Source organism: Sebastes fasciatus, chromosome 5 (assembly GCF_043250625.1).
Source record: "Sebastes fasciatus isolate fSebFas1 chromosome 5, fSebFas1.pri, whole genome shotgun sequence".
Taxonomy (NCBI): domain Eukaryota; kingdom Metazoa; phylum Chordata; class Actinopteri; order Perciformes; family Sebastidae; genus Sebastes; species Sebastes fasciatus.
Window position 1 is genome coordinate 25,724,951 of NC_133799.1, and position 113,307 is coordinate 25,838,257.

The window sequence follows — 113,307 nt, forward strand, 5'->3', positions numbered from 1 at the left end:
CAGTAGTCCAGAGCGGACAAACCAAACACTGTTAACTTTTCCTGCTTGGGCCGGAGTCGATAACGTTACTCGCTCCCGTCGACACCGCTCTCCCTCTCTTGCTTCACCACTCACTTCCCACATACATGCACACTCTACTTACTGGCTCTGATCCAGATGGCTCTAGAGAGGGACATTTGCGTTTTCGCATCGGCCATCGTAGCTCTCCAACACGCTTGGCACATGGGAGAGGCTTCAGTTGGTGGCAATCTCCTCACCTCACCGCTAGATACTGCCAGATCCTACACACTGGACCTTTAAGTATGGAAGATACATGACAAAAAAAATAAACGTTGACTTCTGGTTTCACACTGGACACAAACAGCGGTCTCCTGGGTGAAAGTCTGATGTTTTTCTTCACGTGGCGTGTCGCTCTTTATTCTTCCTGGTTCACGATTACGTAGATTAAATATGCATTGATTTTGTAGAATATATGAATTGCAGTGCATTACTTTTTGTAGGTATAGCTATGAACAGCCTGACTATGACAGTTTTTCTAAAATTGTATTTATAAATCACAATATATCGCCTTGCTTATGTAAAGTATCGCAGTATATCATAGTATATTTAATCACAACCCCTGTATCATGATACAGCCCTAGACTAGACCCACAGAGCTGTGAGATTATAATGACAACTTTGTGTCGGCTTCTTTGTGTGTGTGTTTTTTTTTACATCATGCACCGTATGTGCAGTTTTTATTTCATTACTCTCAACGACAAAGTTCTGCCCTGTCAGAGGGAGTGGTAAGTACTGTAAGTTTAAAAGATAAATCTGCACTGTTACAGTCTGCTGCTTGACCTGAGAAAGCACCTCGGATTGTTTTACAACTAAATGTGACCTGCACTTTTTGTGAACGCCTGAATCTGGTGCATTGTTAGACTATAGCACTTTATTCCCCAAACCAAAGTGCATGCAGGAGGAACACATTTACTGCTACAGATTAGCACTAATGTGTGCATGTAGACTGCAACATGGATTCACACATGCACAAACCTCATATACGCAGATATAAAATGAAAATCTTCTTTCAGCGCTCTTCTCCCTTTTTTTATATTTACAATTTCTTTTTACATTTTAATCACAAAAAATATGCATAAATACAAAAATAACAACACACAAAGTGAGGTAAATTACATCTTCAGTACTTATCATAAAGTTCAGAGTCATATATGTGAATATATATATATATATATATATATATATATATATTCACATATATATAGGCCAACATATGCTCAAATACAAACACATCTAAATACATCCCATGTACACGTACATATGTCCATACAGATTCATGCATGTAACTACAGTAGTAATATGCCATAAACATTAACGTATCCCTTGTTCTGTGCTCTGCATGTCAGATTGCATGAGAACTTGGATTATGTTTTCCTCTCTCTGTCTGTCGTACACACTGGACAACAAACAAGAAACAAGGGAAAAATAGCCGAATATCAACACTGCAAAGTACATTTTAATAGTTAAATATGATCCTTCTTGATATGAAATGTTTACAGCATCAGTGTGAAATAAGTTTTGATTATTTAAATGCATTGTGTTTATTTTCCTTTTTGTGCATCTATGTTTATTGAAAACCCCATAAAACATCCCAGGATGCACATTCACTCGCCACAATGAACCATATTTCTTTAAATGAAATATGAAGCTGTTTTGTCTCCGTCGCCGGCGTGTGAATGATGCAGAATGTGATGCGTTTATCGGCTGCGATGAAGGGAAATATTTGTTTGCATTTCTGAGTTGCATGTTTCTTGTGTGTTTACTGGAGATGAAACAGAGATCATCTCTGTGCGGCTCTATCTGTGTGTTTGTTTGTGTGTTCGTTGTCAGACCCCTCTGTCGCACCCTCTCCTGCGTCTCGTTCATCAACTCCATACCAGAAGAGAGAGAGGACTCTCAATGCGCGTATGTACCACCCACGTCAGTTCTCCTTCCACTTTTCATGTCTTGTTTTTGTTGCTTTACAAAAATAATCCACTGATTGATAAAACAAAGATATTAGAAACTTTGTTTGTTTTGTAGCATACAAAAAAATAAACTGTATGCAATCAGAGGTGACAGGAAATCTTATTTTGTGTGACATCTTTTCACCATTTCTGGCTTAAAGAATGTATTCAGGTTAGAGCTGTCAAAGTTAACGTAATAGTAACACCACTAATTTCTTTAACGCATTAACGCAACTTGTGATTTTTAGGTTGTAGTAGGCTCCGTTTTAAAGCTAGAGTGAAGATACTGGTATCATATGAAACTAGAAAAACCTAAAGAATCCATTGGTACCAACCATGTCATGCTAGCTTGTCGAGAAGGAGGTTAAATAACGCTCCAAACTTGCGCAACATTTTGGCGAGGAAAAACTAGCAAGGCCATTTTCAAAGGGGTCCGTTGACCTCTGACCTCAAGATATATGAATGAAAATGGGTTCTATGGTTAGGCCTAACGTATGTAATGAAATGCATACAAAACATTGAAGTGGGATATATTACCAAGATATACGTATAAATAAAAGGGATGTCAAAGTTAACCCGATATTAATGCAAATTTGTTTTAACGCCACTAATTTCTTTATTGCATTCACGCAACTTGCGATTTTTTGGTTGTAGCGGGCTCAGTAAAGATAAATAAAACTAAAGCTAATGTGAAAGTGAAGGTATCATATGAAACTAAAAAACCTAATGAATCCATTGGTACCAACCATGTCATACGAGCTTGTTGCAAAGGAGGCTAAATAACGCTCCAAACTTACGCTAAATTTTGGCGAGGAAAAACTGTCATGGCCATTTTCAAAGTGGTCCCTTGACCTCTGACCTCCAGATATGTGAATGTAAATGGGTTCTATGGGTACCCACGAGTCTCCCCTTTACAGACATGCCCACCCTATGATAATCACATCCAGTTTGGGGCAAGTCATAGTCAAGTCAGCACACTGACACACTGACAGCTGTTGTTGCCTGTTGGGCTGCAGTTTGCCATGTAATGATTTGAGCATATTTTTTTATGCTAAATGCAGTACCTGTGAGGGTTTCTGGACAATGTTTGTCATTGTTTTGTGTTGTTAATTGATTTCCAGTAATAAATATTTACATACATTTGAATAAAGCAGCATATTTTCCCACTCCCATGTTGATAACAGTATTAAATACTTGACAAATCTCCCTTTAAGGTAATCATGATTAAATATTTTAATCGATTGACAGCCCTAATTCAGATCTTTGATTGGAAATATAGAAAGAGCAGATGAATAGAAAATGATAAAACTGCGGCATTCACAGTGGAAGTCGTATGTTTTGTAAACGTTGGTATTGAACTGTGTTTGTTACATATGTTTTCCTTCCTTCAGTGATGCAGTTTCATGTCAGCCAGCTCTCCTCACTCTCTGTAAGAGCTGCATTAGTTGTTCTTTCCCCAAGCTGCCAGCAATTATGGTCTAAAATTAGTGCTGCCGACAGGTGAGCTTATCTGTCAATGCTATCAAGCGCTGACATTTACAGAGTGGACACAGAGGAATCGTGAGTGAGAAACGTGATTGGTTTGGATGTGTTGTTGGCGTTGTAGAGTCGTAGCAACACGGAGGACAAATGGTACATAAGACTGGAGACGTTCTTCTATTCAAGTTTAACTTCTGAGTGTTTTGTGTCCATACAGGCTGAACTCCAGGGACCTGGGGGCATCCAGAGCAGAGGTTACTTCCTCTATCGGGTACGAACGTGTTTGTATAAAAGAAAAGAAAAGAAAAATTATAAATTCCCCTGCATGATAATATCCTGAACATTCAATATTTTGTTTGCACTTACAGCCACGAAATGGAAGACGATCCTTAGAATATGAGTGAATTAAAGGTAATACTCGTCCTCAAATGTCTTGTTTTGTCCACAACTCAAAGATATTTAGTTTACTGTCATAGAGAAGGAAAGAAACCAGAAAATATTCACATTTAAGAATCAGAGAATTTTGACTTTGTTTTCTTAAAAAAAAATACTCAAATTGATTATGAAAATAGTTGGCGATTAATTTAATAGTTGACAACTAATCGATTAATCGTTGCAGCTCTATTTGTAAGCTTACAGAAAGGGACTGTATAAAAAAGATCAGGAGGTTGGATAAATGGAAAGGGTATTTCAACTTTTCTTTTGACTAAAGGAAGTTTAATTTATTTGGCACAATGACATCAAAATCTGTTTTCATGAAACACTTTCTAGATTTCTCTTAGTTATTGGTGACTGAATAAAGTACTTCCAAACAGCGTGTCATTTTTAAAGATCTCCTTTTTAACAAAAAAAATTAAGGTTTAAAATGTCTCTTTTATCTACAAATAGTTGAACCAATTACCAACCAACTGTGGTGTAAAATCTTTTGAGATATTGGGGGGAGACGGTGATGTACTTTCAGCAGAGGGTACAAAGAAAATATGAATATTCCTAAATTCACTCATATAATATGAGACAGCTTAATCATCTTCACCTTCAAAACAAAACAAAACATGGCCAGTACTATATATATATATATATATATATATATATATGTGTGTGTGTGTATGTAAACAGTATTTTTATGTGAGGGGGGAAGAAGGTAGAAGTAAAAAATAATAAATAAATACAAAATAATAATAACATTGATGATAAAATAAAAAGCAAGGAGAAAAGTAACAGTCAAAGAAACAGACAATAATAATGATAATGATAATAATAATGATAAGTAAATAAGTGAGTAAAATAAAAATTAATTTAAATTCATTAAAGGACCCATATCGCGCTCATTTTCAGGTTCATACTTGTATTTGGGGTTTCTACTAGAACATGTTTACATGCTGTAATGTTAAAAAACAAAAATTATTCTCCTCATATGGTCTGCTTGAATATACCTGTATTTACCCTCCGTCTGAAACACTCCGTTTTAGTGCATTTCAACGGAATTGCGTTGCTAGGCAACAGTTTGGGTCCATGTTTACTTCCTGTCAGCTGATGCTATTTACATACACTGCAACAGGAAATAAACTGGGACACATTTAGAATGTTTACGTTTAAAACCATGTAATAATCTATATATATTGTATATTTGTGACATCACAAATGGACAGAAATCCTAACGGCTTGTTTCAAACACACAATTTCTGAGTACGGGCTGTGTGTATTTCTCTGTGTATTGAGTGTTTTTGATACTTTCACAGTATGTATATATCACTTAAACCTGCTTTATAATATAAAAGACATGAAAATATCACATTTTACAATATGGGACCTTTAAAATAATAATAATCATGGTAAAAAAAGAAATCACATTATATATTTTATTCTTCTTATTTTGTTTTATTGTTGCTTGTTTTTCATGTATTTAGTTGTTTTTAGTAATTTTCATACAGTCCTTCCAGTCATTTCCCTTGTTCCAATAATAAGGCACTAAAGGCTGCTTACACAACGTTTATATTGGGGGTTTGTTCCTGTAATCATTATCTAATGGTGTGTGTTAATGTGTGTGTTAATGTGTGTGTTGTTGTGTGTGCTAATGTGTTTGTTAATGTGTGTGTTATCGTGTTTGCTAATGTGTGTGTTAATGTGTGTGTGTTAATGTGTGGTAGAGTTGAGTGTACAGAGACAACAGAGACCCTGAGACCTGAAACGCTGCACCACGACTGAGTGACTTCAACCACAGCCCTCTGCCACTGCTGTATAGTGATATCTGAATGTACACAAACAATATGATTAAAACACTATTTCATTTGTCCAGATTTTATTTTGTGTTATACGTGTGTCATTTGCATTAAAACTGCTACAATGTGGTCGGGTGGAGTCGTGTACGTTTTGATTTTGCTGCACTTTATGAACAGGAATCTTGGTGCATACAATCAATACATATAAACGTTTGCATATAGTGAAGTTAAACACACATCAGGAATATTTCAACCAGAATAAAAGCATTCATTTTACTTTATAAATATTTAGAGAAAATACAAAAATATAAACACTTATTATTAAATTATCACATCTAAGATAAAATAAAAACTGCACCTTTTTTATGTGTCCTTCATAATAATGCCCATAAAGTAAAGAATTTATAACACACTGAAGAAGCAAAGCTGCTAAAAGAAAAAGCCATAAATTCATGCAAGTATATTAGAAATATTTGGATTGATCATGTTTGTTTGTTTTTACACCATATTTAATGACAGATAATGATGATCTGAAACTGATAACTGACCAATCACACCTTTTTATTTAAAAAAAATAAAATAAAAGTATTTCAACATCCCTGTTTATAAAACTCAAATGGAACATTATATATAAATAGTATATAGCTCTAGTTGTTCTAAATTTTTAAATCTACAAATTATATATATTTTTTGCTTTTGTCTTCTTGCAAAAGGAATATTTGCATTATTACATGTTGTGTTATTTTCAACCCTGAATATGTAATGACTGTAATCAACAGTAGATGTCACCATCTTTATACCACTAAATATACAACGTGGTTTCAGTTATATTAATATATAAAACAGTCTCAGTCAGAGTCAACCACTACTAGAACAGTCTTCCTATTGAATTAAGAAAGAGAACTAATTAATTACCGTTAAACATAAACTTAAAAGACGACTTAAAGCAAACCAAACCTGCAATCATGAGTAATCAGACTACATCATCTCTGGCACTGCTGTTACATACTCTAATAATTGGTTTTATATATCTACTATCTTTGTAATGTATTTATATATTTTATTGTATTGTATTTTATTGTATTGTGTGATACTGTGTTGTACCATAGTACTTGTTGAAGCACTGTATTGTTAATATTAGGCCATTCATTTATAATAACCTGCCTGGGGACTACACATGAAAATAAGCATTAACACTGGCGCATTTACATTAAGGTGGAAACTAAAATGTTGATTAATGTGTTCTGTCCGTGGTAAATATAAAATAGAATAAAAGAAAAGAAAAGAAAAGAAAAGAAAAGAAAAGAAAAGAAAAGAAAAGAAAAATAAAAGAAAAGAAAATCAATAAATATGTTTTATTATCCTTTTAAATTATGGATCACCTTTACAGGCATGATAAGAAGATGAGTCCTAAAAGGTGCAGATTTGTTCAGTTCATGCTGCAGCGAGATTCCTCAACTGATCTGACATTTAGTTTGCAAAGATGACAGATAGAAGCTCCAAACCGAAAAGTCAAAGAGAGTTGAATTATTCATATTCTGTGTATAACTCTCAGTATCGGTGCAACATGACAGCAGTTATTTAATGGTTCAAATGCACCACAGTAAACCACACATTTACATTGAGGTGGAAACTGAAATGTTGATTATAAATAAAATAAGATTAAATAAAATAGAATAGAATAGAATAGAATAGAATAAAATGAAATAAAATGAAATAAAATAAAGTAAAATAAAATAAAATAAAATAAATAAAATAAATAAAATAAATAAAATAAATAAAATAAATAAAAAACGTAGGGATGCATGCAAATCATTTAACATCATCAGTGAATAGAGGTGGTGAGCAACACCTGGGTTTAGATGCTATAATGTGACAGAATATTACCCTCCGTCTCTGCCTCTTCACTATGAATGGACAACATAAGTATAATGTACTTTTTTAACAGATAATAAGGACATTAAATGTGCATTGTATGACACACTTTTTCCCCATACACTGTGTGACAATTACATCCTTTTAATCTCTCCTTTGCCTAAAATATGGAAACAGCGCCACCAGCCTGTTGACTCCAGCTATGTGGTCAAAAAGGGTACTGCATCTTTTGCTACTCTGGCTGTTGCCATGGTGATGAGTACCACGCTGGAGAAGATGAGGAAAATACTAAAACAATCTGATGATGGACAATTAATCCAGCAGACAGGAGAACTATCTGTTATTATTTATTTATTTATTTATTTATTCATTATATTTGTTTCTATTCTGAATTTGTGTAAATTTAATAAATTAATTAAAAAACACAATGTATGCAAATCCACAGGCTCACAGTAGGCTACCTGTTTGTCTGGTACTAAATGGTAGAATAACCATAAAAATAAGTAACATTATAAACCTATAATGTTATAAAATATCTTCCGAAGGGATTTACATAGAAAATATGATATTTTTATGAGGGTTTTTTTCACTAATGAAAAAAAATAAATAAAAAATTTTACACAAATACATTTTATGTTAAAAACAAAAACAAAAACAGCACTTTAGAGTACTCCAAGAAAAAAAAACCAAAAACGTTTTCAGATTCATTCATTTAAATTATCATGATATAACCCTTTTTTTTGTTCATTGTTCCACAAATAATAATAGTTCATAGATTATGTTCTAATCCAACAAACATATAATTTATAATCTGCAAATATGTTTAATAAATAATGGCTAATATATATCTAATACATTTATCTTGGTGTTCTTTCACATAACTATAGAAATAATTTTTTTTTTTTTAAAAATAGACTATGTCAAATTATATTCTTATCTAATAGTAATAATAATAATACTACTAATATTACACTACTACTACTACTACTAATAATAATGATAATAATAATCATTATTATTATTATAACACTACTACTACCACCAATAATAATAAAAAAGTATTTATAATAATGGGACCAATTCAATTCCATAGTAGCCCTATGTTATGGTTGTTTTTTTGTATATATAGGCCTATAACATGCCTAAATAGGGGAAACAAACAGTTTAATGTGACAGATTTTAAATATTAAAAAAAAATAGTTCATAGATCACGTTCTAATCTAAAAAATCTATGAATCTTACAACCTGCAAATGTGTTAAATATATGTCTAATAATATCTTTCTAATACATTTCTCTTGTGTTCTGCTTTCACATAAATATAGAAATGTAAAAAAAAACAGTCAATATAGTCAAATTATTCCAAGGGGGGACATATATAAGGGGGGCCATGGTATTTTCCCCATCTTGGTCCTTAGTTAAAAAAAAACAACATTTATTATTATCTAAATTATCTATGAATAAATAAATAAATAATAGAATATAATTTAATAGAATATAAAATAATATATAATTTAATATAATAGAATAAGATTAATTATGATAATACTAATATTATAACATATATTCCTGCATGTGAGTTTCCTATCCAGGTGATCTAACTACACCTGGATGTGGATCACCTGTCCTCTAACCATCATGTGTGGACTACTATCTGGACCACAGAGCTGTAGGTAGGTAGGTAGGTAGGTAGGTAGGTAGGTAGGTAGGTAGGTAGGTAAGTAGGTAGGTAGGTAGGTAGGTAGGTAGGTAGGTAGGTAGGTAGGTAGGTAGGTAGGTAACTAGGTAGGTAGGTAGGTAAGTAGGTAGGTAACTAGGTAGGTAGGTAGGTAGGTAGGTAAGTAGGTAACTAGGTAGGTAGGTAGGTAACTAGGTAGGTAGGTAGGTAACTAGGTAGGTAACTAGGTAGGTAGGTAGGTAGGTAACTAGGTAGGTAACTAGGTAGGTAGGTAGGTAAGTAGGTAACTTGGTAGGTAGGTAACTAGATAGGTAGGTAACTAGGTAGGTAGGTAGGTAACTAGGTAGGTAACTAGGTAGGTAGGGTAGGTAACTAGGTAACTAGGTAGGATGGTAGGTAGGTAGGTAGGTAGGTAGGGTAGGTAACTAGGTAACTAGGTAACTAGGTAGGTAACTAGGTAACTAGGTAGGATGGTAGGTAGTTGGCCCTTTTGGCTCCAGTCTCAACTCCAGTCAGCCTCCTCAGCTCCTCAGCGCTGCGCAGTGAACCGTCAGCAGCAGCAGCAGCAGCAGCTCTCTGTGGCTCTGCGGGGATATCCCGATGAAAGGAAGCCTGTCCGGGGTAAGTGTGACTCCTCTCTACCGCTGACCTCCGCTTCGTGTTTATACATCTCTTTATAACCTCTCTGTGTACTATTAAACACATGGGAACAGTTTGTTTTGGTGTCTCTCCAACGGGCCCGTTGACCCACATTCTTATCTAATGCTGCAGAGAAGCTAACAGTAATGTATGTCAAACTAGCCACGGCCTACAGAGGGAGGAGGGGTCTTGTGGTGTAGGGGGGTATTACGCATGCGCAGTGTAGCACAAGCTGCAGGTCGTGCGTTTTAGAGTCCACATAGGAGGGTTAGAGGACAGGTGATCCACTTCCAGGTGGAGATGGATCACCTGGATAGGACACTCACACGCAGGATCCTATGTTATAATATTATTATTATCATAATTAATCTTATTATATTATATTATTATTTATTTATTCATTCATTTATTTATTCATAGATAATTTAGATAATAATCATGTTTTTTTCCAGCCAAGGACCCCTTGTGTTATATTCTATTTTAGCTTCTATCCTAGCTTTTATTTTTAGCTTGTTTTTATTTTCTAATCTTTAATGTTTTTATGTTTTTATAACTGTTTTAATTATGTCTAAAACATGCAGAAGCAGCGTTCAGTTTTTATGCACCAAATATCTGGAACAAGCTCCCAGAAAACTGCAGGAACCGCTCCAACTCTGAGTTCTTTTAAATCAAAGCTTCAAACTTTCCTGTTTGCTGCTGCCTTTTATTAAACCAGATAATGATCTTATACTGGACTAGAGCTTTTACTCTTGTGTGTTATATTCTATTTTAGCTTCTATCCTAGCTTTTATTTTTAGCTTGTTTTTATTTTCTAACCTTTAATGTTTTTATAACTGTTTTAGTTATGTCGCAATGTTCTTGAATGTTTATGTAAAGCACTTTGAATTGCTCTTTTTTTTGTAAAGTTATGACTTTATTCTCATAATATTACTTTTTTCTCGTAAACCTATGACTTTATTTTCATAATATTACTTTTTTCTCGTAAACCTATGACTTTATTCTCGTAATATTACAACTTTTTTTCTTGTAAAGTTATGACTTTATTCTCGTAATATTACTTTTTTTCTCGTAAACCTATGACTTTATTTTCATAATATTACTTTTTTCTCGTAAACCTAAGACTTTATTCTCGTAATATTACAACTTTTTTTCTTGTAAAGTTATGACTTTATTCTCGTAATATTACTTTTTTTCTCGTAAACCTATGACTTTATTTTCATAATATTACTTTTTTTCTCGTAAACCTAAGACTTTATTCTCGTAATATTACAACTTTTTTTCTCGTAAAGTTATGACTTTATTCTGGAAATCAATTTTTTTTCCCCCCTCAATGTGGCCCCTTACCTCACTGCAAAATGTTTTGCGGCTCCAGACAGATTATTTATTTAATTTGTTGCCTAAAATGGCTCTTTTGATAGTAAAGGTTGCTGAAATGTGCTATACAAATAAAGCTGCCTTGCCTTGATTGGCGTGGAGTGTAGTCCAGATTCTACTGCGCATGTGTGGTACCCCCGGAGTTTGACGTATTGATGACGCGTGCACCTGCCTCCTTCTATAGTCCTTGACGGAGCTAGCTGTTAGCTCCCGGGTGGCTAGCTTGACATACATTACAGTTACAGACAAGTTGAGCTTTATTTCATTATAAAGTCGGCGGAAAACAACTCTCTAATGTGTCACGGTGCCATGACGGTGTGTGTCATATATCGCAGTAAGTGTGTTAAACTGTAAATATTGTGTTTTGTTGCTGTAATTGACGTTAGCATGTGAGCTAGGTGGAGTTAGCATGTAAGCAATCACTGCCGGCCGGTCTCTCAGCAGCAGCAGGTAGACAGGAGGCAGATAGACAGGTAGATGTGCTGTTCACAGGTGTGTCACCTCAAAGTTCAAGTGTCTTTATATTCTTGACAACCGTGCACATCTCACCGGTACAGTGTTTTCCACATTTAATGCCTCTTTTTAGCGGTATGTCTGTGTTTCTGCTCCTCATGGTGTTGATGAATACATCTGTGGCAGCTGTGTCTTGTTTTCACATCATGCTGCTCCACATTGCTCATTGCTCATTTGCTCTGCAAACTGCAAAAAAAAAGAAGAAATAAATAGATATGCCAACAACTTTAATATTGCTTCCTTTAAAAAATATATATTTTAAGATAGTTTTATATTATTATTATTATTATTATTATTATATGTATTTATTTACAGGGCTGAACAATTAATTAAAATTGTATTGAAATTTCAATATGGCCTACTGCAATTTTCAAATGACAGGAGGCGCAATATTTGTTAAAGGTTAAATGTGTGTTAAAATATCATTTAAAATTAAATATTGTGGTGCTGCAGAGATGTCCTGGTCTACACATCATATTCTACAGACGTAAGAAAATATCTTTGTTTGGTACAGATCCCTGCAAAAACCCCACCTTAATCATCTTAATATGTTTTTCAATGAAATGAGAATAATGATGTAAAAAATTATCGTTCTCTCTATTATCGCAAATTGCAATTGCAATATCAGTCAAAATAATCGTAATTAGATATTTTTTTCAAAATCGTGCAGCCCTAATTATTTATTTGTTTTGTTTTTGAGTTTAGTTTTTGTTTGTTATTCTTCATTTTGTCTGTCTTGTTTTCATCTATGTATTGTGCACTTTGCACCAATTTAATTCCCATTTCCTTTTCAAAACAAGATATTTTAAGATAGTGATATCTTCTTATCTTGTCATTTATTACGCCTAATAATGTAATTACTATACGCCTGTCATATCAGGCTCTTCCGAGGACGCTTGAATCATTCAGTTGACTGATAAGAAGCGGTGGTACTTTAATACCAATACTATACATCCCTGGTTGTTACTGATAGTCAGAAGCTTTATTGGGACACTCCTTACTGATTACAGACCTGTTAATGAGTGCTGATGTTTGGAAACTTGCAGTAGTCGATATCACAGTGAGAAATTTCATATAGTACATAATTCAGGTATCAAGGCTTTCTCGCGTTTTTTTCTAATGTTTATAACTATTTTAATTAGTCAAGGTTGACCGTATGTTTACTACAGTATGTCGGACCTGCTGCTATCATGAGGTTAAAGACTCTGTGTTTTGACGCGGTCTTTGCCAGAGGTCACCCTGACTTTGACGTCATCTCAAGTCTTTTGCAGCTGAATACTTATCACGCTAAAAGGTAAAGGCTGACTGATGACGGTCTTTACTTTTGCCTTCACCTTATAAAGTAATATAAGTCTTAAAAGCTTAAATGCATCAGGTAAAATAGTATTGTCTCAGTACTCCAGTGTTTGATGATCCTTTGTGTGAATATCAAATGAACTACATTTGGCATTTTCTTCTTCTTAATGTTATTTACAGTAGGAGCATGTGACTGTGTCATGACAGCCTGTTAAAATGCTGACTTCACCAGTAGAGCCTTGTTGTGGCTACAGACTGACGTTTCTCACTCGTGGCCCTGCAGATGATAGATAACCTCGTACCGCCAATATTTGGTCTGCTTCACACACGCAGCAAAAAATGCTGTTTGTTGAGATATATTGTACAGACAGTGATTGATTGTTGTGAGTACTTTCCTGCTTGCTTTTTTAACACAGTTGCAGAATAAAATGATCTAATTTGTATTTACCCAAATGGCCTTTGCTAGCCAATCACCACAAAGCAGATTTGTTATTGACTTGACACCTCCAGACCAACTGACACGACACTGACCATGTTCGTTGTAATGAAGGAATATGTCACCCGAGGCCCTTTTATGGGTTTTTAATGGTTTTTTTTGGACAACAATAGAGTTTTATGGCATAAGCTTGCTTGTTGAGATATAATAATAATACAAGCATTATCCTTGAAATTCATCCAAGAGTAATATTTTGCCAGACATTAAAGGGATAGTTTGGGTGTTTTGAAGTGTGGTTGTATGAGGTACTTCTCCATAGTCAGTGTATTACCTACAGTAGATGGAGTTTGGAGAAACAGACAGGAGTACCAGCACAGCAAAACAATGTACTGCTGTGGACGGGGGCAGCAGCAAAATTGATTTAGATCTGGGAGTGAAGCCAAAGCTACCAGACTCCATTGGAAAAAAACTGTAATTTTACATCGCAGAACGCGGGAGTTGCTGGTCTACCACTGCCTCGATCAGTTAGTTTGTTTGTGTTATTGTGTGACTTTGGTGTTTTAAAGGGTTAGTTTAGATTCACCAAAGTCACACAACAACACAAACAAACTAACCGATCGAGGCAGCGGTAGACCAGCAACTCTCGTGTTCTGTGAGGTAAAATTACAGTTTTGGTCAATGGAGTCTGGTTGTTTTCGAGAAAGCATAGATAACAGCTTCAGTTCGTCTGACAGCGAGGTAAGGCGGTGAAAATAAGGTTAAATATGCATAAGAAAACAAACTTGCTCAGCGTTTTTCAGAGAGCAGTTGTTTCTTGTAAAAATGCTAAAAAAAGTTGACCTACATGGAAGATGGAGGGGAAATAGAAAACTGACTCCGAGTGATGCTATCTGATTTTACTATGATCCAGAAAAAATGGGTCAAGTGAGTCTGTTGGGTTTTCCCTAAAAAGTGACGGTGGTAGTGGTGAATCAGTGATATCTGCACTGTAGCATCAACATCATCGCTGATAGCGCCTCAGTTCTCACATCAGGCATTAGCAAATTAATTTGGCTGGTTTGGAAATTGATTTTATTAACAGAATATGTGATGATCGTTGTCATTCAAAAGGGCATAATGACGTTACTGCAATGAGGTCGAGTAATTAATTCAAAAAATAAACTGTAACACAGTCCTTTAGAAACAATTAGTTGATTGATTGATTTAGTGTTTTGAACAGAAGATTAATCGACAAGACTTTTGCTAATCAATCATCGTTTAAGTCATTTATGAAGAAAAACATTTCCTCTCAGCTAATATGAAATGATTTACTGCATTTTTTTTATACAGTAATTACAAATTTAATATTTATTTGTTCGGATAAAATCAGCACTTTGTAATCTGGAGTTGTGGGAAAATGTGATTAGCATTTTAAACTATTTTCTTACTCCTTTTACAGACAAACCAAGTAGGGCTTCACAATTAATCAAATATTAATCGCGATCACTATTTTGGCATCCCACAATTAAATGACCCACATGATCGACTGCATTATTGACGTTTAAAATGTGTGCTCCGCTCATAGAAAACCAATCAACTCCAGCGGCAGCCTGTGAAAAAGTTTCCTGAATGTTGTGGCTGCATTCCAGAGTAGAAAAGTAATATAATGTATATTACTCATTTTAACAGACTGAATTCAGGTGAAAAAGAACCTTATTTTTATGTCTTATTTTGATGCACAGATTAGGGATGCACTGATCCGATTTTTTAAGTCCCGATGACGATACCTGGGCTTTGGGTATCGTCCGATACCGAGTACCGATCCAATACCAGTGTTTAATTAATGAGCTGTATACCTCACTGTGTGGAAGAGACTGGGATCATTCTTTTATGTGTAAGGCAACATCAGGTTTTACTTAAACATTGCTTTCCTAACTTTGTAAAACAAAATGTGACCAATAAATACATAGATATACATTCATTTAATTGTTCTTTATTCTTAAAATTGTGCACCATCAACTTGTTAAAAAGTCTTTATAATTAACAGGAATTACAATTCAGGTGTAAAACTTTTTAATGCAGCAACAAATCGGTCAAAACTAAAACGGGAATTAAAATTACTGTGTATTATATATATAAACAGAAAACTGAATTGAATAGATCGACCTCATTGTCACCGATATTTCCAGCTATTTGAGTTCATATCGGCTCGATATCCGATCCGGTATAATATTAATTAATAGTTTGTCCCTGAAATCAATTAATATTCTTGAAAATAATCATTATCATTTTGACCATAAGTGTGCAGCCCTAAAACCAAGTAAACAATAAAAAAAAATAATAGTCAGATTAATTTACCAATAAGCATTAAAGGTAGTAAGTTGCAGCCTTTTTAGTTTAAATGCTTCATTTCATGCATGATTGACTAATAAATACTGTGATTGGTATTTAGTCATTTCACTTAATAATCAATTTCTTGGTTTGAAGAAAGCAGTGTGAGAATTTCTCCTATGTTGATATTGATATGACCCAGTAAATTAAGAAGGCTGTATTTTATAAGAACACAAATACTTCAAATAAATGCTCAATATATTATCATGAGTAGCATATTAACACCATTTTATGATACTGTTTGTGAGGGCCAGTATGATAAAGTTCCTGATCGTGGCGAGGGTTATAAAATATTCAAGTTCTGCTGCTCAAACCACACATTCACATGCGCACTCACACACACCTTGAGCATCACTCTTTTTATAATAATGAGCTTTATATTGATGCACTTCCAGGAGCAGATGTTTACATTACCTGGAAGTGAAACCCCCTTCCAGCTGATGGACGGGGGTTCGTGTTGCGAATGAATGAATGAACTTCCAAGAGACGCGCGAGTGTGAGTGTGAGTGTGAGTGTGAGTGTGAGTGTGAGTGTGTGAGTGTGTGAGGTGTGTGAGTGTGTGAGTGTGTGAGTGTGTGAGTGTGTGAGTGTGTGAGTGTGTGTGTGTGTGTGTGTGTGTGTGTGTGTGAGTGTGTGTGTGTGTGTGTGTGTGTGTGTGTGTGTGTGTGTGGAGAGCTGTTCTCTTATTTCTGCAGTGCTGTGGGAGGCTCTCGATGACCCAGATGTTTTAGTTCTGATTCAGAAATGTGAGTTTCTTTTGCTCTAAAGCCACTCATTCAAATGAGGAAATCTGTCTTTTCTCTTTCTGTTCAACAGGTAAAGGATTCAGACAAGAGTTGACGACGACATCCGTCATGAGATGAAGCGGTTACTTAATCAACCATCACTCAAAGACAGAAAGGTAAGACAAATCGTGGACTTCACTCACTGATTTTGTTGGTCTTGGTTGCTGCAGTAAACTGTTTTTGGGTCAGTCAGATTAGAGGATGGACAAATGTGGCTCATTAAGTCTTTTGAAGCCTAATTCATCAGAGACATTATACATCCATTCAGTAATGTGTTTTATTTCTGATCTGCAGTCTGTCAATGTTTCTCCTGAATATATAATGAATGTGGAATTGAAATGATGTTGAGTCCGAGTCACCACGAACTTTGCAAATAATTTTCTCATGATAAGATGCTCCTATAAATGGTTTAGTATTCTTTGACTGCTGATACTCTTAATTAGTTTGTTGTGCTAATATTGCTGTTTGTGTGTGTGCTTGTTTATGTAATTAGTGTAGTACAAAAAAAGGCTAATTCCGGATGTCTAAATATATCTTTTTCTACCCAGTATCTTAACCTAAATATCTTATTTTCATAAATCTTGACCTGAATCGTGCACCAGCAACTTGCTAAAAAATAAAAAAATTGTTGAATCCTTTGGCATGATGCTTCTGGAGGTGCTTGATTAAGGTGGTTGCGTTTTATTTTGCAGTACCCCTTGATTGGCTTTGCAGATATCGCAAGTAGCCGTAGAACTTGTTGGCGTAAAATACCTCCAAAAAACTGACGTTTGTTGTTAGCTCCCTTCAGCTATGCGATCTACTGGTGTACTACTGACGCTTGACGTTTTAGGTGCATGTGTAATCAGACATAGAATTGCCCGATATCTGATAGGTGCATCCCTACAGCTAACAATTATTTCCAGTTTTGATTTACAACAACAAAACATTTAGTCTGCAATGTGGACAAAAGCAGCAAATCCTCACATATAAGAATGCTGCATTTTTGCTTGATTGATGATTTATCAGTAATTAAAATTGTTGGTTTATTTTCTTTCAATCAATGAATCGACTAATCGGCTAAAATACCAGCAAGTATAAGTATTTACTACAGTGCAGGATGTCTAAATGGGTCTTGTGAGATCCTGTATCAGTTGTTTGTGAATTCTGCTTGATGAATGATGTTTAATCTAAGATGTGTCAGAGTATCTGAGATTAACTGCAGTCAATAAAGTGTGATTTTGGCCTTGACACATTAATCTGTAGAGTATAATATAATGTGGTGCAAAGTCTTCTGGGAAACTATACAAGGCCGTAAACTCACATAAAGTATGTCAAGTGAAGGCATCAGTTATTTCTAATAATTCAACTTCAACTTAGAGCACCGCTGCTGTATGTTGTGTGAACAAAATGGTTGGCTGGTTAGCATAATTAGCGTGTTGGTGGTCATATATTTTGATCATAGGCTGTGGTCGTACAGGGCTGTAGGTCTGCAGTCACTCTTGATTGCTTCTCTTGTGCTGCCAGTCGTCCTCCTGAACTCCACTGACCCACTTGGCATCGGTTTGAGGCCCCTGGCTGAGTTCCTGCTCCGCTGGGACAGGAGGCCAGCAGCAGTCGAGGGGCCCCTGCCAACTGACCAACCACTGCTACTCGCCTCTCAAACATTCCTGTCTGTGGACTGCGGTGGAGCGAAAGTGCAAAACAAAGAGCCATTTTGTGCTGCTGGGCTTGAGGGTGTGTGTGTGCTTTGAGTGGAAACACAGCTGGCTGCCCAGCGTCGAGGGTTCGGTTGGTACAACGTTGCAGCGGCATGGCGGGCAGTGTTGACACGCTTGTGTTGTGGATTTACTGCTCACAGGCCAAATGACTGGAGGGCCATCCTCGACCAGAGAAATTCTTGGTAAATGATAAATGGACTTGCATTTATATAGCGCCTATCTAGTCACTGATGGCAGAGGCTGCCATACAAAGAGCCAAACTGCCCATCAGGATCTAATCTAAATGCTCGTTGACAGTAGGGTTGGGCGATATGTTAGAATTTTCCAACAGGCGATTATCAATATATATGCGCAAGTGTGCGGAATGTGCGGATTGTCTGTAGTAATATCCTACACAATCGTGAATTCAGGTAAAACTAATTTAACATGAAAATATAAAGTTATTGTCTACCAGCAGTCCCGGGGGACCTCCGTACCACCGACACCGAGCTTCAGAGCTGGGGATGAGAGTGAGTGAGCGGACAGAGGTGTCAGCTCTGTGCAAACACAGATGCATCACCGACAGCATGATAATAATGCACTTCCCGTGCCTAGTCTGATAGTCTTTAGATATATAGTCTCTCTCTCTTTCGTTCTTCGGAGGCAGACCATTTAATTTAATTAGCAAAATAAAACGACAAACTTTGCCGAAAAAATCAATAAGCTGATATATTCACCCAATCGCCCAACCCTTTCTTTTTGATTTTGACCCGTGGTTTTTCAAATCTTTTGTCAGGCGGTCTTTGATTTATTTTATATTCGTGATTCAATAGTTACACATAAGTTTGGCCCGACACAACTCCATGGCTGAAAGAAAAATTATGGAAGAGCTGGACGATGAAGAGGAGCCCCTGTGCCTAGAATTAATACAGTTGTTGTTGGAATGAATGTGAGGTAGTCAGGGTTGAAAATTTACTTTTTTGTCTAACTGCCACGACTTCCACACTCAATGGTGGTGAATGAAGCAAATCTAGCAGCCACTTGCATATTTTACCAGCATTTGGCTGGTGGCTGGTACTAATTTCCAACCCTGGAGGTAGTTCTGATGTCCATTCAAACATCTGCAGCGCCTGCGGTGCCTGGCATGTATTCGCATTTTTCAGGAGGTGCGCAGCTCTCTGCGAGCTCTGCAAACCATTTCTGCGGCTCTGCGCAAGCTTTTTCGCAGAAGTATAAATCAGGCATTAGTCAACTAACACTCATACAATTTTGTTGACTAATGGATTTAGTTTTTAGTTAGTTTTTTTTAGATTTAATTGACAAATCTGTAAATCTGAGTTTCTCCACAAAGAATCACACGAAAACACCACTTTAAATCTTGTGTTTAACAGAGATATGCCCATAAGTTTCTTAGTAATAAGTCATTCAGTATGAAAAAAGGATAAAAAACTACTAAAGAAATCTTGGCCAACTAAAACCCAAAACGACCAGACTACAAATGACCATGACATTATTAAAACCATCCTCGTCTGCGTCTCACATCCCAGTCACGAGGAAATCTCTCTGCCTGTGAACTGAGGGAATCACATCTTTGAAGCCACCAGGATGTGCAGGCCTGAATGCCTCTAGACAGGATGTGTGACTGAGTAATTTATTCCTTCATGAGTTTCTGGTGATTTGTGTGACCTCCTTGGCAGCGAGTCTTTTGCTTGCCGGCTGTTAAAATCTGCATAACATTATCCCAGATATTTCCCAACACTTCAGGGCAGGATGAGAGAGAAGAACACTCCTAACCTGAAGTCTGTTTTGTTGTAGACTGCAGTGATCTGGTCTACCAGTAATACCAGTTTAAGTCTTAAATGGTCGACTGAATGTTCCAGTCTTTTTAGAGATGTGGTAAAAGCTGTGGTCTTAGTGTTGAGACACCTACAGGATCTTTGAAGGGTTCACAAATCCCCTGCTCTCGGGTGTCAGGGTGTGACGTAGATGAGGAAAACACAAGGGTTGCCATGACAACAGAGTTTACCTAACCATGTGATACAAGACGGACCAGACGGTCCTGTGTCTGCAGACGGGGTTTAATGTTACAGAAAAAAATTGCCCTTTTTTGAAAAAATGAACAATAACATCGGATGATAATCGAGGGATTTTTCAGAATTCAATTAGTTGTAGACTATTTTGATCCAAGCTCCATTGAGAAATGTTTCTGAGGCACAGCAGATAACAGGGCTTTTCCTACTAAAATGGAAAAGGTCGTGACGTTCCTACTCTAGACGGTGCGGTTTGTGATGGCCTGAAAGAACATTCAAGTTGACTGAATAGCCACTTTATTTGTGTCTGCAACTGGCCTAGTAAGAGGCGTCAGCAGGTCACCTGATCTGAACTCGTGGAGTAATAAACTCAATTTGGTTGACTGTCAACTATGTATACTTATTTTTAACTATAACAGCATGGCTTTAGGGGATGGCAATGTCAGTGAGGAATACAAAACAATATCCTGAAGAAAATCCTTTTTTTTTTTGCATCGTGCCTACAAGTGGGCGACTATTTTTCTTCACACTTCGTATTTTCATTGTGGTTCTTCCTCTCTCTCATCCTGAATGTCGGTGAGCCAAACAATGCATAGTGGTCATCCAAAAACCAGTCAACAATAAAAACATAAATGAAGACCTGCACACAGTGTGTAGCATTTAGGGGGATCTATTGGCAGAAATGGAATATAATATTATATAGAAGTATGTTTTCTTTAGTGTATATCCATCCATCCATCCATCCATCTGCAACCGCTTATCCCGTTAGGGGTCGCGGGGGGGCTGGAGCCGATCCCAGCCGACATTGGGCGAAGGCAGGGTACACCCTGGACAGGTCGCCAGTCCATCGCAGGGCTGACACATAGAGACAGACAACCATTCACGCTCACATTCACACCTACGGGCAATTTAGAGTCCACAATTAACCTAACCTGCATGTCTTTCTTTAGTGTATAATCACTTGAAATTAAGAATCATGTTTTTGTTAGCTTAGAATGAGCCATTTACTGTATATCTACATCAGGGTCCTCTTCACGGAGTCGGTCGCCATGTTTCTACAGTAGCTCAGAACAGATAGGGACTTTTGCATTTTCACATTTTCACGTCGGCCACCGTCGTTCTCCAACACGCTTGGCACCACTAGATGCCGCCAAATTCTATACACTTCCTTTAAAACGCATTTGTTGGTTTTATGTTTTCACCGGGATTATCATGTGACAACCATGTGACCAGAGCTTATGTATTTAAAGATGGCGTCTCTGTATCTATAACTAAGTCTGAAGAAGAGCATTAGCTCGAAACATCACTTGTGGATATGCCAATAAATGTCGGTGAACCGCCACTAGCGCTGACCCGAATGCTTCGAAGCTTTGACTGTTGCCGTGGTATTCAACCTCCAAATCACTATTTGAATGCTTCGTTTTTAATTTTATGTATGTTAAGTATGTAGTAATGTATAAAATTCCAATATAGCCCATGAAATAACAAATAATCCCACAACATTATTAATTAATCATATTCAACAATAATTATTATTAGTTATTTTCAGACAGATATCGCTGTTTGTTGTGTGTAGAGGCGTGTGTGTGTGCTCGGTGGTGCAGCAGCGGCGCTGTCCCGGGCATAGAAACGGGGGAGATGGAGACAGACAGACAGAAAAACATGTCAGCCTGCTGCCCCACGAAGCTTTGAATACATTCTAATATTTCTCACCAAATCTTCGAAGCCTAAATCTTGTATTCGGGACATCCCTAGCCGCCACTATTGAAATGTTGTTGCATTGTCACTGTGAACATGTTGCCATGGTAGCGTTTCACTCAAAGCACCGCCAAAGTACAACCTTACAGAGCCACTAGCATGACGATTGACTCTTAGTCTTATCCATCAAGTTTTGTTCCCTTTTTATGAAGTATGAAACTGAAAGTCTTTATATCAGTCAATGACAGTTTGTCCTGGAAAATTATTGAACGATAGAAAGATATCTGGAAATTCCACCAGTCCTAATCACACTACTGTAAACATAATAGTACAAGCTGATTTAAAAAAGAAAAGAAATGTCCTTTTGACTTACTTGTCAGTTGTATACATGTTTTAAATGCAGGAGACATAATAATCTTATTCAAACAATCCTATTAATTTGTTTGTCTTCAGCATAATAGAAAAAAAGCTTGATTTGGTATCATAATGTGAATAAAAAAAGAATGCATCCTGATATTTCAATTATAAAGAACAAGCTGTTTGATGCTTTAGCCTGTGTCTGCGTAGAGGACTGCTGCTCCTCTGCATATCAACAAGTAGTTTCTGCCCTCATTAGAGGGGTATTATAATATGCAGTGATATTATCTTGTGTGGTGGAGCATGAAAGTACAAAGGCTGTATCTCTGGTGGATATTAATTACTGGTCTTTGGTTTACATTTGGATTTTTTTTCAACGCCGGGTACATTTTATATGACACTTATTTGAATTACTGAGCTTACTGATTCATAAGAGAAAGCTGTTTAGCTCTGCTGTTTTCTCTCTTTGTTCATTTAGCGGTCTAATTTAATAGTAAAAGCACTCTTCCTGACGGAGAGTTCATAACACAAAAAGGATGGGAGGGATTGTGATTGGTGTCTTTTAGGGTTGTCAAAGTTAACGCGTTAACGCAAATATGTTTTAACGCTACTAATTTCTTTAACGCATTAATGCAACTTGCGATTTTTCGGTTGTAGCAGCTCAGTTTTAAAGCTAAAGTGAAGATACTGGTATCATATGAAACTAGAAAAAACCTAAAGAATCCATTAGTACCAACCATGTCATACTAGCTTGTCTCAAAGGAGGTTAAATAACGCTCCAAATTTACGCTAAATTTGGCGAGGAAAACTGGCATGGCCATTTTCAAAGGGGGTCCTTTGACCTCTGATCTCCAGATATGTGAATATAAATGGGTTCTATGGGTACCCACAAGTCTCCCCTCACAGACATGCCCACTTTATGATAATCACATGCAGTTTGGGGCAAGTCATAGTCAAGTCAGCACACTGACACACTGACAGCTGTTGTTGCCTGTTGGGCTGCAGTTTGCCATGTTATGATTTGAGCATATTTTTTTCATGCTAAATACAGTACCTGTGAGGGTTTCTGGACAATAGTTATCATTGTTTTGTGTTGTTAATTGATTTCCAATATTAAATATATACATACATTTGCATAAAGCAGCATATTTTTCCACTCCCATGTCGATAAGAGTATTAAATACTTGACAAATCAAGTATTTAATACTCTAATGAACATGGGACTTTGAATTGAAAATATTTTGAACAGAAAAAAATTGTGTGATTAATCCCGATTTAAATATTTGAATCAACTGACAGCCCTAGTTTCCTTTAAATGATGCAGGATGACGGCCAACTGCACGAGAGAACATCACAGTAATGTTTGACGCGCGTGTTCCTGCAGCTCTGCACAGATCCGACCTGTCGCAGTGTTTTACATCCTCAGACTTATAGACTAATAAATCTCAGTGTATGATGGAGATGGAGGGAGTATCAGCTGCGGAGGAATCCAGCCAGGCTATTTTTCACTCCGCACGGCGAGGACGGTTGCTATGGTGTTGCCCGTTGGCACCGTTGCTGCGCTGGCATCTCAGTGCGGGGTGTGACGGGGTGCGTGACGAGCGGCTCCACAGATCCACTTCAGAGTGACTCATATCCTCAGAGCTCTGCTGCCCTACATCTGAGTGTGTGCGTGCACACACACACACACACACACACACACACACACACACACACACACAACAGACATTCAACAATGCTGTGTGAGCAACAGAAAACTGATGATAAAAGAGTTTTTTCATGCTGTGATTTGATGCGTTTTCAGGATTTAAAATGCGTCTGCATGTATGAGGCGTGTTAATCTGAATACGTCCGCTCGTCCACAAAGTTGACGTTACTAAAAACTGAGAATTAGCTGTTGAAAATTCATCACCTTTACACGTCTGCTGCTTTTTTTTCCTTGACGTCTGTGCCCGGCTCAGGGAACACCTTTTGCATACCATGTGATTTAAATGAGGAAATGTGATATATGCAGACAGCGTGACAGACACACACACACCTTTTGGTAAAATGTTCGTCTTTTTAAAGGATTTGTGTTGAAAGGGAGTGTGGTGTTATTGGTGAGAACAGGAAGGTGTTGCCTGTGGAGCTGTGATTAAGTTAGATCGGAGGAGGAGGAGGAGGAAGAAAGTAGGTCATTGGGCCAGCAGGTCAGTGAAGCAGAGATGACATCACAGTTATACAACCTCTGCTCTCCGCTTACACAACGCTCACGTAGCTACTGCTTCAACCCGCTGCTGATACACGACTGCCAACATTTTCCTTCCTCCTCTTATTTTGATTGCGTATCACTCATGTCTTTTTTTAAATTTACTGACATCCAGTGTTTTTTCAGTCTGGGTCTGCGTTTCAGTTAATGTTCTCTCTGCTTCTGTTTTTCAGTGTGTAGATAAAGTTCCACTCCCTTTAATAATGTTTCCGCAAAACGTAGTTATTGGCCGCTTGTGTTGACAAAACAGTAATCTCAGATAAGACACACGTTCTTTGTCACAAGAGTCACATGCAGTGAGCAGTAGAATAACACTGCATAGCTGAAAGTCAACAGGCCACGATAAAACCTCGTCTTACAGTTGTCAGTTTTTCCCCTGCGTGTCTTAACATGAAGGTGTAAAAATACTCACACAGTGCTGCTGTTGACTTCCTTTCCTTGTTTGGATGAACCTGGCAGTAAGTTAATTTTCAAATTGTTGTGTTTATAACATCTAGGGATGTCACGAGAACCGATACTTCAGTACCAAGTCGATGCCAAAATTCTGAAAATGTGACAGTACTCGTTTTTCTACATTACCACAGGTAGCGTTGGTACCGTCAGGGCTTGAGACTAATGGCGCACTATCGTCCCGGACAATGAAAATGTTTGGGACGCAGTAAACTCATTATCGATAATGATTATTTCCCTGATAATGCTACATTGCAAACAACAAATCCGTGTTGAAATTTGGCAGGACAGGCGCTAGTTAACGTTAGCCGTTCCATGCAGGACTATGCTTTGCAGATCGCCAACGGTATCAACTACTAAATTTCGGGTATGGTGACATCCCTAATAGTATAAGTGCTGACTGGGGTTTCCCTCACACACTGATCCTTGATCGATTGATAATGAATTTAAAACATGTTTTCACATCAAATTCTCAAAGTCTGTCCTGAGGTATTTTATCTATTATCTTTTGAAAACATATTTTATTGCTCATAAAATGGGAACAGTAATCTTAGGTGCTATTAAATATTAAAAAAAACTAAACTAAACAAAGCTGAAATTATAAAATCAAATCAAGAAACAGAGTTTTTGTGATGTGTTTGTTGGCTTGGTTTGGTGTTTTGGCGACTTACCTTGAATGTGAATGTGTGATAATACCAGTTATATCAATGAGTGCAGATGTGTTTTATGCTGTTTGGCTAACAGACCTCAATTAAACTCTTTTTGTGTTTATATATATATTAGCTTATATGACTTAAGTTAAAATCCAATTTCAGCTGAAACTTTTGTGATGATGGAAACGTTTTGTTGTGTACCAGGATACACAGAGAGAAGGGATTTTCTCACCAACACAAATAGGCCATTATGGTGAGAAAACCTCCCACACAGGTTCTGACGGTAATTGGTTCATGAAATAAATGGGTCAAATATTTAGGCTAGAGACCCGGTGGGCCTTCTCATTTTAATCTGACAGTCTATTGTCGGCCTACCTGCGCAAGGAGAAGAGTGGAGTCAGGTGATACGAAGAATATATACACAGCTGTCGGTGATGTGCTGAATCTATGACTGACTGGAGATGGTTTCTATTTATTAACTCTTGTACCTCACTTCGTCAAAAAACTGCCATAAAATTATATATTGATATTATTTTCCACTTTCACTGAGTTAAATCTCTTAACCAACTTCAGTCCTGATCATAACTACCAAATATTCATTAATTTTCAGAATTTTAATCCTTTAGATGTTTACATAATGCCATTGTTGTTGTTTTTTACGAAAAAAAAACACAAACATTTAAATATTTCCTGTATACTAAATGGGGGAATATGTCAATGATTGAAGATGAAGATACGCCTTCATTTAGAAATATTTAACTGATAAACATGAAAAATGTGGCACTTTATAGTGAAAAACAGGAGATCTATTTTTATTCTTTTTATTAAAATGAAGAAATATTTTCATTTAAATTTCATTTAAATATCTGGAAGAGCCCCGTAATAAAATTGTCAAATCATAATTTAGTTGCTTTTTTTGAGTTAATATTATTATAGCTGATTGTGTTGAATATATATGAATTATTATATCGTCCCTTGAATTGAATTGGATTGAAATCGTATCGTGACAGACTTTGTGATATCTGCAAATATCGTATCGTTGTCGAAAGAATCAATATAATATAATATTGTGATGAAACTTGTGATTTACACCCCTAGCAAATTGTATTACTGCTCCTTTTCATAGTTTATTTTTTGGTGTAGCTAAAGTTGGATAATTGGGCAGATGCCGCTACAAAAACTGCATCACTTATCTCTGCTGTTGAAGCAAAGGTCCGTCACAGTGCATCGGAGGTTATCTGGCCATCTGGAGTCGTAGGAGAGCACACAAAATGTCCCACGCTGCCTGTCTTCCATATTAGACTGGCCAGACATCTTTATATGTGCGACAGGAGTATAATTAGTCACATCTTATGCGTCAATCTTTTCTCCTTAGCCAGCCTCGCTGTGGTTCGCTGCGGTCTACCTTTCACATGCTGAGCTGACGTACATACTGACTGTGTGATGTGTGTGTGTTTCTAACCTCTTATAGACTCGGATGTTGCTGCCATGTGCCGGTCTCACACCCGAAGCAGACGAAGAACTCCGCTCATTGAAGAGATCCCATCGACTTTCTGCTGCCCTCTGATTGAGGAAACGTTCAGTGACTCTCCTCCAGGACTCCCAGAGCTCCACCACCACCACAGCGTGTCCGCCCAGACCCGGCCTTCATCTCAGCAGCAGCTTCCTCCTCATCCTCTTACAGGACTGGCTCTACTGTCAGTAAGGTGAGATCTTGTTTTACCATCTGACTTGATTTAGTTTTGAAGCTGTAGTTGTTGTCATTTCAGTTTTTTCTTTTTCCTCAAAGGTTAATTCACAAATGTCTACCTCACGATTAAAAGACCCCTCTCCAACACTGCGACCCTGAACAGGATACAAAATGACCTCGAGCATTGACCGGTGAGTCAAATGTTTTCAGTGACCTTCATTTGCCTTGTTTTTCTTATTAATTTCTATTAAATGGGGGCTCTATGTCAGGGCTCTAGACTAACTTTTCCATTAGTAGCGCTGGTGCTAACAACTGTCTTTGGTCGCACCCTTTTTTTTGGTAGAGCAAGGTATTAAGCAGCGGTGGAATGTAACTAAGTACATTTACTCAAGTACTGTACTTACAAATACAATACATTCTCATACAGTAAATTAAACCACCCAACAGTATAGTAAATTAATAAAATTATTTCTATTGCAGCCAGCTACAACATTAAAATGCATCTTACATGTTACTGCATCAATAGTAATAATATAATATAATAATATACAGCGATCAGCCATAACATTAGGTCAGCACGGGCACCCTGACCGGTCAGCGGCTACGCAGCCTCATACGCAACAAACTGCTCCTCACTGTGTGTTCTGACACCTTTCTATCAGAACCAGCATTAACTTTTTCAGCAGTTTGAGCTCCAGTAGCTCTTCTATTGGATCGGACAACACGGGCCAGCCTTCGCTCCCCACGTGCATCAATGAGCCTCGGGTCTGACCCTGTCGCCGGTTCACCGGTTTTCCTTCCTTGGACCACTTTTGGTAGGTCCTGACCACTGCAGACCGGGAACATCCCACAAGAGCTGCAGTTCTGGAGATGCTCTGACCCGGTCGACTAGCCGTCACAATTTGGCCCTTGTTGTCAAAGTCGCTCACATCCTCACGCTGGCCCATTTTTTCTGCTTCCAACACAAAGTTCAAAATGTTCACTTGCTGTCTAACATATCCTCCCCACTGCCAGGTGCCATGGTAACGAGATAACCAATGTTATTCACTTCACCTGTCAGTGGTCTTAATGTTATGGCTGATCGGTGTACAATAATGTTAACAACTAAAGAGGTCATTTGGCTGCATAGTGAGTACTTTAGTAAGTAACAGATATTAAAAAAAAGAGGCGTAACATTTCCACTGTTTACAAACCCTGTTTTCCAGCGCCTACGAGCGTGACGCACCAGAAAAAACAAAACAAAGCAGAAAAGCATACTTGTCTACTAGCAATGCGAAAGCAGCTTATTTTAAGTGGGTTTTCTCGTGTTTAAAAAAACTTCATATACGCGTTAATTTTGGTGGGAAAAAGGGTATAATTGTCTCAGCACTAGATGACTTGTTGGATACAGTGTCCAAGTTCTATGTGTTCAGTTTTATTTTGAGGTAAAAGCAGGAAAGAATAAAACTGAAGGATTAGCAGGAACGCTCTTATCATAAAAGATTATTGGCGAACAAATATCTTCAACTGTCGGTGTGTTTGCTCTGCAGGGATGACAGCAGTATCTTTGATGGGTTAATGGAAGAAGATGAAAAGGACAAAGCAAAGCGGTACGACGCTTTTGTGTGATTATTAAAGCTTCACATGCAAAGAGACAGATACTGTTGTCGTAGGGGTACATCAGATTGTCCCGTGTTCCTAATAAAGTTCTCGTAGATGTGGTTTATTTGCCCCAAATTAATGCAGTTGTAGTCTTGTGGAGCACTCCCAATAATGCAGCATCGCTAATGTAGCTGTAACCAAACTACTGTTTGTTATCAACACAAAACGTGTCTCTTACTCTTACTGTGTCTAAACCAACAGTGTGTCCCGTAACAAGTCTGAGAAGAAACGCAGAGACCAGTTCAATGTCCTCATCAAGGAGCTGGGCACCATGTTGCCGGGCAACACCCGGAAGATGGACAAGTCCACTATTTTGCAGAAGAGCATCGACTTTCTGCACAAACACAAAGGTGAGTAGGAGCGCTGTGTGAGAGCCAGAAATCTGTTAAAGATTCAGAGAGTTGGGGGTCTCATTGATCAGCTGAACCTGTTCGTTGTTTGTCTCCATCAGAAATCGCTGCTCAGTCGGAGTCAACTGAGATCAGACAAGACTGGAAGCCTCCTTTTCTTAGTAATGAAGAGTTCACTCAGCTGATGTTGGAGGTGAGATAAGAGCACCGCTAAGCATGGAGAGCAGAAGTCTGGGGCTGCACCGAATAGTTTGAAGCTTCATTTATAACGTTGACATTCAAATGCTGCACAGGTTTTTTGTTTGCATGTCTATTCATTCTGTTTAAACTCTGTATTTCTGCACAGTTACAGATAAAGATTAGGCAACACTAATCAGTGTTTTACCACCGCTGCAGGATTATGAGCGCCGCTGCTAAAATTTCACACGATCATCCTCTGCTCTCGTGTTTCATCGAGTGTGGGGCTTAGCCCTGGATTCCACCGAGCCTGGCTGTGCCTGCATTGCGGCTGCGCCACTCTAGACAATACTTGTGGTTCCACCAGACGCATTGTTGTGCATTTCACAATTGTCCCAGAAGCGTCTCTCTGCTCTGCTCCGGTAAAATAAATGCGCATAGTATGTTTTTGATGGAGTTGTGGGGCGTTAGACAGAGCAGATCGAGCCGGGCAGGAAGTGAAACAGCTAGAGCATCCGGTCAATTTTCCAAATAAAATCCCTTTGTAGACTCCCGATCGGATCACATCGCTACAGCCACAAATCTTTGATCCATGTCATTCATAACTGGACTTTAAACTGTATTCACTTTGTCTGTAGGCTACAAACACAACAAGGAGTATGAAATCATTCATTAGGAAATAACAACAATAAATACAATTAAAACAGACAAAAAAAGAAACCATTTAACTAGTAACCTACTGGTAGAAGCTCCAATATCCAGGAAAAATGACCAAATCAACAAAATCTGCAAGTTTTGGCATGCCGAACTGGTGATCGGCACCAGGCTTGGTTGTTAACAGTATTATATATTATACTATACTATTTGTTAAGTTAGATTCCAGTGGTGACTGCGTAGAATTATTTCCAACTCGTGTGATCCAAGCATTTCAATAACTCCAGAGCGTTGTAAAGTCCAAAAGTCAACATTTATTGAAAAAAAAGATAGATGTAATCATTTCCAAAATGCACAACATGTTTTTATCTAAAGAAATATTCTGCTTCCATCCAATATTTGTTGGCGTTTAGCCTTTCAAAAACAACATTTTCACTGCGGTCAAAAAACTGTTTTCTCTCCCGCTCGCTGCACACAAAGGAGAGGAACTTACTGATGAGTTATATTCATTAAAGAAAGTTGATTTAATAAAAAAAAGACAAACTCATTTAATCCGTTGAATCACTTTATTAAAATTGAGGATTTTGTTCGAGGATTTTTTAAAAAAAAATTTTTTTGGGTGATGACGTCATAAAATATGAAGACAGACATTTGAAGAAAAGACATTCGGTGCAGCCTTACTGTAGTCTTTACATGTCCTTTTCTTTTTGGTTACATGCTATTGTAACTTAACCGTGAATTACAGGAGTATATTTTGTTTCTATTAGGCGTTAGATGGATTTTTTCTTGCAATTATGACTGATGGGAACATAATCTACGCCTCTGAGAGTGTGACGTCCCTACTAGAACACTTACCTGTGAGTATAATGTGCATTCATGATTTTATAGTGTCAATAATTACATTTTTAGAATATTTTAAGTCTATGATGAAGCCCACATGTCAAACAGTGCCACCTGTTTGATACGGTGTGAAGCAACACATGCTCAAAGATTCATTAAAGGTATTTAATGTGTTTCAGTCTGATCTTGTGGATCAGAACCTGTTGAACTTCCTGCCGATGGGGGAGCATTCAGATGTGTACAAGGCTCTGTCCTCTCATATCATGGAGGGAGAGACGCTGACGCCAGAATATCTGAAAAGTATGTTGAATGTTTTATTTTATTTGTGTTATTATGCTATTATATAATTTAAAGGGATAGTTCGGGGGTTTTGAAGTTGGGTAGTATGAAGTTGGGTAGTAGGTGGAAACAAAGTAATGTACTAGACACTAAAAAAATCAATATCAGTTTAGGTGTTTGCCATATTTATAATATTTTCCCCAGTTTACTTTGTTGTGAGACAGCTATACAGTCCGGGAACTGAAGCCATTATATCCATCTATGCTCTCAACAAAGCAACCAGACTCCGTTACAAAAAAACTGTCATTTTACCTCGCAGAACACAGGAGTTGCTGGTCTACAGCTGCCTCGATTGGTTAGTTTGTTTGTGTTATTGTGTGACTTTAAGGGGGTTGGATTCACCAAAGTCACACAATAACACAAACAAACTAACCGATTGAGGCAGCGGTAGACCAGCGACTCATGTGTTATTCAAGGTAAAATTACTGTTTTTTTTCAATAGAGTCTGTTGGCTTTGAAGGAAGCATAGATGGATACAACGGCTTCAGTTCCCTGAAAAATCTGTTTAGCTGCTGCCCCCATCCACAGCTGTACATTGCTTTGCTCCCTTACTGGTACTCCTCTCTCAGTACTGTAACTACCTAAGTACCTCACTAACCCTTTAACTGGTAAAGTTAGTCAGACAATTATTTTCTTCAATTCTTACTTTTTAATGCTGTCATCTTTCTTTTCCAGCAAAAAATCAGCTAGAGTTCTGTTGCCACATGCTCCGAGGGACGATCGACCCCAAAGAGCCCCCCGTGTACGAATATGTCAAGTTCATTGGAAACTTCAAGTCCCTGAATAATGGTGAGTTACACTTCACTAACTGTCTCAGCCTCCAGGTGAGTTTTCCTGCCTGTTAAATCTTTAAAACTCTCCTGTTGTTTCATCGTGTGTCAACAGTGCCTAACTGTACCCGCAACGGTTTTGACGGAGTGATCCAGCGATCGCTTCACTCTGCCTTTGAAGACGGAGTGTGTCTCATAGCAACGGTGAGGCTCGCCAAACCGCAGTTTATCAAGGTGAGAATCACTTCTCCTTTTTATCCCATTGACACACTTTCGGTTTCCTGCTTCAGGGTTTGGATAAAAAGGTTTTAATTAGGACAGGGCTCGACAGTAACGCCTGCCCAGCCACCACCATTATGTTTAGTCCCCTGCTGCCACTTTTCCTTTGTTTAAAAATACTTTTATCTATTTGTCTCTTTATCACTGTGAAGTCTTTCTTCTAGCTGAGTTAAAGAGCTACTGCTGATTTTACTTTTACTGTTAATAATCAAACGATAACCCATCAGCATTATGGAATAATACACAAGATGGTGTTACTGAAACTGAGACAGCAGAACCTGAATAAAAGAGATGCAGAAACCTTGATGAATAATTAATAAACTTAATTTTATTTTTATTACTTAAATAAACCTCATTAATCTAATTATTCTTTTACTATTATTATTATTATTATTATTAATAATAATAATAATAATAATAATAATAATAATATATTTTTAGAACATGTTATTATTATTGTTATCTTTTTATTTTTTATTTAATTGAAATGTTATTCCTAGAATTATTATTACTATTACTTCATACTTTTTTGGTGTTGTTGTTATTATAATAATAAAATTTCTGATGATGATGATAATTATTATTATGATTATTATTAATAATCATAATAATAATCATAATAATCATGCATCTTCAGCTCAACATTGGCTGAGATAATTTAGTATTTAGTACATGTATTTTTTTAGATAAATGTGATAAATACATTTTGCTCTTCCACTCCTATTCCTCACAGGAAATGTGCACTGTAGAGGAGCCTAATGAGGAGTTCACCTCCAGACATAGTTTAGAGTGGAAGTTTCTCTTCTTGGACCACAGGTACAGTTTGTTTTTACAGTATCTTCATTCCAATGTGTGTTTTTCATTGTGCTCTGCTGTTTATATGTTTTTATATAGTAACTCTTTACCAATGGATCATTTATTAAGGATACTTTCACAACTATCCTGTTTGGTTCAATTTCAATCAAACTAAAACACGGAAGCTAGACCACCTAAAAAGTTGTGTTTCTGTCCGCTACCACAGGACTGTGAAAGAAGTAGATGTGTGTAATTAGCAGGAATTCCAACGCTATATAATATTAAATGCATCTGCTGATTGTGAAGTATCAAAGAAGCCTTCTCCCGATCTTATTAGCGATGTAGTAACTCGTAGTAAAACAAGTGGACGGCAACAGAGGAAGTTGAATCTAGAGCTGCCCCCTCTTAGTCGATTAGTCGACTAATCGGTCGTTTTGGTCTTAGTCGATTAAGATTTCTTTAGTCGATTAGTCGTTTTTTAAGCTTTTTTTAATGCTGAATGACTTATTTCCAAGAAACTTCTGAGCACATCTCGGGTAAACACCGGATTTAAAGTGGTGCTTCTGTGTGATTTTTTTTGTGGAGAAACTCAGTTTTACAGATCTGTCTATAAAATCAACTAATCGATTAGTCGACAAAATCATACGAGTGTTAGTCAACTAAGAATTTTTTTGGTCGAGGACAGCCCTAATGTTTTCATTAGTGTTTAATCACTTGAAACTAAGAATCGTTGTGTTTTCGTTAGCTCAGAATATGCCAGTCGCTGTCTGAATTCTGTTGCTCCTAAAGTAGTTGAAGGTCCTTAACGATACCACGGTTTTGTACCCGGCAGCTCACGTTACTGCAGTCTTGGAAAGCGAGGACTGAACAGAGGGGTACTCAGTTGGTTGTGATCTGCAACCTCACCACTAGATGTCACCAAATCCTACCCACTGTTCCTTTAACAGGAGATGATGTCCAGAGGTCTTCCAATAACAATAACATTTTCTTTGTTTGTCCAGAGCTCCACCAATCATAGGTTACCTCCCGTTTGAGGTGCTGGGTACATCAGGATATGACTACTACCACGTAGATGACCTGGAGACGCTGGCCAAATGCCACGAACACTGTGAGTACATCTTCTCTCAGACGTCATTAAAGTGAGCTCATCTACGACTGTCAGCTTGTTTTTGAGCTTTCAGACAGTGAATATCAGTCAGCTCTTTCTCCTCTGTGTGTCCGTAGTGATGCAATATGGCAAAGGAAAGTCCTGCTACTACAGATTCCTCACCAAAGGGCAGCAGTGGATCTGGCTTCAGACCCACTACTACATCACCTACCACCAGTGGAACTCCAGACCAGAGTTCATTGTCTGCACACACACTGTTGTTAGGTACGTGGAAGATTTACATTCCTGGAGACAACAACTTTCACTTTAATCACAGTGTAATAGACATACTGTATATAAGTGTAGTTTATTGCCTGTCTTTGCTCTACAGTTACGCTGAAGTAAGAGCAGAACAGCGCAGAGAGCTGGGAATAGAAGAATCACAACCTGAGATCACAGCAGACAAGGTGAGACTTCTGTTCAACAGTTTCTATTAAAGGGCCGGTCCATCTGCGTTCTCAGTCGTTTGCAAAAAGCAGTGACGTAGATTACCAAAGTAAGCTAATCAATAAGGTTATGAATAATGTGAACGCTAGCACTAGCTGAGTCAACGTTAGCTGTGCTAAGTTTAGAAATAACTGGGAGGGTTGATTAGATTTTTTTAAGTGGAGTTGTATGTACACTCCTGCGTTGTGTGAGGTAAAATTACTGTTTTTGTGAATGGAGTCTGGTGACTTTCAAGAGAGCAATATAGCGGCCTTAGCCCATCGGAAAAGGCTTTCTGACCGCGAGGTAAAGCGACTGTGGACGGGAGCAGCAGGAAAACGTATTTTAGCCACCTATAAAATTCTATATCAGTTTAAGTGTACGCTATATTTAGAATACTTTCACCACTTTACCTCGCCATCAGACAGCCCTTTCTGACGGGAAACTACAGTTACATTGCTTTCTTCAAAACCACCAGACTACATTCACAAAAACTGTATTTTTACCTCTCAGAACACGGGAGTTGCTGGTCTACCACTGCATCGATCGGTTAGTTTGTTTGTGTTATTGTGTGACTTTTGGATCCAAACTAATGTGGCGTCCACAGCAGTACATTGCTTAACTTCCGTGCCGGTACTCTTGTCTGCTTCTCCAAACTGGGAGCACGCCGACCGCCATCTAAGTTACTGTGTGTAACATTAATACACTGACTATAAGTATGTATATATACTGTACATGTAGCAGCATCATAATGCAGAAACTTACGTCAGGTCACGTGGGGAAACATTATTAAAAGAGCTTGAAGGGAAAATAAAATTTTGATGCTAAAAAAGACTTTGACCAAAATTTGAATGTTCGGATTTGAATACATAAGGAACACCACTGGGAAGCTACAGAAAGATATAAAAACCTTTAACCTTTAAAATACAAAAACAAATCATAGGATGATGGATCAGTAATCTGTGACGATGCTGACTGACTGTCTCCCGCTCTCCTCACAGCAGTCCCAGGATTCAGGCTCCGAGTCTCAGCTCAACACCTCCAGCCTGAAGGAGGCTTTAGATCGCTTCAACAACAGCCGGACGCCCTCGGCCTCGTCTCGCAGCTCACGAAAATCCTCGCACACCGCCGTGTCTGACCCAGCCTGTAAGCAACAATCTCTATTACCGACACTATTTTATATCAGGTGGTCTTCTCTTTCTTTTAAATCTGGGCATCGTGTTTATGTTTCCCTCTCAGCATCACAGATGAAGCTTCAGGGAGATCGGAGTACGCCAGGTCGCCAGTCTGTCTCGGCTGTGGAGATGACATCACAACGAAGATCATCTATCAGCAGTCAGGTGGGTGAAGGGACAAGAGCAGAGTCGGGTGTCTTTAATTAGGGGAAAAAAAGGGATTTGAAGTTTTTTACTTCATCCTTTTTTTGTTTGGTTTTAATGTTGTTTTGTATTAATTCTTTCAGCAGTCGATGAGCTCCCAAAATACAGGACAGAACATGGCAACATCCATCGTTTCACAACAGCAACAACAACAGCAGCAGCAACAACAGCAGCAGCAGCAGCAGCAGCAACAGCAACAACAACAACAACAGCCTCAACAGCAAGAAGTTCAGATCAGCAGCCAAGTAAGATATTTATCTCATTTGTTTTAAAGCCTAATTCATACACATCAGTAATTTTACCTCGCAGAACACAGGAGTTGCTGGTCTTCCGCTGCTTCGAGCGGTTAGTTTGTTTGTGTAATTGTGTGACTTTGGTGAATCCGAACTAACCAAAGTTCTGTGTTCTGCTAAGTAAAATGACTGTTTTTTTCAATGGAGTCTGGTGGCTTTGAAGGAGGGAGTATAGAAGGATGTAACGACTTCAGTTCCCTGTCAGAAAGGGCTGTCTGACATCTTGCTGATTCTGTCATTGGAGCCTCATTATTGTATTTATTCTTAAATATAACTAATATAATTTCCCATGGTACGCCATGGTTTGATTAATTAAAAAAACAGCAAAAAAGATTGTATAAAATAGTTTGAATGTAAAGTAGAATTGTGTCTCCTCTGATAAATAGGGATAGGCATTGAAAGGATGTGAACAATTCATTTACCAGTTCTGCTTCTTAATTCAGTTTCTAATAAATTATTGTGTATTTTATGGTTTAATCTTTTGTTGAGCACAAACCAAACTGTATTATCATCACAGCATATGAAGGAAACATTAACAACATAAGGACAGTTGCTAAATTTTTTTCATGCATTTGCAGGAGGCAGGATGAAAATTTTTCTTCTCTGCCTCATACGATCACATGTGCCAATCAGGGTTTTGGGTTCTTACACTGATGAATCCAGGCAGGATACTCCAGATATACCTGGACCGCAGTGTCAGCTAAATTTTAGTCAGCATGAGACGTTGCCTTTGACACTGAATCACTCCTACGCCAGATACAAATGTTCCCATATGAACCACCTCAGCAGCAGCTGCCATTTCACGTCCTGCTGTGTCTCTCCATTTCATTGTTCTCTTACAGTCGATGGTGCAGTTCTCCAACCAGATAGAAGTGATGCAGAACCTGAAGGAGCAGCTGGAGCAGAGGACGAGGCTGATTGAGGCCAACATCCAGCGGCAGCAGGATGAGCTGCGACAGATCCAGGACGAGCTGCAGAGAGTGCAGGGACAGAGCCTGCAGGTGAGGGCTGACATACAGCCGAATACATGTAGCTTTGCTTCATTTTATTGTTTTATTTATTCACTGTTTGGACGGATGTTTTGTTATTATATTTAGAATCTGTCAAGTCAATTTTATTTATATAACCCAATATCACAAATTTGCTTCAAGGGGCTTTCGAGTCACATGACTTAAACTCGAGTCAGACTTGAGTCACAAATTTAATGACTTTAGACATGACAAAATGAAAAAAGACTGCAACTCGACTTTGACTTTAACACCAATGACTGGTGACTTCACCTTCCTCCAAGCCCAAAGATTAAAACGTTTGTTGTTTCAATAGTGTGTACAAAAAAGATGATCAACTGCCCGGTACCGGAGGTAACTCCGACAGCGTCAGAGATGATGGGTTAATTTATTTTTTGAGAGATCCTTTATTGATTTATTTGGGAAGAGAATTTACTCGTGGGGGAAAAACTGGACTGAAATAAACAAACTTTCTATCTTTGTTTATTGCTGAATCCCCAAAAAATTGGGATTTTTTTGTTGAACTCTGGACTCTTTATTTTTGGTGAATATTATTGGGACTTGCATTTGATCATCTTACACTTAGGGTGCGTTCACACCAACCTTGTTTAGTCCAGTTGAAGCGAACCCTGGAGCGTTTACCCCCTTGGTGCGTTTCGTTTGGTTGGTGTGAACGCCGGACTTGGACTCTGGTGCGGACCAAACAACCGCTCTCTGGTCCACCTCGAAGGGGTGGTCTCGCACCGCTCTCAAGTGGACTCTGGACCATTATACTATATTATTATATCGTACCATTTTATCTGTCATTTCATTGGATAAAAGAACGTACATTATATATAATACTAATAATATTATAATATGTATTTTTGATGAAATGGCAGCACATTTTGATGTATTATTTTTTTATGTATGTAGGGCCAAATTTGCATTAATTCATTCATTCTAGGAGATATATATATAATGAATAATTATTACCTCACTAGTCCTCTTTGTATAGCAAATGCAAAAAAGTCGTGGTTGGATCTCATCAGAGCCCGCCGTCTTCTATGAAAAGACCGTCTGATGATCGAGCTTCTTCCTCGAAATGCCTGTATTAATAAATGATTTAATACTTGCTATCTTACTAGGTGTTCATATGCGTGGTACACTAAAGTCTGCTGATATGCGCTCCAGATCAACACCAACATGAACAGAACTTGACGGTGCTCGTTGTTTTACGATATCCAGCTAGAAATTAGGAGAGGTGTGTTGTCTATACTGTTTTTTTACCAGCCAACTTTCTGACCAATAATCAAATTTTCCACCACGTGAGTTTTGTTTACAATTTTTCTGGACCGTTTGAGTTTTGCCTTTGTGAATGCAAACCGGGCCAGTTGAAAAATAACCGGGCCAGTTGGAAAATCTAAACGATGTGTCTTCCTCGCATTGGTTCAGTTCAGGAACTGGACCTTTAGGTGTGAACCTGACCTTAATTCCCCAGATCCACTTTGTTTGAACAAATCCAACAGCATCCAATCAAGTTGCAGGAAAAAACTATGAAGCGCTAACGTTATGTTACCGAGCGGCAGTTACTCTGATGTTAAAATGACATTACATTTGGTGAAAAGTGCATAATGACTCGTTTAGGACTTGAAACTTAAAGTTTAGGACTTGGGACTTGAGTACAAAGACTTGAGACCTATTTGTGACTAGTAAAACAAAGACTTGGTCCCACCTAAGCTGCGACTACAGAGTAAAACCTTCATCTGTGCTGTATGTTTCAGATGTTCTTGCCAAAAGGAGCTGGAGGACTAAGTCTGGGCTCGGTTCAGATGGCCCAGGGGACCGCTGTGCAGCAGGGGGGAACACTCAGCATGCAGGGCCAGGTGGTCTCTGCAGGGCCTCTCCAGAACAGCATACAGCAGCAACATGCTGTCCAGGCTCAGCCCCAGCAACAAACACTCCTACGGGACCAGAACTCAGCACTCTCACAGGTCTGACCAACTAAACAGGATCTCCTTCTCCCCCGCGTTGTTTGTTAAACACATCCAGCCCAGTCTCTGACTCTGGTTCTGTGTATTTCAGTCTCAGCGGTCGTCTCTCACTCTGCAGCCTCAACAGAATCAACTGCCTGCGTCTCTCTACAACACCATGATGATCCCTCAGCAGAGTCCCGCTAACGTGGTCCAGATCGCCACCAGTCTGGCTCAGAATACTGGACCCAACAGTCCTGCTGTGGCCACGTTTGCACAGGACCGTTCAGCACAGATCAGGTTTGCATCCTCATTTTAAAAATATTATTATTGTCCACCACTTTAATTTGATGTGTCTACACTGCAGCTCTATTTGTGCAGTAGTGAAAACTAAGACAAATCTCCTCCTGACACTATTTCCATGTGATTCAATGACCTCTAACCTGACCTTCACCCACTTCCTGTGCCCCGACAGGTTTCCTGCCAGTCCTCAGCTGCTCACCAAGCTAGTGACGGGACAGATGGCGTGCGGTGCAGTCATGGTCCCCACCACCATGTTTATGGGCCAAGTGGTGACGGCCTTCGCTCCCCAGCAGGGCCAGACTCAGACCATCAGCATTTCCCAGCAGCCACCTCAGCAGCAGCAGCAGCAGCAGCAGCAGCAGCAGCAGCAGCAGGAGCAGCAGGTACAGCAGCAATCACAGGTCACAGCCATGCAGCTGGGGCAGGCGCAACTGGCCCCGCAGCAAACACAGTTCCTGCAGGTAACACTCGGGGGGGGGAAATTAACACTTAGGTGGTTCCAAATGACATACTATGTATTCAGCATGTGTGAGCTCAGTATGTGTAGTTTTGATTTATTTACGCATGTGCTCAAAGACCTCCACACTGTCATATGAGATTTGAATCCAGATAATGGAGGATGTGCATGTGATGTCACTGTATAGTGTACATGGAAGACACCACTGTCTCTCCCCACGGAATGGCAAACACGCACTAATCAACATCTGCATGGTGCATTCACCTGGAAAAACAAACATTGAAAACACCAATAAAAAATAGTTAAAGAGACATTTTACAATCACAAATAGATCTTAAACTTCAAAACATAGTAACCCTGAATGAGTTTAAAGCTCTGGTCCAATCCAGGTGTCAGAGTACTTTTACTTTTGGTATATTTTATTTTATAGTATTAGTACTTTTACTTAAGTAAAAGGTCTGAGCACTTCTTCCTTCGCTCTAGTAAACAATATAATCATGAACACATTGGTTGTATACAGATATGAATGGTGATGACACAGCAAACAAGTCACACCGACAAATCATGGTAAACGAGACAGGCTCCGTCTTTCGAGACGGGTCGGGTGGGTTGCCGATATCGTCGCAGACCCTTGACGCACTGAGGATAGTCTGCCCCGGTTGACAGTCATGCCTGGAGCAGGAGAGCAGATCCCTCCCCACAGAGAGAGAGAGGGCACAGCGAGCACTAAGTCCACGGCCCCGGGAAGCGGCGAGGTGTGCTGTAAAATTGACACAGCCGGAGCAGCGAGCCACTTTCACCCCGGGCCTTTCCGAGCCAAACTAGAGCCGGTCACTGTGCAGGAAATATGCCCGATGAGGGCCAGCCAGCCAGCCCACCTGTTGAGAAGTGTAAAATATGGCGGGCCGCCACAGTGTAGATAATTAATGTGAAACACTGAGACACTGTGAGTTCGTTTTTCCACTCAGTGGCTGTGAAAAAAAGTGGTGTCATTGCAAACCCCTCTATAAAGTGAATCAAAAATATCAAAACCAATATGTTGCCTCGTGCTTATTGTGCATGGCTCAACAGGTCCATTCCCATCCTGAGATCTAGTAGCTAATCAAATGTTTTCACTCAAGGCTTCTCGGCTTCTTCACGGAAACCAGTCCACCCAGTTGATCCTGCAGGCGGCGTTCCCTTTGCAGCAGCAGGGCACCTTCACTGCCACAACCCAACAGCAGCAACAGTTACAACAACAACAACAACAGCAGTTACAACAACAGCATCAACAACAACAACAGCAGCAGAAGCAGTTACAACAGCAGAAACAGCAACTTCAACAGCAGCAGCAGCAACTGGCTCCTCACAGGAGGGATAGTTTGTCTGATCGCTCCTCTACGCAGCCACAGTAGCTGAAGACAATCAGACGTGGAGCGAGCCGAACCCGAGTTACGGGGGTCTAAAGAGGAGTCCTGCAGCACTGAGACCTCAGAGTCTGAGCGGTGACTGGATGGGCAGGCCGGCCGTGGCTTCCCTCCCTTCACCGGGATCTTTTGCTGTTTGCACTTAACTCCTGAGCAGCGAGTGCTGCAGAGGACCAGGGCGCTGTGGCTCCGGGGACGAAGCCCTTTCTCCAAGAAAACAGGGAGCCACGACCCCTATAATGGACTCACACCCTCCCCTGTGTGTTTAGTGTGTGTGTGTGTGTCACCCTCACAGGATTATTTTATGCGGAGCTCTCCGGTTAATCAAGTTAACGCAGCGAAGCTTCTCTCAAAGCTTCACGGACGTCCTGCAGAAACAACCAGAGACTCGCTTGTTTCGGGATGTTTTCTCCTATTCTTGTTTTTACATGTGAAAATAATTATGGGTCAGAAAATATTTTTAAGAATGTGGTATAGATTGAACTTTTACTGTACAGAACATCATGTGTAATATATAATGTAAATACAATGAAAAAGAAAGAACTAATATTTTATATGATGCATGAAATGAAATGCGTAGTCTGTTATTTGCAGCTTTGAATATATGTTTTTTTTTCTAGTACTCTAAGAAAAAGAAGATCTCAAGTGGCTGATATTTTCACAGACTGATGCGTTTGTGTATCTGCATAGCAGACGATGCTGCTCGTTGTGTCACAGTTTGTTTAATCCATGAACCATATTTTCACAGAATTTCATAAATTTATCAAAAAAGTATTTTTAAAGCTTTTTAAGATGTGCTTAAAGTCTGCACACTAAATTCTACTTCAGTTGTGACTGAACTAAAGACTGCCAAGGTTAAGCTACATGTGTGCAACAATAAGATCTGCCAACATAGTTCTTCATATTTCTTCATTTTTATCACAGAGGTCCCTCCATTTCAGAGCCATGCACGATGTTTGTATGGCTCCTCATTCTATAGATATTTATTAAAATATATTGAGATATAACATCAGACCTGTTAAACTGTGGCTAATATTCTCAGACTAATCTTGAGTGAAATGATTTGTGTTAGCACGGGGCTAATCAAACAATGTCCTCATTGGTAGTCAGAGCATCCATCCAGTCTTTAGCCTTCAGTCTTTATCTGGGTCAACAGGGTGAGGAGAGCAGCCCAGACGTCCTCCTCCAGTCGTTCCCAAACCACCTTAACTAGCTCTTGTCACGACACAGAGGTCCCCTCATATCTCTGAACCAGCTGTGAACCAAACACACCAGCAACATTATCACCTTTAATTTAAAGTGGCAACAGACCAACAGAACCAACATGGCGGCTCGTTGTGAAATTTTCTTCTCTTATATCGCGAAAATAATTCACCGAAATAAGCCGTTCAGCTGCTGAATCTGTCTTTATTTTAGATCAACAACTTCACAACAATTTTCGGGAGTTTCCAGAGACGGCGAGTCGCGCTGGGCTCCCCTGATTTGCATAACCTAGCCTAGACCTCAACTTTATGCAAATGAGGAGCGTGGCAGTGGGATTTGAGAGATTTCAGACGCTCCTCATTTGCATAAAGTTGAGGTCTAGGCTACTTTATGCAAATCAGGGGTATTGGGTGCGACTCGCCGCCTCTGGAAACTCCCTAGAAACTTTTAAACTAACCGTTGTCGAACTAAAATAAAGACAGATTCAGCAACTGCATGGATTATTTCTCACATAAAATGTTTTCGGAAACACATTTCGCTGTTATAAGAGATAAAGTTTCCAAACAAGGCGCCATGTTGGTTACGGTTTGAAAGCTGGGAGCAGCAGCCCACGAGGGAAAGTGTTCGTCCAATCAATCCGGTTCGAGTGCCTTGTGTCTAGTGGTAGCCCATCAAGCGTCCAATGCTGGGAAGCGACGCGATCTCTCCTGATAAAAAACACCATGTGGACATGTATCATTACTGAGACATGATTTTCGTCCTCTGCGTATGGCAGAAAGCAACTTTATGATCCATAGCACCGTCACAAGGCATGCTTTGGATTTGACTATTTTTGCTCCAGTAAATCCTGCAAGAAAATTATGAAATGAAAAAGAAATCTGAAAGCCATGAAAGAAGTTAAAGGCAACAAATAATAAACAACCCTCCCCCTTTTCTGCCCCCCACTAATCATTTTCATACAGTCCCTAAATACCTGCTGCTATAAAGACATTTTCTAGTTAAGAGTATATAGACCTGATAGTCTGGTCCTCCTCTTCTTTAAAACCAGTTAATATATTTAAATAAGACACAACACTTAGAACCCTGTAGAGTGGACTTGGCCCTGTGCTACATGCAAACAGCACTCTGGATTATGATATATATAACTGGTGCAATATACCTACAACAAGAATGTAATGAAATATCATTAACACGAGTATTCTGCATGAGACGTGTGGCTGTGAGAGACTTTGCACAATGTATGATAGGAAATAAAGCAGTAAATAAGAGAAGTAAATTATTTTTCTATTACCGGAGTAGACCTCATTACATAGATAACATGGAACCGAGTAACGGCACTGCTTTTAAACACGAAGGATGTAAACGAACTGTGACATATACACACAGAGACTGTTGAACCTGATGGTTATAAAAAAAAAAACTTTTTAAAAGGTTGTTTTTGAGTCTTTAACAGCCAAGAAGTTATTTTTCCTTCATGCTGGAAATAAAGATAAGTTATAAGTCGGGTCATCGCCAAGACACAAAAAAAAAACAACATGAGGGAAAATGTTTTGTTATCCAAAGAGAGGGGATCCCCAAATAGATAACAAGGACACGGTGCATTGTGTTTAATGTCGTGTAGTTCTGATGTACACACTAGAAACTCTGAATGTCTTATCAGTGTTTTTCAGTTCATATTTGTGTGACGTTATTGTTTGGCTCATGAAATATACTGCTGCAGTACTCAACGGCAAAAAAATCCCATATATTGTGGTCACACCTGAATCCGTGATGTCAGGAGGATGATGACACACCTTGCTCTGACATCATTGATTCAGCCCAGATGCTGGGTATCGTTTGAGGGCCATTCTGCCAAATCGGTGCCTTTTCTGTCCCCATGACATTACATGCATAGATATTAGGGCTGTCAATCAATTAAAATAGTTAATCGCGATTAATCGCACATTTTTTATCTGTTCAAAATGTACCTTAAAGGGAGATTTGTCAAGTATTTAATACTCTTATCAACATGTGAGTGAACAGGTACTGCACTTAGCATACAAAATATGCTCAAATGATAACATGACAAACTGCAGCCCAACAGGCAACAACAGCTGTCAGTGTGTCAGTGTGCTGACTTGACTATGACTTGCCCCAAACTGCATGTGATTATCATAAAGTGGGCATGTCTGTAAAGGGGAGACTCGTGGGTACCCATAGAACCCATTTACATTCACATATCTTGAGGTCAGAGGTCAAGGGGCCCCTTTGAAAATGTCCATGACAGTTTTTCCTCACCAAAATTTAGCGCAAGTTTGGAGCGTCAGTCTCAACGTCCTGTTACCTAAATTATTTCTTAGATGTTATGTTTTTTGTTTAAAGATAGTTTTAGTAAACCACTTGAAGGTGCTAAATGTTCTCATGCTATTAGCATTAATGTCAATGTAGCCACATTACATGTATTTGCTAATGCTGAGCTAAAAACCCCATCCTGTTACTTTCAGTCCTGTTACTTTATGAACCATCTTTCATTCAGAAGAGCCATCTAAAAAATACATAAATTGCCTGAGATTGACCATTACACATTTTAAATAGTTAAAAAATGTATTATTAGATACAGTGCTGAAAAGATTAATCTTGAAAAGTTACAACATGCAAATGGCACCGATTTGGCTGAATGGCCCTTAAAATGTTTGGTACCACTTTCCAATAAAGTCACAACTTATATTCCTATTTAAAGGATGAACTCATTAAGAAGTGGTACTAAATGTTTGATATGTTTCCCAATACTATCAGGGACTTTAAAATTATGCTGCACTGCAGATTTAAACCCTGAAATGTTAAAATGTTCAGTTTATATTCTGATCCTGCGGCGCCACCTGCTGCTCAGTTTTAAGTCAAGTTTAAGTGAAGCTCTTTGACCGGAAATACATTTCTATTTCAAACATTACATTCTCAGAAATGATGTGAAATAGGCCCGTACCTTCTCAATAAACAATCCCTCACTGCATTATAATTCATTTAATTAATGCTGCCTTGTATTTATTTCTTGAGCCAAACCATCATAAATTAAAACAAAACCTTTTAAAGGCAAAAGTATCAACCGTTTGCTCCCCTTCAATTTGAAAATAAACCTGTAATGAAAAGTCTGTTTTTACTTTTATTTGCTTGAGTTACACTTAATAACCATCATTAATTAATAGTGAATTGATATTTAATTAAACTTTAGTTTATATATATATATTTATATATATTTTACTATTTTTTACTATTTTTACTATTATCAAACAATGAAATGATTATTAAAGGTTTACAAACATTTGGTAATCATTAAATACTTAATATAGTACATAAAATGTGTGCAACAATAAAATGTTAAGTTTACTAATGTAATCAGAATGTAATTGTTATCTTGTTATCTTATATTGTCTATCAGCTATACAATACATAATATAATTATATTTTATTATAATATATATTGTATTAGATATCATATGATACATATATGTATTATAGTATATATAATTTATATTATTACACAAACTAATGATAAACTAACACAAATTATAGCATTACTAAGTAAACATGATTAATTATAACTTCAGTTTAACAGTAAAATAACTTAACTAAATATATATTTATATATAGATGTTCATATATATATTTATATTAGATATATAAATGTATATATATTTATATTATATATATATTATTATTAGATATATTATTTTATACAAACTAATGATAGGATAACACAAATTATAGCATTACTAATAATTAGTAAACGATTCATTATTTGTTTTGTTAACAGTAAAATAACTAAAGTTTAATGCGTCCACTCAGCTCAAACCAGAACAAATGATTGGTTCAGAAATCAGACAACACATGAAACATTTTTATTGAGCATTTTTTGATTTATAGGCATTTCAACCGACCTGTATCACAAACAGAAGTATTTCACAGCCTGTCAAATATTGACAATGCAGCTTTTAGCCTTTAAAAAATATATTTCCATTCCTGGTTTATGGTGACGTCTCCCACCTCCCACCCTCTTTCTGTTTCTACAGTACATGACCTTTAAAAAGGAAAGAAAAGGACGCTAAATAAATAGAAGATACCACTTTAAATAAAAAGGTGAAACGGCTTGATTTACGTTGCCGTGTTCAGGTGTCGCTGTCGCTACAACACAGCTGCTTATAGCAAAAAGGAGTGACTTATTCTGGAAGTTTTAGCAGGATAAATTATATGTTTGTTATTCATTCTGTACCAGATGTAATCATTGATTTTGTGATAGGAGGATCGTACATAATGGCTTTAATCACTGAGGAAGAGTCAGCATGTGGGAGGATCTGTGGAGGTGAGAACTGGCCTCTCTGCAGCTATGATCCACGTTTTGTTCACTATCGGCACCTGTAACTGGAAGCAGGAGGCGTAGAGTACCCCGATCAATATCTCCAATGTGTGATTAGCATTTTGAAGAGGTGCACATAAGCTATTTTAAAGCTGTGGTGTAGCTCTCTGTAGCACTGTACCTATACAGGTAGTTACATCATCATAGGTATGGCGACACCTGGACGCAGAGGTATTCTAGTGGTTCAGTTCTCTTTAAAAGATGTGGAACAGAAGATTAACTCGGAAATACTAAATAAAATCTCAACTTAAATCAGATCTCAAAAACAGTTTCTTAAAGGGATAGTTTGGATTTTTTGTGGGGTTTTATGAGGTACTTATTCATAGTCACAATTAATGATATCACTTTAAGTGTACGCTATATTTAGAGTATTTTCACCGGTTTATTTTGCTGTCAGACAGCCCTTTCTGATGGGGAACTGAAACCGTTATCTATGCTCTCTCCAAAGCCACCAGACTCCATTGACAAAAACAGTAATTTTACCTCGCAGAATATGAGAGTTGCTGGTCTACCGCTGCCTCGATCGGTTAGTTAGTTTGTGTTGTTGTGTGACTTTGGTGTTTTAAAGGGTTAGTTCAGATTCACCAAAGTCACACAATAACACAAACTAACCGATCGAGGCAGCAGTAGACCAGCAACTCCAATGTGTTCTGAAAGGTAAAATTACTGTTTTTCCAATAGAGTCTGGTGGCTTTGAAGAGAGCATAGATAACAGCTTCAGTTCCCCGTCAGAAAGGGCTGTCTGACAGCAAGGTAAAGTGGTGAAAATATTCTAAATATAGCGTGCATTTCAACTGATATTGATTCTTTTAGGTGTTTAAAATCCATCCACAGCAGTACTTTGCTTTGCTCCCGTGCTGTTTCTCCAAACTCCATCTACTGTAGGTAATACACTGACTATGTAGAAGAACCTCATACAAACCCCACTGAGAAACATCCAAACTATCCCTTTAATTATGTGCTGTTGGTTCTGTTTTCAGCGCACAATGAGAAATTCAAATCTTACGTAAAGTAGGCCCATTATTATGTGGTTTTAATGCATCGTTGCAGGAAAATATCACCCAGAGAGGAAGATGGAAATAAAGCCGCTCGGTCCACGGCTACTAAATCTGTCAACAGTCACCTGACAGCCCCGCGGCTCATATCAAATAAACAAAAAAAACATTCAACATTTAAAAACAAAACAAAAAAAGGCAAAGATATTGAAATGGACTTAGCGTCTAACTGAGGGAAGTACTGCATGTCAGGCTCCTGTTTCTGAAGCTTGTAGAGATGGTCGGAGGGCAGCAATCAGTAACACTCCCGTCTCCTGTCTCTCTCTCACACACACCTTGTGATGTGAATCCAGCTGTTCTAGAGAGCTACAGTCCGGCCTCCTCTCTCTCCTAGCTAACCTCTGTAACTCTTCTCACTCAGGCTTTTAGGTCATCAGACTTTCTGAAACATTTCCAGGTCTTTGTGTTCTAAGTTCAATGTGTATCTAACTTCTGTACATGATAAAGATAAAACATTGACTAGTTCAACACCTCCAACGAGGCTCTGATGTGCTCTACTCTTTAGACTTTGGGGGAAATACTGTATTATTTAATGGTAACAAAATAATGTTCAACCTCCTCGAGAAAAAACCCACCGAGTTACAGACCGCTAGCTAGGAGACGAGGACGGGACTGTGGCGCTCTGTTTAAGCCTGTCGCACCGTCTGTTGGACACACACAGTCAAAACTACAGCCTCTCTACAGCAAATTTTACACGTATGTACAGAGAAAACCTGAATGTCTTTCGTCCAATTAAAATCCAGCGTCTGGCTTGATGAACAGGGCGGAGAAGGCGAACGCCAGAAAAACAATCCCTCCGATGATTGTAACTATGGAAGAAAAACGAGAGAAAACAATAATTGAATTATGGGGTGGATTATAAGAAACAACCAACAGGTCAAGATTAAACAAGTGTTGGGTCATTCACTATAGTGTGGTTTTTAGGGAACATATTTAAAAGAGGAATTAAGTCTAAATGTGATTGATGAAATGTGCACAGACCGCTGATTTGTTGCGTCTTTCTCTGAATTGCAGTTGACTTTGAGCGTGTTTCCAGACAAGATCTAGATGTACTTCATGTGTCTCCCTGGACTATCTGTCATTAGCACTCATAAACCAAACTCTTGGTGCTTTCAGGGGTAAAACAATGTTTGAGCTGCTCTGGTTGTCATGTTGCTACCACAACACTGACCAGGACAAGTTATGCAAACATTAAAGGATGGATAATAATTTGCCACGGCAGACCGTGAGCCTGGAAGCACGTCGCCGGTGTGTCATTAATGCTCAATCATAAAAACTTTAAATTTTAAACTGTCAAGGAGTAGTAGTAGAGCCACCTGAGACAGGACATTGGGGCATAACTCACAATCTACCAGCAGTGGATTAAAAACTCACAAACATGTTCTGTTCTAGTCTGAAGTGTCATTATATCAACATCTGCCAGCACTGGAGAATGATCCACTCCAATCCGATATATAGCAATACAGATGATATCTGTGCTGGAAAGCATGCTCCTCATGTGTGCCAAAAGCCGTGACTATTATTAGTCTTTTTTTATTAAACAAGACTTTTAAGTGTTAAAGGCAGGGTTGACGATGTTCTCCAGTCTACACTATCTGTTCTATTGGTTGAAATGGTCTTTACACTCCGACAGCGATCCATTACTGATGAGCTCTGAAAAAGGACCGGAAAAGAGCCGTCATCTGTAGCTGCTGTAATCCTGTAAAAACGTCTACCAATCACTGCCTCGCGGTCCGCTTGGAAAGAACCAATCAGATGCCTCCCCGCCTCCCTGCTCGTACTCTACCCTTGGCATGCACCAGCCTGAACTCAAAGCGCGTCGCTGCCACAAGTTTACTGGAGAATGGAAGAGAAAAGTCAGCACTGCAGTAGCACTGCCTCGGTTACTTGTCATGAGGTAGCGTTGTTGAGTTGAGGTCCTCTCTCCACTCTGTGTCTGTGAAGTAGTTACGATGCGGCGGTGCTTATAACATAAGACTTTATAAAAATAGAACAATTTGTAAATAATTCAACATTGATGAATCTTATAAAAGTTCTTAATCTGTGTGTACGCTCAAGTTAAGATCTCATGTGTGTCTAGATAGCTAGATGGACTTTATTGATCCCAAATTGGGAAATTACAAACGTTACAAACAAATGAAATCAAAATGTTTTTTTTACGCTGCAATGATTAATCAATTAGTCGTCAACTCTTAAATTAATTGCCAACTATTTTGATAATCGATTAATCGGCTTGAGGTCTAAATTCTCTGATTCCAGCTTCTTAAATGTGAATATTTCCTGGTTTCTTTCCTCCTCTATGACAGTAAACTGAATATCTTTGAGTTGTGGACAAAACGAGACATTGGAGGACGTCATCTTGGGCTTTGGGAAACACTGATCGACGTTTTTCACCATTTTCTGACATGTTCTAGACCAAACAACTAATCGATTAGTCGAGAAAATAATATTTAGTTGCAGCCCTAATTCACTGTGTATTCAAGTAACTTGCTTCTTCAACAAATATAATTAGATTTTAGTACATTTTAAAGCTGTAAACATGAAAATAGATTGAACAAGTCTGCTATTAAAAACATAAAAAAAACCAAAAAAAACACACGATCTCACCTGTTCTGACGGATATTTTCTGGGCGATCATCCTCCCTCCTATCACAGCCAGTCCTGTACACATACAGTGTCCAAGTGTGCCACCCACCGCAACTCCAAATGGATCCTGGGAAGTTAAAAAAAGTGCCTTTCATGTTGATGTTAAAGAAAATTATACATTGCCTTTCCTAAATATGTAATTGCGTTTGCTGTTTGTGGTACGACTCAAAAAGATAAACAAAGGATTTGTTTTGCACTGAGGCCCAAAGTGAAACTACAGACACGCTATATATTATAAGATATATTATAAACATGTATTAAAACACACAGAGTAAATGTAACAAACCTCCCGCGCAGCCAGAATAATGGTGGTGAGCTGCGAGCGGTCCCCCCACTCTGCGAGGAAGGTGAGGGTGAGGGCCTGGATGAAGATGGGTGAGATGAAGCTGTGCCACTTTCCCTGAGGCATCGTCGTCCCTGATCCAGCCTCCACATCTGCAGTTCCGTTAACTAGCTTGGACCGCTGGAGCTGCACACACACAACACGAGACAAGGTGCTTTAACTAAAACACTGGATATAACGCTCCATTTACATATTTAAATATGGGAGTATTTTCATAACTGTATTATGTTTCACTATCTTACAGTACCTGCTTCTAGACATGTGGACACATGTCAGGATTCACCTACTTTACAGTAAATGCTTCAACAGTTGCCCTTCAAATGATGCAATTTCAGAGAAGTACAAGGTTCAGAGATGAGATCATACATAACCGGTAGGATTCCCAAGATAATCTGAGCATTTATGAACGCAGATCAGTTGGTCGGGTCATGTAAGGCAGACTTCATTTTAACCTGTAAAAGCTGTGGTTGGAACTAGAGTTGCAACGATTAATCAAAGTCAACTGTTAAACTATTTTGCTAATCAATTAATCAGTTTGAGTATTTTTTTTAAGAAAAAAAAAGTCAAAATTCTCTATTTGCAGCTTCTTAACTGTGAATATTTTCTGGTTTCTTTTCGACTCTATGACAGTAAACTGAATATCTTTGAGTCATGGTCAAAACAAGACATTTGAGGACGTCATCTTGGGCTTTGGGAAACACTTTTTTTATGCTAAATGCAGTACCTGTGAGGGTTTCTGGACCACATCTGTCATTGTTTTGTGTTGTTAATTGATTTCCAATAATAAATATATACACACATTTGCATAAAGCAGCATATTTGCCCACTCTCATATTGATAAGAGTATTAAATACTTGACAAATCTCCCTTTAAGGGACATTTTGAACAGATAAAAAATGTGCGATTAATCCCGTTTAACTATTTTAATCGATTGACAGCCCCAATTTGCAAGTACAACATTATCTTAAACACCATGACAGAGTTTTCCCGATGATACAGTCATGTCTACCGTGTGGGTCGGTGAGTAAGAGAACCAGTACCCACACTGAAGCTGTTTATGTGGCTGCTTATATAAATCATGTATGTTTACTTATTAGTAAGAACTTATCTACACTCTGGAGTTGTACTACTTGGGGGAGTGTTAAGAGTGTCTTTCTAGGTCTTAAAAGTAAAAAGTTGTCTCACCTCTTCATCTTTCTTCTTGATCTCTGCCTGCACCTCCTCCAGCTCCTCCTGACCTTCATCCGGACTCATCCTCAGCCCCTCTCTCAGCATGCGCACACCGAAGATGGCGAACAGAGCGGTGGACACGTAGTAAGTGTAGATTCTAGGGATGATGGTGGTGGCGTAGCCAAACAGCACTGGTGGAGAGGTGGAGAGACAACAACAATTACATCAGTATCACTCAGCAAAAGAGATGGAGTGATAACTCCAAAAAACATCCACTTCTACTAACCAGAGAGACAAGTCATGAGTCCCAGCGCCAGCATGGCACCTGTCAGCACTGTGAGCCGGTTGTAACGCATGGCCATGATGGCTGCGATGAAGAAGGTCTTGTCTCCCAACTCAGAGACGATGATGACAGAGATGGAGGCCACGAAGGCGTGGATGAAACCCAGGTCTGCTTTACTGGGGTCATTTTCAGAGATCACTGGGCCTATTGGATGGGGACTAGAGGCTTTCTGCAAAGAAAAGACAACACAGTAGACAGTCAGTTAAAGGTCCCATATTATAAAAAAAGTGAGATTTTCATGTTTTTTTATTATAAAGCAGGCTTAAGTCCTATATAAATATTGTGAAAGTATTGAAACGCTCAATCCACAGGGAAACACACACGGCCCATATTCAGAAACTCTGCATTTGAAACAAGCTGTCAGGATTTCTGTCCATTTGTGATGTCACAAATATACAATATTTACGCAGCTTTAAACATAAACATTCTAAATGTGTCCCAGTTTATTACTGGTTGCAGTGTATGTGAATGTCATCAACTGACAGGAAGTACACTTGGACCTAAGCTGTTGCCTAGCAACGCCATTCTGTTGCACTTTTGTGGCAATTTTGTTGCAATTCTGTTCTGAAATGCGCTAAACCGGAACGTTTTAGACAGAGGTCTAAAACGTTCCGGTAAATACAGCATATTCAGGCCGAAAGGAAAATAACGTTTTTTTTTAACATTACAGTATGTAAAGATGTTCTAGTAGAAACACAAAATACAAGTCTGATCCTGAAAATGAGCATGATATGGGACCTTAAAGTTACACACAGTTTATAATAAAAGTCTAAATTGTGCATGTCTGTCCAGCTTAAAGGTCCCATATCATGCTCATTTTCAGGTTCATACTTGTATTTCATGTTTCTACTGGAACATGTTTGCATGCTGTAATGTTAAAAAAAAACTCTATTTTCCTCGTACTGTCTGCTTGAATATACCTGTATTTACCGTACGTCTGAAACGCTCCGTTTTAGCGCATTTCAACGGAATTGCAACAGAATTAAGTTGCCTGGCAACAGCTTGGGTCCATGTTTACTTCCTGTCAGCTTATGTCATTTACATACACTGCAACAGGAAATAAACTGGGACACATTTAGAACGTTTACATTTAAAACTGAAATTATCTAAATATTGTATATTTGTGACATCACAAATGGACAGAAATCCTAACGGCTTGTTTCAAACGCACAATTTTCTGAATACGGGCTGTATGTGTTTTTCTCTATAGATTGAGCGCTTCGATAATTTCACAGTATTTATATAGCACTTAAACCTGCTTTATAATATAAATGACATGAAAATCTCACTTTTTACAATATGGGACCTTTAAGTAAAATTACAAAAGTATTAGCCTCAAAATCAATATCTATCTATTACATCTTAATTTATTTGTTGACTATAAATAAAGGTATCAAATGCATGTAGTGGAGTAAAAAGTACAATATTTCCCTCTGAGATGTAGGAAAGTAGAATTATAAAGTAGCAGAAAATGATACAAGTACCTCAGAATCGAGGTACTTGTTACTGACTTAAATGAACTGTACAACATGTGTGCATGTCTGTCCAGCTTTAAGGACATTAGAATAAATGTAAACAAAGCTGGTAACGCCAACGTGGCTCAATATGACAACACACAACCTCCTCTACCATCTTATATCTTATCTGAACATCTGCTTTGTCATATCTGAGATAACTTCACCCTCTGGATGTTTTAGCTTCTCCCTCTGCAGCTCCACCCGGAACACACTGAGAGCTACCTCAGCTAGCATGTTAGCTCTGTAGCAGCGAGCTAGCAGAACACCTGTATAAAACAACAACAACATGCTTCCTACCAACAACAACAAACAGCTCTAGACGGGTTAATGGTTAGATAATGAAGTTCAAGATGTTAACCTCTGGTTGTGGTTGTTCTGGAGCCGGTTTGTGCTCCTCTGGAACAGCAGCAACTCCGACCGACAACAACAGCACGGAGACGGAGAGCAGAGAGACGAGCAGCCGGCGGCCCGGTAGAGGCTTCATGACTCCTATGATAATACTGACCGGAGACGGTTTACAGGTTAGTTTATCCTCCGAGGATCACTTGATATCATCCGCTACAACACTGGCTAACCTCATATTAGCCACCGAGCTGCTAGCTGCTCAGTTATTGAGGAACTCCTCGGTGATACACGTCACGATCACACCGAACAGAGCACCGAGAGACAGACCGGGGGAGGGAGGAGGTACAGAACGAGCCGGTTCAAAGAAACGGTTCAAAGAGCCGGCTCTTTTAAGTGAACAATAAGAGCCGGCTCCCGTCCGAGAGACGTTTTTTTCTTCTTCTTTTTTCTTTAAAGGGACTGTTTGTAACGTTCAGAAATGCTTGTTAACAGCGACACCTGTGGCCGTTAAGTCAACGAAAGTCAGCATCGGGCTCGCGCTTGTGCTCGCTTTACATAGACGTGAACGAGCATCGCTCAAAACAGTGAGGCGACACACGTCAGCTAAAACCACAATATCACTCTATATTTCAGCTGCTTGGCAGTAATGTTAGCTGACCAGACGAAGGTCTCTCCATGAATCAATGCTGATCTTAGTGTTGGCTTTTCCTGCCTCAACCTCTGGGGCTGAAGCAGGAAGAGAAACTTTATCGTCTCCGAACACGTGCCGGAGGGAGACACCGGCACACGGTCGGAGACGATAACGTTTCGCGCTGCGGAGCCCCTTCACTTCACAAGACACGGGAAACCTCTGTTGGTCTGGAGGAGCTGCAGCAGTTATTTCTGCACAAACGTCCACTGAACATTCACTAGATATTCTCAGAGCTACGAAGTCTTCTGCAGTGTGTTGTGTGCGCGCATGCACGTGAGGTGGAGCGAGAACGAGTGCATTGTGTGAGTGAAGGCAAGCAGGCAGAGGAGCAGAGACCCCGGCCCTGGAGATCAAAGCTGCGGTCTCCCCCGCGTCCTCTGACCTCGGCCAACACTGTTTAACAGACGGGCCTCACTAGATAGAACTTTGAGGTTTTGGTGCTTCCGTGTAGTTTGTGTTGGAGTCTGATGGTATGTGTCCACAGGGAGTCTGAACAGCGTAGCCACACACGAGCGGCCATACACGAGCGCGCATGGGAAACCAACCCGGTAGATTTATATGTGTAAAAAGTTACAAACAGTCCCTTTAATTCAAGGCAGTGTGACCATGGATGTATTAAGAGAACTGGATACAGCGTTGGAGGCGGGGCCTCGGTCATTCCTATGAGAGTTGCTCAATGGCGCATGAAGCCTAAATGGCTCGACTTCTGTCTGGAAAAGTACCCGTATCTTGGCGGATCTTAGGGAACATGGGACATGCGCAGTAGCGTTCGCTCGGTCACATCACTCGGTCACGGGGTCCCAACGTCACGGTCTGGGTCTCATTCACATGAACGGAGGAAGGGAAATAACTCTGGATACAGCTATTAGTGCATTTTACAACTTTAAAATCTTAATTTTTCAAATAAGGGCTATTAGAGTGTTCGTACTGGGGAGTTAATTCACCTAAAAAAAGAATATCCGCTGAGTTACAGACGTCTCTTTCCCAATGGAAGTCTATGGGGAAAAGTCTTTTTGGGCCCAACGCCGAAGAGCCGGCTCTTCTTGGTGAGCTGAGCCAAATGATCTGGCTCACTAAAGAGAGACGTAATTCCCATCACTACGTCAGACCAGGGGGCGGGAGGTAGAACCGTGCTGCTGCGTTCAGGGACCAACCGAGAGAGATGATTGGACCGGAAACAGGATGACGTAGAATTCAAGGGTGACGTAGCACAGGACAGCTCAGTGATTGGACAGTCTGCTTGTCGGTAAAGTGAATGTAGTGAAGGATGAGTTCAGTGTTTCAAAGACATACAAGGGGAAAAAAAGAAATCAAGTTATCATGATAGGTTGACTGTCACTACAAGTCATACATAATAAACTAATTAAAATAAAACATGAATTCTTATTTTTTTTGCTTCATATTCAATACTATATTTATCTATATTAAGACAGATAAATATTAAGTGTCATTATTTAATCATATCATCAGTCTGGTGTACACTGTTACCTTGCATTTTTTTGTCTTCAGATATTCTTGTTCTTGTTTAGTTTTTTTTCAATTTTGTATTTATTTTCTCATTAGATAGATGGATAGATAGATAGATAGATAGATGGATAGATAGATAGATAGATAGATAGATAGATAGATAGTAACTTTATTGATCCCGAGGGAAATTATATAGATATATATATTTATCCATTTAGCAGGTACAATTAATTACAATGAACATTGTGATCCCACATACATGTTCTGCAAATACAAAAAATGGTAATAAGAAAAAAATAATTTATATATATATATAAAACAAAATAATTGGTTTTTTATATACCTCTTATCACTATATATAATATGGTATATAACTCCTGTTCAGGGTCGCGGGTAATATAATAATATAATATATAACTCTCTTATATAACTCTTATACCTCTCATTATTTATTATTTTACTTGCACCATTGTCCTACTGTGTGTATATATATATATATATATATATATAAAATAAAAAGCTGATTCTGATACGTAAAAAAAATGCATATGATCTGTACACTTCTACAATGACAGTAATCTTAATCGGTTTTAGGACAAAAGGTTCAATTACAATCAATTACAACTATATCTAGTCGATTCCTCAAATCCTACTGTAGACTCAAAATATACACAAAATAATTAAAAGAAATATGGATACAGAGTAATTAAACATGGAACAGATTCCACTCCCATGATCAGTTTTCCTTTTTATTGGGTATATGTGTAGTATTTAATACAACAAAAGTGATATCATATCAAAAAACATCTTCCCAACGTTTGAACAATAGCAGGACATTGTTGTTTGTACCATGAAAATGTTCTTGTTGTTAAAAAATAACTTGTATATTTCTCGTTATCGCGACATACCCACTTATTTTAACAAAACCATCTCATTATAAAAGACAAGCTGGTATTATGTTGCTATAACAAGAAAAATATTCAGTCAAAGCCTCAATTTATCTGATTTCATGTTCTCAAGGACCTTTTTTTTTTATCAAAGAAACATTTTAAACATCCTTATTTAACAACTTTACTTATCTTATGTGTTACAACAAGATAAGTCTGCATGTTATAATAGAGAAAATGTGTCATTAGTATTACATGAATGTACCTTATTATAACAAAAACAATATCTTGTAATGAACAAGTGATTTGTGACATTCCTCATTTCTTCACATCCGAGACGGATGTTTCTGCGGCTCTGCCATGCCTCACATGTCGTCCTGTCGACTATTGAGCAGCTTCACTTGGTCGAGAGCACCTTGTCAATCAACGCCGAGAGAGAGGTGAGTTTTACTCTCACACCTTCAGATCCTCAGATGTCTCTGACATTTTGCAAGGACTTTACAGTTCACAAAACAGGAACACAAAATGACAACTTTTCACAGCACAAAAGGTATAAATGCTTTTCTGTGTCTTGGGTATGACTCATATTTGCTGATATAAAGCTCGTGACAAAGCTGTGCTGCCAGCGCCTGGTTGAAGAGCACATAAAGGACAACGAGCCACCAGGTGAGAGACAGACCGCCGAAAACCAAACTCAGCGAGACGTAGATCAGCAGCTCAGCGAAGTAATGTGGGCATGACACCAGCTCGAACCAGCCGCCCTCCGGCGCTCTGTGAGCCAGCGTCTCCACTGCTCCTGAAAGACAACAAACAGAAAATACATCAGACCCCATTCTTCAAAAAAACACCTGAACTATCCCTTTAAGCAAAGACAGCTTACCTGTCTTTCCAGTGCGGAGCCTGGCCAGCAGGACCATGGACTGATGCTGCATCAGTGAGGCCCCGATGAAAAGTGCACTTCCAGCCACATGAAACCAGTCCAGCTGAGAGAGGAGGGTTCCAGTCCCTAAACAGAACATCACAAAACATCAACATCACATGGCAGAACCAGTGAATAGCAGACATAGAGAGGGCTGATTTGAGTTTAACCTTTTTCCAGACGATCTGAGCAGAGCACAGTCAACCCCAGTACGATGTAATAGCACACGCCGAATACATACTGCACCAAATGTAAGGCTCCATCAGAGAAAACGCTGACAAAGAGGCACTCCAGCAGCCTCCTGAGGGAGTGGACGCAGAGCAGCAGCAGCACCAGCAAAGTAGACAGCTGTGGGACTACAGACAATGTTAATACCAGTAGTACCAGTGTGACTCAAACAGGAAAAACACAAGCTTTAAATAAAAGAGCCTACCGTGACTGTCGGTGCTCGGTACACCTGTCAAAATGTCTAGTATTCCAGTCAGCCATGACGGTAATGACTGATGCTGAAATATCAAGTTCAAGTAGACGGTCAGAAGAAGACCATTCCAGCCAACAGAGATGGCATAGAAGTGCCAGAACCACCTGGCAGGAGACAAAAGTAGCTCAAGTTACTATTAAAAAAATGTTTTACACAAAACTTTATTTCGCAAAAAAATGCACATAACATACCCAGCACAAACAAGTACACAACACAATACAGGAGAGATGATAACAACAACAAAAAAAGTACATAAATATAAAAAAATATGAAGGAATGAATAAAATATAACAATGCAATGAGAGAATAAAAAATAATATAAAAAAATTAATATTCTAAATAAGTTAAGAATTAAATAGTTATAATAATAATCATAATCATAATCATAACAAATAAATTATAAATATATTTAAATAATAATAATAAATAATACTTGGAAATAATAATAATAATAATAATAATAATAATAATAATAATAATAAAACAAAAATAATAAATAAATACATACATTAATAAATAAATAAATAAATAAATAAGAACAGACATTAGAAAAGGGCAATCAATTTGACTTCAGGGGGTTTCGTGCTCTACGTTTCTGTAATATTTTCAGAACCTGTAAAGCATTGAATTAAATTATATATATAAAAAAAGGGAAAAGAGTTGTGAGCCTAAAAATTTCAGTTTATGAATGATTAATAAAAATACTAATAAAAAATAAAATAAAACAACATAGTTTAGAGATGTGTTACTCATATTGTTATAACAAATTTTAGATAGAGTGAGTAACATTAGTGGTATTGAAAACATGATAATTTAAATATGACCAATTTTACACTGAAATAATAAATTAGTAATATTATGATTGTTGTGTGTAACTGTTACAACTCAATAAGCAGCTACACATTTGATTTTTAAGGTGTAAACAAGTAAATGAACCCCTAAAAGATCAGTGAATTATATTATAAATGTGTAAATTATATACACAAGATATAACTACATTATATTACAGTTAATCACGTTAGTCCAGGTGGTTTCCTGAGTGCCAGTCTTTATTATTACCTCTTCGGGACGTCAAACAGTCTCAGTCTGTCATCTCGTTTGAGGGTTTGTTTTGTTTTTCCGTATCGAATCAGATCCTGAAATAACACGTAAACACGACGGGTTTCATGTCTCGGAGATATCTTGTGAACACAGAAAGCTAAAAGGAAACATAAAGCCAGAAAAGCCCATAAAACATCTGTACAGCTCAAACTAACTGAGCTCAGACTCATCTTACAGCTCCAACCGCTGCCGGTTGTCTGGACAATGTTTTGTGTGACGCTGAAAAGAGACCGACGGGAAACGGTCTCAATAGTTCCGGATGGAATTTATTTATTTTAATTATTAATTTAGTTTTTTTTTAGCACAAGGAAAATATACAAAACAATACAGGGAATTAATATTCAGAGACGAAAGATCGAATTCAATCAATAATGGTGGAAATTATGCTACAACACAATCGAACACAAACAATAAACAATAGAGGCACCATTATACTGTATGGAAGAGGATTAGTGCCACACAAAAAAATATTTAAAAGTCAGAACTCAAGTAATTTTTTTCAAATGTACCCTAATCCTCTTCGATAATGATGAAAATCAAGAGAGAACAAAAGATTATTTAAAAAAAAAAGAAACAATCAGGCAACCAGACGAATAGCATAAGATTTTAAGATACATTGAAAAAATAAGAGATATGAGTGTATACACATGTTTAGCCTGTCTATTAATGTTTACCAAATATTTCAGCGACTTAAAGTAGTTGGCAAATTATATATTATATAGGCCTATGAACATGGTGAAAGAGGGAGTATTGCATTTCCACTTACAAGTATGGATATGATATTTACCCAAAATAATCACAAGATTAACATCACAATATCTGAAATGTTTGCATCCAAGTTCTCAAAAAATAAATGATATCATTGTAAGTAAATTACATTATATTATCTATTTTTATCAACAACCAACTATGAATATCAGACCAAAACAAATTAACGTATGAACTAAAAAAAGGTCAACTGTTTCAGCTTCTGAAGAACAAAAGCTGCAAGAGTCCACTTCAAATTCAAATCTTTTGTGTAGAAAATCACTAACAGGGTAAATAGCTGATACTGTTTTAAAATGTATTTCTTTCTTTGACTTTAGCAGCAATACGACATGATAGATAAAGTTCCGGATGAAATTGTTGGCAGGGTAATAATTTAATCATAATAATTTAATTGTTTGCCAGGTAATTGTGTGAAATACGTTATAATCAGCATCTACAAGAAGAGCTTTTATTCAGACTTAGTAAACAGTCAATGTGGTTAAATGGTGCAGCAGCAGGGGGAGCACCTGAATCTCACCACAAAACATGTGGAGCCAACATGAGAGCGTGGACCATCCAGTCAGATGTAACACAACTCTACAGATAAAGGAAATACTCTTAAATATATTTTATCTTGTTTTGTTTATGTAATACTTTAGTAGCTATTCATCTAACAAAACATTCATGTCCATGCCTCTCTAAATTTGCATCAGTTTGACTTTGAACATATAAAGTTAAATGCAGTAGTGGAATAAGTAATCATATTGTGGCTGCAGTTAATGATTATTTTCATTGTCAAATTAATTTATTGGTAAAAAAAACGAAAAAAAAAACACCCATTAGAATTTTTCAAAGTTGACATATTCAAATTGTTTGTTTTGTCCAACCAAGAGTCCAAAACTCAAAGATATTAGGTGTAATATCATAAAGTAAAAGCAATAAAAGCAGCAAATATTCACATTTAAGAAGCAGGAATAAGCTTAATAAATGACTTGAACAGAAAAATTAAATAATATTTTGTCTACTGAATGATTAGTTTTTTTCTGCTTATTTTGTGTGCTTTTTTTTTGTCAATTGTTCAATAAATTCTTTCTAAATTATGTTAGTTAGTTTTCTGTTTCATTTTTCCTTTTTTGTTATTGTTTTTTTTTTTCCTTCTGTTGAGGTTGTATAAGACTGTGGTTTCTTGACTTCTCCTGATATTTCAATTTTTTTCATTATTTGGATTTTATGAGGTCTTGTGTGTGCAAATACAATAAAAAAGATTATAATATATAAAAATATAATTACTGATGAATTAACACGAAAGCTGCATTTTAATGGCGTAATTGGGGGGATTTTAACTACTTTATATGTTGTTGGGTTGTTAAATCTAAAGCAAGGAATTGTACCTTATAAGTTCATCATGTTTTGTATGTAAAGCCTTTATATATCTGTGATGTATCTTGTTAACAACTGATAAATGTAGCATATCGATAAATGTGGCGTAAAAAGAACAATATTTCCCTCTGAGATGTAGCGGAGTAGAAGTAGAAAGGAAGGTGCACTTATGTTTTATGTGCAAGTTATTGCTCAAAGCAATTCCCTGGATTCAAAATCTTCATCAGTTCATCATACTTTGATCTTCATCACAGTGTTGATGTTGACCAACCTCCTGGCCTTGGTACTTCACTCATGCTCGGTTTTTGCTGAGCTTTCCTCTCACAGTTCCCTCTCTGTGAGTTCCTCCTCTCCACAAGGCAGTAATGTGTCAGAGGAAAAGAGTTGTGTTTGTGTGAAAGACTTGGACTAAAGCCTTTGAGGCGTTAGATTCCAGGATGCCTCTTAGAGGATCACCGTATCCTGTCTGAGGAAGTGTGTGGACTGTTTCCTGCTTCCCTCCCTTCTCTCTGTCCTCAGTGTCCTCTTTCCTTTTTACTGTGCCAAGAGCGTCGGGACCCCCTTTAGGCCCCCAAAAGAGTGCAGTTAGAGAGCTGGTGCTCCATGAAATAAGATTTGTGTTGCAGAACATTCAAATCACTTTGTACAGATTCAGACAAAGTCAGAGAAAAATACCACACAGACAGAGAGACTGTTCACTACTCTTCCCCCTTTGTTTCTTATACACTGCACATAATCTGGCAAACCCCCAAAAAATCCTGTCGAAAATTCAGTATATAAATACATTTCTTATTGTTTATAATTTGGATAGACTCATAGTAATTCCTATATTAATCTAGTCTAATCTACTCCAAACATTTCATCCACTAGAGTCAACATTTGAGGCTGTTTGGCTGTGTCCAAAACCTTGTGTTAATTAGGCCAGTTTATATATGATTGTTGAGGTTCTGGTATAATAATGACTCTGTAATAGTGAGAACTGAGTTTTTTTTTTATTACTAACAATGTTTCATGTAAAAACAACATGGCATAAAGATCTTTACATTAGACAAATAGGATCAGATGCACACAAAAATTACAGAAAAATAATAACAGATAAATAAACAGACAGAAACATTAATATATTTAAATTATATTCTTCTATTATGCTAAAAAGTTCCATGGCATTCTTATTTTTCATTACATTAAGGGCTTTCAAATAAGAAAGAAACTCATTAAATACACTCAACCGAGGTTTCACTTTCATATACTTTATGTACTTTTATGTAAATAAAATTTCTAGTGAGAACAGAGTTAGCTGCAGCAGTCATCACCATAGACTGTATATAAAGGGTAGTGTCTAGAAGGGAGCCAGCAAACTGAGGAAACTCTCGCGAGATTGTTAAGGTTAGGATATATCGTCGGGCATCGAGTCTCGCGAAAGTCTTTCGAGATCTCGGATCAGATTTCGCAATTTGCGGGTTCCCTTCTAGACACGATCTATATAAAGATGTACAGTTTGATATACAGTCTCACTTCAGAGTGATACTTTAAACATCCGGGCATTTGGGCCGGTAACGTTAGTAACCGGACAGCCGCCACGTTCTTTCATACTTTTGATATCGAGACGATGAAAAAGAGAAATTTGTGAGTATAACCAAACAAATGTAGCTAGTTTGTATTAAAATATGCTTATGTTTTCTTTCATATTTTCATCGTCCATTTCTCCCACTTCTCTTGACATTGCTCCTCTTGTGTTCTTATCCTATGGGTTAACAGTTCCATATCATATATTTCATTCACAATTTTCAGCCATTCATCTCTTCGTAATGGCCTTCCCACAGGCCGCCAACAACACTTTCAGCAGGTATCTGTCTTCTCTTAAAGGGACTATTTGTAAGAATCAGAATTGCTTGTTAACAGCGACACCTGTGGCCGTTAAGTCAACGAAAGTCAGCATCGGGTTCGCACTTGCTCGCTCTAAATAGACATGAACGAGCATCTCTCAAAACAGTGAGGCGACACACGTCAGCTAAAACCACAATATCACTCTATATTTCACCTGCTTGGCAGTAATGTTAGCTGACCAGACGGAGGTCTCTCCATGAATCACTGCTGATCCTAGTGTTGGTTTTTCCTGCTTCAGCCTCCCGACCGCAGCCGGAAGGAGCAGGGAGACACCGGCACCCGGTTGGAGACGATAACGTTTCTCTCTGCGAAGCCTCGTCACTTCACAAGACACGGAAAACCTCTGTTGGTCTGGAGGAGCTGCAGCAGTTATTTCTGCACAAACGTCTGATGTACATTCACTAGATATTCTCAGAGCTAAATTAACTCTTCTGCAGTGTGGAGTGTGCGCGCATGAACGTGAGGTGGAGCAAGCTGAGTGAAGGCAAGCAGGCAGAGGAACAGAGGAGCAGAGACTCCGGCCCTGGAGACCAAAGCTACAGTCTCCCCCGCATACTCCGACAGCAGCTATTTTGACATGTAATTACAGGGTAAACACAAGTGTAACTGATAAAATGAATTATGATTACGTTATATTTAGTGTAATAGCCATTCCAGTGAGCCAGTATGCACAATACCAGAGCCTTGCCATGATTAATGATATTAATTACACCTGTGTTTACCCTGCAATGACATGTCTGCTGTGAAAAGGGCCTATTGCGTTTATGACCAGACGGTCAGAACTTACATTTTTAGTCTTGTTTTTCTTTTTGTCCCTGTAAAATATAGTCCATTCTTTAAACTTACAGACTACCTGTCTGAATGAACGCCATTGCTATCATTGATGTATAAAGAGCCGATTTGTTTACTGTTCCGCCATGAAAAAGATTCCAACATTCAAGCCATTCAAGAGTTTTATTTGCCATTTGCACCGAAGTACATTGGAATTCTGAGCAGTTTACACCGTCAGCTTTAAGAAAAAGAAAAAGTAGAAAAGGCACAAGGTAATTACAGTACAAAATAAGTAGCACATTCAACTCAACACAATAAATAAATAAATTATTAAAACATAAAACGCCCTCAGTGTAGTCAATAAATAAACTAAACTACCCTCTGCATAGGAATGATACCCCCAGAATACAAATATACAGTATAGAGTATATGCTCATGACCATATTAAAAGAACTTGTAGCTCTCATAAAAATATAAAAAAATAAAAAAATAATATATTACCTATACTTTATGTATTACGTATACTATATATACATCAAAACATTAATTGCGTATCACATTTTCCCCAGGATTTCCCCCAGTCACATGTGCCCCACCTGTCATGCCTCTGGCCCCACAGTTTGAGAGACACTGGTCTAATCTCAGTGTTTGTCCTTTAAACAACCAGCAACAGGTCCACAAGTCTCTCTCATGTTTCACTACAAAGTTATGCAACTGAAAGAGAGAGAGATGCTCCTCCCCTGGAGGCTGGCTCAGGACTTGGCTGAAGCGCGTCTCTCCATCCTCAGCAGCAGCTTCACTCCATGGGGAAAACACAGGCGCACTTTACCCACTGTCGCTCTGCTGCTGCTGCTGTTTTCATGACTTTGTGGAGGCGCAAACTTTCTCTGGAGTGGAATATAAAACATCAGAAGTTGATGGATTAGCACTGAGCGTGTAGGATTAACAATACTGCAGTGAATCTTTTTTTTTTATTGGATGTTCATGAGGACTCTCTGTCCATGTCTTCTGTCGGATGATGGCTCAGGCAGTCTCCGTCATTCTACTGTTTGGCATTATTCTGAAAATCAGTTGTGTTGCTGGTAAGAGAAAACATAAAATACTCATCAAATCTTCATCTTCAATCTTCAAATCTTAATTATTGACTTCAGTTAAATAACAAACTGAAAGAGGAGTTTTGTAATAGAGGCAATAACATTCTACCAGATTATTTTTATATCGCTGATAATTTAATGTAGGCCTCAGTTGTGACTATGAGGACAGACATACATGGGCTATCTGAGTACTTTTGTGGTTTATGAACAGTTGCATGCGTCTAATAAATTTGAAATGTGAAGAAAAAGTATTGTGTGCCATTTCTGAGATATGATGAGAAAAGAAGGGAAATCTGAGTTTATTTGACAAAGAAGAATTCATTTCAACCAGTCATAATCTCAGTTTATCTTTGCTAAAGAAAAAGGATTAGCATGTTAATTTAGAGGTCATTAAGTCGTTTATCATGCCTACATGGTCAGCCTATAACGTGTTTTTTCCATACAATACAATATGTGCTTTAGGGCCTCACTGGGAGGTGGTGGGCAGCCTGTATCCTCAGAAACAGGAACCCCACCTAGGCCACACTGTGGCCACTTCCTGTTTTGACACAGCTCCGCCATTTGCTGCAGCAGTGGAAAAATGGCCCTGAGTAGAGAGCCAGTTACAAAACAGTTCAAAACACTTTTTTTCTGTATTGTACGTTAAGTTCCTACCTTGTGCTTTTGACCTGATTTAATTTCCATTAAAACAATTTTAAGGACTGTACTGTGCGTGGAAACAATAGTGACCTCTGACCCCTCTATGTAGCTATTGTTTAGGGTTGTACAAACTGATGTCATCACTTCATGAATTGTTGATTCCTCCAGCCATTGAACTGCGGTTTATGCCTGACCCGCCAACGCTGAACATCTATGGCGTTCATAGGATGAACAGATCTGACAACCTGGAGCTAACATGCAGGTAAATATACCTCACTGAGTTCAATCCATCCATTGACCCATACATACAGACAGAACTCTCTCTCCATCTCTTGACTCACAGAGGTCGGCAGTACCTGAGGTGGACGACCCCTCCTACGAGCATTCGCTTCTCCACCAGTGACTGCAGTGGATCGGGACTCTTCTGCACAACACTGCGGATCTCCAACGCGACTGTCAATGAGACGGGACAGTACCAGTGCTCCTACAGAGACCTGAAAGTGGAAGATGGCAAGACTTCAGCAGCAACTTATGTGTTTGTCCACGGTATAACCCATTTTAACCTTATTTTAGAGTGTAGCTGGAGTGATGGCATGATGGTACTGTGGTTTGTTTTGTTATACAGAAGAACTTTATGGCAAATAGACACTGGACAGTGAAGAAAATGTATTAATCTAGGCTATACAGTAAAAAAAAAAAATTTTATGTAACACTGTGGTTTACAAACCCACTGTCACGTCAGAGACGCTCACTGATGTTATGCCATAATCGGTCAAATCATGTTAAAGGGATAGTTCGGATGTTTCTCAGTGTGGTTGTAAGAGGTACTTCTCCATAGTCAGTGTGTTACTACAGTAGATGGAGTTAGTAGAAACAGACAGGAGTACCAGCACGGGAACAAAGCAATGTACTGCTGTGGAGGGGGGCAGCAGCTAAATGTATTTTAGACACCTAAAAATCAGTTTAAATGTACGCTATATTTAGAATGTTTTCGCCAGTTTATCTTGACGTGAGACAGATATACAGTCTATGTTTCCGACTGGGAACTGAAACTGTTATATATGCTCTCGCCAAAGCCACTACAGGTATAAAAAAAACAAACCCAACTCTACTTTTATTTTTTACCTGTAATTTTACCTCACAGAACACAGGAGTTGCTGGTCTATCGCTGCCTCGATCAGTTTGTTTGTGTTATTGTGTGAGTTTGGTGTTTCAAAGGGTTAGTTTGGATTCACCAAAGTCACACTAAAACACAAACAAACTCGTTTCTGGTGGCGGTAGACCGGCAACTCCCGTATTCTGCGAGGTGGAATCTGGTAGTTTTGAAGAAAGCATTGATAACAACTTCAGTTCTCTGACAGAAAGGGCTGTCGGACAGCAAGGTAAAGTAAAAATATTCTAAATATAGCGTACACTTAAACAGATAATTCACTTTTTAGGTCTCTAAAATCCGTGTTGCTGCTGCCCCCGTCCACAGCAAAATACTCCTGTCTGTTTCTCCAAACTGGGGGCGTGCAGACCGCCATCTACTCTAAGTTCCTCATACAACCCCACTTCAAAATACCCGAACTATCCCTTTAAAGGATGGATTACTATGAGTAATATTACTGCAAATAGTATCACTGTCAACATTTAAACCCCAAAATACTGTAAAAACATTTACACTGTAAATAGTGTAAAAGCTACAGTACGCGTGTGTTCATTCAAAGTGAATTATAGTGAAAGTATAACTGGAGCCATTACAGGACTCCTACTGTTACAGTCTCACAAAGGATACACTACTGATACAGTTATACATTTAATGCAATGCGTTTATTCAAACATCCAGTCATCCTTGCTCAGTGTTGTGTTGATTTCACTCTAACATTCTTCTTAACTTACAGAGGACACATTAATCTGATGTTTGCACAATTGATTTTAGATTACAAGGTGCCATTCGTGCCGTCTGAGAAAGAATACCCGGTGGTGTTCATCCGTGAGGGCGAGCGGGTGGTGATACCGTGCCGAGGCACGGTGGAGGATCTCAACGTTACGCTCCACACTGTGAGGAAGAGTTGTTTCTGTTCTCTTCATGTTCTTTCTTTTAGGGAAATCTAAAGTGTTGCACAAGCTGGAGCTACTTCTGTAGGATGAAAGGCATAATGTCAGGATGTGGATTTAGAAAAGTTTCATTGTTTTATAAGAAGCAGGAAATAAGTTATAAGTGATATTTCATTTACCACAATTTTCGGGCACATTGACATTTAATACTGCATCTCATTTTAAAAGGCGAGTCCATTATTTGTTGAGGTTTTTATATGATTGTGTAGCTTCCCAGTGGTTTTCCTTTGGTATTCAAATTTTGGTCTAATTAAGGCTATTTTCCCAAACTCCTCTAAAAACTTTTCCCACGTGACATGACATAGGTTTCTGCTTGATGCTGCTGCTACGTAATACAGTATATATATATGCATCCTTATAATCAGTGTATTAACGTTACATACAGTAACTTACATGGTTGTCGGCATGCTCCCAGTTTGGAGAAGCAGACAGGAGTGCCGGCAGGAAGCTAAGCGATGTACTGCTGTGGACGCCAAATTAGTTTGGATCCAAAAACTCAAACATTAACACAAACTAACTAACCGATCGATGCAGCGGTAGACCAGCAACTCCTGTGTTCTGAGAGGTAAAATTACTTTTTTAGTTTATGGAGTCTGGTGGCTTTGAACACGGCGATATAACTGCTTCTGCTCCCGTCAGAAAGGGCTGTCTGATGGCGAGGTAAAGTGGTGAAAATATTCGAATTCTGGCTAAAATAAGTTTTTCTTCTTCTCTCGTTCACAGCCGCTTTACCTTGCCATCAGACAGCCCTTTGCGACGGGGAAGCTGTTATATTGCTCTATTCAAAGCCACCAGACTACATTGCTAAAAGCAGTAACTTTACCTCGCATAACACAGAAGTATGCATACAAACCCAGCCCAAAAAATCCCAACTAACCCTTTCAGTTATTTCCGAACTCATAATAACCTTATTGATTAGCTTACTTTGGCAACCTACATCACTACTTTTTGCTAACGGCTGAGTGGGAGTTCCCATTTGAAAACCCCGGAAGAGAACGCAAATGGACCCGCCCTTTAAAGGGTTGTAATTTAGAATTGCTTTTCCACGAAGTTTGGGGACTCACAAGAGACAGATTAAAAAAAAACAGAGGTCAAAATCAAAGCAAAACAGGCAGAGATATTATGATATTTTCTTTTTGTCCCTAGTATGGGTCAAGCTCCAAAAACATGGGATCTTACATTTCCTAAAAAGCAACCAATAGCATCATTGACATCTGACCCTTGATACCCGGTTAATGCCCATGTTTTTCCATCTCCGTGCCCCAGTTTGTAACACAGGCTTTCTTTCTATTTTTATTTCCAAGCCCAAGTCAAAACAATGATAACATAATCTGGGTTGTTATCCAGACTTTAGGAAGCTCCTCTGGAGTCACAGATTATACAGACGTTATACATATAGAAGTGTTTTCAAGCCTGAGTTGTACTCCTCGTGACAATTAAAATAACCTATGTGTAAAACCAGTGTAGTGTCCCTCTAAACCAGTAGAACTGAGACAAAATGCCTTTCAATTTATCGTGGTTTCATGCTAACTTGCTTGATAGATACATTCTCAGGAGTGATATCACTTCCTCTATTATCAACAACTCCTGATGCTGATTATTTCATATCAATTTACAGAGCTTTTTTTAACCTAATGTTCTACGTTTTTTAAAGTAATGTTATCTTGTTTGCACAGCAAGATAAGGGTGCTTGTGTAAAATGTGCTGGTGTTGTATTTATTTATTTTTTTTTAATTCTGTGTTCGAAATCAGTAAATTTCTGTGTCTGTCAGAAGTATCCAAATAAGGAGCTTCATCCCGATGGGAAGGACTCTCTGTGGGACGCCAAGACGGGTTTCACTGTTCCCAGTCATCTGATCAGCTACGCCGGCGTCGTGTCCTGCCAGACCCATATTGGAAATGAGACGTATAGGTCCCCTCTCTACATTGTCGCTGTTGTCGGTAAGATGGAGAAAGATTTACACAGAAAAATAGAAGTAAAAAATGTAGAAGTAATGTCTAGGTGTTTGTTTTATTGGACTGAATGAATACTAAAACTTTGTGGAAAGACTGTCTAAATGCAGGTTTTTGCATGCGTGTGAGCGAGATGGACTGATAGCATGTAAGTGAAAGACTAGGTGGCCTACTGAGCGAGGCGGAGTAGTAGTCTGTAGTCTCAGGAGAACAATAGGCCGTCGACTGACTGCCGTGTCTTCCCTCCCTTTTCCTCAGGATACAAGATCTATGAACTCACCCTGACCCCCGCGCAACAGAGGCTGTCTGTGGGGGAGCGGCTGGTGCTCAGCTGCACCGCCAAAACCGAGCTCAACGTGGGCATCGAGTTCAACTGGACGCACTCCGGTCAGGCCCTGGTGAGTGCCCAATGCCCTTGTATACTTTACATGTGACCAGCCTGTTTTACACACTGCTGAGGACAGACAGAATAACTGTATCTCACTTCCTGTTGTCCTTGCACATATTCCTTACTTCCTGCTTTCAGGAATCCTTCAGTTTATCTCCACACCAGGTCAAAGTGCAAAGGTGACCAGATGTGTCTTTAATGTTCTGCCTACACACTTAAAGGACCAGTGCGTAACATTTAGGAGAGCCAGTCCTCTTTATGGAGTCCGCCATGTTGCTCTACCATGTTTCTACAGTAGCCCAGAACAGACAAACCAGACTCTGTTAACTTTTCCTGCTTGGGCAGGAGTCGATAACGTTACTCGATCACGTCACAATAAAGCCCAAAACGTGGCCTGCAACAGACTAGGTACGGCATGTGGCCATATGCTGCTTTATGCAAACGTATGTATATATTTATTACTGGAAATCAATTAACAACACAAATCAATGACAGATATTGTCCATAAACCCTCACAGGTACTGCATTTAGCATAAAAAATATGCTCAAATCATAACATGGCAAACTGCAGCCCAACAGGCAACAACAGCTGTCAGTGTGTCAGTGTGCTGACTTGACTATGACTTGCCCCAAACTGGATGTGACTATCATAAAGTGGGCATGTCTGTAAAGGGGAGACTCGTGGGTACCCATAGAACCCATTTTCATTCACATATCTGGAGGTCAGAGGTCAAGGTTTTTTCTCGCCAAAAGGTTTGTGTTATTATTGCGTTAACTTTGACAGCCCTAAAAAGTCTTCCACTCTCTATTTTCACATATTTTCTGAATTGTTCTAAATTGTCTAAATATAATTTTTGTCTCTCTCATGTCAGACATCGGTGAATGGCTCGAGGCCGATCCACACGACACCCCACAAGAAGAAGCTGTGGAACTCCCTGGAGCTGTCCAACACCCTCACAGTGGAGAATGTAACCGTTGATCACACCGGAGATTACACCTGCACTGCATCCAGCGGGCAGATGGAGAAGAGTGCTTCAGCACTTCTTAAAGTGTTTGGTAGGTCATACTGAAAACATAATGTTGTTGGAGACAGTCAAGAAAGCTTAGAGATCATGTTTTTTCTCTTAGTTAATTCAGCTAAATGATGAACATAACTTTAACCAATATGTGAACTTGATTGAATAGTTGTATTCTAGCAACAACTACACGATGATTGAAGTTGATGAGCCAGAGAACAATCCACACTTTGACTGTGTTTTATGCGTCATGTAATGTCCTGAAGTATCTCTTTTGTTTGATGTAAGCTCACCAAAGCAAATTTCTATTGTTCCTTCTTAAGTTTTGAATCTTGATTGATGATTTGTGTCACTAACATTTTGTGATTTTTGTTGTGTTTCCAGAAAAGCCTTTCATTGATATGAAAGAGCCGTGGTCGAAGGTTTGGGAGGTAAATGTGGGAGATCAAACATCTATCCCTATCAAGTTCTCAGCCTACCCAGAGCCCAACTTTAAATGGTACGTTCACAGTAGAGCAATACGTTGTAGCATAAGAAATACCACTACAGTTACATTTTGGTAACATGTTAAAAAGTTGTTTTGAAGATACATTTCTATTGTGACCTTGTTATGTAACAGACTACTTTTACTCTCCTCTGTCTGCCCAGGTTAAAGAATGGCCTCCCATTTAAGGACGATTACCGAATAAAACAGAGAATTGACGCCCTCATCATCCGCCGAGTCACAGAAATGGACGTAGGAAATTACACGATGGTCCTGACCAATAGCATTACTAAAGAGGACACAAAACGCTCTGTCCAGCTGCTGGTCAATGGCATGTTTTCTCTGTTTCTTTACCTTTTTTAATTTTTTCTGGAGCTGCCTGACACTGTTGGTTCATGAGACATCGGTGATAACTCTTGGTGTCTTCTTCTACAGTGCGTCCTCATATCATTGAGAAAGAAGTGGCGGTGGACACTGATGTGTACCCGTACGGCAGCAGCCCCACCCTAAGGTGCACCGCCCGTGGATTTCCCACACCTGCACACATCCAGTGGCAGTGGATGTCTAAAGAGGACTGTCCAGAGGCCTTCCTGTAAGTCACATTTCTTCAATATGTGTGAGACGCAGAGAAAAAGAGAAAGAAAGATGGGGGACTTCCTTTTGTGTATGTACACAGTGTTCACATGCTTCTCGGTCACTCATTGTCAACAGGTTGTTGATTCAGGAGAGGAATAGCTGCTTTCGTGATGTTGACAAAAAACAAGAGAAGAGACAATGAGAGCGCACTCTGACCTGACGCAGTTCAGCGGATGTGATTCATGCTCCTCACAATGTCCGACATCAATTATTCAGACTAAGATTGTGTTTACTGATTTTGTACGATCTAGATCAGCCGTTTAAGATGGCAGCTCTGTCCGAGGTCTCGGCAGGGTACACGACAGCCTCCTCAGGTATGCCGTGATTCGGCGAGTGTTGATAGAAAGGAGGAGGCGTGTGTGAGTGTCCAGAGAAGACCATCAGCAGGTTCCCTTATCTCCTGCCTACACATCCGAGCACTTCCTCAGTCCTGCACTATGTTTCCTGTTGTTCCCGTCGTGCTCTCTGTCAAAAAAAAGAGCTTCTTCCTGCTGAAGCTTGGCCTCATCTTGCATACTTTCTTTCCTTCGTTATCATGTACCCTATAGAGTGCTCCAGGGATGACGTGTTTTTGTAGACCAACCAGGAAGTTAGCATCGCACTGGTTCCCTCGTCAAAAAGCCAGTGGGATACTTACATGATTTTGTTCAGCAACACCACTTTTCAGATTTTTGTAGCGTGAATGCAATCACCAGAAGTAGAAAGCTAACGTTAGGCTATAAACGAACTACACTATGACTTCACGTCACCACCACTAAGCTGAAGGTGGATGTGTCGACGTGATGATGTTTAGTAGTGTCATTTAGCCACTTGATAGCAACCGCCTTTTTAAAGACATGTAAAAGCCTCAAAATTCACGAGAGGGGTATTTACTGATGTATTTTACATCGTAGGACAAAATATTTTTTTCAGCTTGTGTTAGCCACAGACCTTATTTTAGGCATCAAACTAAAAACCCATTAAAAAAAACTGGTAGAGCGGGCGCCCCATGTACTCAGGCTGAGTCCTTACTGCAGCGGCCCAGATTAGAATCCGACCCACGGCTTTTTGCTGTATGTCGTGCCCTTCTCTCTCCCCCTTTCTTGTCAATCTTCAGCAATTTCAGCTATACTAATAAAGGCAAGAAAACCCCCAAAAACGATAAAACAAAAACCCCAAATCTTGACTTTGAGATGAACTTCGAACCGAAGGTGCAAAAATACTAACTCGTTTCCGGGTTTTAGGACTCATTCCTGCAGCTCTCTAGTTTACAATCGACAAATACCCAGTTTTGTTGTGCCTCTTAATCTGGATTGACCATTTTAATAAGTTGCATAACACAGCACTAACAGAAATAATTCTCCATTTGTAAGTATTAATGTGTTTGGTGCATCAGAGTGAAAGAGAAACTTCTGATGAAGCGCAACACTGCACCTACGTTGACAGGAACATTTTATATCATACCAAGATATGTGAGGGTCACCTGGTTTGTTTATGTTTTTGTCCAACAGGTCAGGGCTGGAAAAGTCTGAGGCACAGCTAGCGGAGTGTTCTGGTTGGAGAGATATCAGAAACAGCACCGGTCACCATCCCGTAGAACGGATTATGAATGATGCTGAGCATGCCCAGAAGGTAAATAACTCCTCTCCCTGCTGTCCACCACTTTGAGAATCTATCAGTTAAACTGTGGATGTTGCATTTTGACTATATTTAATGTGCAATTATTAACAAAGTAAATGCATTTCCCCAGAAAATCATGAGCTCTTTGAAGATTCAGAGAGCGGAGGCCCATGCCCTCTACAGATGCACGGCTGCCAACAAAGTAGGAGAGGATTCACGCATCATCTTCTTCCACGTCACACGTGAGCACTGTGCCTTTTCTTTTTTTTATTCGTCTCATGTGTCTGTAATCATGACTACATTTCAGTACTCATCATTCTTGCTTGCGTGTCCGTCTGCAGGTGGCCTCGGGGTGAGCGTGTCTCCCTCCAGCGAGCCCTTAGAGGAGGACCACGTCGTTCTGCGGTGTAAGGCGGACAAGCTGATCTACGGCAACCTGACCTGGTTCGGTGTGACCAACATATCAGAGTCAGAGCAGATTGCGTCGGTGCAGCCGTGTCGCCCGTGGTGGAATGTAACCGTACTTAAGAACAATTTTGAGGTACTTTAATTCAGTATTTCCATTCTATACTACTTTATACTTCTACTCCACTACATCTCAGAGGGAAATATTACCACTTACATTTCTGATGTATATTCACATTATTACTACAAAATATAATCAACTAATAAATGATGGTGTATTATTATAGATTAAACTATCCTCCACCTTAGCTCCACCTTTACCTGCTGCAACACATTAATGCACCAATATTTATAATAAGAATATATAATATATATTATTCTGCATTATGAGTACTTTTACTTTTGGTGTTTTAAGCATATATTGATGCTAATACTTTTGTACTTTTACTATTAAGATTTTGAATGCAGGACTTTTACTTGTAACAGTAATTTTTTTTGTAATTAGTATTTTATTGAATTTTTATATAAACATTGTCACATTTTGGTCAACAAATCAAATGACTTCTACTGTATATGCATGATAATAGTAATATATTAATATACTAAATTATAATAAAATACAAAAAGAAACACAAATCAAATGTATATTTCCACATTAATCTGCAAAATGATCTAATCTATTTTACAAGCAACAAATTTGTCAGGTATTTGAGTATTTGTACATGCTGTTATTAGTACTTTCACTGAAGTAAAATATCTGAATACTTCATCCACCGTTGCACAAACAGCGGAGTCCTCCGTCACATGTGGCGCTGCACAGCCTGCAGGGCACCAACGTGACCCTGGAGCTGTCGCTGCCCAACGCGTCCTCTCAGGATGAGGGTCTGTACGCCTGTCAGGTGGAAAACATCAAGACTCAGGAGAAAACCTGCCTGCTGCGCCGTCTTTCTCTCAAAGGTAAGAAAGATATCCAAGCTTTCAAGTGGTGCTTAATGCCTGTAGAGTGAGATTATTTTACTCGTTTTAAGTGCAGTTAATCTATTGTCACTATACTTGGACAAGGCAGAATATATGAAGATTAGGACCATGAAAATATGAGGAATATATTGGTCTGCTAGTATCAAGAGTGAGGCAAACATGAAACATGATAGTTACATTGTGCCTCACAACTTTAACTAATTCTTTCAGATGTTTTAAGAGAGAATAGCTTCAAAAAAAAGTCAAGCATAAATCAACAAAAACTGACATTTATAGTTTTTCAGTGTTGAATTTACTTTGATCCTGATTTTAGGTCTTGAGGCTGCGAGGATCCTTAATAATTTAACCGATCAAAAAGCTAACGTGAGTACAACGATCACTCTCCTCTGTGATGCTGCTGGGACGCCGAAGCCGACGGTTGTGTGGACCAAAAACAACCACACTGTGGTGGAGGGCTCAGGTCAGACGGCTTTTTCAATGAACACTGACTCACTTCACGAGTTTCCAAAGCTATTTAAAAACAACAGTATGGATTGTTTTCAGGCGTGATTCTGAGTCAGCACAACCACATTCTGATGATTCAGCGTGCGAAGAAGGAGGACAGCGGTCTGTACACCTGCACTGCATGTAACAGCCGTGGCTGTGACACCTCACATGCCTATCTGACTACTGAAGGTCAGTCCCTCCCCGAGTCACACCTGAAATATTACAGTGATGATGAAGTACTTCCTGTTTGCTGACAGCATAGATGGATTATGAGACTATGGGCCCCTGGGCACAGACAGGTCAAAGACCCCCAACCCCTTCTACATAGGAGCAAGGCCCCCAGACTGAAAGTCGTCGCTGTCTTGTGTCTTTTTGAAGTCGTTCTGTCTCAATGTAGTCTTTTTGTGGTCTTATTGTAACTCTTTGTTGACATTCTGTGTTTCTTTATAGTCATTTTGCGTCTCTTTGCAGTCTTTTTGTGTCTGTGCTGTTGTGTCTCTTTGTAGTTGTTTTTTGTCTCTTTGTAGTCGTCCTGCGTCTCTTTGTGTCTTTTTGCGTCTCTTTGTAGTCAATTTGCGTCTCTTTGTAGTTGTTTTGTGTGTCTTTGAAGTCACCCTGTGTCTCTGTCTTTTTGTGGCCTTTTTGCGTCTCTTTGTAGTTATAATTTTGTTATAATTTGGTGTGTTTGTAGTAGTTTTGTGTCCCTGGGACCCCTGGGCCTGTGTGCGGTAGCTGATAGTAAAGAATAAATTGTTCGTAGTTCATACATAAGATAATTTAGCCTTAACCGCTTGACAATACACACAATACTCACAAAGACTGTATTTATATTTGACCTCAAGGCTTCACCAGTTCACATCACACATATGACATTTTCTGATATCAAAGATGTAGAACAAGAATAACTTTGCTTCCGCATGACAGGAAGTTGGCCCAGTTAGCACACATCCTCCTGGGAGTTTCTAAATCCAAAACAATGAGGAGAGCGCAGGACAAAGGGAGAGGCCAGCCCTGCCCCAGCTCCAGCCTCTGCTCTCTTGTCCACCCTTTTCTGTCCTGAACACAGAGACATGGCGACAAACAACAAAACAAACAAATGCGCTAACTGGAACCAGGGCCTACGTGACCTGCTCCCCGCCAGCAGAATGTAGACCCAGTTACAGTAGCTCCCGGCTCAGGCGCCAGCCCTGCAAATGAGGGAGGACGAACCTGCTAACATGAAAATCTCTGCATGTGAGAGAGTTTTACAGAGAGAGAAGAGCGAGCAATTAAAAGAGAGACTTTCCGAAGGTTTTTGGGGTGAGGAGGGTGGTTGAATCTTATATGTGCCTGACATTTATGAGATCAGATGTCTGACTGTCCATCAAATCAATTAGATTGTGCCAGATGAGTCACATGACCGGGCATGTTTATTCCATGTTTCTTCAAAATGAACCGTAACTATAAATTTCACAAGGGAAGAATTCATCTGGGATCCGAAAAAGTTAAAGATAAAAAAAACTACACTTCCCTCTCTTTAGCAAAAATAAAAAATACTGAACCCTCCCCATTTCTTGACCCCCTCTTTACCCCTTATAATTTCCGTACAGCTGAATTGCAGCAACGGTTCATTACAGCATGTAGTTACACACTACTGCGCTGATTGGTCTTTTCCAAGTTGTCTTTGGCAGTAGTTGTTCGGTGCCGACTCCTCGCCATTTGTTATGACTAGATAAAATATCAGTTTGCTTACAGTCCAGATTCCAACAGTCTCCTTCCTCCAACCCAAACACAGACGCACACATACACACGTGTACATGCCAAAGACAATGACAAACCTGTCTGAAATTTATGAAACGCTGCCAAGGCGCGCCACGGATATTATAATTGACATTCCACCGTGGCTGTCCCACGTTTCTCCCTGAAGAACGGGCCTCAAATTTATCAGATTAGTTGTATGCTTTGCTCTTTGACACGTTGCATTATAAGGTTGAACTCATATTGTTGTGTTTTATTCCAGGTGCAGAAGAAAAAACTAATGTGGAACTGATTGTTCCTATCGGGTCGGTGGTCATCGCCATGTTTTTCTGGTTACTGATCGTCTTTGTCATCCGTGGAAGAAAGAGGGTAAGAACTTCCTCATCCTCATCCTCCCTGTGCCATACCACATACATCCTTCCTTGGATTTTCCCTCCTGTTAAACACACAGGGGAGCCGATACCGATTAAAAATAAAAAGATAAAACACATGCATAAGCACACACACACTCTGGTGGTGATTAGAAGTGACTGGTCTGGCTCTCCTTTGTATCCAGGAACAACAGAGCCACTCTCTGCTCCCATAAGTCACGTAGACCAGCTGCACTGATTGGGCCTCATTAATTCACACATATTCTCTCTCTGTCTCTCACACTGTTTCAGCCAAGTGGTGGGGAGCTGAAGACGGGCTACCTGTCCATGATCCTGGACTCAGAGGACATGCCCATTGACGAGCAGTGTGAAAGACTCACGTATGACGCCAACAAATGGGAGTTCCCTCGGGACCGGCTGAAGCTAGGTGAAAATACTGTAGGCAGCAAGGTAGCATACTAGTGAGTAAGGAGACAGCAAGCATCTGCATCACTGAAGCTCAGACAGTGTCATCAGAAGATTTATTTAGGGCTGTCAATCGCTTAAAATATTTAATCGTGATTAATCTTATGATTGTCCATAGTTAATCGTGATTTAATCGCACATTTTTAATCTGTTCAATGGGAGATTTGTCAAGTATTTAATACTCTTATCGACATGGGAGTGGGCAAATATGCTGCTTTATGCAAATGTATGTATACATTTATTATTGGAAATCAATTAACAACACAAAACAATGACAGATATTGTCCAGAAGCCCTCACAGGTACTGCATTTAGCATAACAAATATGCTCAAATCATAACATGGCAAACTGCAGCCCAACAGGCAACAACAGCTGTCAGTGTGTCAGTGTGCTGACTTGACTATGAGTTGACCCAAACTGCATGTGATTATCATAAAGTGGGCATGTCTGTAAAGGGGAAAAATTTAGTTCAAGTTTGCAGCGTTATTTAACCTCTTTCATGACAAGCTAGTATGACATGATTGGTACCAATGGATTCATTAGATTTTATAGTTTCATATGATGCAATTATCTTCACTCTACCTTTAAAACGTAGCTGCTACCACCAAAAAAATCACAAGTTGTGTTAATGCGTTAAAGAAATTAGTGGCGTTAAAACGAATTTGCATTAAAGCGTTATTATCGCGTTGACTTTGACAGCCCTAAATAATAGTAATAAAAAAAAAAAAACTCTTAAGACGGGTGGTGTTGATGAGGGGTTACTACATCCAAAAGAACAACATCAGCACTGACGGTGTTATTTACAAGTGTGTCCTCATCACAAGTGTTCTGCATTAAAGGTGACCCACTGGGACGTGGAGCGTTTGGTCAGGTGGTAGAAGCAGCCGCCTTTGGCATCGAGAAAGCCACAACGTGCACCACTGTCGCAGTCAAGATGCTTAAAGGTTAGTGTTTTCACACATGCACACAGACAGTACTCACAATGAAAACCTCCAACAGTTAAATTCATCTCTCTCTGTGTTAAAGAGGGAGCCACGTCGAGTGAGTACCGCGCCCTGATGTCAGAGCTGAAAATTCTCATTCATATTGGACATCATCTCAACGTGGTCAACCTGCTGGGAGCCTGTACGAAGCCTGGAGGTGAGTGAGCACATAGCTGTACTGTAACATGAAGACAGGCCTATTTACTTGTGTCCTGAGCATGCAGTGTTCCTGGGTAATTTTCTCCTTTATGAGGGCTAGTGATGGAACTTAACAAGCGTTCCCTGACCTAATTATAGTTATCTGTGTCTACTTGGGGTGTCTATTTTTCTTTCCCTCTAATACGCCTCACACTTTTCATTAAATCAGCCTCTAGATGTCCTCTGTGTCAAGTTAATGGTCGTCTTACTTTGATCCTTTACCTCTTTGCTCTCCACAGGGCCAGTGATGGTGATTGTGGAGTACTGTAAAAATGGAAACCTCTCCAGCTATCTGAAAAGCAAGCGTGGAGAGTACAGCCCCTACAAGGTAAATGATGCGTAGCTCTTTCTGATGTGGTTACACTCAGCCCAGACCACCGCACGCAGTCACAGCATTGACCACGGACCATTACCCAGCAATGCACTCCAGTAACTGATCCACAGATTATATCTAACATGGGAAAACCTGCAACCTGAATAAAATATCAGTATGATTCTGAACTCTTTTCTCTGTGTTTTCCCAACAGAGGAAGCGTGTGGACAGCCAGAGGTGGGCGCCTGCAGAGGAGGATGTGACCGAAGGGGATCTGGGCCTGGGGGAGATCGCCCACCTGGACATCTGCACCGGAACGGCGGTCTGCTACAGAGATGGAGACACGGTTTCAGGCAGAAACATGGACACTCAGGAAGGTGGGGGAAGACAACTCAGAATGAAACTAGCTTCCACTTTTGCACCAGTGCATTGCTTGTTATGTTGTTCAGGACTCACAGTTATGATTTAAATGTGACCACAGAGAGCTCAGATGATGACCATCTGACCATGAAGGACCTGATAAGCTACAGCTTCCAGGTGGCCAAAGGCATGGAGTTTCTAGCCTCCCGCAAGGTGAAACTACATCTATTTAGAAATCTGTGTGTACGCGTGTAAACATCCAAAATCGGAGATAGTAATCTCTTTGTTTCTGTTTGCTCTGCAGTGTATCCACAGAGATCTGGCAGCCAGAAACATCCTGCTTTCAGAGAACAATGTGGTGAAGATCTGCGACTTCGGCCTCGCTAGAGATGTCTACAAAGACCCTGACTATGTCCGCAAGGGAGATGTGAGTCCCCCTAAACTTACCTTCGCTAAACCCCTCCCCCCTTGGTTACTGTTGCTAGGTGTGTCAAGGTCAAGCTTTCGTAACTGGCATGTCAATATGGTGTTTTCAACAATATCAGTGGGAGATATACCAAAGGAAATAATGGCAGATTTTTGGAATAATCGTTCTGAAATGCCAGAGAGAAGTAGACAGAAAATTTAGCTTAGTTTATTAAGATCCCCATTAGCTACAGCATTGCAGCAGCTAGTCTTCCTGGGGTTCACAAACACACTTACAATGTGATAGTGCACAGAAATAACATAACATTACAGAATAAACAGCACAAGACTGAACACAAACACAGAATAACCTAACAGAATTTTACAGAATAAACGGCAACAATCAAACACAGACTCTGAGAAGACAAGCTCCTGACAATCAATCAATCAATTCTTGTGCGATGTGTCTAAGTAGCAAATTCCATTCATGCATAGCTCGGTACATGACTGTTTGTTTGATTGCCGTTCGTTTGATTGCATTAGATTAGCACCTAGACCCTAGATTAGATTGCATTAGATGTATTATATTCGCAGGCAAGTATTTCGCATTTCATGATATTTGCTGAGCAAACAAATGAGTTTTTGTTGATCTTCGATGGATTCAGCTGTGAGTGAGGTCTCCCACGCTGTTTAATTGATCGCTCTTCTTGCGTTTTTGGCTTTGGAAAGGCGAAAAAATACGACCCTCCCCTCTAAACTCTGAGGATATCTGCTGTCGGACTTGCAGGTTCATACACACTGCTGAAAGCTTGACAGGCCTCCCGCCTAGTTACGGTTGCTAATGTAGGATTGGACAGTGACCGTTCTAGGGAGGGGCTTAGCGAAGGGTCAATTACGGTGTGAGAGGCAATGAAACTTACATCTTCTTCTTGTTACAGGCTCGTCTCCCTCTAAAGTGGATGGCTCCTGAGACCATCTTCGATCGGGTGTACACCACACAAAGTGACGTTTGGTCCTTTGGGGTTCTCCTCTGGGAGATCTTTTCTCTGGGTAAGCCTAATAATCACCAGTACAAATAACAGTAGACATACAATGATCACCTGCAATACCACCTCTGTCTTATCTCCTACAGGGGCGTCTCCCTATCCGGGTGTTTGCATCGACGAGTTATTCTGCAGGAGGCTGAAAGAGGGAACCAGGATGAGACCTCCAGACTACGCCACCAATGAGATGTGAGTGGACACGATGCAGTTACACACAGAAATGTAACTCGCGCCAATGTCTTATCATCTAATTTACGTGTGCTCATAGATACCAGACCATGTTGGACTGCTGGCTGGATCGTCCCACAGACAGGCCGACATTCGCAGAGATGGTGGAACATCTGGGCAACCTGCTGCAGGCCAGCGCTCAACAGGTCTGTTTGGGTCAAAACTACGACTATCAATCGAGTAAAATATTTAATCAAATATAGCTACTAATTTCTTTAACGCATTAACGCAACTTGCGATATTTAGGTTGTAGCGGGCTCAGTTTTAAAGCGAGAGTGAAGATACTGGTATCATATGAAACTAGAAAGCCTAAGGAATCCATTGGTACCATGTCATACTAGCTTGTGGGGAAGGACGTTAAATAACGTTGCAAACGTAAGCTAAATTGTGGCGAGGAAAAAGTGTCATGGCCATTTTCAAAGGGGTCCCTTGACCTCTGACCTCCAGATATGTGAATGTAAATGGGTTCTATGGGTACCCACGAGTCTCCCCTTTACAGACATGCCCACTTTATGACAATCACATGCAGTTTGGGGCAAGTCATAGTCAAGTCAGCACACTGACACACTGACAGCTGTTGTTGCCTGTTGGGCTGCAGTTTGCCATGTTATGATTTGGGCATATTGTTTTATTCTAAATGCAGTACCTGTGAGGGTTTCTGGACAATATTTGTCATTGTTTTGTGTTGTTAATTGATTTCCAATAATAAATATATACATACATTTGCATAAAGCAGCATATTTGCCCACTCCCATGTTGATAAGAGTATTAAATACTTGACAAATCTCCCTTAAGGTACATTTCTAACAGATAAAAAAATGTGTGATTAATTTGTGATTAAATATTTTAATCGATTGACAGCCCTAATATTTGAGTACTCTTGGTCTCTCCAGGATGGGAAGGACTACATCCCTCTGACAGCAGGCAACGAGGCAGAAGGATCTCCAGTGACCCCTGACCCCAGGAATCCCTACAACAGACCACAAAATGTGGAAATCCTGGAGGCTCAGCTCCACTATGACAACCCATCGTCTCTTGGGTCAGCAACAGCATATTAATTTCACTCTCACTCTCCACGTCTAAAAGACGTTTCTCACCAGTGCGATGCGAAAATGGGTGTGAAACGGCATTAAAGTTCAGACACTCAGCTGTGAATTTTGTTTAATCACGTTATCTCCTCTTTGCAGACTGTCCCAGCAGAGTGAGCGGTGCAGTCGGCCCCTCAGCGTGAAGACGTTTGAGGACATCCCGGTGGCGCGCAGCAGCGTCATGGTGAGTCCCACAAAACACATGTAGTCACAGATTTGATCTACTAACTACTGTGAGAATGATTGCTTTGTTCTGAAATGTTCCTCTACATTTACATTAAATATTAGAAAAACATTTAATATAATGCTTTTCAATGCAACACCGCCACAAAATCATCCCTCTCTGACACAATATAAAAAAATAGTGAATACGATAGCTGTTACCGTATGGCACTAGATTGTACAGATGAGAATCAGAAATACTTTATTGATCCTTGGGGGGGAAATTAAGGCGTTAAAGTTGCTCTTGTATAAACATAAAGAAATGTAAGAAATAAAGGAGTATGTAACCTGTAAATAATGTACATAATGCTACAATATAAACACAAAATGTTTAAAGAAATATAATTAAGTACTAAAATTAAAAATAAGAAAATGAGAATATAAGAAATATGTACAAATGCATTAAAATGTGCAATATATAACAAATAACCACATTGCAGATAAGTAAATACAAAATACTGAGAAGTGGGATCTATTAAGTGTATTAAATATAAATGGTATAAATAAGAATTAAATAAAAATATTTCTTGAATGTACAGTATAAATGCAGTACATTCAAGTCCATATATATATATATATGTATATATATATATGTGTGTGTGTGTGTGTGTGTGTGTGTGTGTGTGTGTGTATTGTATATGTATGTACTGTATACATGTGTACGTACATACATATATGCAGATATGTAACCATGAACGTAGTAAATGTATGCAAAATGAATATTAGCGGAATATAATATATATACATACACATACCAATTTAAGAAATGATCGGTATGGTTAAGAGGGGTATTATATCGAATTAAGAAAGTCTGGTATCACCCATTTCTGATGGGGACAATAGAGTAGATCGTATCGTATCGCAACAGGGAAACTAAAGAATATGAAGTTTTTCTGTCTGCACCAACGACCAGTGTTCATTAAAATGACTGCCTCTTCTACAGGAGGGTCACACAGACAGCGGGATGGGCTTCTCACCAGACGAGGTGAAGGGTTTGAATCAACAGCTAACAACAACGCCCAACTTCAGGTGAGCGCTACGTATCAGCACATCTATCACTCATTACCACAACCGTACAGTTCTTGATGTCTTTTAGTTGCAAATCATAAATATACTTCCTGTTTTCACTCCTCAGCCAGCTGCTGCGCTGTAAGAGTAAAGAGTCTCTGGCCTCGGAGTCGTCCAATCAGACGAGCGGATACCAGTCGGGGTACCACTCTGACGACACCGACACGCCGATCTACGCTAACGAGGAGGTGATCATGAAGCACAACATGCTGAAGAAGCCTCCGCTGCCCAAGACGCCGGACAAATTCAACGTGGAGATCCGCTACAGCACGCCGCCCGTCTGACCCCCAACAACCACTTAAGTCTTTTCACTGTACAGAGTTTGGTATTACACTTTAAGAACAATAACGAAACACAAAGAATGAAGGTTGTATGATAAGTTTGTAAGCTGGACAGCCGGAGGAATGCTTTCATGTTTACTCAGCGAGTAAAAGGTCGAGACACGCCTACTTCCTGAGGCGCAATCCACCCACTTCCTCTATTACAGGAAATGACATCTGGAATTTTATAGATAATTGAATCATCAAATGTTTTCTTTCTTTTTCTCGTTGGCACATTAAATGTCTGTTAAAGGAGTTAGTTCTCTCAGATCAATCAGAACAATGTTTCTGTAGAGTCACATTTGTACAGTTCTTTTATGCGTTTATATAACTTACAGTATTTTATTGAACGTGTATTACTAAACCTGCAATAAATGTAACTAGTTTTATAAAATAAAAATACTCACAGATTAAGACAAATTTGCTCTTTTATTGGAAAGTCTCACTATTTGTTCGTCCCAAACATGATAATCTGAGTGTTTGTCTTTGTACCATAAACGTCTCATTTCCTGTCTCTGTGTCTAACGCAAAGAAAACAGCACTTTCTCAGCCTTGGTCATTGTGTGTGTGTGTCCTATAGGAACAATGTCCTTCCAACCTTGGGTATTTTCTCAGCTGTGTTCAGCTCACAATGCCCATTATAGCCCTGCCAAGGCCAGTGTGGGCCACTATGACAACAAACAAAGTAAAGGGCACATTTCAGAAAGAAGGTTTGAGAGCTGAGGAGGAAAAAGAAAATCATCCACATAGGATTCTGGAGGTGTAATCACTTGATAAATAATAATAATAATAATATATTTATACTGTAAGTGCCTTTCAAGTCATTCAAGGACACTTTGGAAAGATGGCATGTAGAAAAAATTAATTAAAAATAAATTAGATAAAAAATAAAGATATAATGTAGAAAATGTACAAAAGTGAATGATTATAAAAAATAAAGATGGCATGTAGAAAATAATAAAAAATAAATAAAAATAAATAAAGATGTAATGTGGAAAATGTAGAAAATACATATAAATAAAGAAAATAAAAATAAAGATGGCATGTAGAAAATATCCAAAAGTTAATTTAAAATAAATTGAATAAAAAATGAAAATGGTATGTAGAAAATGTACAAAAAGTATTGTTTGTGAATGCCTTGTTATATGAAACAGTAAATTTGTATATAGTATTGAGAGTTAATGGTATATTAATTAGACTTTTTTTTTGAGGATTTTGACACTGCATTGTTTCGACGTAACACCCGGTTTGCCAGGATGTATTACTGTAACAGAGCTCCTGATGCTAGGCCTAAACTTAAAGGTGCAACACAGGACATACAGTATTTTGTCTGCAATCAGGAGCAACAAACAGCTAATTATAGTTTACTAGAGGAAACGACACGCAGCCTTGGAGGAGTTGTTTCCACATGTAACACTGGGGGATAAATTTAGAAAATCCTCCCCGTTACCGCCGGCGGAAGTACAGCTTAATGTCTCCGTAGGTGTATTCAAGACAGGGACGGAGGATTTTTAATTAACATAATGATCCATTCTGTAACACTTTATAATAACCATAATTTATATATGGTAAATTCTTAATTAATTAGACTTAGTTAATAGTTATTTTAATGTTACCAAACAACAAAATAATAATAATGTTTACTAATAGTAGTAATTAGTAATTAGTAATGCTATAATTTTTTATTTTTTACAATTTGTTGCACAAAATATTTGATAAACTATATCTGTAAGTTTGGTCAATGATTAAGATATTATTTTCAAACCTTACAGCAATTGTTTGTAAAACATCTATAAACATTACATAGATAGATATTTGTCATTCACCCCACTATTCAAAGGATGTCAGTGTTGTTATTGTTTAGCTGAGCAACAGTGCCCTCTGTTGTACTGAAGGTGTAAATGTCCGTTTTTTAATAAATAAAGAAGGCATCTAGAAAATGTACAACAATTTAAACAAATAAATAAAAAATAAAGATGGTATGTAGAAAATGTACAAAAATTAAATAAAAATAAATGAAATAAAAAAATAAAGATGGTATGTAGAAAATGTACAAAAATGAATAAAATAAACAAAGACGGCATGTAAAAAAGGTACAAAATTAAATAAAAATAAATTAAATAAAAATAAAGATGGCATGTAGAAAATTTAAAAAAATAAAAAAAATAAAAAATAAAGAAGTAATGTAGAAAATGTACACAAATTAATGAAATATAAAATAAAGATGGCATGTAGAAAATGTAGAAAAAATAAAATAAATAAATAAAAAATAAAGATGGCATGTAGAAAAGTTTCTAAAATTAAATAACAATAAATAAAATAAAAAATAAAGATGGCATGTAGAAAATGAACAAAAATTAAATAATAATAAATGAAATGAAAATAAAGTTGGCATGTAGAAAATAAAAAAGAAATAAAAAAGAAATATAATAAAAAATAAAGACGACATGTAGAAAATGTACAAAAATTCGACTTCCCTTGTTTTCCCTCAATTCAGTAAATCAGACAATGAGATCAGCAGATATGTGAAGCTGCCAACTAAATATATAAAAACTGTTATTAGATGAATTCCTCATGTCGCAGATGTTTGCTGATGTTTTAGAAAACAGACATCTGAAACACACTGACATGTTCTGTTGCAAGAACTTTAATTTCCTCAGGAATGGACAGATGAGCTGAAGGCAGAGCTCTGCCAGGAAATACTTTGGCATTCATAAAGAGACACACCCAACCAACCAACTAACAAACCCGGCTGTCAGCTCACCAAGCGGAGCCAGACAAGGCAGATAAATACTACAGACAAACAGAGAGTGCATGATTGTTAACAGCTTTTAGTAGAGCTAGTGATGTTCTGAACGGATAGTTATTGATTCCAAGTATCAGGCAGGGACGTGGTGAGATTGTGGATTAGATCCGTTTATTTGAAAAAAAAAAAAATCCACCTGGACACCTCAGTAAGCAAGCAAAGAAGTCTAAACAGCTAAAACCTAGAAGTAATGGATAAATGGTTGAAATAGGTGAAATGATGGATACATTGGTGAAATGGATAGCTACAAGTAGTGTATAAATGGTTGAAATAGGTAAAAGGTGAATAAATTGGTGAAATAGATAGCTACAAATAGCGTATAAATGGTTGTAATAGGTGAAATGATGGATAAATTGGCGAAATAGATATCTAAAAGTAGTGTATAAATGGTTAAAGTAGGTAAAAAGGTGGATAAATTGGTGAAATAGATAGCTACAAGTAGTGTATAAATGGTTGTAATAGGTGAAATGATGGATAAATTGGGTTATATCTTATATATTGCACATCTTATCATATTTCATACTTCTTATGTTCTCATTTCCTTATTTTTTATTTTTAGTACTTATCTTTCTTTACATATATTGTGTTTATATTGTAGCATTATGTACATAATTTACACGTTACTTACTCCTTTATTTCTATTTACATTTCTTTATGTTTATACAAGAGCAGCTGTAACGCTTCAATTTCCCCCCAATTCTGATAATTATTAGTTAACTACAGTTTTTTTTGCAATTGTTAAAACACAATTTCTGAAAATAGGACCCTTTGTCGACACACAAAAAACAAAAACATATACGCAAAATACAAAATATCTCACATTGCTTGCAAAAAAACCCACTTCATTCAAAAATACTCTGCTAAAAATGGTATTTTTTTGCATCACAACGTTACACACAAAACACAGAATAAATAGCTCTGTCCACATGTCACTAGGTATAAAACACTATTATCTTTAGAGTCTTTGGCATTTTCATTTGTAGCATGCTGTAAATATAGACTATGAACACTAATGCAATGTATTTATTCTCAATACTCCTATACTCATTACAGTATCAGACACATTACTCTAACTGAAGATGACATGGACATAGTTACTATATTGTACTGCAAACAAAATACAGTATATTACAACTACAGTCCTCTAACTCTCTCTCCATAATTGGCCTCCATTGTTGTGCACACCAAAAAAAACAAACCTGCATCCTATATATAGTTCAAGCTCTGATTTCTAAGTGATCTAATTGGTCGCAGGTGTTTTCACAGGTGCATTCTGGGTGCAGGTGATTGAGTGATATTTCAATGGCAGTGTTACGCAAACAACACGCAGGCTTTTAGTTTTGAATGATGCGTCTAATGTAGATAAACCCTGTGTAGTTATTTGCAAAAAGTGTGTTTTAGAACTTCAAATTTAGTGTAAATACAAAATGCCACACCCATGGACCAATTAGCCAGAACACGTGCCACCTGGCCAAACACCTAATTGCTTGATTTTCAACTCATCAGTCAGGATGTAAGCACTATAAAAAGACCACAGGTGAGTACCTGTTTACAACAATAATAGAAGCCAACATCGTAGTTAGAGTCCTGTTTTAAAAAACTTGTAATTCATGCTTTATTTTTAGTCTCCACAAATGTTTTTGCTGTGTTTATGTACTATATTATATTTACTTTTATTTGCAGTCTTTGGAAATGCATGGATGTACTGACAGATTTTTACAATGTGTGCAGAAGCTACTGGTGTTGTGTGTTGTGTTTGGTCAATATATTCATGTACTTTACTCTTACTAACAAAATCACTGAAAAAAGTCAAGCCCAGACTATATGATTAGAAAAGTAGAAATGTTTAAAGTGTTTCAGATGCAGCCCAGCAGTGTCTAACCGGTTCCAACAGAATCAGATATAAACCATGTGTGTGCCATACGGTGACATAATTTATAAATTATTGTATAGTTCTGAATGAAGTGTTTCATTTTGCAGAATATCCGAGGTGTTCTGCTACTTGTGGGTGTGGTTGTGTGAATTGTGTTTTGACAGAATGAGCCCTGTTTTCAAAATCGTGCTTAAGTAGTCGTATAAAACTGTAATGATATAGTTTCGGTTAGATTTTTCCAGATATATTGTTAGAGTGAGTTAGAGAGCTTCTGCACACTGATGAAAATATTAATTTATCTCCACATTGTAAAATCAGTAGAATATATCCATGCATTTCCAAAGGTTGAACATATTCTCAGTAGAATATAGTACATAAACACAGGCAAGGCAAGGCAGCTTTATTTGTAGAGCACATTTCAGCAACAGGGCAATTCAAAGTGCTTTACACAAACATTCAAGAACATTGCGACAAAGTGCTAAAGAACATTAAGACATAACTAAAACAGTCATAAAAATGTTTAAGATTAGAAAATAAAAACAAGCTAAAGATAAAAGCTAGGATAGAAGCTAAAATAGAGTATAACACACAACAGTAATAGATATAGTGCAGTAAAAGATAATGATTTGGTTTAAAAAAAGGCAGCAGCAGCAAACAGGAAAGTTTTAAGTTTTGATTTAAAAGAACTAGGGTAGAACTAAGAGTTGGAGGTCCTGCAGTTTTCTGGGAGCTTGTTCCAGATATATTTGATGCATAAAAATGAACGCTGCTTCTGCATGTTTAGTTGTGACTCTGGGGACACTAAGCAGACCTGATCCAGACGACCTGAGAGGTCTGGATGGTTCAGAACATAGCAGAAGATCAGAAATGTATTTCGGCCCTAAACCACATTTAGTGCTTTGTAAACAAAAAAGAAAGCATGAATTACATTTTTTTTTTTTTTTATGTATTAAAATGAACATATATTTGGAACATGGGGGTACGTCTGGGAGAACCACTGCAGTATACACCAAATATAGAAAAAACAATTAAAAAACAACAACAAAAAGTTCTCACAATGTGCAGCTCTACCTGAAGTATGACCCCATGATCTCAAACAGGGTTTGAGGCGGAGGGATCATTTGACCTCTATTTTATTTGAGGCTATAACTTCCACCACTAAGTGGTAGTAACGCTCCAACATCAGCTCCTCAAACTAACGCCTGAGATCAAACAGAAGCAGAGCAGGAGGTCTTGTCACTTTGACGGCACACCCTAAATCTTTACACCCTGACAATATGTGACATTTGGTATGTGAACGGAAATGAGAAGGAGTCGGGTCGTCGTGTGTACATGAAATCTAGCGTGCTCTTTCTGCTTATCCGTTGAAGTCACATATCAGGAAAGATTAGCTGAAATCCAAAGACACAATCAGGAACACGGGTACTCACACACACACACACACACATCTGTACGGTGATAGATTGGCTTGTTAAGCTGTCAGACTTAAATCGGCGTGTCACTCATGAGATAATAGATTGTGAACCCTTTAACCAGGTCTGTCATTACACTGTCAGTTCACACATATAACTACTCCCCCAAAAAAAGGAAGAAAAATAACCTCAACATGGGGGCTTAGTTGCATTTTTCACACATCACCACACGCACATACATATTGATCAGATAGATATGCTTGTTTCACCGACAGGCCCGCAGCAGCCTTATCTCATATTCTTGTCATATCCCCGGAGCTTTTAAAGGCTGCTTGTACAAGCGTGTCACTCACTCTGCTGGCAGTAAAGATCGACTTCTGTGATACACAACAACAATTTAGCGTAAAATCAACTCCGGTGGCATTTCTGGCAGGGAAAAAAAGTGTTTTTACATTTTCTCAAACAAAAGCGGTGAAATAGAAGATGAGATAATGTCATGCAATTAAAACATGATCATTAAAAGTAGTGAGCGAACCACAAGTGAACAATGATGATGCGATACGGAGTGCATGGCAGAATAAATTGGATGATTTATTGCAGTTACCCGAGGCCTGCGGCCGACTGTGCATTTGGTTTGGTTTCACTGTGGGTAGAGTCTGCGAGGGGAGCTGACGTCTGGCAGGAGCAATATGGGATATTCTGTTGGAGCCTCCGGGCTCAGACTGTAAGCAATGATCTTATCAAGCTGTCAGTCTGACCTGCGAGTCGCCTGTAGGTGCTGCTGGGTCGCACTTCTTCCTCCTCTAACACACCCAGAATAAAGAGCTTCATGATGTGTAATTGTCTGGCAGTAGAGTTGTGTTTTCATGCAGTTGTTCCTACATGCTCTGGTGTCTCTGATGTTTAGTGGGGTTATCTGCGGTTTGACGGCGTGATGTTAACGTATGGTATTCCATTCGTTGGTTTCATGTTTCATGCCCTTCAGGGACAAAAGGTGGAACGTTTATGTAGTGCATTGTGTGTTTGAAGTGGGTAATTAATCATTCAATTAACTGGAGATAAAATTTTGAAGTGTTTTTCATTTAATCATTGTTAACCTACATGTATAGACCAGGGCTGCCCAAAGTGGGGCCCACGGGCCAAAGTTGGTGCGCCATAAGGTTTGATTTGGTCTGCCAGATGTTTCTAGCAATTCTTTTTTCAATTAAAAGACCTGCAGGTTTGCTGGCGACTCCGACCGACTTTACTCTCTATCGGAGGCCTTTTTAGAGCCCAGTCCAAGGGCGTCAAATACAGAGGCTTTATCACGGCAATCGGCGTTCGGCATTAAATATAATGTAAACTAGGGCTGTCAATTGATTAAAAAGAAATCAATTAACAACACAAAACAATGACAAATATTGTCCAGAAACCCTCACAGGTACTGCATTTAGCATAAAACAAAATGCTGAAATCATAACATGGCAAACTGCAGCCCAACAGGCAACAACAGCTGTCAGTGTGTCAGTGTGCTGACTTGACTATGACTTGCCCCAAAACTGCATGTGATTATCATAAAGTGGGCATGTCTGTAAAGGGGAGACTTGTGGGTACCCATAGAACCCATTTACATTCACATATCTGGAGGTCAGAGGTCACGGGACCCCTTTGGAAATGGCCATGACTGTTTTTCCTTAGTGCAAGTTTGGTGCATTATTTAGCTTCATTCGCGACACGCTAGTATGACATGGTTGATACCAATGGATTCTTTAGGTTTTTCTAGTTTCATATGATACCAGTATCTTCACTCTAGCTTTAAAACTTAAAAAATTTATTTACGTTAACTCACTAGTAGTGCCTTAACTTTGACAGCCCTCAATGCTAAACACTCCGAGAAAGTGTGCCGGTAGTGGGAGGGGAGGTGGACTTTCATCCAGGAGACCGCTGTTTGTGTCCCATGTTCACAACATTCGGCATCATTTTCACTGTACAAAAATAGTAGTTTTTTCGCACCCCGGTAGCTCACCTGGTAGAGCGGGCGCCCCTGTACTAAGTACTAAGAGTCTTTACTGCAGCGGCCCAGGGTTCAAATACAACCTGTCGCCCTTTCCTGCATTTCATCCCCCCCTCTCTCCCCCTTTCATGTCTATGCTATCACTATCAAATAAAGGCAAAAGCCAAAAAAGTAGTTTTAATTCCAACCATCTTTCCTAAAATTAACCGACAAGGTGCGTGACGCCAAGGTGCGTGACGCCAAGGTGCGTGACAGAGCGGCGGTATTTGACGATTTAAGATGAGAACGTGTTGAGTATTATATTAAACTATAAAACCTAAGGAATCCATTGGTACCAACAATGTAATGCTAGCTTGTCGGGGAGGAGGCTAAATAACGCTCCAAAGTAAAGTTTTGACGAGGAAAAAAACTGCCATTTTCACAGGGGTCCCTTGACCTCTGACCTCAACATATCTGAAGGAGCAAACTCATTAAGATTCATCATCTGACAACCACGAATCTCCTACAGTAGATGTTGTCATATTTCACAAAATAAGTGGAAACTTTACCTGCAAGAAAAGACAAGGGGTCAACAAATTCATTAGAGTTCATCCTCTGTGGACCACGAATATCTCGACAACATTTCACAGCAATCCATGTGATAGTCGGTATATTTCGGTCTGGACCAAAGCGCCGGCAGTTAAAGCAAAGCAAAACAACCTAACAAGCTAACCTAACAAATGTGCTAATGTGGAAAGTTAACAATCTTGCTGAGGGGAGGAGGAGGGAGACAAAGCCACACATTATTGACTGTGTCAACACTTGTTTATTTATAAAGTGATTTGGTGCGCCGCTGATACACTTCACGCTGTTGGCTTCATTTCTCAGGCTAATACAGCAGTTAGAGCCCTGCAGCGTTTTGGCCTCTGTCAAAATGTGTCAGCGGGGGGAAGCACTCAAACAAACCTGCAGCACAGAAAACTACTGTTGGGCAAGTTAGCACACAGAAATAGGCAACAAATCATATGATTGGATCCTGGTTGACCCTGCCTTCCCACAAGAACAATTCATTTCTTTGAGTTGCTAATGAAGGGCTGACTCGTAAACGTATGGCAAACAAAGCACACGCGGTGCATCTACTAAATGCTCTGAGAGCCAAACTGTCACTTAATCTGATTTAGAATGACGAATAAAGACTCAGCGAGAGATCATAAGTCATGGGAGGGAATGAAGGGAAATTCGATTGCATCATGTTTTACTTTGCAGGAGTGAGAGGGAATCTGATTTTGATATATTTGGCTGCACGAGTGAGTGTGAGACAATTAGATTTAGCCATCTCTTTGGTTTGTTTGATATGTAACATCAGTCTCCTTCGTGAAACTCGACGCCTTGTTGCCATCCGTGTGGTCTCCGTGCTCGGCTCCTCTGGGAGACTATAGGTCCAGGAGTAGTCCGGCGTTTAGACTGATCTGCTGTAAAACAGATTTGTCTCGTGTCCTCAAGGCCGGTGTCCCATTTCAAGCTTTTCCCTCTGGAGGGGCCGGCATGTGCTTCCAAGGCTTTTTGTTTAACATCATAGCATCCAGATTAAAACACCATCTCTGTAAAATATACTGCCATTGATTTTTCACACAATGATGGGAAAATAAACAGCAGTCAGATTACATCCACAGGCTAACCTAACCTGAAAAGACACGTATATATATGCTGTAGGAAGACCAAAAACCCCACTGATCTCTGTCTCTAATTTAAAGCTGTAGTCACAGTATAGGCCTTGTTGTCGGGAACTCGCTGCAAGCCAGAAAAACATGCTAACTCATGACTGTGAAGACAGTTTGCTATTAGGAATCATATGAGACCGCTGGAGGCTGGAACAGTACAGGACACAAAACAACACTTTAAAAAACTCCCTTTTTTATTTATACTTTTATGTGACTAAGCCAACTTTTGCTGGGTCACATCTTGCTCCTTATTTACTGTCGCTGTGACAGCTGGAGAATATTTCATATGGTTCTTTCTTCAATAACTATCAAATATCATCTCATGTCCGATGGTGCCCTCAAATGGGGTCGTGTTTACCGTGTTCACGAGAAGATGAACGCCGCCCTCTTGTGGTATTCACGGCCTCGTAAGTGCAAAGTTTCTGAAAGCTCCAAGTTGTGACGTGTTTGTTGACGTTGTCAGAAATGGCGGAGGCCATGGATGTTACATTTTCGATCCATAATAAAGTTAATATATTGTAATTTTAGTCGTATATTATTTTCTTCATAATTTTACAATATGTCTGAGGAAAATGTTGATATTCCCAACGGCCTCATCTTTTTCTGTCTGTCATTATGCCTTTGCATTTCCTGCATTGTTACCCACTTGCTAGCTTGCTAAATTGTTATCCTCTGTGGCTTCTAGACTATGGATGTATAAAGAGAACTGGAAACAGCGTTGGAGGCGGGGCCCCGTTTATTCCTATGAGTGTCTCAGTGGCGCATGAAGCCAAAATGGCTCGACTTCCGTCTAGAAGAGTACCCGGATTTTCTGGCGACCTTCCGCATCCTTTGGGCCTATCGGACATGTGCAGTCAAATGACTCGATCACGGGTTCCCAATGTCACGCCGTTGTCACAGCTTGTGCCGTCGTCACAGCTTGTGCCGTCGTCACAGCTTGTGCCGTCGTCTTGGTCTGGGTCTCATTCACTAGATTCGGCTATTACAACTTTTAGGACCTCATGATTTAAATAAGGACTATTAGAGTGTTCGTACTGGGGAGTTGATTCACCTCAGAGAAAAAATTATCCACTGAGTTACAGACATCTCTTTCCAAATGTAAGTCTATTGGAAAAAGTATTTTTGGGCCCAATGGCATCACGTGACGGACACGGAAGTTGTAGTACTGTCGTTTAGCCTCTACGAAAGTTGGGCATTGTCAGAAATGGTGGAGACCATGGAAGTTAAATTTTTTGGTGCATAATAAGTTAATATATTGTAATTTTAGTCGTATATTGTTTTTCTTCGTAATTTTATAATATATCTAAGGAGAAGTTGATATTCCCAATGGCCTCATCTTTTCCCTCTGTTTATACCTTTGCATTTCTTGCTAAATTAAATCGTTAGCCTCTGTGACTTCTATGGTAATGGTAATATCGCCGTTGCTTAGCAGCGATGTTCTCGCAATTTAATCACTTGAATGCCAAGCATATTGTGTACATGACGTCCCATGTTGTAAACACAAGCTCACAAGATTCATTTGAAGGCACCATGAGAGTTCAAGAAAGATCTAAAAATAAAAACTGCATTTGTTCTTATACAGGCATTAAATTTGTCTCTTATCTTTCATTTCAAATAACATCCTCCTCTGTCTTCCATTAGTTCCATGTCTATTCAGGGATAAATGTCAGTGACTCATACTAGTATTTACTGTCTGTTGTGTTGAAGTTTTTTTTTCCGATTTCACAGGATTTGTTTTCTTGACATTTTTTATCAGATTTGTAAGCATATATTTTCTAAATTGTTCCATAAACAGCTTCGGGGCCATAAAAATCAATTTAGCCATAGCTTATATACCTTCACCCACTTATAGACACTGCATCATAGAAATAAAATAGGAGTAGAAGGGTCATTAAAATGTTCGCTGTGGTAATTTGACTAGTACAGTTGTTGATTGTTTTATGGTGACAACAGAACCCACGTCAATGTAGGCCTGCACGATTATGGCCAAAATGATAATCACAATAATTTTGATCAATATTGAGATACAATAAACCCAATTATTCATTGATTTTAGGGACAAAATATTTTTATTGCAATTTCACATTTTAAATAAACAAAGCACTGCTTTCACTGCTGCTTCATTCCAACTATCAAAAATATGAAATATTATCCTTTTACTTTCTTACTGTCATCTATAGTGGTTATTTGCATAAAACACACAATTCAAATGATTAGGAAATAAATTATTGTATTTTTATTTAAATATTTCCTTTGATTAAAACAAATCTTGGCATTAGTAGTTCTAATTATATATTATAATCTGTTCAGAGCTAGTGTTAGGAAGACTCAATTCATATTTGTTGGCGTTTAACTGATGAGTTATATTCATCTAATAAAGTTGATTTAGTAGAGGTTCGGAACAAGTGAGATAGTGGAGCAGAACAGTTAGTTTAGCTTTGAGAATATCAAGTGAATGATCAGTGGAAGTTGAAGTTTGTGCAAAAAATAAATGCTGCAGCTCCTCCAGACCAACAGAGGTTTCCTGTGTCTTGTTTCCAGGCGGCTTAGAGTAGTGACGGGAGTTAACTCTGGAGAGAGTACCGTTATCGACTCCGGCCCAAACAGGAAAAGTTTGGTTTGTCCGTTCTGGGCGACTGTGGAAACATGGCGGTGCAACATGGCGGCCGGCTCCATGAAGAGGACCCGATCCCTACGTAGATATAAAATAATCACATGCAGTTTGGGGCAAGTCATAGTCAAGTCAGCACACTGACACACTGACAGCTGTTGTTGCCTGTTGGGCTGCAGTTTGCCATGTTATGATTGGAGCATATTTTTTATGCTAAATGCAGTACCTGTGAGGGTTTCTGGACAATATCTGTCATTGTTTTGCGTTGTTAATTGATTTCCTATAATAAATATATTCATACATTGATATAAAGCAGCATATTTGTCCACTCCCCATGTCGATAAGAGAACTAAATACTTGACAAAATCTCCCTTTAAGATACATTTTGAACAGATAAAAAATGTGATTAATCACAATTAAATATTTTAATCAATTGACAGCCCTATTATTAATATTATATTCCATTTCTGCCAATAGATCCCTTTAATTGTAACACACTGTTCATTTAATTATCCATGATAGGGGAACTTAATTTGAAAAGAAAGTCTTTGACGGTTCAGGTTTGACAAGCACCGCTTGGTCTTGGACTATAGTGGTGATTGTTTGAGGATATCGGACACTGAGCTATTCAGTTCCACTGTTGCCTATACGCCACTCCACCACATAGTATGTTTAAACATTAATGAGCCCAGTCTGCTTCACATTACAGTGTTTCCTCAATGCTGAATGACCACACTCAAAAGGTTTTCATTCAAAAAGAACAATAATCTCCAGTGTGCTCATTGAGCCAAATGTGTTGAAACAATCAGACGCCGACGACAAAGCAACAACATCCATGGCGTCTGCTTCACCCCCCGACCCCTCTGTCTCCTCTCAAAAACACACAGGCATCTTAGAAATTCCGCACAAAGTCATGATTGTTTTCCCTTTTCTTTTCTTTTTCACTTAATAGCCTCCTCGTCTCTTTATTTTATAGCTTTTGGTCTGGAACGCTGAGCCTTGTTGCGTTCTGGAAGGGTTGAGCTGGATCCAACAATGTTTACTCAAAGCAAAGTGCGTGTGGCGTGTTTTTGAACTTGTTTTTCACATAAAACTGTTTTTGTTTCTTACAGTGGATCTTGTGCGAGAGTGTGAGCTTTGATGTGTCTGCTTGGATGCATGTGCTACTGAGCCAATGTAGTAGTCATGTGCTTTTTTGACTTCTGGCCTTGGCCTGGGGATGACACCCTTCCACTCATGTGATCAGTGACAGTGGGCTGTGTTGGTGCTCTGTAGGGGCCTCAGGCTTAAGTGGGGAAAATATACTCTTTTTATATGACAGACTGACAGAAATAAACTCTCTAAAGTCACCAAAGTGCATCTGCCCCCCCAACACTGTTTCATGGCCACGATATGCCCTCCATGTGGTGTGAAGCAAACACATTCAAATTCTGCCCTTTTGAACTGATCTTAGTGGAGATGGTTTTAATCCTGCAGTGGTCTGACAGAGCCAATACAGCTGCAGCTTTACTGATTCAACACAGGCAACATTCACACTGAGTCTGTCTTCATCTGCAGCATTTTCTAACCAGAAAACAGCGTCAAAGTAAGACTTGAGTTACTCTCAACACTTGGTCTTTTATTTCCCAATGGTGACGGGTAGAGAGCAACACCACATTTTATGTGTTTATTTTCAGAAAAGGATTTTTATTATGGAATATAATATTTCTATGAATTTGAAGTGAAAAAACAAGTTGACGCCTGAGTGGAACAAAACAGTTACTGTTACTGACACGCAAACTCCCCTCAGGGGTACCGCTCCCCTGAAGCATTGCAAACACAGACAACACACACAACCAAATACAGGAAACTGCTGCAAATACAGAAAAACACAACCAAATAGAAATGCGCTGCAAAATACAGAAAAACACAACCAAATAGAAATGCGCTGCAAAATACAGAAAACATACACAACCAAATAAAGAAAAGAAAACCAAACACAGAAATGCACGCAAAATACAGAAAACACAACCACGTACAAAAATTTGCTGCAAAAACAAACAAAAAAAACACAACCAAATAGAGAAAACGCAACCAAATACAAAAAATGACAGCCGTAAGCGTCAGTTCGCAGATTCAAGCCTTTTTTTCCAGCTGAATTGTCAAATGAGAGACACACACTTGTTTCATCATTACAATGTATGTAGCCCTTCAGTACTTGTACACTCAACATCCCGCCAGTCATATTTCTTGGCATTTTGGTGACGTTTCAGCAGCTTAATTAAAAATATCCAGCAATGTTTGGAGATGTTTGGACAAACTCTCATTGATTTATGGCCAAGTTTGCGCCAGGTCCATGCACATATTTGGAACTGGTGGCGCTCTCTATGGAGTAATTTCTAAATAGTTTTACACACTTGGTTCATAATTGTCATAAAACATTTACATTTGTGTTGATTGGTCAAACAATTTCTGATGTATAGTCTGATTTGTAGCGCCCCCTAGTGGTTGATTTGAATGTAAATTTCAGGGTATATTTCAGGTACCCTTGTGGACACATCCTTCAGGCTTTGTCATGATTGGCACAGTGGTTGGGGAATTTGGTCTATTGATACAGAAAACACAACCAAATACAGAAATGCGCTGCAAATACAGAAAACGCAACCAAATCTAAGTCTAATTTGACTTACGTTCCTCTAATTGATCATGTTTTCTTTCCTTGCAGCATTTTTTTCTATATGCTGATATTTTCTTCACTTAGGTTCTTTTTGTCTATTTGCACGTGTTTTCTAAGTTGCAGTGCGTTGAGCTCTCAGGGCCCCCGTAGATAAAAGAAAAACCTTTGGTTTGAACAAAATACGTCACGACATAGTTCGGCATTCAAAATTCTGAATACACAGTTCAACTCCATGTGTGGAGCAGAAACTCTGAAATGAATGATTAGCAGGTTGTTGATTCCTCTGTCACAGCTGCTGAATCCTAAATGTCTTCCTGTCCATATGAGAAGAAAACTGTGATGACTACAGAGCAGCATCAGAGGAACTGCAGTTACCCGAAGCGATCATAATGGTTCAGCTACAGTGGAAAAGTCCATGAAATTGTTCACACTGTCTGCGGTTAGATTTTCATCTGCCAGCATTTGAGGCGTATCGGGAGGCTAATGGACAACCTTTAATTACATTATTCAGGCCTAGTCGTCATTTCATTTGATTCTACAGCTGAAATATGATTAAAGGAGTTCAAAATGATGAAAGAACAGAAAAAAACATACCATTTTGGAGTACTCATAATTCTGTTTTTATTATAGGCAAATGCACTATTTGCACTCTGACTACAAAGTAAATATTTACAGATCGCTAAATGTGTAAATCTATATACTGTAGGCTAATTACATTAAATACAACTCAACCTTTCACACAGAACGCGGTTTGCCCAATGCAGCCTACTTATACCTCAGATCTGATACTGTACATACATATCTATATGCAACTCAGATTGATCCAAAGCTACTGGATTTTGGACCTTATTGTTATCTTAGACTTTTTATATTTGCACAATTCCCACTTTTTATTGAACTGCTGCACAGCATTTTCCCTCGGGATAAATATAGTTTTATCTTATCATACAGAAATACTTTCTAGGTCTGTACAAGGGAATACAGGGGTAATGAATCAATACAAAACATAGAATTGACATGTCATTTGTCGTATTTAAGATAAGCAAACCGTATGCTGCATGTTGTGTAATAAACCTTACCTTCTACCCTGTAAGTATCATAAAATAAATGATACCATAAAACATTTAATTTCAATATCCCCACTGTAATTTCTACTGCTATGTTATGCAATAATAATATGGGTGTACTAAATAAGTACTGAGTGATCTACAGTTTCAAACAGAGAGTTATTTGTTTTGTTGTACTTAACCCAGTAAGTATTTCATTGTTAACCCATAAATTCCAAATAATTACACTGCAATTTGTGGACTGTAATCTCAATTATTACCCGGATGTCTAAAACTAAATTGCGACTGTGCAAACATCACTTCATTACTAAGAAAACACACCCAGTAAGGAGGAACTGAAGCAAAGTAAAAAATGAAATGCAAATATCTGTAAACTTATTTAATGTTTAAAAGTTGGAATAAGTCAGAAATTCTTTACACAACAAGTTGCAAAAAATGTGGGAATAAGTTTGATGCGTGCACATCATGGATGTATGAAGAGAACTGGATACAGCGTTGGAGGCGGGGCCCCGTTCATTCCTATGAAAGTTGCTCAGTGGCGCATGAAGACAAAATGTCCCGACTTCCGCCTGGCAAAGTAACCGTATCTTGGGCACATGGAACATGCGCAGTAGCGTGCGCTCAGTCACATGACTCGGTCACGGGGTCCCAACGTCACGCCGTTGTCACGGCTTGGCGCTCCAGCCTCGTCTCATTCACATGAACGCGGAGGAAGGGAAATAACTCTGGATTCGGCTATTAGTGCGTTTTACAACTAATAAAACCTAAAGATTTAAATAAGGGCAATTAGAGTGTTCATACTGGGGAGTTTATTCACCAAAAAAAAACATTAACCGCTGAGTTTCAGACGTCTCTTTCCCAATGTAAGTCTATGGGAAAAAGTGTTTTTGGCCCAATAACATCACGTGACGGACACGGAAGTTGTAGTACCGCCATTTGGCCACTACGAAAGTTGTGATCAACGACCGGCGCTCTTCCTGGGGGCTATGTGCACATGTGTGGGTGTGTAAAAAAAGTGTAGTAATTCAAGTTTAAAATATATTTGCTTTTTAGTCATCCAGTTTGGCTGTGTTTTAAAGGATCTGTCTAACCAGCTGAGCGGCTCCTAATCCCTCCATGATCCACAAACCGATTAACTCCCCTCTCAAACACACCCATTTCCCTCGTGCCCTGTAGCCATCACTTGATACATTCCGGCAAGACTTCACATAAAGTTCAACTACAAATAGTTGGCATCCTCAAGTCACCCTAAGTCACAGTAAGACACAGAGCAGTTCAATGGAGGCCGGTCAACACGTGATTTAAATTGAAGATTGATTAAAAGTACTACGAGATCACAAAGCCTTCATACCACAGTTCTGTATGTAAGCTGTAACAGATGGGGAAATATCATAGTTAGTGCCTTTAGTGAAGGCTTATGATGGAAATAGTTGGAAAGCCAAATAACACATTTCAAACATATTTGTTAGTCTTAACATTCATGTAGCGGCACAACAGAGCTTACCTTGCAACAGTATTTTCTTACACTCGGTTGTTACATCTTGCTTTCATTGGCTATGTCAATATTGGCATAAGCAAACGAGGCCTGTAGGGCATGCTGCAGGAGCGCTGCTGAAGATAATTCCCACAGGTTTTTCCACCTGTTCCCAATAAAATGTGAAACTTAAACAAAAGGCCACAGAGGGAATTACAGAGTTGTCTAGTTATGATTCATATCCAGGCAAACTTTCTTTGAGTAAAAATATCAAACTCGGAGGAGTGAATTAATCAAGCGTCTCTTCTCTCAAAGCTGCAATTTCCAGTCATATCTGCGTCGTAAATGTGTCTGAACTCGAGCTACAAACAACCTTTTTCCTCCCTGGGAAACTGTGTTTTGAATGTCTACAGGGTGATAACTGACAGCATAGACAATATGAAAAGTATAGCCATGTCAGACCAGCTACTTCCTCTCTTGTGACTCTCAGAGGTTCATTGCAGTCTGTTAGCATCATGTTGATAGGTTTATAGCTCACAACAAACAAAGCATTATAGTGGGAAGAGTTTGCAACAAGTTCATGTGATTATGTACTAAAATTGAAGGAAGTGCAAAGTTGACAATTCACACTATAGAGTACTTCAAATGATAAAAGCTCATTTGTCATTCTGACTCTGTGGTCTTGGGAACCACGAGGGGTCCAATGAGGAGTTCACTAGCAAAGTTATAACTATTATTGCATTTGTTAGATGTGTGAGAATAGCTACTTTTGGTAAATAGTACTTGACAATGGCCTCTAACATGTTTGCAATAATACAGCCATTATTGTTATCATCCGTGAGAACAGACTCTCTTATGTAAATACTGTGCTCATGTGATGAAATACAAAAAAATAAAATATTATGGACTTCAACCGCTCAGATAAAACTACACTTTTTATCAGAGGGTTTGGGTTGTCCATGAGCTACAACATGACAAACCCAGTCACCTTAATAAAACGTTGGCATTGCACGTTTTTGTAAACCACGAATGAGTCTTGATGTTTCTGAACAAAAAATGTCATGTCAACATTACGCACTAGATGCGTGTATCAACGTTAACTGCTAGTCGCGCTTTTGCCACTTCGAAACTGCATTCTCAATTACGTATTGATTTAGGCAACAAACCTACTTGGTTAGGTTTAGAAAAGATCATGGTTTGGGTTAAAGGGGAGCTATTATGCTTTTTGTGCTTTTTCCCTTTCCTTGAGTGTGTTATGTATTTTTTCTTTTGGTGCCGGTAAAAGATCTGTAAAGTTACATAGCCCAAAGTCCACGCCAAAGGGAGTTCCTCTTCCCCACAGCAACACTGCTCCTGAACTGCCTGAACTGCCTTGATTGAAGTCCCGCCTTTTCTTCTGTAATGTGGTGATGTCACCAAATAACATGTCTAGCGGCTAGTTTCGCACGCCCTCAAACAAAGCTAGCGCAAACAGAGCGTTTCAGACAGAGGGTGAGAAGAGGTGCTGCAACACAGCCGGTATGAGAAATATAATAAATCTGAACATGAAAGCATGTAAACATGTTCTAGTAGAAACCCCAAATACAAGTATACACCTGAAAATGAGCATGATAGGTCCCATTTAAAATAAGTGCGTTACTTTTGGTTTCCTCCGGGACACAAACACCAGTCACCTGGGTGAACGTCCCGTGTTTGACCCAACGCAGACTTTGATTAAAATACGAGAGAGAAAATACGTTCCCTAAAAACGTGAATGCATTTTCGTAAAATGGGAATGTAATTTTTAAGGGACCAGGCTGACAGAACACTGGAGTCCCTGTTGTTCAGAGTTGTGTTATTTTCAGCGATATGTTACTATTTTAAAAACTAAATACATAAACACCCTTTCCTCGTACAAAGTATATTTAATTCTGTTCACAGAGAAAAATGATTTCCCTATATCTTCTGAATAATCCAGTCAACAGCTAGAAAGACACAGCCGGTCTCACAGGAAGACATATAGACAACACAACATTACACAGACATTCCGCGTGTCATGAGGACGCATTTTAGGCTTTTTGCATATCATTTGTACGCCACACAACTAAACTACAGTAATGTCCGCAGTTTGGTTGAGGCAACAAAACCACTTAGTTAGGTTTAGGAAAAATGTCATGTTTGGTCTTAAAATAAGTACGAAAACTAAATAGATTATGTACGGAAACAACACCCAAGTCTGGAAAACACATCACAAATGTGAATGTCTTACAAAACAAAACATCGGTGTCCTGGTTGAAAGTAGTTTGTTGGTTTGAGTTTATTGAGTTTTAAAATGGGCGCTACAAACCCAAGTATTTTTGATCGTGTCCTCAGTCCAGTGGTAGACAACTCGTTTAATAGCTTGCAGCCATAAACTCCGCTGGTGGTTTGGTTTAATGAGTGACCGTGTTAACTGGCGACTCCCAACCAAATGAGTCGTGGTCTCTCGTAGTGACAGCAGCTGTTGAAAACACGAACAGAACATGTAGGCGTCCTCTCAAATCAATTATAAATAACATACTCATTTGTGTTTATTATCTACACTAACCATTTACATAAGTTACCACAAGCAACCACGGACGCATTTGGCTGAAAGTCACCAGTTAACATGAAACACCTTTTGCTCTGAAACGGCCTGAAAAATATCCCAAACCCCATTTGTCCGTCAGCCTGTAATCCCGAAAACAAACGGCCATTGTTCCGTAAATTCAAACTCTTCGTGCAACGAACAGAAGCACATTGCTTATTATTATGCAGAATATCATTGAATCTTCCTGAATGCAATATTTGTTTTCCTACCATGGCAAAGGCATGACCCACACTGCTCTGAAATGCTTTGGTTTTCGAGATCCTCCCTTTTTTTGAGGTCTCAAGGTTGGCAAGTATGCACAAAGCCTGTTTAGTAAAAATTACATCATACATGATGATTTATATTCTCTCAGTTTTTCCAGGGCTTCTTTGGTTTTATAATTATTATAGTTAGAGTTCTGCTCATGTGAGAGATTAGCAAATACTTCACATATGCAATAGAAAGGAACGTAAATTATACCGTGGGGGGTGGCAGGTACGGCAGGTTAACAAGGGTAATTTTGCTAACAAGAGGGCCCACTTGCCCACTGACAACAACAATAGGAAGGAATGTAAATTATACGACAGACGCATGCAGCATTTCTACCCGGTCACCTTAATGTCAACAATCATATTGAGTTGTACTCTGCAGTCGAACAGTGATTACAGGCCACATAGCAGACTTTAAATGATCACAGAGCAACAGGTGAAAAAAGTTGGCTTCTTCCAGTGCTGTCTTTGGTGGAATTTTTATTTTCCCATTCAATAACCGTGCTTTCCGATACACAAAATGCTTTCATTGGTGAATTTGACAACAAGCTGTTGTCACACGTGTTTTCACATCAGAGAAAAAACATTTTTCTGTGTACAGAAATCTTTGTTTTGTTTTTTAAACTTTTGTGTTGTTATAAAACTGCATAAATCCATGAACATTTGTTTTTACACGCAACTATGCTTTTCTATGACACAATAGAAAGGAATGGAAATTATACCATTGACGCAAGCAGCATTTATGCCCGGCCACCAAATGTCAACACCTTTATCGAGCTGATTACAGAGCCACAGGTGAAATAAAAGTTGGCTTCTTCCAGTGTTGTCTATGGTGGAAACAGATTTAACTTTCCCATTCATAGCAGTGCTTTCGAATACACAAAATACTTTCATTGGTAGATTTGAAAGAGCGAGCTGTAGTTACACGTTTTCAGAGAAAAAAAAATCTTCTGTCCTAAAAGACATTCATGTGAATGGAATAAATCAATGTGTAATAATTGATGTTTTAATGCTTCAAGTTAAGATTTGAGTCATGGTTCGGTACAGCAAAAGAAAACCCCCAAATGCATAAGGATACGTTTCTTTCAGTTTATTTTAAACAGAAATAGTAGTGCAAGTGTCAAGACCATGGATGTACAAAGAGAACTGGATATATCTTATATATCAGCCGGCGATCTTCCGCATCCATTGAGCCCATAGAGCAGGCGCAGTAGCGTTTCTTTTATCTCCGCGGTCTGGGTCTCATTCACATGAACGGAGGAAGGAAAATAACTCTGGATTCAGCTATTAGTGCATTTTACAACTTTTACGACCTAATGATTTCAATAAGGACTATTCAAGTGTTCGTACTGGGAAGTTGATTGACCTAAAAAAAATTTGCTTCAAAGCCTGGTGCTCTTCCTGGTGGCTTGGTAAAGACAGACAAAATCCTCTGGCTGGGGACTGAGGAAGCACTTTGGTATGACTTTACTATTTTCATTATTAAAATAAGGAGCATTTCAAACATTTCTGTACGCACACTGAACAAACATTTTCCCAAAAGCCAACCGGTCACAATAGGCCATAAAACTGAAAAGCATCTCTTATTCAGTATTCACGTAGAATCAGGCAGACGGTGGACGGCAAATCAGATATCACGTTAATGGACGAGAACAGGTCAGTAGGCGAGGCCAACAGAGAATAACAGCAACGATAACAGTAGACATAATTGCCATTTAAAGTTAAAATATTTTAACTTTTAGCCGTCCTCCGCGACAGCACTTACAGTCGGATGTTACATAGCTCCCTCACACCGGAGAAAGTTGTTTAAGTTTGCATTACAATTTTAAAGGTCACCTATTATGCAAAATGCACTTTTCCATGTCTTTTAAACATCAATATCTGTCCCCAGTGTGTCTACAGGCCACCATAGTATCATAAAAGACCATCCTCTCTCTTTTTCTCCTCCTCCGTTTGTCCGGAAATGGGTGCAGAAAAAAAATTCGCTTTTTTCCTTGTATCTTGACGTCATTAGGGAATGCAAGTCACGTGAGGGTTTCCTGGTCGAACCAGAGAGAACCTTCAGTAGCTGACCCCGCCCCACAGCGCGTCACTGTCTCTCCTCCTCAACCGAACTTGAGCAAAGTAGCTCCCTACAGTTAGTCTGCAAGAACCAGCAGAACAGGCTTCATGTACTCCCATCATCTAAATATAACATGTTCTTTCACAAAGGCTTTATGTAATTACACTGTTTAAACAGATGATATTTATATATTATATATATTTGATGTCATGCATGTAGCAGAGTACAGGTAGTAAATAGTGACTTGTAAGCAACACAACACATTTCTGTTTCACAGTCAAACTTTATTTGAGTAGACAGATGACAATATTAATTATTCACAGCATTTGTAATCATCTCACCTGTTAGTTAGTTATGTTAACATGGTACAGGAGAAAGTCTTCAGCTCTGGTAAACTATGGTAAGCTAAGCTCCGGTGGTCTGTAGTCATGGTAACACAGAGACAGCTACTACTGTAAATAATATACCATTACTCTGATCTTCCATACATTTATCTTTTAGCAGAAATAATGAACTGACTACTGTTTCACATCTTCTATTTTCCACCCTGATGGTCGCTGTGTTTACACACCGTGTCATAGCGGTAGCATGTAGCTAACCCGTTAGCATGTAGCTACATGCTAACGGGTTAGCTACATGCTACCGGGTTAGCTTTGTATCTCCATGTAAACAGAGCCATCTGCCCACAGCTGTCTGCTCTCAGCTGTCTGCTCTCAGCTGTCTGCTCTCAGCTGGGATGATTCTGTCGGTCATTTCTCACAGATGGATCTGTAAAGACAGACGTAAAACAGAGTGTATGTTTACGGTTTACAGAGTTGATGCATGAGGTAAACACTGAGCTAACTAACAGAGATATAAACAGCATTATTTACCTGAGAGAAACCGTCAGGAAAACCTGGAATCTGGACCGCAGATGTTCATCATGTGTCGCCGATTTTCTCTCTCTCTCTAGACAAAAAACCTAGGGAGAGAGAGAGAGAGAGAGAGCTTCTCCGGGAGGGAGGGGGAGGGTGACGCTGTTGTTGAGGACGTTTGATTGACAGAAAACGCTGACCAATCAGAGCAGAGTGGGAGGAGACAGAGGCTACAGACACAGAAATCAGCACTTTTGGAAATGGGCTGAAACAGAGGTTATAGAGACATGCTGGAATGCATGATCTGATTGTTTTTTTGAAAAAAAAACTTCAGAGACATGGTTTGGAGGTGTCTGAGACCTATAATAACTAGTTTAAATGGAGTATAATATGTGACCTTTAAGAGAAACTGCATTTACATTGCATCACTAGAATAACTACATCAAATAGTAGACACAAAATCATTTTATTTGATATGTTTTATTCGAACATCATAGCAACATATCGTCACGCGTGTTTCGTTTTGCATTCCATTCCATCCCACTGTTTGTTCGTCCAGAACGTGTCCGTCTGCCTTTTTTCATGTGAATGCAACATTATGCTATGAAACTGAAAATACTAAACATAGGTTGTTTTGTGATTGGAACATCTAAGTGATATAGACAAATGTGTGTTGGCATGTTTGATGTGTTTCCATTCACACGGTTTGGTTTAAAACAACACCGAAAGTGCCGTGACTTAAGTACAGAAGTTACAAATCAACTTTGACTTGTGGTTTCACACAGGACACAAACACCGGTCCTCCTGGGCGAAAGGTGTTTTCATTTTACCAGCCTCGACAGCGACGCCGATATTGTTTTCATCTTGTTAGTCATTGTGTCATCACGGCAAAATGTGGTCCAGGAGACACCTACAGTAGTGGGGAACTTTGCCAGGTGTTTTTATTTCTTTCTGTGGACAGATTTTATTACCGCGATAACTCAACCGTGCAAGATGTGGTCACAAAACTTTACAGGTGTGTAGAGATCAAAATGAAAGCTTGAGTTTGAAGAATAGGTGGTGAAAGGGCCTCTAGTTATGAAATGGTATATTATTATTAGTTTAATTATTTTAATTATGGTTTGAAAATAAGTGGTAGCATTTAGTTTAATTCATTTATAATTTTCTACATAAATTTTCTTTTCAGGTGATATTTACCTATAAACAAGGAACAACAAGTTGCTCTGGTGTCAGATTCTCTGGAGTTCAAGGCTCCCAGGGGGTTGTTTAATCACATGCAAAAGTTTTAACAAGCCTCAACTCAGTTCCCTATCGAAATCCTTCCCCTTCCAGTGTTCCCCATGGGACCTTAGTTTGGAAAAAATATGTACGATGGGAGAATTTTTTTATTTCGTTTGTACTGCGTCATGACTCACACATATGATTTGTCAATTTATAAGCTAATTTTGCAAACTCAAGAAAGTCGCAGTTCAACATTCGGTCATCAATAACAACCACTCTATTTTGGACAGCATCAAGTTTGTCACTGTACTCATGTTTTATGTGTCATAAATGAAGTTGCTTTATTTTTATATGTATATATTGTTTTTGTTTGTCATGCTTTGTTTGTCTGTCTTGTTTCGTCAATATCCCCGTTTCGATCTATTCATATGTATAGACAACACAGTGTCGCGGCAGTTCGTGAAATAGTCACGAAATTTAATCTATTTGATTTGTGTACGTAGACACAAATATCCCTTTTTTAGCGTGACGCTCAGCACGACTTTCAACAACATATTTTTGTGCATTTTCATCTGAGTGCAAGCATGCAGTTTTAGCAGAAGCAGAGCAAGTCCAAGCGCAAGCAGGGGCTATTTGAGTGCAAGGAAAGGGTTTTGATGGAAGGTACTAAAAAAAAAGAAAGTCATGCTCTTCAAATTGAAAGACCACGCTCTTGAATAAAGATAGGAAAAAACGCTGCATGAACTTCTACCAAATTTAGGTTACACATGCACACGTCCACAGAGCAAGGAATCACAAGCAGTCATGTGTCCTGGTGACTGTAATTTATCGATAGCATTCAATGTTCGAGTAACGTTATCGTCTCCGACCAAAACTCCGGTGTCTCCCCTGTTCCCTCCGGCCGCGGTCGGGAGGCTGAAGCAGGAAAAGCCAACACTAGGATCAGCAGTGATACATGGAGAGACCTTTGTCTGGTCAGCTATAACATTACTTTCAAGCAGGTAAAATATAGAGTGATATTGTGTTTTAATTGACGTGTGTCGCCTCACTGTTTTGAGCGATGCTCGTTCATGTCTATGTAGAGCGAGCACAAGCGCGAGCAACAGGAGGCTGACTTTCATTGACTTAACGGCCACAGGTGTCGCTGTTAACAAGCATTTTCTGATTCTTACATAGAGTCCCTTTAAATATGTCGTAAATGCAGTCTGATTCTCTGAGCACTGTGGTTGTCTTTTCCTAAGTTTCCTCCTCACCTTTCCTTGACCTCATGACATTTTCCATCGAGGTCAATGAAAAGTGGTTAGGAAATTACATAGGGCGTAATTATTTGACTATTTGACTGCAGGCCGGGTGTTTGTAGTCGTGACGACCCCTGCCTTTTCCTGTCAATCTGTTTTCCATGGTTTCCAATGATCTGGTGGCAGAGGTTCGTCAGGGCCAAGGGGGAACACCTGAACACCTGGGCCTTTCTCTCTCTCTCTCTCTCTCTCTCTGGCTGCTGTGTTGCTGCAGCAGTTCGCTCCCTTCTCCTGTTTGGTTTGATTTAGTAAGTTGTTTTAGTTCACCTTTCATGTTTTGTTTTGCACCTTTACAACACACACATTCTTCACTCATGCACTCACACACACAGTACTGACACCACTTATTTGCACACTCCACGCAGTTAACCATTAATTTGGTCTAATTTGGTTTATTTTGTGTAAATTAAGCTTCCTTTGTTAAATGTTCATATTGTGTATCTCTTTTTTGTGATGACCACTTGAGCCAGGTCATAACTATATTTTGTCACTGCGATCCCAACCGTGCAAGAGGCAGTCACGAAACTTTACAGAGGCCTGTACTACGAAGTGAGTTCAACATACCCAGGCTTATTAATTTAACGGAACACTCAAAAGTCGGATTTAGTCGTCTAGATATAAATATCTTCATGAAATGTAATGGATGGATGGGTTACACCTCATTATGCCCAGTTACTAAATATGAGGCTTGTATATTTATAAAACCCATTGACTTCCAGACGAGGGAACCGGAGTGCAAATATGCTAACTCATTTATGGGTTTTTAGGACTCCTGTAGCACTCTATTTTCAGTTTAGTTTTTCTTAAAGAATATCGTTTTTATTTAGTTTCAGTTTACTAACAATATTTAACAATACTACTTATTTTTGTTTTAGTTTACTATAATAACCCTGGTGTGATCCCATCACAAGATGGTCTCTAGTTTAGATTTGCATACACCTGCTTGCACCTTTATGTCACTATTACAGAAGAGGTAAAAAGTTGGCAAATTTATCAAAACTGACAGCGACTCCTGTAACTGTTGCTCGTAAGTGGGCGGGTGTGGACTTGAACAAACATTTAGCATGAAGACAGGTATCATGTTCCTACTTATATCTTCCAGTAACCCCGTGCCTTCCGCCACTGTTTTCCACCAAACACATCAGAGGAAATGTTTTGGACAGAGACCGCCTTAGAGGGGAGACGGATGCTTCCTCTATCTGAGCACACGTAGACAAAACATTCTCACATTACAATCTTGTTTTTATGGCAGAGATGGTGCTCTGGCTAGAGGGGAAATACACAAAGTATGGCTTTGTTTTTTGTGTATTGAGACTCTTCTAAGCAACTTGTGAATTATTATTAGTTTTAATTTTCCATTTAATGAGCGTGCTGTCGGATACACAAAAAGCTTCTGTTGGTGGATTTGACAACAAGCTGTCGTCACACGTGTTTTCACATGTTGATCAGACAAAAATAATTTTTCTGTTATCCTAAAAGACGTTTATGTGAATGGAAAAATCAATGTGTGATAATTGATGGGGTCTTTTACAGGAGTTAATGCTTCGAGGAAGTTAAATTAGAGATTTGGTTTCAGCCATTAGGAGCCTTTAGGAGTGGTCTGTGGGTGCTTATGAGAAATGATTGTGGAAGATATTAAATGACAGAAATAATCTATTCAGGCTTGAGTTTATGGCTCATACCTTATACTGGTGAGAAGACATTTTTACAAGCATGTTTTTCACAAATGTACTGCCTATGGGTCCAAAACAGTTCTGCACAAAGAATGAAAACAGGAGCTCGTTATTTCAAACTCTCGTCTGGGGATCCCCGCC

General features: G+C 39.0%; 5 protein-coding genes across 22 annotated transcripts in view; 3 read left to right on the forward strand and 2 right to left on the reverse strand.

Moving 5' to 3' along the window:
• Positions 1-4,086, forward strand: part of nmu (neuromedin U) — a 9,567-nt gene extending 5,481 nt beyond the window's left edge. For 2 of the 9 annotated variants that reach the window (XM_074636998.1, XM_074636999.1), the window contains exons 6-9: positions 735-785; positions 1,891-1,980; positions 3,703-3,756; positions 3,854-4,086. In XM_074636998.1, coding sequence (XP_074493099.1) covers positions 735-785; positions 1,891-1,980; positions 3,703-3,756; positions 3,854-3,889 — 231 coding nt within the window. In that variant the 3' untranslated portion in view covers positions 3,890-4,086. The remainder of the gene's footprint in view (positions 1-734; positions 786-1,890; positions 1,981-3,702; positions 3,757-3,853) is intronic. The other 7 variants (XM_074637001.1, XM_074637002.1, XM_074637003.1 and 4 more) reach the window with 4 other exon arrangements.
• Positions 4,087-9,726: 5,640 nt separating this feature from the next.
• clocka (clock circadian regulator a) lies at positions 9,727-46,019 on the forward strand. 8 transcript variants are annotated; one of them, XM_074636096.1, is made up of 23 exons: positions 9,727-9,876; positions 16,700-16,784; positions 27,255-27,489; positions 27,573-27,664; positions 29,003-29,062; positions 29,316-29,464; positions 29,566-29,657; positions 31,063-31,152; positions 31,315-31,435; positions 32,150-32,263; positions 32,360-32,478; positions 33,257-33,339; positions 34,320-34,426; positions 34,543-34,690; positions 34,797-34,872; positions 35,893-36,037; positions 36,131-36,231; positions 36,354-36,515; positions 37,406-37,564; positions 39,334-39,543; positions 39,635-39,822; positions 39,998-40,286; positions 41,404-46,019. In XM_074636096.1, the coding sequence occupies exons 4-23, from the start codon at positions 27,645-27,647 to the stop codon at positions 41,674-41,676; spliced, it is 2,706 nt and encodes a 901-aa protein (XP_074492197.1). In that variant the 5' UTR covers positions 9,727-9,876; positions 16,700-16,784; positions 27,255-27,489; positions 27,573-27,644; the 3' UTR covers positions 41,677-46,019. The 8 variants fall into 8 exon arrangements, with proteins under 8 accessions (XP_074492197.1, XP_074492201.1, XP_074492200.1 ...); XM_074636100.1 differs by having other exon boundaries at positions 36,357-36,515; XM_074636099.1 differs by having other exon boundaries at positions 35,896-36,037; positions 36,357-36,515.
• A 725-nt stretch (positions 46,020-46,744) lies between these two features.
• Positions 46,745-55,035, reverse strand: tmem165 (transmembrane protein 165). Of its 2 annotated transcripts, XR_012593996.1 has the most exons (7): positions 54,714-55,035; positions 52,782-53,007; positions 52,511-52,686; positions 51,269-51,451; positions 50,944-51,049; positions 48,021-49,145; positions 46,745-47,671 (listed from the first exon to the last, which is right to left on the reverse strand). XR_012593996.1 is itself a non-coding variant. In XM_074636112.1 (6 exons), exons 1-6 carry the CDS (start codon positions 54,837-54,839, stop codon positions 49,069-49,071), a joined length of 894 nt encoding a protein of 297 aa, XP_074492213.1. In that variant the 5' UTR covers positions 54,840-55,035; the 3' UTR covers positions 46,745-49,068. The 2 variants fall into 2 exon arrangements, 1 of the variants encoding a protein (XP_074492213.1); XM_074636112.1 differs by having other exon boundaries at positions 46,745-49,145.
• Positions 55,036-57,593: 2,558 nt separating this feature from the next.
• Positions 57,594-60,470, reverse strand: srd5a3 (steroid 5 alpha-reductase 3). Its single transcript, XM_074636113.1, has 5 exons — positions 60,205-60,470; positions 59,098-59,249; positions 58,835-59,020; positions 58,626-58,751; positions 57,594-58,541 (listed from the first exon to the last, which is right to left on the reverse strand). The coding sequence occupies exons 1-5, from the start codon at positions 60,414-60,416 to the stop codon at positions 58,282-58,284; spliced, it is 936 nt and encodes a 311-aa protein (XP_074492214.1). The 5' UTR covers positions 60,417-60,470; the 3' UTR covers positions 57,594-58,281.
• A 5,322-nt stretch (positions 60,471-65,792) lies between these two features.
• Positions 65,793-86,025, forward strand: kdr (kinase insert domain receptor (a type III receptor tyrosine kinase)). Of its 2 annotated transcripts, none has more exons than XM_074636121.1 (31): positions 65,793-66,113; positions 66,933-67,026; positions 67,108-67,310; positions 68,686-68,807; positions 70,637-70,805; positions 71,076-71,215; positions 72,078-72,261; positions 72,606-72,720; positions 72,870-73,036; positions 73,141-73,297; positions 74,832-74,952; positions 75,071-75,182; positions 75,282-75,481; positions 76,134-76,302; positions 76,637-76,783; positions 76,867-76,998; positions 78,809-78,915; positions 79,209-79,344; positions 80,222-80,326; positions 80,409-80,522; positions 80,803-80,891; positions 81,091-81,253; positions 81,358-81,449; positions 81,541-81,663; positions 82,580-82,691; positions 82,774-82,873; positions 82,953-83,058; positions 83,806-83,951; positions 84,100-84,184; positions 85,166-85,251; positions 85,358-86,025. In XM_074636121.1, exons 1-31 carry the CDS (start codon positions 66,047-66,049, stop codon positions 85,572-85,574), a joined length of 4,080 nt encoding a protein of 1,359 aa, XP_074492222.1. In that variant the 5' UTR covers positions 65,793-66,046; the 3' UTR covers positions 85,575-86,025. The 2 variants fall into 2 exon arrangements, with proteins under 2 accessions (XP_074492222.1, XP_074492221.1); XM_074636120.1 differs by having other exon boundaries at positions 65,817-66,113; positions 70,640-70,805.
• Positions 86,026-113,307: the final 27,282 nt, after the last annotated feature.

Coding starts and splice junctions, on each gene's coding strand:
- clocka (XM_074636093.1), top strand. CDS start 27,645: ATGACCTCGAGCATTGACCG. Junction 29,063..29,315: donor GAAAAGGACAAAGCAAAGCG/GTACGACGCTTT, acceptor CTAAACCAACAG/TGTGTCCCGTAACAAGTCTG. Junction 32,264..32,359: donor CTTCAAGTCCCTGAATAATG/GTGAGTTACACT, acceptor GTGTGTCAACAG/TGCCTAACTGTACCCGCAAC.
- tmem165 (XM_074636112.1), bottom strand. CDS start 54,839: ATGAAGCCTCTACCGGGCCGCCGGCTGCTCGTCTCTCTGCTCTCCGTC. Junction 53,008..54,713: donor CAGAACAACCACAACCAGAG/GTTAACATCTTG, acceptor TTTTCTTTGCAG/AAAGCCTCTAGTCCCCATCC. Junction 51,452..52,510: donor TCAAGAAGAAAGATGAAGAG/GTGAGACAACTT, acceptor GTGTGTGTGCAG/CTCCAGCGGTCCAAGCTAGT.
- srd5a3 (XM_074636113.1), bottom strand. CDS start 60,416: ATGAGTCTGAGCTCAGTTAGTTTGAGCTGTACAGATGTTTTATGGGCT. Junction 59,021..59,097: donor ACCGAGCACCGACAGTCACG/GTAGGCTCTTTT, acceptor CATTGTCTGTAG/TCCCACAGCTGTCTACTTTG. Junction 58,752..58,834: donor CTCAGATCGTCTGGAAAAAG/GTTAAACTCAAA, acceptor TGTTCTGTTTAG/GGACTGGAACCCTCCTCTCT.
- kdr (XM_074636121.1), top strand. CDS start 66,047: ATGATGGCTCAGGCAGTCTCCGTCATTCTACTGTTTGGCATTATTCTG. Junction 72,721..72,869: donor CCAGAGCCCAACTTTAAATG/GTACGTTCACAG, acceptor CTGTCTGCCCAG/GTTAAAGAATGGCCTCCCAT. Junction 83,059..83,805: donor TGCAGGCCAGCGCTCAACAG/GTCTGTTTGGGT, acceptor TGGTCTCTCCAG/GATGGGAAGGACTACATCCC.